Source organism: Poecilia reticulata, chromosome 4, assembly GCF_904066995.2.
Source record: "Poecilia reticulata chromosome 4, P_reticulata-male-v2, whole genome shotgun sequence".
In the NCBI taxonomy this organism is placed as follows: domain Eukaryota; kingdom Metazoa; phylum Chordata; class Actinopteri; order Cyprinodontiformes; family Poeciliidae; genus Poecilia; species Poecilia reticulata.
In genome coordinates this window covers 19,139,507-19,242,651 of record NC_088833.1, presented here as the reverse complement: position 1 = coordinate 19,242,651, position 103,145 = coordinate 19,139,507, and the positions used below count along the sequence as shown (strand labels likewise).

General features: G+C 39.5%; 1 protein-coding gene across 5 annotated transcripts; it reads right to left on the bottom strand.

Moving 5' to 3' along the window:
• Positions 1–902: 902 nt before the first annotated feature.
• Positions 903–102,792, bottom strand: tle2b (TLE family member 2, transcriptional corepressor b). 5 transcript variants are annotated; one of them, XM_017304388.2, is made up of 21 exons: positions 102,719–102,792; positions 88,717–88,766; positions 68,786–68,883; positions 68,238–68,301; positions 50,751–50,795; positions 28,856–28,918; positions 26,326–26,400; positions 24,344–24,524; positions 22,751–22,767; positions 20,152–20,292; positions 18,060–18,113; positions 15,312–15,479; positions 14,788–14,947; positions 14,039–14,208; positions 13,525–13,601; positions 11,164–11,413; positions 10,347–10,594; positions 9,703–9,850; positions 8,257–8,407; positions 8,054–8,130; positions 903–5,193 (listed from the first exon to the last, which is right to left on the bottom strand). In XM_017304388.2, exons 2-21 carry the CDS (start codon positions 88,723–88,725, stop codon positions 5,086–5,088), a joined length of 2,304 nt encoding a protein of 767 aa, XP_017159877.1. In that variant the 5' UTR covers positions 88,726–88,766; positions 102,719–102,792; the 3' UTR covers positions 903–5,085. The 5 variants fall into 5 exon arrangements, with proteins under 5 accessions (XP_017159877.1, XP_008405171.1, XP_008405172.1 ...); XM_008406949.3 differs by lacking the exon at positions 102,719–102,792 and adding an exon at positions 89,052–89,124; XM_008406950.3 differs by lacking the exon at positions 102,719–102,792 and adding an exon at positions 82,007–82,911 and having other exon boundaries at positions 14,039–14,139; positions 88,717–88,749.
• Between the last annotated feature and the right edge of the window lie 353 nt (positions 102,793–103,145).

Genomic DNA, 103,145 nt, shown 5'->3' with positions numbered 1-103,145 from the left:
TGTTGCCTATTTGTTCAAACCCTACCAGTCAGAACAGCGTGTTCTCACAGCATGGTGTCAGAAAGCATCTTAGAAATATTTAGATGAGAAATGAAGGCTGCTGAAGGTGAAGGCGCGCTGCCTCCTCTCCTGTGATGACTGCGCTTCTCTCATTCAGAGGGATCACCGAGTTTCTCGACTGTCTGGAGGATCAGAGGTGAGGCGGGGGGGGGGGGGGGGATTGTCTTGGGATTTAAACACGCAGCATGAACTATCGTTCGTGGCGCTGCTGCTGTAAGATCTCAGACTTTCACGGTGAGGCTTGTGTTTAGAGTGTGTTGAGACTGAGGGGATCTGAACTCGTTACGATGATGCTCCAGAGGACGCTTTTCAGTGATCATGGAGAATGTTCCGCTGAGATGCTTTAAAGGTTTTTGATGACATCAGGGCCTGAAACAGATTGATCGTGATGAATCGATTATTGTAATGACTGTCAACCAATTTAGTAATTGATTAATCGTTAACTGGAGCATATAGAGTGTAAACCATGCCATTTGCTGAAGGAACACCACTCTCAGCAGTGTTGTGGCACAGAGAATATGTCCTTTTGTGTACAAGATGGAAAAACCTTTGCAAATATTTTCTACCCTGAACTACATGGGTTTAGTTCAACCTGGTTTAAATTCTGCACTAAAGGAAAATAAACCAAACCACAGCTGTGAGGCTAGATATGTAAAGCAAAAGCTTGCAGCCTTTTTGTCAGCAGTAATTAAACATATTTTTTAAAAAATGCTAAAAAAGGAAACTTGACTCATGTTAGCCTGCGAATGTACTTTAAACCTTGTTTAACGTAAAGATTTCAGCGTGGAACAAACTGTCGACATTTTTGTTAATTATTCAATGAAAAGACTGAATACCTGAAATGATGAGCACAAGTTTGGTTTATTCTTCACAGATAGCATTTGTTGTACAGCACAAGGAAAAAAAAACACATCAGGAGGGGAAGACAGTGCATTTAAAAAATAAAATAAAATTCCTTGGCTTTCCAAAACAGAAAAGTTAATATAAGCCATAAAAGAAAAAGTCTTTTTTTTTTTTTACACTGTCGAAACAGAAGCACAGGTGGGGCAGGGAAATGTTAATTCAAACAAAGTATCAAATACAATGTCCCAAATACTGACGCTAGACCACCATATGCATAGCCATTATACAGCATCGTTTTGAGTAGCATACAAGTTTGTGTACGTGAGAATCATTTATGGCTACCTGGGGCTTTTGGACAGAGAGGAAAAAAAGAAGAGAGGCAGGAAGCTGTACAGAACGTCTCTGACTCTGCAGAAGGCCCTCATGATTATGTTCAGGCTTCAGCGCTGCAGCTAAAAAAATCAGATAAACTTTTCTAACATTGGATACAAGTAAACAAAATTGCATACCGCCTTTATTATTTTCTGAAAAGAGGACCGTTAAGGATCGCCACTGTATAAAATATTTTTATTTATTTTTTCCTTTTGAGCAGCTCAGCTTTAGTGCAACAAGCATGCAGTGAAAGTGGAGCCTCCTTCATAGCAAATCTTTAGTGCCTGCTGAACACAGGCACGAATCAACAGAAGTAGGAGCTGAAAACAACATAAGGCTAAGAAATAGACTCGAGTACACTTACTACCACTTTTGAAAAGGGGGGGATAAAGAATAAACAACAAACAGTGGAGTTCTTGGTAGGTTTTCAATACATCCTACCTGTGTTCCCTTGATTATCTATCTCCATAAGTATGTATCCCCCTCTGAGCCCAAAACAAGCCACAGGCAACCCGAGTACATAAACATATTATACAGGACAAGCAATCACTAGTCATAAAAAAAAATAATGAAATGATGCAGTGAATTAATAGAAGAAATTGAAATTTGCCTTTTATTTCTAAACACAGGCTCTACAGAAACTGAGAGCGCTGACGCAGTTTTCTTATTTTGGAATATGTGAAGTGATATGGAAAGTAGAAAAGTCCAAATAAATATGTTTAATGCTCATTACCATACAAGTCTGTAGGCCAACTGTGGTTAGCTTTTAGCACGTACTGAAAACAGATCCGACGCGTCCACATTCAAAAGTTTCAGTTGCAGCTTCATGAAATCAAAAGAAAAAACTAGAGCTGTTAAAAATTTGCTAAAGTTGCTATAAAGGAGTGGTCGCGTCCCACAACCGTGTTCACCACTCAGTTCAGTTCATTTATTCTCTCATTCTGGTGGTACAGTAAAAGTAACATACAGCTGAGGCCTTTGCTACAAAAGAGACTGATGGACTGATGAAGCATGTTAGCATCAACATGCTTTAGCATCAACATGCTTCCTCAGCTCAGGGTGCTAACTATTGGGAAGTGATCAGGTGTCCAGCACAGTAAAAACCTCCAAACGGTTGACTTGTGAAGTGGTGTGTCTCCCTCTCAGTCCAACACGGAGGATTTTAGAGACTATGTAGAAAGCATGGCATATTTAAAACCCAAGTTGTCGAGTCTAAACAGCGCAACAGATTAAACTTATCTTTTGAAATGCAGTATAAAAACTGAGACGGATAAGCAGTTCTTCAAAAATATTAGCGTATGGTTAACATCACCCTCCACAATTATTGACACTTATAGAAATGAGTAAAAAATATCTTGGGATAAATTAATGTTTTACTGCAATAGTGTCAGTTTGCATTAACTGTTTTCAGCAGCTCTCTAGCAGTGACCATGACCCTTTTAACATTTCCCTCATTGTCTGTGGGCAAGATAATCATGGGTCTTTTGTCCCACTTCCAGTTGTTTTAAGCTTTTTAAGTATTGGTCTGACTGTAACTGTGGACAAGTTGAGATTAGTAGCAATTTCTGAAGCTATTTTATGACTTAATCACTCTTCCAATTAGGAAAGACGGGAAAATTAAAGTGAGACACGTGTACCAAATCTCAAGAGAACAGGACATTTGTGTCCCATCATATCAATAACCCAAGAAAACATAATTTGTATTAATTAAAATAAAAAATGTTAAAAGTATACAATGGGAAATGTTTCAGAGACGTTTATTGTAAGAGTTGGCAAGCACATTTTGATATTTTATTCCTGAATTAAGAAAAATAAAGGTTTTCAACACTTCAGTATACTACTATGATAAATAGTACATTTTAAAATGTTTTTTATACACTTTTACCAAGAGTGCCAATAAACATGGAGGGTGTTAGTCCTCATGTTGTGTCTGTGATACGAAGACAGATTATGTTGATTACAATGCATTTTCCACTGAAAACAGCAAAATCATACTTCCCATTACCTCAGATTTAGGCACCGGTGTCTATTCATGTAAAACTTAAATGTGAATATAATGCACATATAAAACATAACAGAATTTGATTAGCTTTGCATGTATAGAACAAAAGCTTTAATCTTAAAAAATAGTGAATATGCAACAGCTAATGAGCGAATAAGAGAAAGTTTGAAACGGCTTTATTGCTCAGCAGCATTTCAAATTTGTTTAAAAAGCGACGTGTGGGGGTCCTTTTGGTGCCAAGATTTTGCTCGGGCAAAGCCGCAGACTTCCTGCAATGCCACCTGTTGTCCCGGCAACCGCTTCAGACCATGGAAAAGTGGCAATTTATTTTCGCACAGTGGCATTTCCAAGGATCAAACAAACAAGATACAGCGTTTTAATTGGTGATCTTAGCTGGACACACTGTGCTGTGTGCAGATAACATGCAGCTGCGGTAGACCCCCTCTGTTTTCAGTCAGTGGACTTTGCCAACTTCACACTTAGTTTACAGACACAGGAGTGGTGCATTCATTTAGTTTATGGACGTGTTTAAAATGTTTACCCTCTACTTTAATGATAAGCAATGGCTTATAAAACAAGGTTTAATCAGAGCAGGTAAGCAGGGATGGAGATGAAGACGTGCAGAAATGAAAACAGCAACTAGTTGCATAAAATTTGAAAGGAATTGGATTAGTCACTGCTTAGTTAGCTACTGATGATGGTGTAATCGCGTGGTGTTAATTTGCCCTCCAGTGTGCCTCACAGTGAGCTTGGTTGTGCTGCTACTTCATCTAGCTGACAGCGCCTTTTAATGAGAGTGAGCGCGGCGCTGGATGTCAGGAGAACAATCCGGAGGAATTAGAGGCAACGGATCGGCTGATGTTCTCTGTTTGTGTCTCCGGGCCCTGGGAGAATCCCATCGACTCCCCTGCTCATTAGGCTGCTGCCTTTGTCAGACCAAAATAAAATAGATATTAGGCAGAAAGGCAGGAGAGTGGGGGGCGCTGGGATGAATGTTTAATTGGATGCTCGGCTCCTTGTGTGTTTTTCCTCCCCCCCACCCACCGTCTTACGTTTACCTCAATCGGCGGCGGGAGTCGGGGGGACGTATCGGAGCGTTTGTACTCTCGGCTCTGTGCGTCTTGAGCGGTTTTTTCGCGTCGGTTTATGTGGAAATCTGAAGCATCTCGCCGCGTCATCGTTCCCCGGCTCCTGACACCTCTCGCTGGGGAGATGGAGCTGCACCGTCAGCCTCATTAAGGCCTCCACTGTCTCGCTAATGAATCGATTGTGTGGTATCAGTGCTCCTGGCTGGCGCTCCCACCGTGCCGCTCCACGCCTCCTCTGGGGGCCTCCCTTCCACTGAGCTCTTAATCAGGAAACAGCCCTAATTACCCTACCTCCCCCCACCTCCCCGAACCCCCATTTAATGTCGCTTCCTTCTGCTCTATCGCTCTCTCTTACTCGTTTTTCCTCTCTTTCTCCTCACAACTTTATCTTTACACTCCACCGCCCTCTTCCCTTTGTCTTCCTTATCTTGCCGTTTCTCATTCTGTCTCTCCACTATCAGGCCTCATTCAACGAGCTTAGACTGGGTGGAGGAAGGGGAAGGTGAGGGGACATTTGGGAACAACTACAGCAGCTTATATTACAGCAAAACAAGAGGGCAGTGATGAAGTTTTAGGGCTGATGATTCGAGAAGATGAAGACGACGTTTGGCGGTGTTGAGAATCAAGTGGAGTTGATGCATAACTAAGAACAAAAACAAAAAAAGTGGAAAGAAATAAAAGCCTCTATCCATCCTATTGTTTCCCGTGTCCACTTATTCTTTAATACACCACTTCGTACACAGTGGCCTTCTTGTCCCCGGAGCCCGTCACTATGTACTTGTCATCTGGGGAGACGTCGCAGCTCAGCACAGACGAGGACTCCTTGGACTGCGAGTGGTTGAGAAGAATGTTGACAGATGGGGAGAAACCCAGAAAAGAGAGAGAGAAATGAGGAAAGAATTAAAATATGACTCAACGGTTAATCCTCCACCACACGAGACATATTTGCATTTCAAAACGGTCGGCAATTATCTCCAAACAAACTCCGCAGATCCTGGATGCCGACTTATTCGTCTGCTCCTTTCTAGAGAAATGCTGCCTCTCTGAGGGCAAGTCTAATGGCTTCCACGCACTGGCAAGACGTGCACCGCTTCCTTTTTCTCCCCCACCCTGTGCCAGAAAGTAGGACCTGTGCACCTGGTTTCAGATGATCTAAAACTGCTCCATCATCATTCATTCTCCCTCTATTCATCACAGGTTCTCATCCTCGTTCTCTCTCCCGCTCCTGTTGACTCTCTAAACTCCTCCGCCCTCTCCCGCTTACACGCGCAGCGGGGCTGTCAATCATCGGCGCACAGGGGAGAGACCATCTAACACAGGTTTCCTCATATTAGACCGAGACAGCAGGAAGCGGAAACAAGGGAAGTCCAGAAGGAAGAAATGCACTGACAGTTTAAAGGAACCAAAAGCAAAGACAAAATGGGGAAAACAAATAAACATTCAACCTAGATTGGTGAAATTTCTAAAAGTTGCTAAAAAGAGAGAATACTATAACATTTATTTGACGCAATGTGTTACATAGTTGTTTCCCATTAAATCAAATACATTTTAGTAAACAGACAAAAATGACAGAGTTAAGTCATCTAAGCTGAATGCTAAGCATAATGAGTATTTTCTGGTCCCTGCTAGCTGAGGAGTAAACACTCAAGGGAAAAAAAAAATAGTGCGGATCACACAAACCTGATGTCCAAACTAAAGTTTAGCTCCTTCAACTTTATAAAAACCACCACTTGCTAATGCAGGCTGACATTTCTGACCAGTTTTCTCTCATAAGTTTGCTCCGTGTTTAGCTCCATTCACCTTCCCATCAATAATGACCGACTGCATCATCACCATATGCTGAATTCAGGGGCTGTGCACAAAGCTTTACACCAGACAGCGACCTGCATGTAGGCTAACAAGTTTAAAATTTGTAAAAATCTGTCTGGTCTACGGCACTCTGGATAATAACGACCTAACTGTTTATAGTATTTGAGGAGGCTACTAAAGAACGAGAGTATGTGTGAACATTTACGTAGCAGCATCGTGTTTTGACTTTAATTGCAATCATTTACTTGTCAGTGTTTGGAAAGCAGAGCTGCTGAAACTAAATGCCTGCTGTATAACTTGCAGTACGTCCTGCATAGGAACAGAAGTCCCTCCCCCTGCTGGCGGACATGATAAGTGCAGCTTTCTGGTTCCTCAACTTCACTTCTCAACCTAGAAGGAAGCTTCCATCTTTTATGCATGTATGCATCGATTCCCGAATCAACATGTTCAGTCCAGGACATAAATTAGTCAGTATGTTGTTGTTTTTTTAATTGTTTGTGAAATGCTATCAGTTTTTATATTTATCACCCAGCATGTCACTGGTTTGACAAAATCTCTTGAAACGATAGATAAAACATAAACTAAAAGGTTTATGTTGTTTGCTGATCGCTTGTTTTACTGTCTGACATTCATTAAAAACAAAGGACAAAGTTCTTACAGGTAAATAATTTAATTTATCCTAAAAAACAAAACAAAGCAGTAATTTAGTGGTTATATAACATATCCTGTTAGCTTCTCCTGAAATGATTCACCATTATAAATGCTAAAAACAACACAAATAAAAAGAGAGCCTAATCAAAGACAAGTACCTCATTTAATAGGCACATATTGTTGCAACTTATTACACAACACAATCTCTAAATTGTGGAGAAAAGCAGAAAACAGAGCTTTGCAGCACAACCATGATACTTGGAGGATTGATAAAATGTACTCTGTGAATAATGTTGTGTTGCCAAGACTGAGCAAGAAATAAAAAAGGATGAAAAAAGAAATTTTAGGCACGATATGTAAAAGAAAGTTGCAACAAGGGCAGAGCGGAGGAAAAATTAAGATATGGTTCAAATAAATCTGGGGAAGATAAGAAAAAAAAAAAAAGAAATTCAAGGTTGGAAAAAAAAAAAGAGTAAAAACATGCAATCAGGAGATGAGTGTGGCTTTAAAGAGACGCAAGGAGACAGAAACAGAAAAAGACAGCATTAAGCAAGAAGGAGGAGGGGGAGGAGAGAGCAGCTCTGTGTAACATGCTGAAAGGAGGGAGCTGCTTGGCAGGAGCAACGTTTGGCATTTGGATAACAAAGCAAGATAGCCTGCCTTCTCCTCTCGGTCCATAGAGAGAGACAGGAGCCGCCAACCCTGCTGCCCACAGAAGATTACACAAATATGACAGCCACACTGCTAAACACACACACACACGCACCCCCACACACGCACACACACACACAGAATACTCGGCTTAAATGGATCTTCATCTCCCTTCTCTCATTTCATTCACACACAGATGTACTGGCTCAGCTAAAAATACTGCATCTCTGCATATGCGTGATTCACCATTAGCCTGGAATGGAACACCTGGACTAGGTGGAATTATGACATAGGGGTGCTGCTTCTGTGTGTGCGTGTGTGTTGAGGTTTGGCATCCTGCACCCTCTGATAAACCGGTAAAAGTCACCTTAGGTCAGCAATTTTCTTTTCGATTTAAAATGCTTCTCCATCTTTCTTTTGCTTGGAGGCTGAATAAAAATGTGTCACCAACAATCTAAACATATGAGCCATTCCCAAATCAAAAGTCCAAACACGAACATTTGGATTTGGATGTGCTGCGTATTGTTTTGCATCTAACTTGTGTAGAGGATAAACAGCCACAGAGCTCAACTCTCACCTGGAAAATGCTCGCTCCATATGGTGTCCTCCATGCGTTCAACAGATTGTCTTTTCCTGTGCTGACAAACCACTTTCCTGAAATAACAGGAACACACAGCGCAGCACGTTACCAGGAGTCCAGGGAGGACTGGTCTCCAAGTTGCTCTTGGAGGATACATAAATGCAGGATAAAAAAAAAAATGCTTATGCTTGTGCGCGTACCGCAGTATGCGAACTTGAGGGAGAGGACGCAGCTCTCGTGGAGGTGCAGCTGGTACTTGTCGGGTTTGGACACATGCAGCACTTCCACGTTGCTGCTCTCCATCCCCACAGCCAGCCACTCGCCTGTGGGACAGTAACCCAGGGAGAAGATCTGGGAAACAGGAGATGGAAGGGTTAGAGAAAGAGAAGATACAAGCTCAAAAGTTATTTGAATAGGTAATTGATGCAGATAGAGGAAGAAAAAAAGAAACAATCACTGTGTAATTTTTTGTTTAGTTTAAAGAAATTCACCAAGATATTAACTGGTGGCCTTAATGGATGTATTTCCATCAGGATTGGCCCTCACAGTAATCAGCTAGTAGTAAAATAAAACAAATATCATCCATTTGTCAATTAGTGAACACACCATTTTAAGACTGTGTGCTTCCAGAACATGCAGCTTAGATTAAGGAACCAAAAGGGTTTGGGCTACAATTTGCATCATGTAGCAGATCAATGATGGAACATGCAAGTTGAGTTTCGTGTTACAGTCCTGATTTATTTAGTTATAAATACAATCACAGTTTTGACCGATCCTCTTCATGTTGTTATCTGCATTAGATTCTGCTAATTATTATATTTGTAAGATCCTACAGACTGTGGAAGATCATTTGGTGCATCACAGACTCCTGCTGCTTCTGAAGCTCTCTGTGCTTATAATATCACTACGACACACTCATTTCAAAATCCCGTAAAGATTGCAGTGGTTAGGGTTTGTGATTTTCCCCTCAGGTGGGTCAACTTCAACCCCCTGTGAAAAACTTTCAGTTGATCGTGAGGCATAAAGAACATGAGTTTATTACAAAGCAAAAAAATACTGCATCTCTGCATAATTAAACTTTTGTAAAGGAGCAAAAGTTAAATTATGCCAGTTTCGTTATCATTCCCGTATTTCAAAATGAAGTCCAAAGAACCTAACATATGTAAGAAACTATTTCTAACAGCATTAATTGTGAATATCTGATCGAAAAGATACTTTAGGATTTGGTGACAAACAACCCAGCAGTCCTCAGGGTGAGCACGATAAATCCACACACATTTCAGACTTATTTTCTTCCAGGCAGTACAATACACTGTTCCACCTACCCAGCTCTTGAAAATACGCTCTTTCCTGGGCTACAGACTGCAACACAAATCCCACTCAGTTCCATCATTAAAAGTTGGAAAAGGGTTTGTTTTAAATAAACATTTTTTTTTTATCTTTTCTCACTCAAAACATTTATTTACACATGTGGAAAAGCTTTGCTTTAACCTTGCCATTCCCTAAGCAACACTTATTAAATAAACAGCACCTTCAAGGTGTTCATCTGAAAACTTCTGGCAATCAAATAACTTTGATTTTTTTCTTTCTAGTGCATTAATATATGTTTAAGTTGCTTTGTTTTCTTGTTGTTTTCTTTTTCTTACCTGTGAGGTGAAGTCGTGCTGCTGCAGCTGCCGGCCCTCTCTCAGGTCCCAGCAGCGGACCGTGTTGTCCAGGCCTCCCGTCCAGAGCTTGGTGCCATCATTGGAAATGTCGATGCAGCTTGCTCCGTCTGTGTGGCCCTGGAACTGCCTGCCAAGGACACACACACACAAGAGCTTCAGAGAAGAGAAACACACACACACACACACACACACACACACACACACACACACACCTGCAAATACGCAAATCCTGCAGACTCTGCTTTCTGTGCGTGTCTTTGCTTCTTTTCTGCTAGAGGTGTCAGAATGAATATATTTTATTCCCTCTTTCCCTGCAGCACTTACTGCCCTGAGCCCACCCACACATGATCCTTTTTTTTTTCCTGCCAGTCCTCGTGAGCCTTACCTCAGCACCTTCCCTCCCCCTTCTTCCTGTGTTTCTTTCTCTCCCGTCATGCCAAAGCTGGCTGTTTTAATCTCTTTATACCCCCTGTAGCAAGTTTATCCTTCATCTCTCTCCTTCTCCTATTACACTCCTTAAAGGTTATCTTCTTTTCCTTCATGCTTTTCTTACACTTCTCCCTCTTCCATGAATTTCAACAGCAGATCAAATCGAAATACTTTTAAACGTTTCTTGCTCCTACCTGACCAGCGTCTGGTTGTGCAGGTCCCAGACGACGATGTTGCCGTCGCTGCAGCAAGAGAAGCAGACCTTGTTGTCGGGGGAGATGGCCAGGGCATAGCAGGCCGGGGCGGACGACGTCAGCTCCGCCTTGATGCGGGGAGTCGGCGTGGCCAGATCCCAGATGGACAGCGTGCTGGCCTCGCCTCCGACGATCAGGGTCCGACCGTCGGGGAGGATTTTACAGGAGCGGATGTAGTTATCTCTGTTCTGATTTGAAAAGATAAGGAGAAAGGTTACCACCAAGAGCACAGAAAAGAAAATAGCTAAGTAACTCTTGTAGATGCCCTTGTAAAAATGTTTTACAATCTAACACATTTGCAGCTGGTTAATAAAAATATTTTGTGTCAAGGATGTTTTTTTCTTTCCAGTAAAATTTGAAAACTAATCCCAGATTTTTAATTTTAAGAAATTATCACGTTTTTTTTGCTGGTATGTGATTCCTTATATCAAATTACCATTTGAAGTGGCAATTAATATCGCTCTGTTAGTAATGTTGCTATCAGAAACACAACTACTAAAAAAGAAACACAAAAAATCTGATCACCGTTGCCTCTGTGCATCATGAACTGAGTTTGACCTGATTTTAAACTTTCCGTGAAAGTAGGGTTTTGCTTGACCTAGTTTATTAAATTTAATCATTTTTGGTCTCTCATCCAATAAATGTCTGAAATGTGATTTTATTGTATTTTTTGGAGGGGAGGGGAAGTGGTCGGGATAATTTAAGGATAATTTTCTGAAAGAGGTTTCCCCTTCACCCCTCATCCATCATGTCTCACCAGACAGTCCAGCTGGGCCATGGGGCTCTTGCTTCCCGGCTGGCTGATGTCCCACACCTTGACGCAGCCCTTGCCTCCGGTGTAGACGTGGCGTGTGGAGGTGCTGATTGTGACGGCGCACACCACCTCCCCGTGGCTCAGCGTGTGGATCTGACGGGCATGACGCGGGATGCCCGGGCCCAGCAGGGCGTCGGGGGGGAACGGCACCGGCTGCATCTGGCCGTCGGCGCTCACGTGGAACGAGTAGGCGCTGGGAAGAGGAGAGAGGAAAATAAAAAACTGAAAAACAGATTTTTCTTTTTTTTTGTTTTTTAGAATTTAAGATGCAAAGGAGAATGAAGGAAAAATGTACTAAAATGAAATCAATCAATGAGCGCACAAAAGCACAGCAACAATTAAATACACAAAATTCAATGAGAACCGCAGAAAGCTCACACATTGGTGTGAAAGTTGCAAAACTGTGTTTGTTCAAATTTGGGCAAATTACTGAGCTCAGAGCAGCTGTGGGCGCAAATGCATGATGGCAGATTGTATTACAGGCAGAGGCGGCGTGGCACCGCTAATGGCCGATCAATAGAGCAGTGGCTGGAAGCCAGGCCTGTTTTATGATTTCAAATTAGCAGCACAAAGATGAATTGCTGCTCTGTAAGACAAGAACAATATCAAAATAGCTGGATCTGCCAAACAACATAAAAAGTAAAAATGTGTGTGAGCACTGCAGGTCTTTCCGTCAGTGGCTGGACTTTAGGTAACACATTTACAGTCATGAGCAACTCCTTTCCTTAAAGATTTCTTGAATTTTGACTCATTATTTTTGTTTTCATTTTTGTGCAATTCGCCATACAACAGGACAAATTTGAATCTAACGGAAAACTTTGTTTCACTACATCAGGGAGATCTCACAATGTGTTTTTCATTAAACATTTAAAAACTGCGGAATATATTCCAAAGCAGAACTAAAGATGCGCCAGTCACCTGAAAACCTATCAGAGCTGGTTTTAATAATAAAACATCCAGCATGTTCTCCTCTGCTGAAGACAGTGATGAACAAAGAAAAATAGATATCTAAGCTCCTTTTTACATCAAAGCCCATGACATGAGAAGCTCGGGTAACAATAACACATTTTCACAAACCCGTTCTTCCTGACCATTCCTGGGTCCAGCAACACGTCTGCCAACAAGGTCAATCCAAACACATGCTACACATCAACCAATATAGGCATGCTTCCTATCCACATAACAAGCAAAAGCTCTTCTGACTTATGAAAACAATATTTCTACATCAACACCACCCATCTTCAACATGTGCTATAGACGCATATCCGGTAAAACACGCAGCAACGACAGCCTAACATGGTCCAATCTACATGCTGTGAAAAAAAGATTATCTTACCGAGCAAATCAGGTGAGTGATTTCACCTGATTTCAGGTGAAATCACTCAATCAGGTTTGTTCATATATTGTGCACAATACAGAGAGCTTGTTGGTCAGTCAATAATGAAGCAGTTCTGGGTGAAAGTTCTGCCAGGCAGAGACAACGCATAGGTTTTATACCAAGGTAAGGAATCCAAAACATGGGAGAGTCAGTCTGGTTCCCTTGCAGCTGCAGCAAAACAACTTCCAACCTGGTGTGTGTAGCCCAACAGGTTTCTCTCGGTGAAAGTTCACAGGCATTTAATACAACATGATCAGCAGATGTTAACTTGTAGTAATTTTCCATCATGCTACACAAACTACATGTCAGATTATCAAAACCGAAGCTCTGCTGTTTCGATCGACACCAGAATCACCAAACCATGTGCAAAACTCCCTGAACCAGCGGCCAAAGAAGACGGAAAACCACGGCTCATTTCACAAAGTCAAAAACATGAATTCAGTCCTACTTTTGCCGTTTCGTGGTCATAATCGATGTGAGAGTAAATATTTCCGCTCAGCTCCTGTGATCAGTTGTCCTTGCATCACACTAATGTGATTCCTCACTATTTTCTAAGCCACAAAAACATAACCTGACATTGTATGTTAGAATGTAATCCTCTTTCATCCAGATGACTGACAGTGTGCAGCAAAATGTGGAGGAAAGTGGCAACATTTTACATTCGCACTGCATGCAGCTGGATAAAAACCCTGGTCACTCCATGAATTTGTCACCTCGTTAAATACATAAACATCTGAAACGAATGTAGAGAAGAGAAAGCCCTCAAGTTTTAAAGAGTTAAATAAAAGTTGGTCTCAGCAATGGAAATCTAAAATACGCTGAATCGTGGGTTTGTGATTTAATCTAGGAGGACTTTTGTTTATGCTGCACGCAAACTGGGAGAAATATTACATGTAGGCTTGTAAATTGTGTAAGTATGTACTTACGGTTTTCCACCAGAGGAACCAGGGAGAGAGGAGGACAGGCCGGGAGCTCTTAGGTGAGACCGAGAGTCATACGCCACCTGGTTGGAAGAAATACAAGAATAAAATGCATCTTGACATGGATTTAAAGAACCGATTTACACATTGGCTTCACAACAATGGCAGAGCAAATGTGAATTGGCCCAATTCACTTCATTTGAACTCCTAGGTACTCGGGTGAATGATGCAACAGATAGACGTGACACAGATTACATGTAGGAATGTGAGAAGGTAAAACCTCCTGTCAGAGGCGGCCGACCTGAAACTTTGTCTTCCCTACAGATGTTTCTCTCTATGAAACTTGATTAAACATTGTAAACATGACAACTCTGAGTGCATAACGAATGCAGTGCGCTGATACAGACAATGCAGAGCCAATTCATCAAATATTTCAACAGTACCGGGACAGTCGGGAGGGCTGGATCTGAATCATAAATCAAACCTTGACAGAGAAGAATAATTTGGGCCTTTTGCTCACCATGGGGCTGCGGGAGTAGGCGCTGGCTGCGGCGCTGATCTGTGGAGAGAGAGTCAGAGCTCCTCCGAATCCCCCCGGGCTGGCCAGCTCCCCGTTCAGCCCTGCGTGGGACACCACGCCAAAATGAGCCGGGTATGAACCGGGGGGCACAGACATGGGACTGCGGAGAGCTGGGGAGGCAGGGAAAAGAGGAGGGAGCGGTTGAAGGAAGGGGGAACCATGTGCAGCACACATGGTTCATGAGTCACAGAGGGGCTGAGATGAACAGATTGCTTCTTCTTCGTACTGGCCTGGCAAAAGATCTCAGCTTCCATATACTAGACCGACATTTCCAAAACTTTAAAAGATTAAAACTAATTTTTTTTTAGTTGATTCAGTTAGAATGGCATAAATTAAATACTAAGAACTGGGGATATCAATGACACAATCACATTTAGAACAATAATGAAAATCAATAAAAGCTGAGGGGAAAGAGGGAGATGGGGGACAGAGACAGACTGGGTCCAAATCTAACCAAGGTCGCAACAGCTGAATCGAAAACTCCATTAAGTTTTAATTATGGTAAGTTTATTAACTTGTTCAGATATGTTTGAGAGATAACAGTTACGCGCCAAGTTTCCTCTCCAATTGATGAGATGAAGAAAATATTAGGTTTGTTCTTTTCCCTTAGTTTTGTGTGCAGCTATAACATGAAGGCAGAATTTATTTATTTATTTATTTTTATTTAACTTTTTAAATAAAATTCTCACCAAGTGGGTCTGCGCTTGTTGCAGCTTTGCTGACCAGACGAAGGCAGGAGGTGCTGGGGCCTGGAGCTCCGGGCGCTCCTGTTGATCCCGGGGTGAGAGCCTCACGATGGGATGGGGACGGAGTGCCAGACTTGGACAGCGGAGACTGGGACTTATCCATCTGTGGAGAAATCAAACAACCAGAATGACCAAAACATGTCTCCCTGTCTAGCACTGAAGCTCATCAACACTTTAAAAATATACTCCTTAGTTTTTAGGGTTTTTTTTAGATTTAGTCATAAAGCTACTGGAACAGTTTTACAACAGTAGTCAATAAAATTGTCTTTTATTAACACAAATGTCAATCATATATTTTATATATTAAATAATAATAATGAAGAACCAATGCAGACTAACTGAATACGTTTTCTTTTATCGTTAAAGTATTTAAAAAAAACAAAAAAACACTGGATATAACGTCTAGCATCCAACAACTATACAAACAAGCTGCAGTGCGTGCAGGAACTTTTTGTGTCATATTTTACCTGTGCAGAGTCCTTGGCCTTCCCTGGGGTGGGGCTGCGGGGGTTTGGCGTGGAAGGCGCTTCTCCTGCACTCGAGGAACCAGGCAGCTCTTTCCTCAGAGTCGGTGCCCGGTCCAGCCCGTTCCCATGGGGGGAGTGAGGCGGGCTGCCGGAGGGGGAGTTGGGCTCCTAAATGAACAAAGTAAGGTTGCAAAAACATTTAAAGCGTTTAAAGTTCACGTGTTATGATCTTTTTAATCAATGCTGATTTCTTGGAATTTTAACGTAAAATGCACTGGACATGAAGTTGACAAAACTAGCTGATTTACTTTGCAAAGTAAATGATTTTCTGTTAAAGATTAACAAAAATGTTTTTTTTTTTGTTTTGTTTTTTTCCCCATTATTGCTCTTGTTGCTGACAGTAAAACTGGGTGTGGTTCCACATAGCTAATTTACTCTCCCCAATTTGACCTCAGCAGTTTAACTGCACAACATAAGCAACGCAAAGTGGTTCAACATGTTTAGTAAAAACAATTCACTTGGTTCCAATCATTTTACCAGTCTGTGCAAGACCAGTCAAATTTAAAAGTTGTGCAACCGGACATTATAAAGTGCACAATTTATTTTGTTTTGACTAAAAGTCCAATTGAATGTGCAAAAGCTGAAAATAAAACAAAGTTTTACGCTATAGATATATCTGCAATAAATTATTGCATTCGCTGTTGTTTCTTTCTTTGGTAATTTTTCAATCTTGCTGCAGCCAGCAGCAGCTCTGTTGTTATGCCGTTTATACTGATCATCTTCCTACTTGGACCTTTAAATAGAGCGAGAGCTCAGGGGACATCACAAGAGAGAAGAGACTGTCACTGGCGTGGCTGCAGCAGGATGTGGACCTGGAGATAATGTTGTATGTTACAGATGCTTTCATCACCGGAGCCACCGTTGAGCCAGCGCTGCCTCCCCCGGAACAGAGCAGGCACATCTCTCACAGTGGGTCACAGTGATCAGCAGTCATTTTGTGCCACACGCACCGGCATGCATGCACACTTCAAACTACACTTTTAACCCACGCACAGGCACATTTATGTAAATGCGTGTGGAATCTCTACATTGCAAAGAAGTCCTTGCAAAAACAAGTATTTCTTTTTTGGTTCCGTAACCCACATTTGTCACTTTTTTTCTTCTTCTTCCTGTCGGCTTTTGTAGCAGTTTCTAAATCACACAAGAGACCAGTTCTGCTTTTGTTAGCAAAATCAAGTTACACAAGGCTTAGAGGAGAAATATTTTGGTACACAGCGTGAGGTATTAAAATAACTAAAATCTTCCAGGGGCATAAATGGCTTTGCATATATTAAACTAACCAGACTGTAGTTATCTAATGAGAGGAGGAGGAGGCGGAGAAGAAGGGGAGAGCGCTAAAGAAACGGAGAAAAAGAAGACAGCAGAGAGACGGAAGAACAGAAGCCTCGAGAGTGCAGACGGAGGACAAAAATACACTCCTAGGAGAAAGATTTGAGGCGATGGGGAAAGTATTTGTGAATGTATGTGTTGTGTCGGCATGTGGGCATGTGTGCGTGAACATGTTTCACAAGCAGGGAGCACAAACAGTGGCAGCTGATAATGAGCTTACACAAGAGTTCTCCCTATGTACAAGGAAACTGCAGCGGACAGCTGAGCGAGTAACGTACCTACTGACTCCTTTCACGTTCACATGCACACGGAGGATAAAAAGCAGAAAACCAGGCCAAATAAAAACTGCACATTTTAACTACTATGTGCAGAAAGGATGAAATTATCTGGTCGGTTCCTCTGCAACCAGCCTATACTCACCGTTTACCCCAAGGAATAAAAAATATTGTCGTCTACTTCCTTAATGAAAGTTTACCAGATTTTTATTTTTAGTTAAAACCTAAAAAACAATTTCGAAAATTTTTATTTGATGATAAAAACCAATTAATAACAATGACAAAAATACTGCATCTTGCTTGTCAAAGTCCAAGTGATCTCTGTATGTAAAAAGAAAACAGATAAAAGTATCCACTTCGGATCTGAAAATAGTAAGCAAACGGCCATTCAGACTACATTAGCATCCAATTAATTTTGAGTTATTTGCATTAAAACCTTTTTTACAGGTTGGAAAGATAACAAATCTTTAGTAATATTTGCCCTGAGTCAGAACTGCTAAAAAAAAGAAAACCTGTGAGTGATGCATTTTTTGAGTTAGGATTATTTTTTGTTATTTTTTGTAATGTTCAAACCATTTTGAGATGTTTAACCTTTTACGTGATATGGTTAACTTGTCTGCGACAGATTGGCGACCTGTCCAGGGTGTACCCCGCCTCTCGCCCGAAACGTTGGCTGGAGATAGGCACCAGCACCCCTCCCGACCCCACTGAGGGAAAAAGGGTGCAAGAAAATGGATGGATGGATGGATGGTTAACTTGTTTCAGTCTTAATTAGTGCAAGGAACAATGAAGCAACAGGCTTCTAAATGCTCAGTTTCACTCACTGACTGAATATCTGGCAAGCAGTGATGCTTGGGGTAAAGTACTAGAAATCTATTAAAGTTTTTGCACATGAAACAGCCATCTGCTGCAGCCAAAAATTGGTTTATGAGAGCAGCGAGAGCAAAGGAAAAAGAAAAAAAAAAATCAATGAACTGAAAATTTTTTTGCAAGTCTTGAAAGAGCTGATGGGAAGAGTGAGCTGATCATGCTGAGGCAGAGCCACTGCAAGCATGAGGTTGTCGATATTAGTGCAGCAACTTGCCTCATTGGAGACGTCCACCACAAGATTGTCCTCGCTTTTGTCTCCATCACTGTCCTGCAGAGAGAAGGACAACACGGGAACGTTATTATTTCTTCGACAAACGCGGTACAGTAAACCATACTTATAAATAAAGAGCCTTAATAAAGAAAGACATGCACAGTTGCTCAAGTGCATACACGGATCAATAAATCAATATTCCTGGCTGCTTTTTGCTTCCTCTCACCGTCTGTCCTCCATGCAACATTAAACGCAGAGATACTGTACCTTATGATCTCACCAAGCATCGCCCCTATGCAAACTCTGTTTTTTAATCTCTTACAATCTGCAGTCACACACTCTTTCAGCTCTGCACCATCCAAGCCACATTTTTAGCTTTTCGTCCGGCCATTTCCCTCTCTCTCACTTTATCCCTCTCTCTTTCCTGAAGTGAGAACGATGGCACTTAGTCACCATGGCAACAACGCTTTGATGTGATCGTGCTCTGATATTTCTATTGACATCAGTACCTAAATATGCAGAGCCCAAACAAGACAAGTCATTTAGTCTATTCCTGGAACAAAAACAAGCCGCCGGATGGACATACGGCCAAGGTGAAGCGGTTTTAAAAAGACGGAGAAAAATCCGGAGGTCCAACGGGCGAACTGAGAGAAATAAGTGGTGAAATATGTCTCGACAGATAGAACGAGAGGAAAGACGTTTGGAGAGCTGAAACTATCCCTGCTTGTTTCACGCTAATGGGAAAGATTTAGGTTGCTGTTGTTGATGCTGAACTGATTTTCCTGGAGGCAGTCTTCTCTAGACAAACTCCTTGTGTCAATCAATCTCACCGACTGCAAACACACAACCATCTAATTCATTACAGCTATCTGCCTTGGCTGTCTCTCCTCTGGCATTACATCCCCTCTGGCTGCTCGCTCTGCCCCAGCAGACCCATCCAAACCAAACACGACTCTAAATGACGATGGGCTCTCGACCCCCTTGAGGCCTCTAGTGTCACGGGCAATCTGTCGCACACACCATCTCACACACACACTTTAGACAGTGTGTATCAACACAGTGCTGTCTTTGAACAAATAGCTGAAAAATAATGATTTGGTGTAGACACGATAAACTGATTTATTTCAATAACTTTCCGTATATTTAACTTACTTTGTATTATTGAGGGACATCAATCAAGCAGGAACTTGGATTTAAATGGGTGACTCTATTGTGTGATGCCGTTTATTTCCAGTACATTTACTATTAAGATTGTCTTATGTTAGACGAATGCTGCGCTCAACTTGGAGGTTAGAATGAAAAAGGAAAATAATAACTTTACAGTCAAATGGTCCAGTTTTTAAATGTTTCAATTATTTACTGGGAAACTTGTAAGACCTGTAATGCATTAAGCATAACATTATTGTTAAACTATGCTTAATAACGTTTTATTTTGTATTCTTTCAATCCTTTCAAATTGCTGTTTGGCTATAACTTTGAAACTTTATTGTTTGCGCGCGCATGTGTGTGTGCGCGCGCATGCATGTGTGTGTGTGTGTGTGTGTGTGTGTGTGTGTGAGTAGGTGTGTGCACCATATTCATTGGATCATGAGTACGCTACTCCTATTTCTGATAACAAGAAAGTATTTTATATGTTATATTGTGCAGTATATCATTATTAATTACATTAATCTTGTAGCACTGACTACACACTTAATGCTCCGTCTGTACTGATGAAGATTTACTCACCTCAGGATGCCAAATACATGAAGTTGCTCCACCTGTTAGCAGTATGACTGACTTACTTACTTTGTTTTGGGGTTTTTTTCCAGCTCATAATTTGTTCTCCACTTGGTGGAACTGATTGACTGCTTATGTAGGTTTGAAATGTCATCAGAAAATCATTGGGTGTGGATAATAATAAAATGAGACTGCAGTGAAGTCCGCAGGAGAACATTGTAAATTTTACATCCATCATCCAAATAAAACACCCACTATGCAACTTGTGGAGCATCATAAGTGACACTTGATGCTTTTCATGTGCTTAATTTAGATACATGACATAAGGATACAACTTAAGTACAAATCTATTACAGCAATCGACAGAAACACATACGTAGGAGTGTGGAGGGAGGGGCTCTTTATCATCACAGCGCCTCCTCTTGGCCTCAGCCCCTCCCTGCAAGGCAGAGTATCCTCCTGAGGGTCCTTGGCGCTCCTCGGCGGGCTGGCTGTCTGTTGACGACACCGACTTACTCTGAAGACAGACAGAGACACAAAGGAAGGTAGAAATATTATGGTCCATTATTGAAATAGAAACAGGTGTTGGCAAAGAAAGAATATCAAAGGACATAATCAATCATGTTTTAAAAACCGAGTGCGAGTATACACACACACACACACACACCCACCTCAGTTATTCAGGTAATGGTGTGTAGAAACACTTGGGGAAACACACACACACACGCAGACACACACACCCGCATACACATGCGCGCACACACACACACGCACACCCACACAGCAAGAAATGCAGACACAAGCACAGGTTAAGCCGTAGCCATAGCAGCACACAGGACAGCCTATAAAGCTAATTAGTGCTCTGCCCTCGACACACCAGTCCTCGTGTAAAATATGACTCTCATTATCGGGTAATAAAGCTGTTCAGCCATATTTACAATGCAGCCTGTGTTGCTGCTCGGTGCTGAAGAAATTCGATAGAAGCATTGTGTTATGTTTGTACACGTGGGAAAGGACAAGAGGTTCAGTGAAGGCCACTTGTCATTCTCTGCCCCTCATGTGGGGAGCAGTGAGGGTTTATAGAGGTTTCCACAGGACGGAGACCAAAGCAGAGCAGTGGAGGACAAAAGAGATTACACAGTAAGTCACAGCGAAGCTTCGCAAACTTAAATTCATTTCATACTGTAGCATATTTTACTACTGTGCTGCTTTAAAAGCTAATTGATATGCATTTCTCTTGTGCTTTTTTTCCCTCCCGGCCCATCGTTCACAATGCTTGAGCAAGTTCCACCCAAACTAATGAGAATCATATTTTCCCTGTGCTTTACAATCAATATTGTGTTTAGAAATTAAATTATGCAGGAGGTTTTGTTCTGTGTTGAGACTGTAGAGAGAGAAAGTGAAAACAGCTGTTCTTTTAAATAATTTTTTGTTTCATAGTAAAAACCAGAGCAAGGATATGCTGGCTTTAATTTTCCAACTTTTTGTTCTTCTTTTGTGCTATTTTAATGATTTATTGCTAACAAGAGGTTTACAAACACCTATCATGAGCATGAATGTCTACTTTTGGGATGAATTTAAACTTTTATTTTCTCAGATTAGGATGACCAATTCTGAAGCTGATGAGCTGAGGTTAAAAAGTGTGAAGGCATTTTCATTCTCCCATTTATTTAGTACAATTCACCAGTATCACTGGCAGCTAAACAGCCCTCAGCATGATATTACCACCACCATGCTTGACAGCTAAACTGACATTCCTAAAACCTGACCTTTCACTTCTCCAAAAATATATTCAATCACTATGGACAAAAGACTCAAATTCTGATACCTCTAAAAATAAAACCTCTCTGCAGAAGACATTTGACTTGTCCACCCAGGTATGCTGAAGGTTTCCATTTTAGAGGAGGTCTGTTTTGACCGTGGACAGGGATATTTGTGGTGCAAAAGCTTCTAGTTTCTCATGGTTTTGGGGCTATTTCTAAACACCCTAACCAGTTTTCCTTCATTTGAAGGAGGCATTTAGGATTAAGTGGTTAAAACCTGATGGTCCCAAAACACACAAACATGGTTAGTGGAATTAATAAAACAGGCTCCCATTACGTTTATGAAATCCCCCCCAGTCTCAACCCTATTGAAAAGGTTGAGGCTGGGGGTTGAGTGCGTGTGGAAAAAAAACACTTAGAGAACTATGCTTAGCTTGAATGAAGCCTAGTGTTCAACAAGTGTTATGATGATTTTGAAATTTGCTGAAGTTGAAATAGGATAATTCCAGCTCATGATGAGTGTTTTAAACATTTTCACTTTTTATTGCATTGTGCTTGTTAGTTCTATTGATTCACAAACAGTTCAAAGTAGGAAAGTTTTGAAAACCCCAAGTGTGAAAGTTGGAAAAATATTGGAGATGTCAGTGCAGTCATTTATAGAAAATCAGTTTTTTTTTGTTTTCTGGTACACTGCTGTCTTTTCACTGCTGCATGACAGCTGTGTAACTCTACTCCTAATATAAACTAATGATACTGCAGACCAGGTTGCGTTAGGAAACTTCTAATGAAATAGCCGTCACTCGGTTGTTCAATCTCAAAGCGATCAGTTCTACAGATAGCTATGTTAATTGTCCAAATCTCAACTGGAGCATTTGTAGCCTCAGTGGAAAAAAAAAATCAGTTCTCTATTCATCCATTCTTCTTTCAGAGAAATATGAAGTGCTGCAGTGTTAGTCTAATGTAGAAAACCTTGAGAAGCTCAAGGCTGACGGTGATGAGCTGCTATTGTGCTGCTGTTGGGTTGTGATACTCCTGAAACAAATCCAGTCATACTCTGCCTTTTTTTTTTTTTTTGCGAGGCCACTTTACAGTGTGTCTCAATTTCCTTCAGTTTATCACTGTCACACAAGCACTCACAGAAGGAAATGTGGGCGTACAAAACACTCGCATCAATATGCACACACACACACACACGCAAGCAAAAGTACTCACCCTGCTGGGGGCTCCCTCTGGGTCGTGGCGGAGGGAGGGAAGACGCAGAGAGCAATGCAGAGATAATAAGATTTATAGAGAAAAGAGAAAAGGTTTGACGTCAGCGCTGATAATAACAACAACAAGCCAGAGTCAGCCAAGGTTAGGATGAACTACAACTTCAACCCTACATTAAAGAAACAAACGATTATATATATATATATATATATATATATATATATATATATATACATATATATATACATACACATATATATACACAAATGATCAAAATGAACACATGGTTAGACACTTGTATCTTCTTATTTCCGATTCTTACTTTTAATTTATTTCTGCTTTTTTTCCCCCCAACTAGGACTCCTTTAGCTCATGCGTAAGCATCTTGGCTCGGTGCCTGCGACCGCAGAACGAAAGTAAGATATTCTACTGGGGTGAATCAGAGTTCAGTTGGAAAAGGAATTTCTTTCTCATCCACACAAGAACCATGAATGCATCAGTCCAGTTTAAGACACAAATCTAAACAGGAAATATTACACTCTGTCCAAAAGGTGAGCAAATAAAAACAACAAATAACTAAAGATGCTGCCAGTCAGAAATGATGTAGTGTGCTATTTTGCATCTTATCTTGTCTGGAAAAAATAAAGAATGATCTACATTTTATGCTGTGGCTGTCTAAATGTCTCCCCTCATGTTAGGGGAGACATTTATGTATGAGACATTTACATTTCCCTCATTTATGTATGAGGGAAATGTAATTTAGCCAACACAAAAAATTTCAATATAAATACAGAAATACACACATTCATGGTATCGTGTGCAACCATTTGCAAAACACTGAGCTTCTTTAGTCCAAAAAGTATATGTTCATTTATTTATTTACTTATTTATTTCCTACAGCACACTTGTGACTTGTAGACAGCAGGCACATGTTTGCTGCTCTGTTGCATCATTTCTGTTTCAGACAACACTGGAAGCCTTTGGGAACAGATGAAAATTGATTGGTGTAGTTTTAATAGCAATGCTTTGAGATAAAGCAATGTTTTGAGATCCCTGTGTGATTTCAACCATTGCTTTTGTTCTTTTTTTTACTTTGCCATATTTTTATACAACAGTGAAGTTCATATGTTTAGGAGTTATTTGGACTTCTAATACCATTGAAAAACATACAATAATAAATAACAAAATGTACTTTATTTTAAATCAGTTTCTATTCTAAAAAATACTGAATTTCAAGTTTAAAAAAAAGTTTTTCATGGCTTGTATCACTTATTCTTCTCTTATAGCATTTTTTTCACAAGTAAATTGATCTGAATAAATGTAAGAAGTGAGATGGCCACAGAGGAACTTAGTGTCTGGAAAACAAGTTATTTGTTAATAATTTTCTTTCTTAGTTACCAAAAAACTCAATCTTGTTTTTATATGACCTGATAAGTTTAAAAAGTTTTAGTTTGTTGTAACTGAATGGCATCTTCTCTTGTCTTACCAATTTTAATTAAATTGGTTTTAGATTTACAGGAAATAATGTGTTTGTATCAATCATTAAAATTTACAGTTTGTCTTGCTTGGCAAAGAATCCACAGATTTTTTTTTTACCTCTAAGGTGTTCTGGATCAAGATGGTTTCGCTCATCTTTGGAAGCGAGGTGGGCGGAGACCCCCAGAGCTCCTGTCAGAGCCAAAAGGCCAGAGCTCCCTGCACCAAGGGACAAGCCTGATGGGTGTGGTGTCAGAGGGATGCCGGGGGCGTGGTGAGACAGGTGCTGGAGCTGCTGCTGCTGTGGCCACAGGGAAAGAAGAGAAAGGGATGGGAAACAACAAAAAAAGGAGGTTAGAAAAGTCAGATTTGAAAAGAGAAAAGAACACAAAGGTTGCAGGTAGTGGGGATGCAGCAAATGAAGCAGGAGAAATTAGAAGGTGAATGTGATTGAATTAAATTACAACAAGAGAGGAAATTAGAATGATGGTAGACAGGATGTGGATGACTGGACTACAACAACAAGAAGCAAAAACAGAAAAAAGAAATAGAAGGAGAAGCAAGTTGAACATCGGGGATATAAATGGAAATAGAAAATAGTGAACATGAAAACCAAAATGTGATAAAAGAAAAGGAAAAACAGAAAAGAAAGAGTTGGCAAGAGATGTAAAATATTGAGGCAATGGGATTTATTACAAAAGAAAAGCCAGGAGAGGGAATAGGGGAGGAAACGGCCAGGGGAAAACAGAAAGGATAAGAAAGAGAGGAAAATACTTGAGTTTCAGAGCAAACAAGGCGAAACAGAGTGAAATCATAAAGGCAGCGAAGAGCGAAGATGGACAAAGAGGAGAGTTAAATGAGTTCAGAAAAAAGAAGGAAAAATGTAGCGCACAAAGAGCAAAAAAAAAAAAAGATGGGAGAGGAGAAAGGAGGACACGGTCAAAATAAGATGAAGAAAATGATCAAAGATTATGTGGAGGGCTGGATGGGAAAAATACAGACAAAAAATGAACACAGATGGCAAAAAATAGAGGAGGAGAGAGCGGAGAGCACAGGAGCATCTACCGATAAAGCAGGGCTATTATCCTGAGGGGGGCATTAGAACGCGTTTTCATGTGTTGTTTTCTCAATCCAGCACATTAGACGTACACACACACCAGAGCACGCACACCTTAGAGACAGCAGTGTTTGCAGAGCTGCGAGGAACAAAGGGGCTTTAAGTAGACAGTAATGTGATCAGAGCTCTGACAAGCTGCAGAAAAGCCCCATCTACTGCAGCACTCAGGACCATCACTGCATTTATGTGAAAACAAACATACACCCTGCAGAGCTGGCACCACTGCAACAGGATGGTGGACTTTCTCCAGAGATCTACAACAAATTCTGCTGTTCTAGAGTTTATTTCTTTGAAATAAATGTGAAGCAGAACTGAACAAAAAAAACTAAAACATGTGAGTGAGATGTTATTAATTCTGTGAAAGTCCATTAGTAAAATTACCGTTCTTTCTATAAGACTTAATGTCATTTTAGCTCACTGATGTAACAAAAATGACACTTTTTCTTGATTTAACTGAGGCGCAAATTGTCTATCAACACTCTTAATTACCAGCACGCTATCAAAGGTTTGCAGTATTCCGTAGTACAATAATCGCTGTCCAGCTTTTTAGTTTACACATTCAGCATCGCCTTCCTGATGAGTTTGCTTTGCAGGCAGCTAAATACTTTCAGGTTTTCTTTGATTCGCTTGCATGGAGACAAAAGAATATCCAAATAAAGAATAACTACGTTAATATTATATTAATAGCAGTCATTTCAAACTGTTTGAATACGTAAATAGCTGAACATCAGGATCTGCAGATGACATACAGTCGTATTAAGTCATAGTTTAGAGTAGGACTTTTCCATTGTGAAGGTTATCATTGGCATGTTTTCCACTAACGCCTGTTGATGCATGTTCAACACCCACAAAGAATCACATTAGGATCCCTTTTCTGCCATCTAGTGGTCAGAGTTTTCACAATTTATAAAAATGCATCATAGTTCATGTCTGGTTACCTGCAGAGCATGTAGTATGTTTACGCTGATGAATGTATGCGACTCACCCCAATAATGGCGTTTAGTTCAGCCATGGTGACCTGCTTCGCCCTCTCCACTGCTTGGACCACCTGCTGCTGGTGCTAAACACAAATATAAACAAACAGCATAACTCAAGCAGAACATGTGAACACACCAATACACACACAGTCATTATCACATACAGACATGCTGCAAAATATTGTTGTAATTTATATTGTGCAGTTACCGTATGTTGGAATAGTGCTCATAACATTTTAACAACAATCCTGTGATTTTTTTTTACTAGGATTGTATGCAATAGAACTTAATTGCTGATTTTTATATATTTATGTTTGTCTATTGCGAAAAATACAGTGACATACACTGATTGTAACAAAATAAATTGTGAAAGTAAACAATTTTGTAAGAAATTAATGTTATAAGTATAATAAGGCTGTCCTATTGCATTTCTTACTCAGATTGGTCAAATTAATGCGTTGAATAAACCACCAGTTACTCAACAAAAAAACAAACAAACAATGTAATTCACACAAAAGCAATATAAACATGTTTAACCTCTGCAGGCAGATCTCTACACACACCAAAATCCACACCAACTAAAATCTCACCTCTGTTTATTCATCATCCCGATGTAATGAACTACACAAATGCAAACATACGTGTGTGTGTGTGTGTGTGATGAAGCTTGCACATACACACCCGAAGACACACAGTGTTAATATTGATCAAACTGACAGAGCTTTGACCTTGCTGTCTCCAGGTAGCACATTCATCAGAGCTCACTCACATTCGGAGACAAACAGAGGAGCCTGCAGGGTTTCATGTTCGCGCTCACACAATCAAGGCACATAGATACACCGCAGAGTGATGAATGGGATCAAAACCCACACGAAGGAGCGAATAATAAGACAAGTGAAAAGAGTCTTTAGGAAATGACTGTATTCAGTTTGCAGATTACAAGATGTAAATGTTCTGAAAACAACACATTAATCCAAATGTCAGCATGTCTTTGCCACAAAAACTTTAATAGCTGCCTCTGGAGTTCCCTTAGATGTAACATTTAATCAGAGGGCCACATATGAAGCGTCAGTGATGGCGGTTTTTCAATTCAAAGAGCCGCCTTTGATCATAAAACAGCACTGGATGAGACCTGCAGTGCCATAGCCTCCTGACTACCAGTAGTTCATTTTTGTCCTCTGTAGAGGACATTTATAAACTTGAATATCTCCCACCCACTGCATACTACTGAATTGATTTCTTTTGGTATCTACGGAGGACATGTAGAGCTTTTCAATGATACCAAATGTGAAGGGGTGGGGCTTTTGTACCTTCCTTTTTCTCATTCATAAAAATGGCATCCATCAGTACAAGCACATTTTATGGGAAGAGAAAAGCTAAGCGCATAAAACTTTTTTATTGTGCAAATTTTGGTTTGAAATTTTGTTGGTATATTCTAAATTAGTCTCTTAGCAGCATATTAAAACATTATATGAATTATTTTGACTGTATTTTATTGTATTTAAAAGTTTAAAAATTGTCCTCTGTAGTGGACATTTGTAATTATTTTCTGTTTTTTCTGTATCCATCCATCCATCCATCCATCCATCCATCCACCCAGGTTTAGAGATCAAAGTATTTCCTTGTAGTACAATGACCTAATCAAAGTCTAGATCTAAATATAATAAACAATCTGCGGCAAGATCAGACATTTCATGTTTACAGATCATATCTAAGAGTCTGAGCTCATTTGGAGAGAAAAATTGACAAAAATGTTTGTCTGCAGATGTCCAAACCTGGAGGAGTCATGCTCTAACAAACTTCCAGCTGTAACTGGGGTGGCTCTACAAAGCATCGACTCAGTGAAGCATAGTACACAAATACATGTTCTAATTTTTATCTTTGAGGTATTTATAAAAGCATGCATAATTTTCCGTCCACTTTATATTCATTAATATAAAGTCTGGTCTGCCAACACCAAAAATACCACTGAAATATATAGAAAAACAATTTCCTTTAAGTATAAAGTATCTATATGTTTCTGACAATCCAACATTTAAAAAAAAACAACATCATGTTGTGTAAGTTCAAAAGATAAGAAACAAAATGACATACGGTTAATTATATCTAATTTTCAACATCAAACCCATGCACAATTTGCAACAGATTAATGAGTTTGCACATTTTAAAATGGCAATTTGTTGTTCTTACCAGACACTTTAACAAATGCTGAGAAATGCTGAACAATTTTTTTTATTTTCTTTGAATCACAAACACCAGGAGTGACAGCATTCATTTTCTGCAGACCCAATGTACGAGACAAAGTTAATTATCAATATGCATGCTTGCATATGTCTTAAAGAGTATATCATGTTTATCAATTAACACCTAAATTAGAACTAGTGTTCAATCACTTCACCTTTTAACTTGCTCTACCAGAAACTACTTATTAAATTTTTTTTGCCACTGATAGACCTAAAGTGTAAACAGGTGAGTTTCTTTTTTTTTTGGTGGGCATATTTTGTGTGCCTGTGTGTAAGTGTGTCTGGCAGCACTTACCTCCTGAGAGAGGAAAGGGATGATCTGAGCACAGATGGCACTGAGACGCTTGACGATTTCTGCCTGCGATAGAGGGATAGAGAGACCGACAGAGAGAGAAAATTGTGTCACATATTGTAAAGGTGGAAAATACACAGTAAGCGTTGAGCAAACCATGTACCTCAACAGCACATTAAGGCTTTTGTTTGCATTCAAACACTTTCTTAATGAGGTATCTGAGCTGGGAACCTCTGTGAAAAACACAGAAGGAGGTGTTGCAGTGAAGAACCAGGATAGAGACCACATTAAAGCACCTGTCAGCGTTGGGTCTTTTAGCGCCTTCACGCTCTCATTATGCTCACTAATGCAGTCTTGTCTACTTCAGCTTTCCTCCGTCTCTCTTCTTTCTCGGCACATGGTTCAAAAAAGAAACGTAGCATTTACTGTGTTTCATTAGTCAAGTTCTTTTTTCTAAGTGCTGCTCTGTCTTGGTTGGAAAATATTGAATTGTTTTAGCCCTTTTTCTTTTAGGTAGGTGAGGCTAAAATAAACATGTTTGATTGTGAAGGATTATAAAGTTTCACAACCTACAACAGCAGAGATAATATGTTTTTTTTTTTCTTGTTAGTTTTCGCTCTTCCAGGTATTTGCTAATTCATTCCCTTTGGAGGCTTTTGTCACATTTGTTATTTGCATTTCTAATATCCATTTTATGTAGTATATTTACATGAACCATCTTGGTTAATTTGGAATCTGACTGAAAGGAAAATCATAAGTAACCAAGATCAATAAATGGTAGCTGAGAGAAGTCCACAGCCTCCACTTGAATAATGCAGTGCAAAGATTTCCATTGTGTTGTATTTGAGTGAGAGAAGCCATTATAATCAGTTATTTACAATATTGATTTTTAAATGTGACAATTAAGAAGTGTAATGAGAATCAGGAAATAATTTATAAATGTGTCTGAATGGTTAAAAAGTGGACGATCAAAGTGTGGGTTTGCTCTCCAACTTTAAAAACGCATTACAATGTGTTCAACACTGTTACTACCGCTACTACTAATAATGATAAATCATTTTGTCGTATTACCCTGTCCTTCCACCCATCCATTCACACACATGGTAAAAGCACTGCACTCCTACCAATCCAGCTGCCTGCACTCATTTTGTTACAGCACACAGTAACACATAAATACAAACACACTCTCCCCGGTTGTGTCTCACACACACACTGAACCTCTGCGGTGTGTCTAATTCTATCTGTCTGAGTGCCCTCAGCCTCATTTTGTTCTCTTCTTCACTCAGCCGTTCTCTCTTTCTCCACAGCAGCTCTCACACTGAGCCATTATTACCCTATTCATCCTCTTCCTCCCATCCCTCACCCCCATCTTTTTCTCTCTGTCTCTTCCCCCACCTCTTGCAAGCTTCGTCTTCTATTCTTCCGTCTTTTTCCTTTTCTGTATCATTTTCTGTCCCTACAGTATAGTTTTTCCATCCTTTTCGTCACTTGCCCTTTCTCTCTTCCTCCACATCATCAGTTGCTCTTATAATTTTTTTTGTCCCCGTTACATTGCTGTCACACTTTTCCTCCAGCTACCCATGCTGCTCCCCCCGCGCCCCCTCTGTCCTCTTTCCTCCACTATCTCCCAACTACTTGAGGATGTTGGATACAGAGAGCAGTAAAGGAAGCGTCTGAGTGCAGCTGAAAGAGTGACAGGGTCAGATACGGCGTCGCAAAAAGACCGAAGCACACAGACAATCAGCCAACCTGTCAGTGGCGACTCCTCTGATCACGACATCAGAAAGGAGCAGTCACCAGAAACACAACTCTGTTCCATCACATCTGACATGTGTCAGCGTATGCACGTGGAGGTAGGCGACCGTCCCTCAGCTCTTCTGCGCATTTGTTCAAACAGCAAGCATAAAGCACGTCTGACCACAAAGATGGAAGTGAAAGTGAGAAAGAGGAACCTCGCAGACAATGAATTGCATTTAACAACATGGAATAGATCACTGTGGCCGCTGCCGATGTGGAAGATCTGCACTACTCTCAAGCCAAAGCAATCATCTTCATGCATTCAAGTGGTAGCTGCTTGACAATGCTGTGTCCTGCTTTACTCCAGTCGCTTTCATGAGCCTGCAGCAGCAAATAAAACATGTGGACAATAGGCATGGGTGTGAGATTCTTCACAGCATCCTCAGAGAAATGTACAACAAAACAAACATTTCCTTTATTTAAAACAGAAAACCAACAATTATCACTGATATTAATATTATAGCATGTTGATTATTACATGCATACATTCATTTACTGTTATTTTGTTTAAAAAACAATAATAATAAATATATTCTGGAGCTATGGAAACAAAAGAGACCACTGCACTGAACCCCGTTGGTTTTTCCACCAAATATTGATTTCTGAACTAAAACTTGTTTTCTTTGCATTATTTGAGGTCTGCATCTTTTTTGCTACTTTGACTATTTCTCATTTTCTGCAAATAAATACTAAATATTTGTTTGGAATTTCAGAGAGTCAGTAGTTCAAAGAATAAAGGAACAATGTTCGTTTTACTCAAATACCTATAAAAAGTAAAATCAAGAAAAAATGATCATTTTAAGTGGTCTCTTAATTTTTTCCAGATATTTATGTATATTTATTTCATGAAATGACCTAAAATGACATTTCAAAAGAAAGCATTTAAAAATACCACAGAGTAGTTGATATATGAGTGATTTTTATGCATAATCCACAATGAGTGTGTAGCTGCACACATGTGTAAGATGAAAAGTGAACAGGCCAGTTATATGAGGAACTGTGATTCTGACCTGATGTTTCTGCTTAGTGAGCGACGGCAGTAGGAATAAAGCATTCTTTAGCCTCGTCTTGCATTTCACTCTGCTGCCCCTCTGGGTAGAAGTGCATTTACTTTTTACTCATAGCTGGCAGACTCCTTGAAGATGGAGGCTGCTCCCCTGTGGAATTTGCATTTTCAGATGATCTGCAGCGGCACAGTGGAGTCCTGGTGATCTTTCAGTCATCTCTACCACCCTCAGCGGGCGTCTGCCAACCCACATTTGTACACAGTCAGTGCTCTCCACAATGTACTGTGCAGAATATTATAGCCTTTGCACTTCTGCTCATTATAAAGTAACAGTAGGAGAGAAAGAAGTGGCTATTAGCTGATTAATTACTCAGGCTATCTGATTGGGTTGAGCTAGTTAACGGCTAGGTAACAAACATGTTGCTTGTAGCTGCATTTTCAAAAGACCATTATGTCATTAGGAATGACGCCTGGCATTCTTTTTATTTTCACACTTCGACCAACTGCAGTTTTCATGAGTAAAATTATCTTAAAACAACCCAGTCTGAGGAAAAGTGTGGTAGCCTTCTTTAAGCCAGCTGACCAGAAGTGTGCAACAGGTGAGGAGAGTTACAGTGGAAAACATATTGACTCAATAACTGCTTCGTTTAGTTCCTAAAATTTATCACCATTTGGTTTTCTCTTTTAAAATGCTCCAGATTTTCTCCTACTAAACAACAAGCTGTCCTCGGACCACAGACGGCTTCCTCTAATGACATCAGTCAGCTGTGACCAGAAAAAAAAAAACTGAAAAAAGCTCAGAGAAGGACTGATGCTGGACAGTATGTGCTACAGCACACAGTAACACATAAATACAAACACACTCTCCCCGGTTGTGTAAATGGCTGGAGCCATTTACATCACTGGTTTTGAGTTTGGAAACTATGTTATTAAAGTTAGCTGAATGGAAGCAAGCTGCAGAAGTTTGAAAATCTCCAAATGATCAGCTACATTCCTCTCTGTAGCCACTTCCTCTGTGATGCTTCGCTGTGAGAGGAGTCACTAAAGTACAACTGAACACCAAGCAACTCCCATTGTGCATCCCCGTTTGTTTTTCCCATTATTCTCCTTTTCTTTCAAAAGTGTAGAAATATTCATTCATATTTTAAGTTGTGGCAGACATTGGTGATCACGGTGTAGAAGCAAAAGGAGCAACACAAATTTCCCTTAATAATGTAAATGTTATAAAACTAAACAGATTGTGTTACTAATTCTACTAAGCAGGAAGGTTCCTTAAAAAATCCAATTTAAGAATCCCTTTCCCTAATATGTTGTTTTCAAAGGGTTATACCATGTTAAATTAAGATTAAATACATCAAATAAAAACCTTGGATGAAAAAAAAAAAAGTTTACAATTGTTTATAAAAAAGATTCTTACATTTCATTCAACAAAAAAATATGCTGTCTAATTCTATTGTTTAAATTTTTAATCTTCGTAGAATCGAAATGAAATTATTTCAAAGGAAGGCAAATATGATTTGTTATATCCCTGCTCGTTCAGTTTTACTGTTGCTGCAAACTAAAAGTATAAAACAGCCAAAAATAACAAAAAAAAGAAGAAACTATTCTGTGCCGGGGTGAGTCAGTCTGAGCTGAAGCAGGTGTCAGAAACAACACATCACAGTCTCATTCTACAGCCAGCCAAAGCACTGCCACCAGGGAGCACTGGCAGAGATTGGCCGGATGGAGGGATGCCTGAATGGGTAGGTACAAAGCAGGAGAGAGAAACTCGTCAATAAAACACCTGAGGGCAGATATATGCTGCCAGCTGGCCTGGAAACAGATAGTGACAGAGTGAGGGAGAGGCTCAACATGAAACAGATCAAATATAGGTGAGAGAGAGAGAGGTTTTCAACTAGAAGGAAAAATTTGAAAGATTTTTCAGAATTCAGACAAATAAAAGGGAAGAGAGGTGAAAGGGGGGAAGCAAAAATGGGAAAGAGAAAGCTAAGAACTGAAATTAGGGCCTTTTCTAGATTCTGTGATGAATATTTGGCCCCAATAACCTCAACAAAGAGGCTCCATGTAAGACGGCGTCAGCGTGCTTTGGCTTGCCATCTCATCAGATCCCTGACAGGATGATAATCAGAAGGGAGGAAAACATTAAAGTGATCACACAGCCTTGTTGCTGCATAATAATGCAACTAGACATAAACAGATTAAATACCTAAACTGCTTTCAGCAATTGTGTTCTCGGGATTAATGAGGTGATTCATGCACCTTCTTCAGAAGCTCTGGTTTTGTTTCACAGTTCAGACTCCTGGCGCTCCCTCCTGGAGTCTGTTGGGTCTTTTGCCGTTATTGGCTTAGGCAAGCCTGAAGAGGATGTTGCAGGAATAGAAGGCTACTTCTAAACTACATTTAAGATAGAAAAATAATCACATAAACTCTTAAATAAGGAAAAAAAAGTTGCAATCTCAGCAATTAAAGATAAAACTGTGAATGTATGATGTAAACTGTGCAACACGAGGATTAAATTGTGCTTTCCCGAGACTGGCAACTTCATTCTCAAAGTCAAGTCTGAAAACCTCACAGAAATTAGCTTTATTTGAACCAAATGCCAGAAGAAGCAGAAGCGACGTGCTTTGTGTTCTCCTCACCAGACACAGCAAATCTACCACCAGAAGTAAACAGCTTCAAACTGATTAAAAACTGAGCACACTTCATCTTTCATAACTTTTTAATTCCATTCCCACTGACTCTACATCACCTCCTCACAGATTCCCCCACGAGTCGATGCTGACAGGCGACATGAAGCAACGTGTCCACAGGAGACGTTTGTGCATGAACGTGTGGAGTGTATGTTTGTGTTTGGGGTTGGATCGTTCCTGTGTGAGCATGCTGTTTGTGTTCCCACATACAGGATTCACTGGATGTGAGAACACCGAGTAATATTAAAACAAATACAGGAGATTATGACTCGCAGAGAACAAGATGGAGTAAATCACTTTTCCCTAATCACACGGCGGTATGCGCTTTTATGAGCAGCAATGCCTTTTTTTTTTTGCAGCCAAATGTGGTTGCTTAGTATGATTGCTAGCTCTGACAAAGAAAATTAATTCAGACATTAAAACTAAAGGTCAGTGATGTCAAGAAAAAAAAAAATCACTCCTTGGCTTAATATTTAGAAAAGGGGAAATAATGACCTCAGTAAAGGTTTTTACCCTTTCATTTCATTCAGGGAGTAAGACCTGGTCTCTGTCCAATAGATCCCATCTTAAATCTTACCTGAAAATGTAACATTGTCCTCTGTGCTATGAGAGCCAAAACCTACTTTACTGAGTTTGCTGAGATATTCAAGAGCCGCTCTAACTAAAATAAATGAAATAAACCACTATTCGGCTTATAGTTTTTTTTTTTAATCCTGTGAAATTATGAACAGAAGTGGTCAGACACCAATAAGACGTTCCATCAGTGTGTTGAAGACAACCTTTAAACAGTCATGTTTGATATAAAACTCTAAGCAAAACGTTTGTTTCATAATCTGTCTCTTAATGCTCATTGTGTTGAGCTGGGCATGACAGGATAATTTACATTTGTTGAAATCTAAGTACTGATTAGTGTTTTTTATATATATTTAAGGATCAACATACTATCCGAGACGCAAAGTTCAATGCTATGAAAGGTGGAAATCATTAAATAATTATTAGTTGAATTAATTAGAAACAGCAGTGATTTAAGTAAATATTTTTCACTGTAAACAGAGCATCTGCAAAGCATGGCATGAGATTAATTAATGCTACCACTGAAAAGCACTTGGTACATCTATGGCTTCTCAGAGTTGTGATGCTTGTGGCGTTGAATTTGTTAATAAGTCTACAAAATTAATGTTAGACTGGCTACAGTTCAACCTGTGTATGCTACCGTGTCAACTTCATATGCAAGAAAAGCATATCCTTTGAGCTGCTTCCTGCAGCACAAAAACAAAGCAGATACCCAACATTGTCATAGGGGTGAGAGGATCATAAAGACACAAACACAGCACAGGAGTACGTTTCTCACTCCCGATATTAAAGTGAGCTTCAGTTCGAACGGCAGGAAAGCCTCTCCTCTGTTAAAGTGCAGCATTGTATTTGGTACCAGAGCGTGACGGCGAGCAACAGTGGCCGCGTTCATCCTGCCAATGTAGCTCGGCAAATCTAAATGTGATGAGCGTGGGCCGAGATTGGCACGGCAGGAGGAAGATGGTGCCCAGTGTGCTCAGGCACTGCCAGCTGTGCCAGCCTCAGAGTCCCATTATAGCCGAGGGAGCCAGCTTTATCTGTGTATGTGGATGTCAGAGATACCAGTCTACTCACGCCGTTTTGTTTGCAACGGAAATCTCTGCCATCACTTTTAGCTCGCATTAAGGCCGTATTCCCAGCACCTATCGTTTGAAGTTGCTGGTCTGGTCTGGATCCTTGTGTGGAAGCTGGCAGTGAGACTGAACAATGGCTGAGGAAAACAAATTTTAATGTGCAAATGCAGAAAAACCCAGAGGAAAACATTTCAAAAATCAGAAAATGACATTTAAAAAAAGCAACGCATTGCAAGCTAAATCAATTTTACCTTGGCATTGCTATGCAAAATAAATTTTGTTGTAATAACAGGGCTGATTGTAACCTTAGCAGCTACTTTACATGACTCGTCAGTAATTGGTGAATGCATTATCATGTTTAGTTTTCCTCCCGTCTTTCATTGTGCTATTTTTTTATAGAAGCAAGGCGTGCTCCATAAATCGTCTTGTTTTGCCTTATTTTCATTTTCTACCTCACATTTAAATAAGGTTTTTTAGTTGCAGATTTGTTACACCTCAAACAAAGAATGACCAGCTGCTTGAAATCCTTAACAATAAGAGCAAATTAGGGCTTTTCAAAAAGAGGATGGCGGCCAAAAAGCAACAGAAAATAAAATGGTGTATTTCAGACAGAAAGTGATGAGAAGCTCTTCAGCGATGCATGATTTAAGAAAGGGAGTTAGTTATTTGAACATGAAAAAATATGAACTAGTCTGAATTAGATCACATTTAAATAGTTAGACTATTCAAGGCATATTTCAAACTCAAAACGCTTCATATTATTGGAGAATCCTCGGATGCCTTTTTTTTCCTTTTAGCTACAGCCATAGAAAAAGTCAGCAGCTGTGTCAATCTGCTTGATAATAGTAAGCACATAAGTCTAATGAGGCACACAAGAATGGCATTCAGTACAAATATCATTCAAGAAAATCAGTAAGAACTTGTATAACATCAGATTATTTTTTTATTTGTTTTTTTGGTATTTTTTTTATTAATTCTGTCTACACATGGCGTTTCATGATTTTGCACCATCCCACATCTTTTCGCCTTATTTCCCAAAAGAGGAAGTCAGTACTTAAAAGCCTTAAAATTGTATTACTCCTGTTGACCAGAAGGGGGCAACTGTTCTAGTTAAGAAAAGTAAAAAAAAGCATTTTCTGTTCAGCCTTTTTCTAGCTGTGTTACTACAGGACTGATTGCTTCTGCAACTTACACTAATAATAACTATAGCAGAAGCTGTAGGTGTGTTTTGGTGGATTGTCAAAGATTCAAACAATTGTGCACATGAAGCTCCGGTTCTTGTTGAGTGGTTTGCGGCTGAATCTATAGATGAAGCTTAGCTCTTTGCTTCAGCAAGTGTTAGCTGAACACACACAGAATGAAACAGAATATTTCCTGCAACAGGCTGTTCAGACTTTCCTAGCTATCAACAGAAATGAATCATGACAATTACTGAATTATAACTGAAGCTGTGTTGCACTACAAGCTAATCCCTAGTATGAATGACATTAAAATTTTGCCCAATGTCCCTCAAGACAATATAATATTTTTTATTGACTGTCCTGAGAGTTTTTACTTCTCTGTAGCAATGGAGTTAAAGCAGCTAACAATGGTTATTTACATAACCAGAAACCATTTTTTCCAGATTTTTCAATTTTCGAAAATGAAGGGATTGTTATGATTATATTGTTCCATTTAAAGAGTAAAAGCTGATGTTCCCACATGGTCTTTAAATAATATTTTCACTGCAAAAATGTATTGTAAGAACACAGATGTGCTTCAATAATCAAAAGTAACACCCATAAAACACACATAGTAATTTTCTTTTGTTATTGTTTTGGATGTTTCCTCTGTGCATCTCTGTTGTTACATGAAAAAAAAGCCTTTTAATTACATATTTTTGAAAAACATCATTAAGAAAACAAGGGTGTTCTTTATTTGCAAATCTTTTAAATTCCTCTTTGCTAAAAGTAGCTTATAAACTAAAAATTAAATGCATCTTTATTGTTAAAAAAAAAAAATGACACTTTTGATATTTTTTTAATTCACTGCTTAGGATGGATTTTGGTCATTGTCATTCTCTATCTTGCAATGCATCATGGTCTTTATTCCTGGTGCACCCTTCACATTAGCCACTTCAGTGCTAATTAGAGCGCTGTCCCCTTTGTGAACAGTCTCAGGTAAATATTTGTACCCAGTGATGTACTAATCGTCCTCTGATTTGGGGTGCAGACACAGAGCTGTTCAATGGGAATAACCCTCCCTGTTTCCTCTCTTTCAGGACCTCACCACATCCTCCCCCCAACCCGACAACTTCCTCTTTTTTCTCCACGCATCAGCCCCCCTGCTTTTTCCATTCTGTTGGCTCATTTTCCTCCTCCACAGTATCTCTGTCTTCCTTACTCTGTGTCCTCTCGCTCTGTTTTCCCTTGGTGCACTTGGCCTTGCTCTTTTGCTCTTGCTCTCTCTCTGCCCTCCTTCTTATTCTCTCTCATTTCTCTCTGCTTCGTACTGCATCTATCTGCCCTGCCTCTCCCTAATAGTCTCCCTCTACTTCTTTTTTTCTTCTTTTGCTCGCTCTTGTTTTTTTTCTTCTCAGCTCCCTCGCTCTCTCTCTCTCTCTCTACTCTCTGGGCAGCGTGCCAGCTCCTCTTCCCTGGCGTTGAACCAACTTCCCTCCTCCACTCCTATTCCACGCCTCCTCCTCCCACCACCCTCCCTTCCTCTATCCCCCTTGCCTCTGATTGATGGCCCCTGTATTCGGGAAGGAGAGGAAGGGAAAGAGAGGAAAAGAAAGAGATGAAAAAAGAGCTACAAAGCACAAAGACGTATACAGAAGCACACAAAGTCACACATCCATACATACCCAGCATTGTGCTAACCAAATGTTCCTTCTCTGTGCACATGGAAGCGACCACAAACAGTTGTGCACACAGCTCTCTCGGCGAAAGGGCACACAGAAAAATCCACCCAAACAGAGCAGGGATGACAACACACAGCGCAGGCACCCTCCCAGCATGAAACCGACAGCCGCATGAACACTTCCTCTGACACATGAACACACAAAGATGCCGATTCAGCCTCCTCCAGTGCATAAGCAACACAACGGAGATGAAATACAGCTTACTTCTAGTTTTGAAATGCAAACTCATTCATGCATTTACAAAGACACATATGTGGGTTCAAGGGCGCAGATGCACGATCCACACATTGATGTCTGTAGCACACAGGTGCATATTGAACACATTCAGACACCGATGTCCGAGGATGTTAATATGTTACCAAAATCTGTGGCTCACTTTGTGCTCTATTTTTATTGGTTTCTCTGCTTGTAGCTCTTCTTATATAATTTTATTAAAAAAACAACAAAAAAACAACAACTAAAGCATCACTTTAGATTTCCATTTTCCAGCTCCTCAGCCTGTATTGACCAATTCTATTCATCCTCAAACTTATTGTTCTACAAATGTAAACAGATGATCAGTAGCAAGCTTGTTGAAGTGGCTGCACAGTGTGCTTGAGTATGAAAGCATTCCAACATCATGTAAAAGAATACAAAATCAATGTGATACTATGCCGTTCATGCCGCCAACAGAGCTGAAGGTAAAGTGATGTTTGCGCACAATATGGGGCATTTCAGCACCATTAGTTATTGCTGCTTTAATGCTGCAGGCCAGGGACGCCCAGGATGAGTCCTCCAGAGCTACTATCATTCACTGTTGCTGCAGGCGGATTGTTTTTTAGAACATTTTTTAGAAGACTGAATGCTTCAAGTCATTTAGCAGGATAATTTAGATGAAAAAAGCCAAAGAAAGATAGTGCAGAGGATTCACAAAGCTAAACTCGAAGGTGAGCTTTGCTACGGCTAACCTCTGTTGCAAAAGTAGAGGCTTGGTCCAACATTTATTCTCTATTCATATAGCAGAGAGCGTTATCAAAAAGTAACTCATGAGTAAGGAGCGGATATGAAAAAGTTTTGCTGGTCAAGGTAAGAACGCACAGTGACTACTAGACATATTAACATATAAGGTGTTTGGGTCTCATTCTCCCACTGACTCCCCATAGCTATTGTGTCTGGTTTACTTCTGATCATATTACATAATATTATGATATAATATTCTTACCACAAAACTGAAAAAAGGAAAAAAGTTAAATATAGGAAATATGCAATTTATAAAGAATAAAAAGAAATACTAAACTGTTAAATACAATGAGCAAATCCAATGATCATGCTTTATCAGAGTACAGCAAGAGAAAATGTTATTAGTGGTTAACAAATAAGATTTAGTCTCAAAACTGTGTATTGGATGATTATTAGTTCATTTTGCAATAAACAATCTGCAAATAAAATAGTTAATTTTTCCAAACACATTATGCACACAAACACACACGTGCAAAACAGATAAAACAAATACAGACTAAAGCTCCTCTGTCACAGTTAAAAGCTATTAAACTAAAACATTCCCTGGGAATTTAATTATTTTTTTCCTTTCTCATCTCAGCCTTTCTTCTTCCATGGTTTATATTTCCGAATTTATTTCCTAAAATTCTGAGATTTTATCCCACACTGTTCATGCTCTCTCTATCTCTATTTGGCCCATTATTCACAACTGAGCTCCAAAGAGTTTGAACAGGGGGAGAGACATCAAAGCCACACACACATACACACGCAGACCCGGCACAGATGCTACAACATGTGCAGAGAGAGACTGCATACACCACTGATCAGACAGAGTGCAAACACACACAAGCAAACATATTTAACGTGCTGTGACCTCTCCAAAGCCTGCTCTGGTTGACCCACATGTGCACTATGCTCTTAATCCGTCCCTTTAAATAAAATTAGTCCAAATAAAACATCCAATCAAAACCACAGGATTATGGACAGAGTAGCTCGTGAGAACGGTAGAAAAAGAAATCTGGTGGAAGACATGGAAAAAAAGAGAAGAGTGTGACTAGAGGGCAGAGAGAGAGACACAGAGAGAGGGGAGCCAAATCCCTTTATGAAGCAAAGCAGTGAGTTGAAAATGAAGGCATGTTACTTGCATGTGCCAGGGATTCAGGTCACAACTTCACCCAAACATACCCATGCTTCCAAGCACACACACATACACCTGTGCACAAAAACACATGCATAAAAAGGCCAGACAGCTCTGGCTAATTAGGCAGGCAGTTGGATAAGCACCTGCACACAAGGTTTTATTTATTTATTTTATTTTTTTGCAATGCAACTAGATAAACAACTTCTCATGTGATCATCTTCGTCTGCTTGTACTCTCTCTTTATTGTGCCCAGTCCCTTCTTTTCATTTTATAACTATTTGTTCATTTCTCTGTTTACCATCTCCCTTATATTCTTTAAATTCATAGTGTTAATCACAGCTTTTCCCTGCCCAACAGAAGCACACATGCATGTACACACGCAAGCACGAACGCACACACACACACACACCCGCACACACACACCAAACCATCCTCATATGTGTGGTTGGTGAAATGAAAGGAGGGAACAGGAAGGAAGGACAGCCAGCTGCTTCATCTGTCCTCAGGAGTCCACAGGGGAAACAATCTGGCTGCAGAGCATCCTGACTGTCAAACACAGCCTCCTTTAATATCTTGCCTACACTCCATGAACTGCACCAAATATATGCCAACATATACATTTCTGCACATATCCAAGAGTTTATGTAAATTTAGATAAACGGAAATAATATCGTCTACAACATTTCTTAAACCAAGTAATATGCCGCTTCCGAGGCTTTCATCTAAATGGTTTAAAATTAGTAGAAATCAACTTAACCCAAGGGCAAACTGACTCATTTCATTAATGGGATACACTCTTTCACAGCATCCCCACTGTTTAACAAAATTCTGTCCAGGGAACTTAAAAGGCACATCTGACCGCTTTATAGAGACATGTGACGTCATCAGCAAATACCAAACGTTACATTTACAGGCTAAGCTAATTTACTACGTCTGTCGCGAAATGGGCTTTTGCTTACATAAAAAGGAAAGTATTAACTGTTGGGTATAATACAGGATTGCAAAAGGAAGTGAGATGTAATGATAACATAAAGCAAATACACCCAGTGTAGTCCTCAGTGCAGAAACAGACTGAGCTGAGAGATACGTTGATCTGATGCAGAACTTTGTTTCTTGTGTTTAAATCACTGAATGCATTCAGACAGCCAACATGAAGATGGAGACACAGCACAGTCAGATAAAAGGGAAATCCCTCTCATAATTTAACCGCAGTGTTCAGGTGAATGATGCGAGCTGTAAGCCACTTCAGTTCAATTTAAATAGTTTGAGAGCTCTTATTTCAGTCAATTGAATCACGTATGCAGCAGTAGAGATGCATCTAAAGCATGCGGAATAGCGGGGTCTGAGGACCAAATGTTGAGTTAATTTGGTGTATTTTTTACCGAAGGAAACTAACAAAATTATGGATATCGTTGTATGCTCATTCGGGAGCAGTGAATCTGCTGGGTTTTGAAAGCTGATTAATAAACAGATCTTGCTGCACTGATTGATTACTAGAATACATTGGAATGCATGCGTGATTGACTTGAAATAAATGTTTTTGCAAAGCACCTCAAGACAAGATTTGTTGTGAATAGGTTTTATAATGGTAGGCTAAGCCGATTTAAATTAATGTAAAACATGTTTTGATATTTTTGCCACAGGGAACACCTCTATTGATTCATGGATTTAAATCTTGTCAGCTACTTTACACATCTGAAACAAGCAGGACACACATCCTCGGTGAAGAAAGATGATTAAAAAGTTAAGTTTTGCAATTGCTTAAATCATTTAGGTACAGAAAGAAGAATCCTTACAAGAAAGAGGAACCACTTAGCATAGTTTAAAATTCATTACCAAGTATTGTGATTTATGAAGTGCAGAACATCGTTTCTTTTGATTTTTTACGTACTTACTAAAGACCCATTTTATTTGGGTTTTCAGCATATTTGTTCTTTCTCATATCCTACCTGCTAAATTAAGCAACCATGTTTTTGTCATTTTCAATTTTTTCATATAAAACTAAGATCTTTAAGTTTGCATCTTCAGCCATCTATCTGGAAAAAACGACACCAAAAGAATCTGATGTTTGTTCTCGTTTTCTACCTCTTTCTTATTTTAACGTGTTTAACTGACAGGCAAAACAATAGCAAATAAAAAAAATGCCCTATTCTTTTAAATTTGTCAACTTACATGAACCCAGCTTTTAACCACACCAACCCAGCATTATATTCTAACTTAAAAAATTCCTCCCACAAAACTGAAATTACTGTCAAAGCTCAGTACTACACTACATTCAAAGCATGTGTCAAAAAGTCAATCATGTAAGCTTAATTACCACTTTTAAGTTTGAGATGTTGATTTCAAAACAAGTCACGTATACATCTGAACACACATAACATAGTAATTATTATGACTTAGTAATACAAAGCCCACTTGATGAGGTACAGGACACAAAGTTGATTGGGTTTATCAGGGAAATGATGGACTGATAAGTGAAAGAAAAGCTATGTGATGCAAAATTAGCTGTTTTGTTTCAACAAATAATGTGTAAATGCAGTTTGGCCTCTCACTTCTGCAAAAGTTATAAACTTGCCAATGATCCAAAAAGATCTTTCAACCTGACATTTGGTTCCCAGGCCCAGTTCTTAAGCTTCACCATTATCCAGCCATTTTTGTGGTTTCTAAAATCTTTCAATAATTTGCTCCCTGACATTGAACCTAACCCTAAACTAAACACCTGACTCCTTCCTGTAAACTACATTTGTAGTTTGTCAAGCAAAATTCTGTCTATTTGCAGTGAAGTCTTGCACCAGAACCGACACGTTTTTGTCAGCATATCCAATAATCAGAAGGAAGAGGGCTTCAGACAATGGGGGCGTAGAGTTGGGAGAGTTGAGAACCTGCATCTGCATATTGTTTAAAACAAAAATCTGTCTTTTGCAGGAAAAAAAAATCCCTTGTTGATTTTAGTTGTTTGAGAAGAAGATTTTAGATGACAGAAAAGGCAACAGCAGCTCAAATAGCCACTTATCACAGCCATTGTATGTGGAATACAATATCCTTATAGCAGATGGGGTACAGCAGATGAAGATCCCACGGTGCCACTCCTGTCGGCTCGAAACACAAAACCAAAGCTACAATTCACACAGGCTCACCTAAATTTGAAAATAACACATTTTAAAAATGTCCCCCAGTCCAACAAGTAAAAATTCTGCAGCTTTCAGATGGTTGGATCAAAAATTGACTTAATAATCTACGTAAAATCAGCCGTCCAGCCTTGCTTCAGCAGTTCAGCTTTGTGCTGGTGGTTTAAAGGTGTGGGGGATATTTCCTTGGCACGCTCTCGGCTCATTAGTCCAATTACCACGTCATTCCTTATGAACATTAGGTTTTGAAGAACACCTAATGCATGACTTTAAATGAGAAGATATTTTCTGAAATACTGGATCATGTTATGTCTCTGAATTATGTGTCATGTTTGATGCAGTACCACTGGGGAGAAAAAAGTAATTTGATCAATGGCTTTCAAATTTACAGTGCCCAGCTGTGTTATGACCAGGTGTGTTACTTTGCCATGATGAAGTTGGGGTGCAGATGGTGTGAGAGAGCTGTGGCGCAGCAACTGTATGATGCTATAGCATAAATACTCACTGGCAAATGTTTACAACCCCATGGAGAATTAATGCCACAAAGAATTAAACCATTTCCGAAGGTAAAATGTATTTAAACAAGTTGAAGGTGAGTGTAGGTTAGCTAGAAAATGTTAGCACGTAATATAACGAGTATGGGGTAATGTAGTCTGTATCTTTTACTAAAAGGACTTTGTTATCAGAAGTTTTATACGTCATCTGCTATTTTCACACAGAAATGTTGGCATGACGATGTGAAAGGAAGGAAAGAAAATACAGAAAGGGCTAATCAGGGGTTTATATTCTTTTAACTGGTGGAGTTTTAGCCCTCCTATCTTCTCTGTGTTCAGGTTTTCCCAGACCGCACTCATTTGTTGATAGCTGTCAGAGGACACGCGCCTCCCCCTCTTGCCATCATCCTATCATCCTGCTGCATTAATTATCTGGCAACACAAAAGCTTCAATCTAATCAGCACACACCTCACAGCAACAACACATTATCACATCTGTAAACTCTCCTGCTCCAGCAGCTGCGTGCCACGGTGCATGGCTGAATTATAAAGTCAATGAAAGTACATGTGGTGCATATGCACATCACTGGGGACGCAGTGGAAAAACCGCCACAGCCCCAGAAGTGCTATATCAATGAATATAGAACAATGACAGAAAGCAGTGAAAAGTCCATATAGTCTCCCCTCGCTGCTTGGGGGGACTCAGCAAGGATATATGAATTTATGATATGATAATGAAAGTGAACCAAGTGAGATAATGTGATGTGTGTCTGCAGGTCACTGTATCCATAAAGCTTAGAAAAGAATGGAGGAGATGCTATCTTTCTTGAGCCTTTGTGCTGTTTGGATACAATCATCACAAACAGACGGGGACAAAGAGAAGAGAAAAGTGAAATAGAGAATGGAGGGCTGGAGATAAAGAGCATAGGTGGAAATTTAAAGAGCGAAACGGAGACTGAGAGTGCGAGTCAGAGAGAGAAAATAATCAAAAGCAGCTCAAAGGAAGGGTAGGAAGGCGAGAGACGACCGTTACAGCTCAATTAATGCCGAGACTTGAGATGGCCCTGCCACTGATAATGACAAAGCACGTGTTGGAGAAAAGGAGGGAGAGGGCAGGGGGAGGCTACCGGCAGTGATCTCAACAGGATGTTGGGAGCAAGTTGGAGGGGGGGAGGCAAAGGAGGTGGAGAGGAAATAAGAGCAGATACTGTTAAATCTATTCATGATTCATTATTACTTGCAGCAGCTCAAAGCTCCCCTCCCTCCCTTGATGTCTTTCTCTGTACGTCTTCCTATCTTTCAGCTTCTTCCTCCTTTTTCTTTTTTCCTCTCCATTACTTTTCTTTTCTTGGCTCTCATTTTCATCTCCAGCTCTTTTCCCCCCCGCTTCATCTGTTCCATAAGGTCTTTTTCTGTCACTTCTAAAGCTCCATCCTTCCTGTTTACCCTCTCCTCTTTCATCCGTTCAATTAATCTCTTTCTCCTATTTTCCTTCTCATCCCTGCTGTCTTTTATCAGTTCCTCTTCCACGGTTAACTGTATTTTTCTCTACCATGCTCTTTCTTCCCCCTCTTCCTCTTATCAGAGTCTTTTTAAAATCACACTAACCTTCTTTTGTACACTTATTGTACTGGCCTCGCAGAAAACTCCATTCAGCTATCCTGCAAGCTAAACACCTCCGCACAATGAATCCAGGACACCCAATCGAACCTGAGTGTTTATAATGCGACAGGTGTGAAACTGATGGACAGATACACAAAATCATAAATACACGGTGGACTCTACTTGAAATACAAAGTTGTTTAACAAACTGTCAGTAAATTATTATATGTAAAACATATTTAATGCCTTTTCATTAAATGTATTTGCAATACTAACTTGACGTCAATTAAACCCAATGTTTTTGACCAACTTTGATAAATTTGCAATAAAATCCGAAAAATATGGGGATCTGTTGATTTTGTGTGAATTTTGCAGACTTGTGAAAAAAATGGAGGGACTAATTGATGTCATTTGGAGTCTATAGGGCCAAATAAAAAGCTACAGCGGGCCAGATTTGGCCCCCGGGCCTTGAGTTTAGGGGATTCAGTTAAGCAGGTGACCTGTGTATTTATTTAGTCAATGTATCTGAATTATCTAACCTAATTTGAATTGTGTAATTTAAATTGTACACTAACATAAGTTATAGTCTGTGTCCGATATGTCGAGTAATAAAGTCACATTTAACATCATATATTAGCACAAATATAAAAATAAATATTTCTAAATTAGCTCCATAAAATCTGTGATTTTGTTTACAAAAAAAAAGACAATTCACAAAATCCAATCACAACTTCCAAAAACCCAATTAATATTTTAATTTAATGGGTTTTATCAATATATTCTGGCACAACAGGCCCTTTAAGAACATTCAGATTTTTGATACGGCCCAAAATGAAACCGGGTTTGACACCCCTGCCTTTACATGATGACTTATTATTACAAACATAAACCACTCAAATTACAATAATAACAAATATATACTTCTAGTAAAATATCCAGCTCACAGCCTTTAGGACAGCAAGATTACATGAGATGGTGAACTCATTACATGGTATCCATATCCATCCTAGAAAATATTTAAGTTAAATTCTGCACCTTTCTTGATGACATAGGAAGCTTCTCATTATATGTATAAGTATATACAGTATATATATGCAGATTGACTACATATACCCTCCTGTCTTACTCATAGAACACCTGAATATAGCGGAGTATCTTGAGGATACCCCGTTATATTCTGCCACAACTCTTCTACCTTTCCTTTCTATCTCATATTTCCCCTGGTGACTCTTCTTCTATCCTTCCTCACTAACCACTGACGTCAATGTACTCTGGAGATTACGTCTCTCTCTCTCTTTTGAACTCTCATTTGCCTGGATACAACTCTTTGGTCTGCTGTCATTTCCACTATCTTCATTTTTCCTCCTTCTGTTCCCTCCATTTTCCACACTCACCCCTTACTTGGCCTTCCTGCCTCTGTCATCCTCCCCACTCTCCCTCTCTAAGAGGTAAAGCCAGCACCGCTGTACATTTCCTCTTTTTGGCGACAGGAGCTGACAGACCAGCTCTCCCTGGCTGTTTTGCCAACCATCCGACTTCCTCCCTCTGTGTCTTTTAATCCCTTTGCTTCCTGCAGAGTCGATTTCTCTTCTGACTAAAGTACAACCCTGACATTATGTTTGGTAACAAAGCAGCCATTCAAACATGAAGTCAAGGAATCACACAATCCATCCTTGGATTTGGGCTGAATGTTATATTCTAAAGAAGAAACATTTGATTATTCTTCAGTTTTTAAAATCACAGTAAATATCAATATAGTATCTTCTTCAAAGAAGATGGATTATTCCTCTATCACTTGTTGAAAATATGTTTTCATATGTTCTGTTATTTTTTAAACATCATACAGACATTTAATTACAACAACACATTTTCTTAGCTAGAAATGAAAGGGACATAATCAGTCTTCCTTGAGTTTGTGTTGCAGACGATGCTCATAGATAAATAAGGATTCCTTACTTTCAGCAGGGAGCACTGTCCTGCTATTTCCTATCCCAGAACGTATGTTGGTATATTAACCCACTACATAGGTTTAAATATGAAAATAATTATATTTTGTGGAATATCAAGTCCTGTCATGTCTATTAAGTATGTGTATTACATTACAAATCTTTATTACCTGACGGGTGTCTGTTCAAATTTAAACAGACACCCGAATTATAAATTGTCAAACAGAAATTATAATTTATTACCCAAACTGTAAACATGCTCTCAAGACAAAGAAATAGTTTTGGTAATAAATGTGCTGTAATGGCCTCTCTTGCAGATGTCGTTCGGCAAGGACACCAAGTAAAAAAACAAACAAAGAAAAAACACTTGTATGCATTTTAGATCCACACACAAAACAAGCCTGGTCTATTTACAACCTGCAAATAGCAAACTTAATACAGAAAGTCCTCTGCAAATATTGCAGCTCACTGTTAACCACAACATACTACATGGCTTGCATCTCAAGTGTTTATCACTCTATCAAAGCATAAGCATGGAGTCAGTTAAAAATGTATTCTGAACTGATTAAATTCCCACCAGATAAGTTTTGCTGTAGATGTCTTTCACCTGTCCTAGAAATAATTAATTTGAACAAAACCTGGAGATACATCTATCAATCTTTTCAGCACATATTATTTAAAGGTAAACCAAGCACAATTTAGAAAACAAGCTGTAATGACAAAAATTTACTATGTATGTAGGAGTCAATGGCAGGTTTCAGTTTTTTAAGTGTTTGACTAGTTTTTGACAGACGCCTCACCTTAAACTCAAAGCACAGGGCAACTTAAACCAGCAGAGCAACGCAAAACTCCAAGCACCCAGCCTGAACTCTGTGTTTGTAAATCCGATGTTTGATATCTCTTTGCTATAATTACCTCGATAGCTAAATGACGTGATAATTATGAGGTGAAAGTGCAGAGCACAGAGCCTTTTACTGGAAGGCGTCTAAGAGACGGTTTCAAACAATGAGCTGCTTTCTGAAGGTGTACGCCAAGAGCTCATTGTAAAAGTGAAAAATAAACCCCTTCTTGTCTTGTCCTCCGTGTCAGTGCCTGGCTCCACCACGGAGAGCCAGTTAGCATGACAGATAGATAGATATAGAGAAGGAGGGAGGAAGACACAGGCAGTCACCTTAAAGGAAATGCCATTCAACTGGATAATGATTCTGTCTATCTGCAGGAAGGTCTATCAACTAGAACAGGTTTCGCGTCTGCCTTTTTGTCCTTCTACGTCGACATTTATCTGACTGTCTGCCTGTCGCTCTCTGTATGCAATTTGACTGTCTACTTCCCCTGTAGCGTGACCCAGACAGCAATTAGTATGGGGATTGACAAGCAGCTGCAGGCACCTGAGAGCACACACTGCTCATGAGACAAATGTCTTCATTCAAGACTACCAGATCTCAGCAAGGACAAGTGGAAACGTTACACATTTCAAAATGACCTTCCCTCGCAGGCTTCAGCTGCATATCTGGTCTTTTCATGAATCTAGGAATATTATTAACTACATTATCCCGTAGATTAGAGGTTCTTAACATTTCAGACAAAATACCAACTCGGTAAACACCTTCAAGTTTTCCAAATACTGCTGGGAAAACAAGCATCTAGAAAAACATATTTATATACTTCATTTGTTTTCATGAGTTAGAATTTTGAGACAAAGTAGCAAAACCTAAACAAGAAGTCTGCCTGAAGTCGGAAGTCCAACTGGGGGTCTTGAGAGTCTTAGACTGAAGTTACAAAGATTTCAGAGCTAACTTAGAGTCACTCTGAAGAAACAAGAGTCAATTTAAACTTAAATGAAAGTAAGCTCAAAGGTGTAAACTGTTTTGGTAAATTGTATGTTGTGTTCTGAGATGCTGTAATGCATCAAAACGGCAGTGAAGGTAACATGACCAACTATGCAGATGGGTTATGTTTAGTTTTTCTCAATAGCAAGTGTGATTGAAAGGCATTGATTAGCCTGGGGCATTCATGGACTGATGTTCTAAAATAATGACCACTCAAATATATGTATTCTCAAATACTTGCCAATTAATCCCATTACATTTAGAACTGCCTTTAAATTTAGTCGATGTTTATCATGTGTTAGATCTGCCATTGTGAAGTAATCCATAAGGAAAATAATCACAATATTACTACATTATCATGTAGTTATTGCTTTGCTACTATCAGAGCCTCACACTAGCCCATATCTAACCATTACAATGAGCATTTCATGTTCCTTCTTTGGACTTATAGTTGGGCTTACAATTCAGATTCACTTTTTTAACACAAATATTAAAGCATGAAAGCTCACATGCACAAATGTCTCTCGTAAGCATGGGCTGTGGTATTGCACCCCTTCTCTTGTTCAATGAAAGCTGTATCTGCACACAACCAGAGTTGTACTAACGACCCCTAAACACATACCCTCCAAGGGTACCTGACGGGTGTCTGTTCAAATTTAAACAGACACCCGAATTATAAATTGTCAAACAATTTACCAACACAAACATATCAAAACATGGTAAACACAATTTTTCCTACCTGTTTGTGCATCTCAATGTTGAGACCGTAGGACATTTCGTAGTACTGCAGAGATAAAAAAAAAAAAAAAAAGACAAACGACAGAGGATTTAATTCATGACACATTGACATTCAATTCTTCAAAATGTCTCCAGTTGAGCATCTGTTGCTCAACTTAGCCACATATATATGTTGCTATTTTTCTCTGTGGTTTCCATGCAAGCACAAATAATCAAATGAAAAAGGTTTCAGTTGTACAAAGTGTGTGTTGAGGACAAGTGTGTGTGACACAGTAATGAGGCATTTACGTCTAGGATAAGTAATGCAGCACCACTGTCTCTGCGTGTGTGTTTATGTCGGCCAATTTTATCATTTCACTAGGCCTATGCACAACTGCCAAATGAGCATAACTGTGTGTATATTCGCTATATGCTCCTTTTCCTGCATGGATGTAGGTGTGCCGATGAATAACGATGCACGGTGTCAGAATAATGAGACTATGTGGATGCTTGCAGCAGTATGATGTCCCTGTATCTATGTGTGTATAAAACACCAAAACGTATTTCACACCAACGACAGTCACAGCGTAGACGTGCAAAGGGAAAATGCATCTGAAAGACAATCTGAATGGAATGATATTATGCTGGTCAAAGAACAACAGAAAGCTTATACTATAATTAAGTTTCAGTGAAGTCCACAGAGCGCACATGCTTGAAAGAAATATTTTATTGAGAAATCTGCCGCCTCTCATTGCTTCCGTTTTTCTTGTTTTGTTTTTTTAATCTTTTTTTTCAAAGTACTAAACTGACTGAGAAATAAATAAAGCTTCAAACTCTAAAACTGAAATACTCAAGAACCAATTTGAAAATCAAGATTAAACCCAGATCTTATGACATATTAAGGTCAGTAACAAAAAAAATCAAATTCTCACATCAGAATATGTGTCTGTGTATTTCTTGACACCAGTACAGTTGTGTGTTTGTCTTTTCCAGGAAAGGCACATTTGCCCTTCCTGGATATGTGTCTCTTTCTCTCCACTGTGTGTGTTTCTTTGTGTACATCAGTAATATTCTTGGAGGTAAGCAGAATACGGACAGCGGGAATCCGTCGTGGTGACAACGGCATCCTCCGCCACAGTATGGCCAACGCTCTGACTGATGAGAGTGAGACAGGGCACTTCCTCTCTGTATTCTCCTGCTCATTTTCACTCGAGCCCTCTCTTCTCTCCATTTATTCCTCGCCTGATTCAGTCCCTCCCTCACACTCCAATCTTTATCTTTCAGGGGGCTGACAGGCCGCCTGTCCTCCTATTTCCCCTTTGTTTTTTTTTTTTGTTTTTTTTTTTCATTCCTTCTTCGTTTTAGCCATCAGGTTTGTCTTTCACTCCCAGGTTCAGGATAGTTTTTTTCTGTCTGGTTTCACTTACTTGCAGTCATTCTGCATCTCAACTACTTCATAAGTACAGCCAAGGACGACACATTCAGACTATATACTGTATAAGGTCTATATTAAATACAATAAACTGCTTCCGCACACAACACGTTCTACAATTAATCTACATATAAAGTACAGAAGAGGATGAATACAGGTCAGAACTCAGGGCAGATTTTATGTGTTGTATCTCCAGTTTTCTCCTCAGGCTGTGACATGCTCCAACATATTTTACTGCTTCACTGCCAAAGTCAGTTTTCCCTCAAATATATATTAAAATTGAGTAAGGGAGTGTGTGGAATGCCTGGTATTTCACTGCTAACTGTAAAAGACAAAAACGAAAAAGAAATACAGACAGCAACCCGGATTTAATTAAGTTAATTAGAAAACATTGCTTTGATTGAATTGGTTCATCTGGCACCACGTTAGTCAACCCTGACTGATGCAGTGAATGTAGTCCAGCTCTATAAGCATATCCTGTATTTTTATTTATTTATTATTTTTGCTTCAAGGGGTCAAATTATCAGTAAATATTAAACAAATAAACTGATGAAGGAAATTAGGTTTAGATGTTATCACCACATTATTAAAACGAGGAAGAGTTGTGGTGAACCAACTCATCTGCTGAAGAAATGTAGTTGACAACCATCTTCAGGCCAACTGTAATCATTTATTCAGGTTTATTTTTACTTCTCTATGTGCTTTTTTTCCATAGTTCTTCAAAACGTTGCACATTTCCTTGGAAGTATAGTAGAAGCAAAATGAAAAAATAAGGGGGTTTTAATAATAGTTCTCCAGTCACCTAATACCACAATAAATGAAACTGTACAACATACTGTACTCCTAAATACATGATCACACAAGTCGATATTTGGATAAAGTTGCTGTTTAATTATTTACAGAAGGGATATTTATTTATTGCATCGTTAATTCACAAATGCACTCCTTCCAAAAATGGTTTTTAATTCCTTTGGGACCGTTTACACAGAGATCTTCCTATACTTTACCAGCTTTGACATTTAGTTCTGATTCCAATTTCTCCTTTAAGTATCTTTCATTTGCCTTTTGGGACGTTGGAAATATGCCCATTGGATGTAAAGTCTTGAAATATTAAGAAATTATCTTCAAATACAGCGAACTATTCACTAACCCTCTTTTCTAATTTATGCCACTTACAAATGAGTATTTTTGAGTGGCAGAAGGATTTTATAGTTGAAGAACCGTCTGTGATTGTTTTGTTTTGGCGAGTTCAAAATGATAAAAGTAGTACAAAAAAAGTGGATCAGGAAGAACTGGAGCTCACATTCACACATAAATTGACCATTAGTCAAACCACATTTTAATCTTACTGAGAATAAATTGCAGGTTCTATCAAGCAGCATTAACAAAAAGTATTGAACAGATTCTCTTATTTCCAGGAGACATGGGAGAGGAGGATAGATTTTTTTATGATTGTAAGTGATTATACATGAGGCCACAGCAAATCTGAGCACTTTGAATGTCAAAAACTCTTTGAGGGACAGATAAAAATTAAAAATCACTCAGAAGCAAATTTTTAAACAATTAGCCCAACAACTTAGGAAGAGTTGATGCAATTAAAAACAAAAACTGGATTTGATACAGATGTTATAGAGCTGTTTGGAGTTTGGAAATCACATTTAATTAGCCAAGATATCAAATAGGAAAGACGTAATGGAGCATCGTTGTTTACGCTGTACATCTTTAGCCAGCAAAGGAAACAAAGCTGTATGACTGGATCAATTAGAAAAGTCTGGACTGAAAACTGCTTCTGACTGGGAAGGAAAACCACATCGCAGGTTCTTTTAATCTGCGACCCCAACTTTCACCATGTTGTCTTTGTGCTTTATCATGACCAAATGTCTATCGTTCCGAGCGTGCCGTCACATTTTCCATTCCGTTCTCATCCACAGATTCTTCATTTTTCCTGCCAATTATCAGATTTTCAATGTTTTCTGTCTGCTCTCTTGATTCCATGTCTGATTAATCACCTTTGTTTTTTCTCATTGTTGCATCACTCTCGTCTCTTTCACTGTAATAGTCATTTCCATCAATCACTTCATTACTTTAAGTTCTTTTAGCCGTTTTGTCCTCTACTCCAGTTTCCCGTTGAACATTTTCAATTCTTCTTCAGTACCTTATCTACATGTTCTCATTTATTTCCAGTTCTCCTGACAAAAACTGGCAAAAATGTGTTCATGCTGACTGAAACGTATGAATTTGAGAAATCTCTTTCCCACTGAAACAATTCATGCTTTACATACAACGGAAAAAACACATAAGGTAAACTAGAGTAAACATACCTGAGAAGCCATCCCTCACTGACTTCTTATCTCTCCATCACTACTTTTCTGCTCTTCCTCTCATTTTAGATTAGTTTCTGTGTCTCTGCTTATTAATTCTCCACAGTTTCTGCCATCAGCCTTATTCATCTTTCAAGAAGACTTACTCTTTCATTAAAACAGTGGGACCAGGTGCAAAAATGTAGCACTAGTACTTGAATACAATCATGCACTGCTAAGTTGAGCAGCTGTCCTCTTTAATGCAACAGTAAGGATGTTCAGCAATAATTAATTAGTTCAAGGGACATTTTGGATTTTTGAAGTTAGAAAAAGTAATAGTTCCCACCTGTATTAGCAAGATGTTTTATTGCAGTGAGTCTTATTTGTGATACATTTGCAAATATCAACTATCTGCATTTTCACAAGAGCACTGTGTTAAATGTTCCAGTTTTTCCAAGACAAACAAGCTCCTTGTTACCATTTGAAATTAAACTAGGAGAGGCTGATGGCTGCACCAATCTGCCCACTAACTGGTTCACCAAATTGAGCGAATAAGTTCCAAACAACACACCGTCTACAAAGCTGTTGCATAAGTGACATGCTTTCACAAAACTCCACTCTTGAAGGATAAAAAGTGGACTGATGAGCTGCAGTAGATGGGGCAGTCCAACAGGCAGCAGTTTTAAGCAATGAGCATTAATGTGGAAATAATTTCACTGTAAAACCAGTGTTAAATTCCGCAGTTTTGTGCAAGTGCACACTTTAAATATACACTGATGTACTGTTGTTTTCCATGAAGACAAACATTTTGTCTTTAAATTGCTAAATCCATGTGAGGGCCACATGCGGGAGCAACAAGAAGGCCCTGGGTTCAAATGCTGGCCTGGAGTCTTTCTGCATGGAGCCTGCATGGTCTCTCATGCATGCATGGGAGAACACACTTCCTCCCATGGTGAAAGACATGACTGTTAGGTTAATTTATCTCACACCTAAGGCCAACTGGCCTTAGGTGTGAGTACATAGAGTTTGTTCTTTATCTTTGTGTTTCACTGTGATGGACTGGCATCTTTCTACTCCAGCTCAGGGAACTATGACTAATACCTTCGCAGAAGTTCACACAACAAAAAGTTTAACCTTTAAGGAGAAACAGAAACAGCGAGAAGGTTTTGTCAACATAGGAACTATGTTGTATCATTTAGGGTAAACAGTAATGCACGAATTCGGGATAAGCCAGATTCATTCACGAACAAAGTTTTATGGAGACATAGACGTAGAAAAAAGTAGATAACTTGCTGAGTGTTTCAGATTTTGTAGTTTGAGGCATGTGGAGGTGCAGAAAAACAAAGCCCAGACAGAATGAAGAATGGTTCAGCAGCTCATTGTGGCAATAATGATTCTAACGAAGCAAAGTATTCTTCAGAAATCAATAAACTACTTCAAGAATCACAAGCTGCAGCTTTTGAGTGGTCTCCCAGTATGATGGGAGACCACTCTCATGAGTATTTTCACCTAAGAAAAATCCAATTTAAAAAAAAAAAAAAAACCTTTACCAAGGCAACCATTTAAGTTGCACTCAAGCAGAAGCAACAACATTATGAAACAGAATGTAGCAGAAGTATGAAAATCTGCTCTGCAACCTCGGAGACAAAGTCAGAGAGTCGCAGCTCAGGCGTCTTAATACCTCTGTGCATTTCGATGGAAAGCATACGAGACGTTTTCTTTTGAAGATTGAAAACGGATTGATTAAAATAACTTGCATCATTATATGTTCCAGTTATTTTTATTTATGTCACTCTGATGGAAAAAAAAGATTAAAAATATCTTCAACCAACAGGCAGAACACACTATAAACATGCTTTAACTCTTTTTCATTACTGCTCTCTATTCCTTCCTTTTCAAAACAAAGGGTCACTGCTACCAGAATGAAAATAATAAACATACGCTGTGTTTATGTTTACAACAACAAATTAAATATTATTAGGTGCTTAGGCTGTGCATCCAGTGACCAGAGAGTGCAGATTTATAACATGAGATTAATTGAAATTGCTCCATGAACTGCCTACTTTGTTTGGATTTTAGAGTCAGTGTTTTATTTTAGATATGAGAGTACAAGGATAACACTGTAAAGTTTTCTTTCTTGGCTATTGATTTTTTTTTTAAAACTAGTTCCGTCAAACACCAAATCTCTGGTGCTATGACACTGCAGATAAACTAATATAAAATGTACTTGATCCCCAGTGGTGTTTTTCTTAGCCGTCAAAGCTTGATTTAAACTATATGCTCTCTTCTTCGACTTTTGGACACAAAAATGCACAAAACCCCATTTGTGTTTCCCGTTTTCTCATTGAATTTTTCCAGGACATTTACAACCGAACGAGTTCTTATGAGAGAAAAATACTTCAGTTTGAAACTGAAATTTAGTCACAGGTGCACACACCTAGATTCGATACGCAACTCTGACTCAAGCCTAGTTAGTTTTTATTTCATGTAATCAGATGAAATCAGGGTTGGAAATAAGTCACAGCCTCCAGCTCCAACTTTATTCTCCTCTGAGAAAATGTTTGATGTTGGCGATGGGGGCGCTTTGGGTTATTAATGACTAACAGCTATGTACTCATGTCAGCTCCAGCTTCACATTAATGGCCACTCCAACGTCTCTTGAGCTAAACTATGCAATAAATCACTTCTTGTCGGTGAAGTATCAGGACAAAATTAACTCACTCCTTATCCTCTTTTTCTTCTGTTTTTTTTTTTTTTTAATATTTTCTCATACCACAGCACTTTGAGGTTGGTCCTTTGTGACTAATTTCAACAAAGCAAAACGTAGCAAAACTAATAAGCAGTGGAGCTAATGAAGTCGGGGTGATTACCATGAGTACATGGACAAAATTAAAGACTCATTTTAGGAAACAGTTGAATCAAGTGACCTCCCGTATTGAAAGGCCCTCTCTCCTTTCAAATTTTATTTGGTCATGAACAAATTCGTCACTCAAATCTATACGAGTACGATTTGTTTAAACCAGTCAACACTGAGAGTTTTATTTCACCAGACATCACACCACAGTCAGAAGGTTAATGAAAACATCTTAGAGAGGAAGCCAGATTTATGTTAAAATGTTTGATATACCTGAATTAACTAATTTAAGAGAAATAAAGAATGTTTTTCCAAGTTCTACTAAGATTAGAGCAATTTTTTTCAACATACCACTATTTTCTCTGAATATAAACGCATATCTATATTTCCAAAGATCAAAATACTTGACCTTGTTGAGATTTGAAATAGTTTTTTTTTTGCAATGTTATGCATGCATCATAGTAGAGAGTTTTTTGGTCTTTATAAACAGCTGTAATAACATTGCAATATTTTTTTTTCTGTCTAGAAAAAGAGGAATTCCTTTGAATGCGCAGTAGGAGCAAAGCAGGCAAGTGAAATGTAGTAACAGTTGTCCTGTGGGTGTGTGCCAGACGCCACTACGCCAACTACTGTAGTATTGTGCTCCATCTTTACAGCAACCCAGCAGCAACACACTGTGGTAAGCAGTTAAAACGCACACAGTTGAAAAAACATTTTCTAAAATGTGTTTCAACACTGTGCAGTGCAGAGCAGACTAACAAATATTTTTGCTTTCAATGTCACGTAACCAACGTAACCCAAAAGAAGGTGTATCACTTCACAGTAGGATATTGTTTGAGTAGTAACAGGTGCACGACATAAATTATGTCATCATACATTAACAGCTGCAGGACTTTGCGCTATGACTAATAACAGCCTGCACAGCTAAAGCTGCAGCACTACAGCGCGTTTAGTCTTTTTCAGCCACCTTTTAATGCATTCATACTCTCTTGCTTTCCCAATGTTTAATTATACCTCCAAGGCCTGCGTTTTGCTGCTCTTATATAATCTCTCTGTTGTGTCACAGTGATCTCATTCAGGATTCGGTGAAAAATCTATGCTGTATTTGACGCTTTTTTTATAAGCATGCTGCAGAAATACTGTGTGTGGTGTGTGTGTGTGTGTGTGTGAGGCTAGACAGAGGGATATTGAGCCAAATGGCTGATGTCACTGTCCAAGGACAATGAGCAATATGAGTGTACTGCCTACTGACACCAATAAACATTAAATCGTAGGTCCACATAAGTGCATTCAAATGAAAATTGATTACTAAATTGCTGAAGGACACAGGACGACTTTCATCTTAGACTAATATTGTAACAGCAGTTCGGAAACTATTATATTGCCACATGTACTTTTTTAACATGGAAAATGCAAAAACACTGGTGTAAATGCATTGTGTAAATATGCAAATATGTAGTAAAATAGCAAGCAAGCTCATTTTAAAACATTTCCATAGGAAGCTTTTCCCTACATATAAGAAAAAAGAAGAAAAGCTAGAAACATTTGGCATGCTAAAGTGAGCAAGATGTTTACCAACACTAAGATGAAATGTTTTCAGAATAATGCTTAGTTTACATAAATATGAGATTGTTTAGGCGTTCTAATTGTGTTTCATAAATTTTCTTCCAATTCTTAGAAAATCTAACTCTAACAATGTTCCCGCCAGAGCACAACAAAAAAAAATCTGTAAAACTCTCAACAAGCTATCTTCTCTCTCTTCCCTCTACCCGTTTCTACATTCATTCTTGTGTTTCCCTCCTACTTTCCACTCTTGCATACTTCAGGGAGTATTTGCTCCTTCGTTCTTCCCTCCCAGCTCCACCTTCACGGTGTTGAGAGAGGGTAACACACTGGTGCCAGACTTTTTTCTCCCTCTTCGCCGTCTTCTTTTTCCAGCCCTTCTGTGCGTTCTGCAAAGACTTTAAAATGAGCTTTAGGAAGCTGGTCTAATCCAAGGTGATTTATCTAAATGGGACGTGTGTGTGTGTACCTACATGGGTGTTTGTATTCATACAGTGTGTGTTTGTGTGTACACAGGCATGTGGGTGGGAGTCTGTGGGTGGGTGTGGATGTGTGTTCAAGCCTCAACAAAAGCATTGTTCATAGATGTCTCTTGGGTGAAGTCGTCTCTTTCATCTGCCCACCCACACACACTCAGACACATACTGTACCACCAATGTTAAATGGGGTGTATTATGTTCATTTCTGGCTCCATATTCTAATTCCTGTATTGAATCAGCTGGAGGGGCTGCTGCGAATGATTTTTACATTACAGACTGCGTGAGACGCCAAACAAATCAAGAGTACTTTTCAAACCAAGAGTTACTTAGAGTGGATATTCTGTAAAACTTTTACAACAATAAATGTGAATAGATTTGAAATGATCAAAAACTGTTACTGATAATTACTAGGGTAATAACACTAATTATTAGAGATTAGGTGAAAAATGTAAGCATTGTTTTATGTTCTTTACACCTTAATGAATGAATGAATGAATGAATGAATGAATGAATGAATGAATGAATGAATGAATGAATATCCCAGAGGGAAAAATCACAATGTCCTTTTAAAGCATTGTGGTAAAATCTCCCCACACACTGAACAAGTCAACAGTCTGTTGGATGAACTGCATCTTGAACCAATTATCACATAAAAGCATCTGAAGCACTAGGCTCGTTGAAATTAAGCTTTTCATTACTATTTCAAAATATAATAATGTTTTGACAAAGACATCATTCATCATAACAATACATAAAAAAAAAAAAAAACGGGTCATTAAAAAAAGGCAATAATGGGTTTGTAGGTTTGTAGCCAACATTGTAGTCTGCACTGGCAGACTAACTTCTTCAGAGGGTGAAGACTAAATCCACTGACATTTAGCGTTAGCAGCTCTCCTCTCAGCCCTTTACTGCGATCGTAGGGCAGAATAACTGCAAAGTGGCCAACCTGAGTCTGAGAATGCCTGCATTCATAGTGCGCTCCCTTCAGGAGACCCTGCAGGAGTCTTTATGAATACTTTGTTTTTTGTCCCTCAGACAGTTCAGACAGGTTTAAGACTCTTAAAACCAGCTCAACCCTCCCCTACATCTGGCCATACTTTAATCCCCAGGACCATCACCCACTGGTGGATGGCAGAGCAACATTTACCTCAGCAAAAGCAATCCTCGTTTAGTTTCTGACCTCTTCCTTCCAACTCTCTTACATCACTTTGATTTCTTCCGCTATCTCTTAAGCTTTGTTTGTACTGGAACAAAAAAAAATTGCCCTTTTTGTCTTTTCTGTCGTGTTTTCCTTTTCTCCCTCTCTTTGTAAATGTCCTTTTTTTTTTTTGCTCCTCATAATTTTTCTGCGTCAGTGCCATTGTGCCCCCTTTTCTCATATGTCTTTCATCTGTTTTTTTTTCTTCTCTCCAACCACCACCCCTCCCAGCTGCACCCCGTCTTATGCTCCCCCTTCTCAAGCAGTCTGTGACTGTAATGTTGCAGAGGAGAACACAGTGTGTCAGCTTGAATCAGACAGATGAGCTGGGAGAGGAGTAAGAGGCTGAGAGCACTGCATTAATCTACACACATAGGCACAGAGACACACACACACACGCCAACTCACCCTTCATCCTGCCGGAGGGGCTGGACATAGAGAAAGCATAAACACGCACAAGGTCCCACTGTTTCAATAAATGACCATTGTGACTCAGTGATAAAATCCTGATACACACAATCACTGTGAAACTACAGTCTTTCTTTCCTTAGAAATAAATGGTCAGAAAATTCAGTAAAAAAAAAAACATTATACCGAAAAATAGAAGAAAAGTAGTTGCAATTGTCCTGTTATTAAAAGATTTAGTCAATCTTATTGTGGCTTATCAAGTACAGATTTTAATTATGTGGCTTTTTTCTTTAAAAATCTTTCAAAATGCGATACTTTTTTGGAAATTACTGTTGATAAACCACTTATTTGCATTTCAGATGTTTTCTGGATATGGATGCCATTACTTTAATGCTACATTTTAACTGTTATTTCTCCATAATGGAATAATTGTGTAAAAAAAAAACTCAAAATAAAAAACCTGGTGGACAAGTTGAAATTAATTGTTGACATGTTCAAAATTATGCAAGCAGGCTTATATGTGTGCAAATAACACCACTACTACTAATAATAATATGCTAAATGTCTCTTAATGTACTGGATGGAAACCACACACTTCTTGTAACCAGCAAAAAGTTTATTTTGTTTAGATTTTTTACTCATGATACTGAATATATAGTAGACCAGTGATCTTGCAAAAACTGGGAGAGCTTGTTCAAGTGTGTTGGTTTCCCTGCACTAAAATATTAAAACATAAAAAAATGTGCAGGACACATTTTTTAAACCAAAAATGTGTCCTGCAGGAACATATAAATAATTCTGTCACCCTCAGATTGCTTCATTTAAACCCCAAACTAATCTGATATGTAGTTGTACGATATTGCATCAATCAGGTATATTAAAACAGAGAAATACCTAAAACAACTCAGACTCCCACATCATTAAAGGGGATCCCTGCTCTAAACCATAAATATGTCTTAAAGTTCCACAAATTCCTCTTTAAAATGCTTGATAAGAATCTCCAACTTCTCTCAATTGATTATGAGTTTGTATTTGACTGAAATGGCCCTTATGACCATTCAGTGGCCATTAAATGGTGTGAATAGACCCCAACACGCAAATTGGTGACAAAACTAATGATGGCTTTGGTTTTGTTAGCTTTTCAGAATCAGTTTCATCAAGAGCTGGAAGCTGACGAGATGCACACAAATTAGAAATTACAAAAGGTGTAAATTTATCTTAAAGTTCAACATAAGAAAGTTCTGTAAATTCATTTTTGTGACATTATAACCAATTAAAGGAGTCACAATGAAAAACCAAAAACTAATACTGTCAACCTTTTTTTGATCAAACACCATTAAATTGTGTTTCTAAAGCAGAAAGTCACAGCTCTAAGGTAAATACTCTAATACACCATGTCTCACTCTCATTTTTTATGGTAAAATTAGATGCAACAATATTATGCCTCATGCCAGAAACTTGGTCTTTCATTAACACTTGGACCCCTGTAGCTTCCTTGCAGTGCACTTAAACGCACACACACACCCCAACACAGTGATGGAAAAGCCACCTAATGTGACGCCCCACTGTGAGCTGTCACCCTCCAGTGGATATGTCTTTTTTATGGCCTGCAATAAAAGGGCCAGCCAGTCTTCACTGTCCTCAGAGCTTAGTCTTCAGAAATCCTTAAGATCATAACAAAGAACGTAGATATTAGACACCAAATAACACTTTTTGATAGGCTGACGAAGAAAAAAAATCTGTGGTTATACTAGCAAAATACCAAGAATAATCTTGACTGCTTCCTTATTTGTTCTTTTTAAAATCAGCCTCTCCTAAACAGAACAGAGCTCTCCAGGCTAATGTTTTGCACTTTGTGTAGGCATGTGACCGACACATCTACGCCCCCCTCATTAGCCGAGGCTATAATGCAGCCTTATTTAAAAATACACAGTGGGATTCCAGGAGAGCAGTGAAATCTGAGAGCCATGAATTATAAATACAACAGCCAGAGTGGAAAAGCAGACATCCACAATGTGCATAACTTGACATATGGGTTTGTTTGTTTCCATATGTGATTCACCAGTGACAGAAACTATATAAAACATATCTATTCTTCAAAACCAAAAAAAGAGGGAAGGTCTATGAATCCAAACATACAAAACATGCAAACCTGGCTGAAGTGTAGCACAGCTACAAAGCATAGAAACAATCTGAGCAATGTCATTTTAAGTGTGAAAGGTATGAAATAATAAGAAGTATACCAGAAAATATTTCGAAAACAAACCTTCCAAACACTTAAATACATCTCACAGACAGATATCTAACAATATCTACATATTATATAAATATTTAAAATTGCACACCGCACAGATCACCAGTTCACACATTTGTGTTATACTGTATTCTGTCTGCAATCAAATAACACAATATTTATATGCAATTACTTCAAGTCTACTAGATTTATACAAATAACATCTCTTAGTAATCTACACAAATGTGATAAAATGATTCTCTTTATTCCTTAAACATTTCTCTACAAATAGCAAAAAAGCACCTAATAAACAAATAACCAGTCATGTGCCATACAATAACCAGGTTATTATTGTGAGGTGTTTTTTTTTTGTTTTTTTTGGGGGGGGGAGGGAAGAGGGAGGGGGGTGTTGCACAAACCAATAGCAGCACTAAACCAGAGCAAAGGTTTACTTATAACATCTTCCTGTTATTATTGCAAAAGCATCACCCCTGGCATAAGTAAAAAACTGCAGGAGCCCCAGCTTAGAGGTAATAAAAAATATTTTTTCAGGAGCTTTAGTGTAGCTTATGGTGATCACCGACCAACTGAATGTTTTAAGTTGTTCAAAAATCCTGAAAAAGAACAATAGCTGCAGTAAGCTTCCAGCAATATTGAAATAAAATCACAAAGCCAATAACAGAAGATCGTTATCGTCTCAGTTTTGTTCACATTTTCATTGGCTGTCATACAGTGAATGTAGGTCAACACGTCATTCACGTCAGCTGATTTATAAATGCTGACAGACTCATCCAAAAGCAAAAACAGGACTGTCCCCAACAGGTGTTTATACATTCAGCTTGAAAAAATGCAACTCCTGCCGTTTACAATCACTGATCAAGCAGTCAGAAATGTTATTCTGGTAGCATATATCAACATTATAAAGCTTTATATGCTAGACTGATGATATAAAGACAACAAATTTCAGGAATAATGAGATTTGTGTTGACAAAATTTCTCCAAGCACTGCAGTCATCTACAGGAAATCAGTGGGAATGTCAAACATTTATGGAAAGAGATGTTTTTGTGTTGCAATTATGTGCCATCAATGTGCTCTTTGGAAAACCAAAACAGTAATTAAACTTTCCCTGACAGAACCAAATTTGAACAGAGCAAAGCACCATCGCTGGTTTCCTAAAGCAAGAGGGTGCTGCGGTCACACCGGCACACGCTTGATTCCTTGAAGGAACATCTTGTGTACATGTTTGGGGTTTAAATGTTACGCCAAACTAGCTCAAAACACTGTTTTGTTTGTGATGAGTACAGTTATTTTTAAATTTTACAGAGGAAGGGAAGAAGAGTTGTTGGATATCAGGGGAAAATATGCAAGCCGATCTTTTCAACCGGAAACAATCAAGATTAGAGCAGAAAATAAACGACACAAACTGCAGGTAGGAAAAAGAAAAAAAATCATCCAGATCTTCAAACTCTTCTGTATACAAACTCTTCTGTATACCTCATTATAATCAACCACTTTACATGCAAAATGTATTTTTACTATTGCTCATATCGTCCTAGGAGCTAGCTGGTTAGGCTTACATAAAAACACTCGTATGCATCAGCTGCACATAACCATATGAAACCATGTCTCCACGTTCTGGCACCGTATATTTAGGAGCTTAGCGGTGATGAATAGTAAAAGCAGAAGCAGTGCAGCGTGGTGAGCAGACCCCCAGCCTGTGGAAACAGGCCTCAGTGGATGACAGGCCTAACGAGCTAAATATAGCCTTCTGGGTTATCTCCTCTGTGGGCGCAGCGAGTCCGTTGTTGCTTCACATTATTTACGTGTCTGTGCATGCACCATCTCTCTTTCTCTCTTTTAGTTCGCGCACCCCCACACTCACACACAGCTATCTCTTTCTCTTGCTCTCTGTGTTGCGTTCTCTCCATCTCATCCATCTGCAGAATCCTTTTATTCCTCCCTCCATCCTCTCTCAGTCCCCTGATATCTTTTTTTTTTTACTTCTTCTCTCATTCTTTCTCTGCATTTTTCACTCTCACTTCTTCCTTCCGTATATCTTAGTCATCTCAGTCAGTTTCCTCTATTCCTTTTTATCTCTTCTTTGTACCCTTCTCTCTGTCCCTCAGAAGCTCCCTCTTTTTCTGTCTGACACTGTCGTTTTTTTTTTCTTCTCTGCAGCTATCTTTCCCTTTGAGCTCCTCTCTTCTCTCTCATTTTATTTCCCTCCCTCTCATTTTGAAGCCATGCCTATGAAGTAGCAGAGCAGTGTGTTAACCATCCAGTGCGCCACAGTGAGCCCTTGTTCAAGTAATACAGCCTGGGGTTCTAAACGTCTGCCATGCTAACCTACATGAATATGTCATCAGCATCTCCAGCTCCATGACCTCCTGCCATGGGGAGCTATTACAGCCCTCCAATGAACCTAAAGATGCAGCATTTACCACCGGAGCACTGGTCACAGAGGCCGAGACCTTTAATATATTATCATAAACAGTTTGACCCGATGACAGCGGGCAACTATTACAGTGGAAAAACAGAGAAATTTGATTTTTCTTCATTGCATAATTTCGGACGCAGAGGATTTATAGCGCAGGAGGTGGATGTTTGTCTAGACCACTTGTTCCACATAGCAATTTGGCAAAACCCTCGGTTAAAATAGAGAGTACCGGAGACACGGGTCTTCCTCTGCTGCAGAAAATCAGTTCTGAACTGTTATTTCCTGCTTTTTAAACTAAGGATGTGGTGAGTAACAACAAGAAATAATGAAAAATAAATTACCGCAGATGGGAATGTATTGACAAGTTGACACTTAAGCATGTGGGCACTGAATTTCATTTTAATGTATTTTAATTATTTCAACCAATTTCACAAGTGTAACAATTGAATGACAGATTAAACTTGGAACATAGTTAGACCAAAAAGTATTTATATTTCAGTGTAAAATTGTCATTCAACCTATAAGTTTAGTTCTCACAGCATTTCCGAAAAGGATAATAAATAATGTAAAAGGAGTATTCATTTTCTAACTAAATTGATCTGTTTTTATTGACATATATATATATATATATATATATATATATATATATATATATATACATATACACATACACACACACATTCTTATCCTCTGTAATAAATGGGGAAAAACATTCTTCTTATAAAAACACACTTTGTATAATTGCTGAACAACAATTTGCAATGCTGGTCAACATCTAAAGTTGTATTCATAATGAAGGAGACAATAAGGTAAAATATAAAGTGGATTAACTATCCATGCAGTTGAGTGCATTGGATGCAGTCTGAACCGATTTTACCAAAAATTAGCCTAACCGCAAAAACAATCAAAAAAGCTGAAAATGTTGCATCTTTTTCTGAAGATAAGTACAGGCCTTTTCCAAACTCAACTCTACAAAAAACACTCAGGGAGTACTCCTCCCCGTGTGTCTCGAAATACAAATTTAGTTCTGGTTGTGCAACGTCTTTACCTCAGAAACTCTTTAAAAAAAATTATAATTTTTGCATCTCACTTTCCGAGCTGAACATGTAAAGCTACACCAACAAATTTAATATAAGTCACTGGACCGCAAAGAACACCAAATGTATTGTTTTTTGCAATCTTGTAGGGGTTTTTTGAGTGCTCAGTTAGCACTGATTGTAATCATTGTGCTATTGTAATATGCTTACATCACTCAAAAGATTTTGGCACAATTGCAACAGATTATAAACAAAATCTGTTTATGTAATCAAGTTTTGCAGAGCAAAGCTGATGCTCCACCAGCAGGAAGTCACACAAGGGAGACAGGGTGAAAGTATGTATTTGTCTGAGAAAACAAAAAAGAAAAGAGTATCAAAGTTATTAATTAAATCCCATATACAGCGACCTGAAGTGTGTTGGCATAGTAACACTTGTTTATTCTGAATTTAGTCTAAAAAAATGTTCATTCTGAAGGAGAATGAACATATCCAAGAGCTGGTTTTTAAAATATAAAAAGTACAGAGTGCTGATTATATTCAACAACATGCTGACAGCGTTAAGTAGCAACATAGCAGAAGATAATTTGTTGAAAATAATGTAGCTTATGTTTCATGTTTGACCTAGTAGAGAAATACAGCATTAAGTAACATTAATTTTACACTTATCTGTCAAATTTCCTACTGTTAAAGACCTTATATGGATTAAAACAATGGTCTATTTAGATGTACACAAATGAGCATGCTGTGATTTTCCGCGTATGCGAGTAATTTGTCATTTGATCTCCTGCTTCTCAGCAGGACTCTCCATCATTTTGTCTGACTGCCGTTTCTCTTGTCCGCTTCCTTTCTTCCACACGCTCTCCTCCTATCCATGTGCCTGTCTGCATTTCCCTCATTCTGTCTATCCATCTGTGTCTATCTAGCTTACAGCCCTGATCCTGCCTGCTCTCCCAGGTTTATGAAATGCGAGCAGCTTAGCAGATGGTGCATATCGTATTCTGGTTGGCTCGGTGTGGGTTTTGTACCACAGACGAAGGCTTATGACGGAAGTGAGCCCTTAGTCGCTTAGACGATCCGACTCGGAGAGCTCAGGTTGTTAGTTCAGGAGAAGAGAACAAGAGCCTTAGATACAGACTGAAATGTGCGTGTAGAAGGTTTGAAGGAGAAATGAGTACGACGAGAAACGAAAATGAAACCAATGCAAGTAGAGGAAATGAAAACTTTCATTTCCACAACTTTTGGAAGCTGTATGCCGTCTATAATACTGGCAGATGCTTCGTTTAAACAAAACATTTAAAATAACAGATAAATGTAAATGTATAAAATCCTACATCAACCAGGAGCCACTAAATCTAGTTCTTAACCTTTATACGTTTCCTGGATCTACAGTAATCAAAAGTTTCATCCCCTTGTGGGGAGACTAGTTCAGTCTCCCCACAAAACCTTTGACAAAACATTGGTTGTGCTAGATAATTAGAATTTAGTCTGTTTTTCTGTCAGAGGACTTTAGATTTTTCTTAAACAAACGCAATCTAAACAACTCCACCAGAAGTGAGGCAGGACTCACCATGATGTAGTGCCTCTGCATCTCCGTCTTCTCACTGGCCAGCTTCTCACATTCCAGCTTCAGGCTGCACAACAAAATTAAATTTTTTATTTCCACCTTATAAAATAGATTATAAATTCCACAGAAGATATTACAGGAGTCTCTCCTATTTAACGTTTTCTTTTTAAGTTATCAAATGATGACTTCTGGATACCGAAGTTTGTCTTGTGGGGATTAAATCAACTTCATAGATGAAATTCTCATCAGAGGTCTGTGTAATGATGTGTGCCCCAATGGGGTACTATGTAACCCACCTGAATGGGTCCAGAAAAAAATACCTGCTTAATTCTCAAATGTTTCAAATTCGCTGCATGTTGACAATAAATTAAAGTAAGAACAACAAGCTCTTCTCATCCGTCTTTGTGTAAATGGTTGTTTGTCCCGTATGTTTCTGCTTTGCCCTGTGATGGGGCAGCGACATGTCCAGGACATGACCTTCCTTTCACCCAATTACTTCCCTGCGTCTATTTCTATGCATGTTTGCATTTGTGGTGCATGTGTAACCGTACCTGTGATACTGAGCCTGGAGGAACTGGAATTCCTCCTTGATTCTGTCCAGGGTTTCCAGGACTGTGAACTTAAAAGACTGGCCAGGCTGCAAGGGGACCTGCACAGGTGAAAGACAAAAAAAAACAAAAAATGAATGGATGACGAACACACACACATCTCTCTCTTTGTGTGTGTGTGTGATAGGCTGTTCGTAAGGAGATTGTAACACCCACTTCATGCTGCACTGGTGAGGAAAGCTGTGTGTGTGTGTGTGTGAGTGCTTGTGCATCTGTGTGGCAAGAGGAGAAAAGAGCCAAGATGAAAGTGAGAGGGAAGGTCACTTCCTCTTCCCACACATCATAAAGCCTTGTCCTCTGCCTCTCTCTCCTCCTCCCCTAATGACCGACTCCTTCCCTCCACTCGCTCCATTCTTTCTTCCTCTTCCCTCTCTCGGTTCTACATTAGCATCCCCTCTACTCTGCCGTGCTGCTAATATATTCAAGCCAACAAGAAGCCGAGAAGGGAAGAAACATCAAATGAATAACTCAAGACAATCACGGCACCATCTCTCACCTGCTAAAAGCTAAAGAAGGCCCAACAAAACAAGCAACTCCCAGGAGGTCCAGCACCACCCGCCATCCGTGTCTCTCTAAAGCGCCGCTGACAGCAGCCCGCCTCCTCCATAGTCTCCATGACGGTGGAGAAACACGGGCGGCGTTGATGCTTTTGATGCTGTGCTTGTTTTCTTTGGAGCTGGAGCGAGCAGAATAGGTTGCTCTCAGAGGACGTGTTTCTATGTTGTCGTTTTTTTTCCCCTCTTCCTTTCTTTTCAGTTTGGTTAATTTTGCTGCCTCGTGAGACTTATAATATTAACTTTCATGTTGACTCTACAAATTTTGTGCATGCAGTTTGCATCACTGTCATGCCTTTTCAAGGCTGGTTTGATTTGTCTTTTTGAAAGGATGCAACAAATATTTTATTTCGAACTGACCATAGTCACATAAATAATAACACCATAAAGACCGTATATTCCTGCTACATTGTGTAGCTCTACTATTCATTAAATGGATAAGAGCTGGTCATTATTCACGTTATTAGTTCCTCATCTTCCTTAGGAGGTAGTAGGAATTAATTTTCTCGATCTCAAAACATATAACTAAACTCTGTTCATAATTAATAATATAAAATACCACATAACCAAGGTGGATTATGTAAATTACCAAGTCCGGTTGAGCAATATTCAAGACAGACAAAGCAATATATTGGAGGTAGTTTGCTGCCACCTACTGGACAAAGGGATGCCAACTCATGCCCAATTGTGCTACTTTGCCAACCAGGCACATGCCGGGGGGGGGGGCGATCAATATTTGCTTTTTTTAATTTTTTTTCTGCTGTTCTACATTAAAGTTTGATGCAGTTCTGCTTTCCTGAATGGACCATCTTCATCTCCACTGCAAGTGTAGCAAACAGGTAACTCTTTTTTTTTATAGATTTACAGTCCACTAAAAGGTTGAATTGTGCCCGTGCCCTTGTTTATATTTTCAACAGTATAATTCTGTAAAGACAAAATATGTCTGGTCTAGCTCTGATTTACATATCTTGCTAAATTGTGGGTTTAAATATTGCAATACTTTCCTATTACAAAATAGAACTGCAGAAAGAAATTACTAATAAAATATCTTACATATGCATTTTTAACTTTCCTGTTTTGAAGATGCGTTGGCACCATCCACTGTGTATCAGCTTATCCTAAATGGCTCCTAAAGACTGGTACAGAATATTGAGTTAATGATGTACAAACTCATCAGTAAAAGTTGCAGTAAAGTTTCAGTGTACTCATTAATAAAAGGTTGTTAAGAACCCAATTCTTGCAGTTGCCTGCCAATAAGATATTCCAGCTGATAGTCAAAAATACCAAAGGTCACAGAGAGCTCTAGTCCCATTTCATAATATTTTGCAGCACCTACTTATCATTAGCCTTTATTTACAGAAGTTAAAGATAAACAAGCTTTCTTAGAGAAGCCCTTTTCTCTTTTACAGTTCAATTAATAATTAATGAAATATTAATTAATGTCATCAAACTAAACATACAGGAGGACAATATTACTGCCGTCAGTCACCCTCATTTATACACTGGTCAATCTGTTAACGGTGGAGAATCAATTTACAGTTAAAGAGAGATTGTTAATCCGCCATTATCGATGGCTAAGCTAACTCATCTGCGCATTTATAGCAGGCTCTGGTGTGGGTAACTAGCTGTAGCATATCAGACAGCCCTGGGGATGTGAGAATGATTGACAGTGCTAAGATCCTCTTCCTGGCTCTGATTGGCTGTTTCTGAGTTAGTAGCGTATTTCTGCAGATGGCAGTAGAACCACAGGGAGGAGGCAGAGGAGTTCACTTTCTTCACAAATTATCAGTTTCATAATATAATGTCAAGACATAGTGACAGTTTTAAAAAATATGAAAAAAAACATATTTTTTATACTGCAGCTTTAAGTCAGGAGAGTCATCTGGTGGATAACATTTCAAGCTACCCCCAGAGTTACCGTGATGCCACATAAGACAATTAAAAGTTTTCTGATAATTCAACATTATGATGGGAAAGCATCTGGTAAAACTCACAGCATCACAACACCACTTAATTCCCCTCAGCTTACAAATATATCCACTGAGCTAACAGAACTGAAGAAATTAAGCCCAGTTAGTGAGGTCTCATTTACTGATAAACCCGAATATAGTTAACTTCCAACATGATTTCATACTTTAGCTGAGCGGGACAATGCCGTCTGTACGCCCCGGCAGGGTGGTTATCGGTTCGCAGCTAAGGCTAAAAGACTGGTGATTTCGGTGGCGGGGTTTCATTAGTTGAGACAAGCACAATTCAATTAGATTTCAATTAGTCCGATGGCGGAGGTCAGAGCCGCCATGGGTTCCCCAGTAATTAATCCGCCGAGCTGAGCCCGAGCTAAACTGAGCTGAGGCAGGCAAAGCAGGGACGTCTAGATGGCTGGATGGACACCATGCACACAAACCCTCTGTCTGTGAGTCTATGGGAAGGAGGGGTGGGCTGGGGCGGGGCGGGGCAGGGTGGAGGGTTAGCGTCTGCCAGTAGATCCCCACTGACCTTGATTCACACCACACACACCCATTCAAGCAAGAAGGGGTGGAGGGAAGGACGAGGGGATAGATACTGATCTAGCACACATAAACACACACACACGGCCATAAGAACATTGAAAAATGCATCAACAAACAAACATGCACCACTGCACATGCACATTCACACTTTAAGCACATGGAAACACACCAAAAACCTCAGAGGGGTGGGGGTGCACGGACGGATTGAAAGGGAGGAAAAGTCAGAGAAGAGATGGATACCCATCTGACAGATGGACGGATGGATGTAGGGAGTGATGGACCAGTCTGACATTCTTTCAGAGGAATGAATGCACAAGCAGAAAGACAGATGATGAAAGAGTAGTGTGGCTGCTGACTGAGAAAGATAGCCAGCCATTCATTCAACTGACACAGAAGGAAGAGGGCGAGGGGATGGAGAGAGCGGGAGAGAAACAGACAGAGAATGTCTTTGCTGTAGTCAACACAGCCTGCTCACCCTGTGCACTGTCCATCGGCCTGTGGTAATACCGCTCCCACCATCTGCCGTCACGCACTTACCAACGGCAACCACGCGAATGCACACGAACAGAGCGCTGCTGGCGGGTTACATCAGCAGCACCAAATCGTATAACAAAGCCCATAGTCACAGATCATGATTATACAAGAGATTTGTGATTTGCAACCGTTGGTGTCAACACGGCAGATTGCATGGTGCTCCGATGAGAGAGATTTTAATTCCTTTCATCAGCTGGACACAAGAAAAAAAAAAAAAACTCAAAAAATTTATCATTTTTAATTTGCAAGTTGTACCTTTCTGAATGAGTTCCATTGACCCAGAGGCAATAAGGCAGTGGGAGTGCAAAAAGGAAATGAAAAATCCCATAAAAAAGAAAAAAAGAAAACTTGGAGAGTTCTTGGGCAGAAAAAAATGCATTTCCCATTCACTCTGAGCTCCATCTTCCAGGATAAAAGACTTGTATCCAGAGTTGGTATTAAATTAGGCCATTTTAAATAATCAAGGGCACCTTCTCATGTATTCAAAACCAATCCATAAGATACATAAGCTACGTGTGCATAGATATGAAGATGTCCAGTATTTACAAAGGTTGAGGTGATGGTAAGTAATGCCATTTGTACATCATAAACAATTGCTGTTTGGTTGCGCTTCATCTCTGTTTTGTGAGAATCAGTCAAGGCACCAGTAAAGATGTCACAAAGGTCCAAGAAAGATCACTCTTCTGCCAAGTGTTTCAGGTGTTGAATGTAAACGATGGTGAATTAGCACTAGGAGGACAAATGTGGTCCAAGAAAATAAGCCTCACACCATCACACTACCACCACCAGCCTGAACACAGCAGGATGGAGCATCTCGTTTACTCCATATTTTAACCCTACCATCTGAATATCAGCACAGATATCAAGACAACATTTTTACAGTCTGCTATCGTCCACCTCTGTTAACCTTGTGTGAATTACACCCTCAGTTTCTTTTGTTCTGGAGTCATCTTCTCCAGCTGTTTCAAGATTTGACGTGTTGCGTTTCTGTGATGATATTTAGTAATCTTTGATTTTAATGTTTGGTTAATTGAACTACTGTTATTGTTCCATCTTCTTGAACCAAGCAGCCCATTCTTCTTTGACATCACCAAGGATTGTTATCTGTGTAAATACCGCCTGCCGTACAGCTTTCCCTTTATTTAAAGTTAATTCCAAACAAAGCCAAGAGAAGGTTGTGTGTGAAAATCCCAGCAGATCAGCAGTTTCTAAAATATTTACCCTGTCTGAGTATTTTAGTGTAGCATCAGCAACTATCCGACATTCAAAGCCACTTAAAATCCACTTTCTCCCACCGTTCTGACGATCGGTTTTAAATTCAGGAAGTTGTCTTCACTTTGTCTAGATCCATAAACAAAATGAGTTGCTGCTGTGTTTCCTCACTGTTCACGTAGCCAGTCAATATGAAGAAACATGTTGAATAAAATAACTTGGGAGTCATTTTGCGTGTGAGGACCAGGATTTCCAGCAACTAGTTATAGGCAGTGGAATTACATAACTCAAACACAAAATAAGAGTGACTTTTTTATGTTAAAATTACAGAGCAAGATGCGTCATAAAATTTGAGAAAATTTGTAAACGTCAGATTTCCAAGTGCAAGTGAATGCATACTGTCGAGCCCCATTCAACAGGTGTCAAAACGTAATGAGAGCAGCACTGTTTGATAATGGGTAAATGAATAAATGGTTGGATAATAGACATTCAGTACGTAGTTCTAGATGTGGGGGTGGAATACAATGACGGGTTACTCATGAATGCAGGTCTAAAGTATTTGATTGTGCCCTTCGCTTAGCAAAGTCTGCAACATATACCGCTGAAGATAAAATTATTCACAGCTCTATGGTATTCTTTTGATTTTACCAGAACATTTCTTCTTTCTGGCATTATATTATTGTTGAGGAGTGCTCCAACCGGAGGTCTGGTTTGAATCTGCAAGGATAAACTGTGAAAGAAGCTAAAGATTAGGGCGATGGGATGAAAGTCTTCTGACCTCAAAGACTTGGAGATCATCACTAAAAATAAATAATCAAAAAAAAAAAAAAACTGAAAAAAAAAAATCTTAAATTTAAGAAACAGATTACTCCACCTCGGTCCAGTGTGGCAGCAGTATTTGCTGATTGCCTCAATTATCTCCAGTCATGCTTCAGGCTTTTGTTCCCATCTATACTTGTGTCTTGCATTTAAATGGAAGTACTTCTCCGTTAGCTGCAGACAGTTTTTCCACGACTGACGGTGGCTTCAGAAACGAGGCTGCAACTGTGAAACAGATGCACATCTGGGAGTTATTGGAAAAGACACGATTCTATCTGTCGGTTTGTCATCTCCGTCAATCTGGTTAGCCCCTGGCACGCTTTCTACCAACACATCAGCATTCACACGGTATAAGATGACATGTCTGAGCAGGGATGTATTCACTCAAGCAAAAACGCCCACAAATTTTCTTTCCCCCCCTCCTTTCTCATGCCCTCTCTGTTGCAGCTCTACCTTGTTTTCTTTTCCTTTCACACTTCTCCCTCTTAGTCTCTTTCCTCTCCTTGTATCGCTCTGAAACAAGCCAAGACGCATTTGGATTCTGTGTATTAAATAATAATTGCATGGTGAAATATTTAGGGGGTAAAAAAAAAGACATGAAAAAATGCCAAGTGAGGAAGAAGAGTGTCAGTACCCCTTGAGCACATGTCTCCAAGTGTGTGCGTCTGCTGATGTGTGCAGCAACGAACATAAGCAACAGCTCATTGATTTAGACTCTGACAGACAGAAGAAAGGCAGAAGAGGCGAATGGGACTCCAAGTCAGCCAACATTTTTTTGAAGCCAAAATAGTGTGAGCACGCTTTCCCTACAATTTCACAAACCATTCAACGGGCTGGATAAGAAAAAAAAAGGGGAGGGGGTTTATCACAATTTAAGAAAGCAAACCCTATTTACAGTTTATGGCTCTCGCTTTCAATGGGCAAATACACGCCAACACTCAGTCATCTAACGTGCCAACAACTACCCAGTAATCCAAAAGTCCAGCAAGGCGGCCGTTAGTTAATGTAGTCAATCTACATGTTACCTAGTTAGTTACCAGTCAGTCAGAAAGCCAGTTACACTGCAGCTCATGACACAAGGCGGCAAACATATTAGGGAATGAGAGTCTGGACTGCATCCAAGCCCTGCTCTGATCATTTCTTTTCACGACAAAGAAAGGACGACAGCAAACAGGATTTGAAGATAAAAAAAATGGCCTGTTTTTAAACGGAGAGAGGACTTACACCAAGCAGCCACCGATATCTGATCAGAACTTCTTGGTTGTTTGTGACTTCTGGCCCGTTCTGTGGACTCTCACAGCGGCTGCATTGTTGTTCCTTGGCTTTTTGCCTCTCTAAAAGGGCTGCCTTTGAAATGCACCGTGAAATTAAATGTAAACAAGACAAGGACAACGGAAAGGAGGGGAGAATGTCATCTCTGGGAGGTGACAGCAAGGCGCTGTGCTATTTACCGCACATGGCTTTCATTACGACCTTAAATGTTGGTGGGAAAAGAAACTGCTTGACACAGCTTTAGAAAGAAGGAGACAAGTACGGTATGTGTGGAAAAAAGGAACTTATAATTGACTTGTCTCAGAAACGCAACACTTGTTTTTAAAATGTAACTTAATTAACTCAGTAAGAAATGGTTAAATACTATTTCTTCAACAACCAAAATATCTGCTTGAGATGCTTTGCTACAGTACAAAATGTTTTCCAACCTTTTTGCAAATTTCAACCCCTACACAGTGATCTTCAACATTTTTCCCCTCTTTATATCAAATTATTTAACTTTCTTTAGATCAAAAGCAATCAAAAGTGAAAATCAAAGTACGTTCGGGAAGGCAAACATTTTATTTTTCTATTTTGTGGTGCAAAGCATAAGCAATTACCATGCTCATCATTTGAAATGCAGCGGGGAGTCAGTATTTCACTGCCTTTCACTGCAGTGCTTCATAAACAAGAGGCAAGAAGAAAGCCATTGTCAAAAGAAAGAACTGCTTGTCATTTGCTTCAGGTCATGTAGGAAACGGAGAAAAATTGTGGAAGAAGGTACTCTTAGATAAGACCTAAACTGATCTTTGAGGCACCGTGTCTTATAAAATTAACACTACGTATCAAAAGACAACACAGCAGATCAAAATCCAATTGACAGTCTGCAGCAAGACCTGAAAGTTGTTGTTGATGTGTGATCTACATGTAATCTGTCTTTTTACACAGAAGAAGAAGAGTAAAATGTTTCAGTTTCAATTCCCACGGTGTTATTTGGAGACGAATAAGAAAACCCCATTTACTGACATAACATCCCAATAACAAACATTAAACATGTAATAAGGCAAAATGTGAAAACACTAAACTGGAAGGCACTTCACGAGAAAAAGTTTTGAATTTCTTCTTCACATGACAAACTTTTCTGAACAGATAAAAGCCTGCAGACCTACAACCAAATGTCTTAGACATGTCAAATAAAGTCTAGTTCAAAAATATTTTCTTTCCAAAAGTTATTTTTGGCAAAAAAAAAAAAAAAAAAAAAAAAGAATTAGGCAATTGTTTTAGGAAGGTGACGATATCGAAAATTGAAAGAAACCTTTCATTCAACAGCATAGCTCCTTACGGTGTATATCATTTATTGATTCATAAACACATATTGTCAACAGGGCTGTGGGTGTGATCTGAATTTATCCACAATGCACTCATCGACACACACGCAGGGCGTGGCAGACTACCGAGGCTTGCACATTCGCACTAACAGTTGAGTTCAACGCAGGACATTATTTATTGTCGTTGATGGCACACAGAGTACATACCCACACAAATCACTGCTGATTTCCCTTCACCTTGCACTCTCGATTACACGCACACAAACTAACGGCTGCATGCACACACATGCTACTCTAAAGAAATATATGTGCGTACTAAAAAGTTTGCACAATATTAAGGACCTGTAACAACGACACATGCAACAGATGCTGGTCCAGAAGAACCAAGAGCCTTAAAAATCCTTTTAGAACAATTAAAGTCTAATACTGTATGCAAGTAAGATGCCACTACTGTTTCATCCACAGCAAAGTCCATCAAATTTCGTTTTTGATGGACATTTGATGCAGCATTTCCAGTAATGAAAGATGCTGCATGATTATAACATAAAGGGAGCTGCATAGTAACACACCGACTGCAGCACTTTACACTTCACAGAGAATGTGCACACATAAAACCCAAGTGAACTTTGCAATTAATATTTACCCACATCTAAGCTAATTCAAATATTTATATGCTCACAAAGCACTAAGGGGGCAGAGACATAAAAGAAAAATCACAGAAAAATTAAACAAGAACACACCTCACACAAACGCACACACTCAATGTTCAGATAACGCTCTCCACAAAAAATCCAGGGGAACCAATTACAACTCCACACTCCTCACAACCCAGCTCTCAGTTTTAACTCTATACCACCAGAGAGTGAAGACGGACCAGCTTCTCTTTTAAGTAAAAGTCGACCTCTGGATGCTCAAGTCACTGATTCTGAGCAACGTCTGCAGTTCTGAAAGAACACTGGTGACGTCCTGAAAACATTATTTGGACCTAACAGAACCAGATCAGTTTCAGATTTTGGCAGAGTACAACTGGCTCGTCAGTTCAGTTATACTTAAATTTAAGATAGATAAAGAAAATAGAAGATTCGCAATGTATCACAACATCTTACAAGGCTGCATAATCTTTGAAAAAACAATTGCAATGGTATTGTTGAATATCGCCATGACAATAACAGTTAAGACTAACATGAATTTTCCTGACTCTTTCGTCATTAAAACTTCCCCTCCATATGCATGAGCTTTACAATCTCAGCCACTATAAATGTACATATGTTGTTTATCAAGGGCAGCTACAGACCATCCAACTGGTCAAACATATTCCTGGCATGCAGAGTGTGAATGCATCACACTTGAAATACGATAGCCAACCGAATACTGTATCAAAGCAGTCAGAAAGAGTTAGAAAGGTTTTAACCGAATATACTGTGCAGCTGTGCCTCTTGCCTACTCACTGCCGACGTGTGATGATCTGGACTTAGTGCATATAGAACTAAACATGCAGACACATCTCAACATAAGCTTTCTGTTTTAATAGTTTCGTCACAGACTGAGGCTTGTAAAGATGCATTCAGCTTACAAGATGAGAAGAACAATGACAAGGAGCTAATAGAATTTTTCTTTTTTTCAGAAAATTAAGGCTTTGTTTTTTTGTTTTTTTTTATTACAGATAGACATAAATTTTAAACTATTTATGTCTTGTAGAAAACACAACTCAACCTGGGCATCCACCTGCTCAATCATAGCATCCAGGTGTGATTAAACCACTAAACATTGAATTGTTGGCTCCAAATAATTAACTTATTTAACCATGATACGCTATTTAGCAAAGTCACAAGCTAATAGTAATTGTAAAGAACCAGAGGCTGTTGACAAGTAGAAATAATCTAATATTTTCAACATTACAGCTTAGATTTGTTCAAGAATTGTTATTTTATGGAAGTTGTTTACTCCATAATGCAAAATTGTTTAACAAACCAGAAAGTCTCCTAATCTGATAAAGACCATTAAGTGCTACATTCACATAAATCTTATGTTGATGCACAATACCAGTTGAGCAACTGAAAGAGTTTAAATACGAAGCTGATATTTTATAAAGCTTGTTGCCATTATTATACAAAATTTTTCTTTCTCAGACTTTATGTTGTAACGTTATGACTGTTGAAAGTGTGACCTCTAACGTGTCAATACATGAACACAGTGGTAGTGAGAGGATTTAAATCATTTTAGTGAGTTATGGAATTGCTCTGTTGGTTTTTGGTTGACTTAAGGAATGAAAAACACCATTAAAGGCAAACTGTAAAAACACAAAGAGTTATAAAATGTGCTTGTTAATGGGATCCTGGGAGGTCAAGTTCAGTGTTTGCATGTAACCATCTAATTGTCTACGACCATAATTGGAAAGAGACAGAAGGAAATAACAGAGAGCTCAGAAAATTAGAAGGCAAGAGAAACATCAGTGCCATAATTTTAAAGTGACTTAAATTGATAATTTACTGCATTTATACTTGCATATAGCAATTTGTATGAAAAAATGAACTAACACAAATATGTTCTCTGCTTCTTTACATATATCTGCAGATTATATTTCATGGAAACACAAAAAAAGGTATACTGGCCAAGGACAACTGCAGAAAAAGTTGGGAGAAAAAAACCCAATGAAGAAATACAAAGTAGGGACAGAAAGGGAGAGATGGGGGTCTATCGATCTGTTGGAGTTGGCTCAGTCTGAGACTGAACTTTATCACAAACGCAGAGCATCTCAGCAGGAAGCTCTCTGATACCCCCTCTAAAGCGGAGAACAGAGGAATGTTCACACACGTTTCTTCATTCATTTTCATTTCACTTTCCACCTCCAGCAGTGCTTTTTGAAGGAACCCTTTCCATCTTTTATTTCTTTTTTAGCTCTTTTCTTGGCTCTTAAAACATTTTTGCTTTCTTGCTTTGTTTTCCACCTCTCCCAGTTTCCCTGCAACTTTTCCAGCAGCTGGCTTATTAGCATTCTCTGTGTACATATAATTGATTCCTCATGCCGTCCTCTTGTGAAAATGTCATTCATAATTCTATGTGATAGCTGGCTGGCTGGCTTATTGGTTTGCTGTTTGGCTGGCTGGCTGGCTGTGAGGCAAAGTGGCCAGTGACCCATTTGTAGCAGATATAAAGAGACTGACAACCAAATCTGATTATAGCAGCAAGATCAAGGCCTCTGTAAAACAACTGGCCTACGCTAGACTCAGTCTAAGCTGTAACTCATCTGCTGTGACTTTTTGGTTTTCCAACCTATATTTTTCCATATCGTTAAGGTCTTTATGTTGTTTGAGGGCCAAGATGAAGAAGGGAACAGGCTTTACAGATACATCGCTGTTGAAGTATGTATGCAATGTCCTGAAAATGTGCAGCCCCCTTCCACCAATAACTAGAGTCCAAAGCAACAAACTGCATCAGGAACGCAGCAGGCATCTACATTAAAATGCAATAGAAGCCTCATCGTGGTGCAGGAACGCTCTTTTCCTACTGGAGGCTGCAAAAGACCCAAGACAGAGGTGGAAGATCACCTTCCAGGAAGATCATAATCCCAAACTTTCAGCCAGAGCTGCAGTGGAATGGTTCAGATCAAATCCTAGTCAAGCATTAGAGCAGCCCAGTCCAAGTTTATACCTAAACTCAACAGAATATGCAGCAAGACATGAAAACTGATATTCAGATTTGCCCTCCTAATATAACTGGGTTTGAGTTTAAGCAATTCCAGCCAGCAGATGTGAAGTCCAGACACAACCCAAGAGACTTTTGGTTTTAATTGCAGAGAAAGGTGGTCCTATAAAGTGCTGACCCATAGAGCTGAATACAAATATGTGCAAAATTTCTCTGAATTTTTCTTAGTGAAAAAATTTAAAACCATAAATCATTTACATTCCACTACATGATTAAATGCCAGAAGTTCAAGAGGGAACATCACTTTTGCAAATCCTGTATATTCAAAATCATCTAAAGGTAACTAGGTCTGTTCAATTTTAGGAAAATATGCAAGAGCACTATTGGGATAATTATATCACTTCAATTGAAATAAAATTGCCCTCAATTTAATAAATGTTTCCCCTCGTTCTCAACCTTTCCTCACTATTTTCCATGAGATTAACCAATTTGGCCACTGAAAACTATATCAGGGTTTGAGCATCAAGGGCAGTGAAAGTCCATCCAATGGAACAAATATAATGTTGGCTCGTAGAGCATTCATGCATGTCACTGGAAATGTAATGGCCAACCAAATAACCAATTGTGGTGTTGCACACATTGCTGTTAGGCTGACTGCTGACAGAAATGTTTTGCAACTCAAAGACAATGGAAATGAACTGATGAAACACTGCTGGTCGGCTCCTACACACATGCACATATACGTTACTGCAGCCAGATGTGCTGTGACACGCATCTTCACAAACACACACTTCCAGGCTGAAACACACGCAGAGATGAATAAACAATAATTAGCACATGGATAAAAAACGCAACCCGAGAAGAGCAGGTTTAGTTGTATACCACCTATGCAGCCAATCAACGACAAGATCCCAGAGAGACCTGGCTGTGGCCGACAGAGAGGGAGGTGTCATGAGTGTGTGGGTGTGTGCATATCGGGGAAACTCTCAGCCCAAACACCCGATGTCTCTCTCCTCATGTTACAGTGCAGTCAATTTAACTACACAAGTGAGTCAGGCTGAAACAAACAGAAGGACTGTGAGATGCAGACATGGTGAGGTCAATAATCCAAAAGCAGGAGGAAAACCCAGCAAGGAAGTTTTTAAGTAGCGAGGTTTGAGGTGATTTTAGTGTGGGAGCACGAAAATCCAAGAGGGACAATGGCGATAAAAGCGAATGTGACAAATTAAAAGCCACAGACAGATTGGAGCTGAGAAAGACACTCACAAAAAGTGAAGCAGACAGGAAATAGAGACATGAGGGTGAACTTACCGGATGCCTGCCCTGAGGGTACATGATCCCAGGAGAGGAGAGGCTTCCAGTCCGTTTGATGGCCAGGTTACTCCCCTGGCCCTCCAGTCCTCTGCCCTCCACCTGGTTACACCGACCCACACACAGTCACACACAAACCAGACTCTCAAACACTCGGGGAGAGCCGACTCTGCTCCTTCGCTGGGTTCTCTCGTCCTTGTTGCTCTCTGTCCTTATCTTCTAACGCAAATTCCCACTGACACTCAGCAGAAGAACCCTCGCTCCGTCGGCTCGTTCATCCAACAGGGTCATAATAAAACGGAGCACCAGATTTTGCCTCCTTCCTCCTCCTTAGCCTTTCCCTAGTGAAACCCAAGTCACAGTTTCTCCTCCTCTTTTTCTCCTCCTCGTCTGCCTTACAGTGTCTGTCCCCCTTTTTTTTCCTCAGCTTGTGATCAGTCCAGGTCCACACGTACTGACATGAGAGAGAGAATTCAGTCCATGCAAGCTCCTCTCTTATACTTCTCCTCCTCCTCTTCCCACTCTTCTTGTGGCTTGTCCTTGTGCCCTTTCACCCAGCAGTCCAATGGCAAAACACACAAACATAAACACTCAGCTGAACCAAATAGTCCCCTTCTCTTATTTTTCCTCCTCTTCACCCTGTCTCTCTGACACACTAAAGCCTTGACTGCTGCAGCAGAAATAAGGAGAGGAAGAAGGAGGAGGAGGTGGTGGTTTTGGGTAGGGAGGAGAGAGTGAGAGCTTTGTTTTTAATCTAAATGTGGAAAAAAAAAAACGCAAGAGGAAAGCAGGAAAGAACAGCAGGTCAGTGGAGGATCCAGCGGGCTTTTCAGCAGCAAGCCCTAGACTGTAATATATTGTGCCTGTTGGCTTCAACACAAACAGGACAGGCTGCTAAAGCTTCTCTTAAGGTGGAACCGAGTAGATAGAGACACACAGTCACACACACAGAGAGAGAGAGAGAGAGGACGGAGAGAGAGAGGAGGCGAGAGATGGATTCATTTTCAATTGTGGTCAGATACACAAAGCAATCAGTCAAGCACAAAGACTCGGGCTCAAACAGATATGGATCGAGATACAAACACACAAATGCTCAGACGTGCATATGCAAATTCATGACAGCTAAGGAAACACATGCATACACACACACACACACACGTATACATAACAGTCAGGCAGAGTGATAAGTTTATTAGTCAGTTCACACCTTGCAAGAACATTTGTGCGAGATGATCGGACAGTAATCCAGTCATGCTTAATTGCACAGTAATCCAGCCAAAACCCATTCACGTTGCACCAAAGACTGCTGGTGAAATGATCTCTCAAATCTGATCTCCATCGGATTACACAGATCTTTCAAACTTTTTCACATTCGGTCATCACATCAGAACCACAAACTTCAGTGTACTGGGATTTTATGAAGCAAACCAACAAAGGCGGCCACACAACTGACCAGTTTTAGAAAAAAAAAATGGCTTTTAGTGTTTTGTTCATGAATAAGAAAATGTAAAAGCCGAGGTCTGTACTTGTGTCCACCCCCCAAATTACCTATTTATTAAACACTAAAATATTAAGCTTACAAGCCAGACAAGGAGAGCATAACAAACAAAAGAAGAAGCCAATGTGAACACCGGAGGAGCAGCAGATATTCAGAGGTCAGATAATCTGCTGACACAACAACCAGTGATCCACCTGTACAATCAATCATGCTTGAGACACAGCAATCATCCAATCATCATTTAGAGTCAAATAATTTTTTTCTGGCTTGTGGTCAAAACTACATATGTGGCAGAAAAATAGCTCCTCGAAAAACCAACCCTACAAGGAAACAGAGGCAGCATCATGAAGGGGATTATTTTCTTCAGGATTAACATGCAGGTAATCAGAGTTATTTAATTTATTTCTTCTGGCTTCCACCCTGTATTAATAGAAACAGAGAAGATGAAGGCACCAGTATTCATACCAGCGGAAGTGGGAAAAGGTAATATTGTTCACCAACCAAAGACTTGTCCAAGCCTCAAACTGACAGCAACAACTCAAACAAACTGAATTGCCAGTTTTATCCGTTTTTATGACAGCTGGCATTTAATCCTTGAAAAATTATCCAACACAACCAGATCCAACATGGTGTAAGACAATGCCTTTATAATTTTGTTAATTTTTATCACTCTTATGCTAAACCTGGTGCTACTGCCACCCAGAAACAACTCAATTGTATTGTTTCAGCATGAATACCATCATTTCCTCCTATAATTTTTATGATAGTAAGCTCACCTCATAATTAAGTATGCATCATGTGCACAGCTTGGTTCAACATGCAGTATCCAAATCGAAACATACTTCAATAAAATCCATGTTCCAAATATCAATGGTTTCAGATCTAATTTGTAAATACGTCCAGTACAGATTGTTTTTTTCTTGTCAAGTGGGGAAAAAAAAAAGAAAAAAAAAGTTTTTTCGGTTAAACAAAACCTTTCAAACTGGAATGAATTCACTGGAAAAAAAATGGAAAAAAAACCTTTTCAAGCCGTTTTTTTTATTTTTAAAACTAGAAGCTGTCAAACTAATTTTAACATCTATCAGGGGAATGTGCCACCAACAGACACTTTAACAAAGGAATGCTATAAAAAATGTGGACGGAGATATGACTTTTAGGTCCAGCATTGTGAGGGGATATTTGTCATCACTGTAAGTGCTGCAATGGAGGAATGCCTGTTTACTGCCAGGGATGTAATCAGAATCAGTAGGTCGAGTATCTCAAGGATTACTGCTGTAACACTCCAGAAATATCTCCGCCACAGCAGGATAAAAATGTCTGCCTGCCTGCTTCTGAGTGCTGGATCTGAAGCAAATGTTATTTACAGGAGCTCCCAGAATGGACCTGTACCTACTAAGACCTGATATTTAAAGACTTTCCTCGTACACAATACCGGGCTGTCCCAGACATCTTTTGGCACTGCTTATAATCAGTTTATCCAGGGCAGCTCTGCCTTTGAACTTGATCAGACAGCCATTAATCCGACACCGTAGACTCGGGCGCAGTCGGTCCTGGCATCCGTGGAGGATTTCCAGTAAGACAGAAACTGCATTTGATAACTAGAGGGTGAGGCAAAGGACAGGTCCAAAGCCTCAATTAGGGACACATACAGACATCCTATTATACCCAACACAACAGTTCCTTTTGGGAGAGCCTAATGCCTTTTTTATCCAAATCCCCCCTGAAAGTCACTGTCAAGTTTGCTCTGTTGTTTCTGATATTAGGCTTATGTGTGTAAAAGTGTTTGTGTTCTGCACATATTTTAAGTAAGATGGTAATTATTGAAATACATTGCTTTGATATTCAAAATCAAACTTTAAAAGCAGCTTGTTGGTGGGGTGTTTTTTGGGGGCTTTGGGTAGTTTGAGGACATGTTCTGAAAACAACTATTACTTTATCTTAAAAAAGAAATGCTTTTTTGATGATCTAAAAAGAAAGGCTTTTTTGTTTTACTGAAATTGGATCCTATGCCATTTCTTTATGCAGGTTTGAAATAATTAGAAATCTAACTTTCAGAAAGAAAACTCTTTTAAAACAAGTATTTGGAAATGGAAACAAACCTAACAAAGAAGACTATGATGTGTAGAAAATATTGGGAAGGTATTCAGAGAAATGTTTTAAACGGCTGACATCAATAATGTCTCTTGGCCATGTTCTGTGTGGCAAAAGGTATTTTCTCACCTTCTTAACAAACCAGAATTTAGATGAACTCTAGTTTCATTTAACTTCTTTTGGACAATTGTAACAAATTGCTTCCAGTCTCAATGTAGCGAAAAACTCTGTTCATGGATATACAACACATGCCAAGGATTATAATGGAAGTACTTTGCTGCTCTCTAGTGGTCAAAGTGTGAATGACACTTGTCTTTGCTTTTTCAGAAATAAACTGTTTCTAAACTGTATCCAAAATATTGTGGTGATATACGTGAAGGGTTTATTGAGAAACATCAGCATCAATAAAAGAATCCACTCCTGACTGGACAATATGTTCAATTTTGCCCAAATGTCATTCATTTACAATCACACTTACATTGATTATAAACCTACTGTATGAGCTTCATTTATATTAAAATATTCTACCTTATCCAGCATCTGCTCACCAGTCAAAACAAAATAAACTCATGCATTAAGGGGTCAATCAGCAGTGAAGCAAATGAATAGTGAATTTGGGATCCAACATGTACAAAGCAAACTGTAACCCTTGAATAAGCAAGTCTGCTTTGCATATGCCATCATCAACCATCAACACACCTAAAATCCATTTGAAGCTGTTATTATGGGACTCTAAAGGCATAACAGCTTATTACAGATTCAGCAGGAAGCTCACCGGTTGAAACTAGCAACACAGATCGTGCTCTCAAGAATCCACTTCCCAAAGCTGCTCAGGTTTGAAAAAGAAACCCTCTGACTCTAAACGTCACTTTGTTGTGACAAATCATGGTTGTGTATCTTAACATTTGTTTTCTGCTGCATGATGGGAGAAGATTACCAGTCGATAAAAATGTTCTGTTCTTACTACCATTTTACAACGAAACTTTATGCCTGGCTATTTAATTAGAATGCCAAGAAACAAAAACACCCACACATTCGACTCTGTAAGCAACCAAGAGCAAACGCCTCCACCCTCATTCATCACAGGCTAGGGGACACACTGCTGACCAAGGAGTCCCTTCTGATCGCTATAGGCATCTCCTCTTGTGTTTACTAGTCAGAAGATGCAGCAGTAGTTGCTCCCCTCCAAAACCAATTTGGAGCATTTGAACAAAGTTACCGAGTCGCTAATTGTCAGAAACAGTGAAACATAATTTTGCTTTAATGATAATTGTACCTTGACATCAACATACCAAGATATTTCAAATCAAAATAAACTTCTATCCCCGTCTAGAATATTGTAAGCTTTACACCATGTCTCATTTTGAAGTAAGCAAGAAGTAGTTTTGAAGTAGGTGTTTGGTTTTATGATAAACTGGACTAATGAAAAGTGCTGATAAGACCGGCTGACAACATTTAGTCAGACAAGCATCGAAGAACCAATTCAAAGCAATTGTGTGGTTGCATTTTGTGTAAGTTAACTTCTCGTTTTAAACAAATCTAAATTTTGAATCATTAGAATCAGATTTATGACATATGTTGTATATTTTCTGTGCAAGAACAACAACAAAAAATATTGTGTTCCAAAATGCAGTAACAAGTTTTCACTGCAAATTAAACACAGAATGAAAAAGCAGCCAAGGTGAAAATCTTACACAGCAAACAACAACCCTCTCTCCAAAATCTACATGCATAGATACCCTTCCATCCCAATTACTCACACACAAAACAAGCATTCTCTTTTATAGTTCCTGCATTGCTGGAGGTCAGACATTGAAAAGACTCAAAAGATTGAACTTCAAAAAGAAAGACACAATCCGGCCAGCGTTCAAACCAAGAGACGTCGTGCTGGGAGGCAACAGTGAAAACATTAGAAACCACTTGGCAGATTGCCACTAAACGTAGTGAGGAAATTTCTACCTCCCCGATGATGAATGACAGCCATCCTTTCTTTATACTTTCTCCTTTGTCTTCCCTTTGAGTGTGTCTAACATATTTAAAATAAAGACAGCCGTTCAATGACGCTCCAAAAACCACAGACACCACAACCGTTCCCCATGTAGCTCTTTGCACTAATCAGTATTATCCAATTGTCTAGAATGGATTATGCAGGTAATTATTCCCCCGACTCTTTACACCGGGTTTCAGAGAGGCAGATGGGCAGGCATACAAACTCAGACCGATCCATCAGCACAGTTGTGATAAGACGCAGGTTCAAAGCCAGGATTTAGATTTCCTGAAAATCACCAACAATGCTGCAACACTCTTTAACATGATTCCATGGCAACGTAGATTGGATCATTGAGCTGTGGTTGATAATATGAACACGCAAGCAGGAACAAGGTGGAAGGTAACACTGCCAGACCTACTGAACTAAAACAAAAAAAGAAAAAAACCATAAATTTATAATTCCCTATCATCTACAATAAAGCTACAATTAACTTTAATAAAAATATGTTACAAACCCGTGACAGCATAGCATGAGAAAGATCTGTGAAAACAATCGCGCTCTGCGATGGTCCTACTGACTTCTACATACACCGCTCTTAAACAACCAATCAGAGCCAGAAGAAAGGCCTTAGCGCTGTCAAGCTCACTCATCTACACTCTGGGTAAGCAATGCACAAATTCAAGATGTCTGCTGCAGCTGTGCTAATGGCAAAGAAACAAAATACTGTTACAGGAAAAACTTATTATCCATTATCGTCAGTGGACGTGGTAACTAGCCAGAGCCTTCACACTGGGCTCCCCTAGCAGAGAGCAAAGGGAAAGGTATGAGCAGCGTGTACGCCAGTGTGATTGACAGGGCTGAGACCTTCCACCTGGCTCTGATTGGTTGATTCTGACTGGGCGCGATGGCAGTAAGGTAGAAGGCAGAGGAGCTTGATTTTTCAAGATTATATGTCTCGTATGGCAACATGGTGGCAGTTTGAACAAATATCTAGAAACATTTTTATAAAACCTGCATAGTTCAGCGTTTCAAATAATTCAGTATATAATGGAAATACAGCAAAAGTAAAGCTGGCCCAGAAGTAGAACTACATTACGCTAAAGTTTGTCATTAACTAACCATTAGACTCACCTGTGGCATGTTGAAGCGTTGACGTTCATATGGGACCAGTAAGACTGCATCTGAAAAGAGTAAGAGCCGTCAAGATTACTTACTGTATCACAACTACAGAGAACTATTATACAAGACTGTGGTTGAAACACAAATATTTGGTCAAAATAAAGAATTAGAAGAAAGAAACATAACCAACAGCAGATGTTTTTATTTGCTGTTACACCATGAAAGGTTGCCAAAACAGAAAAACTTTCTTCCTAATCTGTTAGTTAGCTAACAACACGCGTGCTGCGCTTTCTAACAATATCCACAACAGGCAATAAAAGTGAGAGAAAATCAAACCGAACACTTACACGTCTCAATTTAGACTGCACGGAAACACGTCAACAACTCTTCGGTTCCACCTTAAACGCTCCCGTCTAACTGAGAGGCTCGCTGCGCGTCCTGATTGGAGGAAGCCGTTCCTGCTGCTGGCCAATCGCCTTGAGGAAACCCCACGTTGGGTCCTGACGTCACTTGAAACGAAGGCCAATCGGGAACCGAGCTGATTTGTTAAATGGGTGTGTGCGGGGAGCGGCGGAGGAGAGCTGAGGAGTCTGTGGGGGATTGTGGGGATTGAAGTTCCAATTATTCAGTCCGCGCACGCACGCACGCGCGCGCTCGTACACCGTCAGTCACGCTACATAAATGCTCAGTAAATTCTGCCGTTAATTTCAGTCCTGCTATTTCTACTACACACACACACACGCACACACACGCATACACACACACACACACACACACACACACAGAGAAAGAGAGAGAGAGAGTGACACACACAGTGGGTAAACAGTTTTCTTCTGAGAAAAGGGAGGATTTCCCCCCCAACCCCCCCAACTAATTTTCTTTATTTCACTTCAAACAGGGACAAATCAAAAGAAGTAAATGGGTAGCTTGTACATGCCAAAATGAAAATAGCACACCTGGAACAGCAAATGGCAGAACCTACATGGAGGTCAGCTTACACACAATCTTTTTGTTTCAATATAAGATATGTCATTAATCTGATAATATCTTAAACCAAACTGATCTAATTCAGAATACATAAGCAGCAGCAGACATGCTTCCTCTGTCATATAACCTACATATATATAAACTCACGCTTCTCCTCTGAGCCCTTTGCTTGTTGTATGCTCCTCATTTAAGGGCTGATGCTGTCAAATGTGGCATGTCTCAAAAAGAAAAAGTCTTCACAGCCTGAATCCACTTACAGACCACGTTTTATACCTCTGCTGCCGCAGAGTAAAAATAAAAAAAGCTGCTGACTCCCATTTTACTCACCGTGTCTGTCTTTACTCGTGTGGAAGGCTGACATAAAACTTTAAGAAGAGGGTACATGCGTTTTCCCTCTCAAAGAAGTGCTGTCATATTTCTAAATGTATGGCGATGGAATGCAGTATGCATGAATAGTTAAAAAAAAAAAGACTTACTGAAGTAAACATGCCTGCTGTCAAACAGCCAGATCACCTATTGTTAGTTGTAGATATGCTTTTCTGATACACAGCAACAAAAAGGGCTTATGGGGCTGCAACAATTGCATGGTAGACAGAAAATAAAGAAACCAGCCCCATTTTCTCTACCGAATCAAGTTAAGTTCTTTGGAAATCGGCTGGATGACTACATTTGACATTTATTATTGTTGTTCTGGCTTACTGGGACTGAGGTGCATACTGTATCAACTTCTTTGTAGCTGCATGACATCAAAGTCTCTGTGCTGCGTTATTTGAAATGTTCATTTTGATATGTTTTTGGCTGTCAATGAAAAATTTCCCTTTGTTAGATCATCAGACTGAGGCACCATGTTAATAAGCCAGATAATTATAACTTCTGGAAATCAAAGATGAAGTAAAATTTTATTTATTTATTTTTTCCACTGTTGTGATTGGAACACATTTGTTGCTTTAGTTTTTTTGTGATTGTATTAAACAGAAGTCTGATTAAAGGATTGAGTTTATTCTGCAATTTTTAGCCTTTAGTCTCGCCGTCTCATTTTACCTGTACTCCCAAAAATATTTGTAATGTTGAGGAGGGACCTTAGACATTATGTCAAGGTTGCTGAAAGTGTAAAATGGCCAGAGTGCTACAGCATTAGGCAAAAGCAAGTTTTTGTTGTAGCATCACCTTTTCCTTTTCCTGTGGTTACCTGAGCCTGTTGGGTTGATGGATGGACGGAAAGGCGGACGGACAGATTTTGATCTTCCTCTTTACTTAAAGTTTTTGTTGTTGTTGTTGTTGTTTCTAGCTTGAAGCTTAATTTATTGGCGTTGCTTTTCTGACCCTTTATCTTAAGTTTGGGGTTCCAGTGCTTCATCCAGTGCAGAGAAGAAGCGTTTTGCCAGAAGTGAGTGGATTTCATGATGAAGACGCTGAGGAGTAGCTTGAAAGCAGCAATCTCAGCATGTACAGACTTAAAGTTCACCACAGATACTCTTATATGATCTCCTCCTCTCTGTTTGTTTTTTGGTTTTTTTTTCTACGATATGACTTTAAAGAACTGGACAGATATCTATCTCCAAGTGATCTCTCTCTTTCTCTCCCTGACATACTGTCTCTCTCTCTCTCTCTCTCTCTCTCTCTCTCTCTCTCTGTCTCTCTCTCTCTCTCTCTGTCGAAGAGCACACACAATCCCACACACGCACGCACACACACAAACTGAGGTGTCAGTCAGTGAGATGATCTACAGATCCATACTGACAAATCCACCTAGTAGCGGGATGCCACGCTGGGAGAAACACGACGCCTGTGATGTTGGAGTCTGGATAAACTCCAGCCTGGTTGGCGCTAGATAAACGAATGCCTATTCACGCTCCAACACACGGCGAAGACAGCATCAAACACACACACACACACAAACACACACACACCCACACATGGAATGTATAAAGCTGCCATGGGTGTACCTGTGGTGTGTTGAAGGTTCCTAAGTGCCTGCAAACACATGTGGTCTCCTGAACTTGTAGCATAAACATTTGGCTATTCTTTGTGTGGAGGCTCGAGCACCTTATGTTCATGACTGGGCGTGATTGTTTATATTTTTGCGAGATCACTTTGACTTCCTGGCTGGTTGTGTGCAGCAACGCTTGGTGCCATAATTAGCTCCATCTAGCGTACTTCCTGCTGCTGGCTGCAGGAAAGAACATGTGTGAGCATGTGGTCAGTGACATACTATTAGCTCAACATTCAGGCACATTAGATCTTAAGTAAAACCACAACAGATAAGCATTTAAGAGCTGCTTTATGGTTTTGCAGGTTTACAACTGGGTAACTCCCTCATATAAATTCAGCAGTCCAAACAGACCTTTCAGATGTGTTCTTGTGTTACCGCCCATTGTTTTGATTAATTTGGGCACCTCAAAAGGCTTCAAGTTCTCTCCTGCGTGCCTGAAGAAACCACATTCACAGTCGAGTAAAGAAAAATACAGGTAAAAAGCTGCGACACCTGAAGATCCAATTGTTGGGAAGCAAGAATCCAACAGAGCACAATTATTCCTTCATCCGTCAGCCGTCACAAAAAGACGAGGAAGTCTACGACACGCAGGTTATTTTTTTCTGTTCCTTAAGTTTACTTGACATTGGAATTTCTTCGTAAGACACAAACGTTTCTGCAAATGAGGCCCAGCCTCCATTCGTTCAAGCACGGCTCAGGTGAAAAGGTAAACAGATTAATTCACAGATTGCACCGTGTGAGGTCGTGCGGTGAAAAAGAGGATTTGTGTTATCCTTTCATGTTTGTCTGTGCAGAGTGAAGTTTTGAGTGGACCAGTGGAAGTAACTAAGGAAGTAGAGAGAGGTCAGTCACAGCATCTGACATTAATAAGTAAATTATCAAATAAACACAAAATAACCAAGCTCATTTTCTACAGAAAAGGAGCTAATGAACTGTACTTTTATTGTTTTGAATCCCCAGGAAGAAAAAGTAAGTTTTTTTTTTGTTTGTTTTTTGTCTTTTTTTTTAACCAGAGATCAAGACAGTCATGTTACGACTGATTTAGGCTAAGAATAAGAGGCCAGTCAGCAAACAGAGATATGCATGCATTACATTAACTACTGCTGGATAGAGATGGTGAGAAAACACAACAACGCATTATATAATTCATGACTTTTAAAACAAATATTTCCTGGAGGGACAGCTGTTATCAACGCTTGCAGGGATAAAAAGTATTCACGCTCCTTAAAGCAGGGAGGGGGTTACTATGTGGTTCTGATTACAGTAATAAAACTGTCAGATCCCTGTTATATGATTTCAGCTACTTTGTGGTGGGAACACCAACAGGAAAATAGTCTTGAGCTCTTTATGAGCACCTCAGACCCCAGCTGCCCTGAGGGAACTCCCTGTGCTGTCAGATTTTAAAGCCACATACAGTATTAACCTCTTACTGTACCTGTTAAGCATTACGATTGTTATTAGTTGCTTTAGCATGCCGATTTTCTGTCCAAATCAGTTTTGGGATTTAATACAGCTTCACAAAGTAGCTTTCACGATAATCATAACAACAACAAAAGAAACTAACATGAATTCCCTTAAATAACTCTGATTCTCATTTTAATTAAGTGAAAACGTTTTTTTTTTGTGTGTGAATTGTGTCAAAAGGTCTCCCCAGTGAGTGGAGTCATCAAGTAGAACAAGCAGTGGTATGTGCTTTTTAAACAAAGCATAACTTTGAGGCATGAGACGCACGAGTCTCACTGGCGTTTTGCATATTTCTATTCTTGATTACTTCCACTGACACCATAAAAAAACTGAATCAGAGTGAATCATTCATCCAATAGTTGCAGAGCAACACAACAGCCTATGATTTTCATTTTCCATGTTGCTTGATACGCTTGTTGATCTTTCTTTAAATTGCCTATCTCACAATTCTTGTGCAACTCTCAGCTCTGTTTGAAATTCAGCATGCTTCATCAGAGCAGGAAAAAAAAAAAGTTTGTTGCTTTACCAGTAACTACATAAATATGAGCGCATTCTAGCCTGCTCTTCTTCTCTTTTCCCATATATCCCTCCGGTCCATGCCAGCTCTCTCCCATCCTAAACACTTTGACAGTAGAATGCATTATGTAAGTGTAAAATCCTCTGGCATGGGTCCCTCCTGCCCCCCGGCCCGCCAGATGCAGGGAGTGCACAAACACACAAGGAGGTGAGCTGGTCTGAGACAGAGCAGATGCATGTGAGTGTGTAAGGAGTGTTTGTGTGTTGGCCAAGGTGCAGATGCTGGATGTCAGATCTGAAAAATTCATGATGCCATGTTTGGAGAATCCTTGGGGGTATCTTGTTGTTCAGCTGGGGTTACAGAGTCTGCGTGCCTTGAATAAACACCCACACACACACACGCACGCACACACACACAATGCACACAGGGCCCATTTGTCCTGTGAGTGTGTATCTGCTAAAAAAAACACAAGATCAAGGTAGTTAGAAGTTGGAAAACTAGTTTTGAAATCTTACTAACGCACACAGACAAGCTAAAAAAAGTTTCACCAACTTCAGCTGGGATTGACTAAAATTAGCGTTCATTGTATTCAGTAATTAGGCAAATGTTGTTAATGGCTGCTATGTAGAAATGTGTGACCAATCATTTTTCAAAATCATTACTTCAATCAGGTTGCTGTGGTAACAGTGGGACACTCAGAGACACTCTATCCTCCCCGTCCACATCAACTTTCCATAGATCGTCTTACCAGATTACCAGATAAGGAAAGCTACATTTTCATTCTTGAGGTGTAAGAAAATATTGTATTAAAACCTACAAATACATTTATCACAAACTTTGCACAGTATAGGACAATACTGACATGAGGAAAAAATAGACTATACATCTCAGCAGATAGTCACACAGTGAGGTGTTTCTACTTATAGATTTTTTTCATGAAAGTTCAAAATTTTGCAGTCAATTTAAAGCTGATGTCACACTGTTTCTTATTTTGCCACGCATAGTGGCAGCATCCCATAAAAGGCTATCTACTTACAGCAAGTCCAAACATGGAAAAAAAAAAGAGCATATGGTGAAATATTTAGTGTTGTTACAAATTTTAACTGTGTAGTCTCTGATGTTGCCCCTTCATAACTCAAAATAGCTTAACAGAGGGTTTTAGTAGTTAGTATTTTACCTGCTGCACTGTGTGACAGTGATCTTGATCTGGAGAATCAAGGGAGGAAAAAATCTTGCAACAGTATCCAAACAGCTTGTATGCAGGAATAAATATAAAGACTCTGAAACAGTGAAGTTGTTGCAACTTAATCTATGCAATTATGTGGCTATTAATAAATATCCACAATGAAGTTTTACAAAGCATACTGGAGTCGATACACCATTTTTATGGCCCTTTTGTATAGTAAAAAAAAATAAATAAAAGACAGCATTGCTCAAAAAAGATATCTGAAGTGGTTAAGATATAAAGACACCACACAACCAGCCTTTAAAAAGAAAACCTCTGTGTAGCCTGCATTGTAGGAGCTTCTTTCAAGGATCCGAACTTTTGCTTTTAATGTGTCGGTTCTGACCTACAAGTCATGAGTCTAAAACATATCAGCCTCTGGCAACAGAGCCGCATAGTTCTCTGTTGAGTATGTAACTAAACAGCAACAAGCAAAGCAAAAATTATTACACAAAAACGCCACTTATCTAATCTCAAAATAAATAAATAAATAAATAAAAACTTGGAGTAGTTTTTTCGTGACATTTTGTTGTTTTCCATCAAGTGCATGTGAGATAAAGAAACAGAACCAGCGAGCCAGGGAACAAACAAAGTGATCCTAAATCTCATTACAGCCGTTACTCTGCCGCTGCTCCCCTGACACAGTGTTTGTTGAGTGAGGCGTTCTAGACATTAGCGTGCCAAGATCATTTGAGCAAGCAGCACACTCCAAGCCCAAGTGGAGCGGGTTTGGACTCTGCACTAGGTAATGGAAACTGGCAGCGACCGGCGTGACAAACCCACAGCCTCACAGAGAGCTGAATATGAGCCAAAGCTCTCATTACTGCCCCATTTTCTACTTTATTTCCACTTTTTTTGGTCAGCCACCACTGCTTTGTGCGCTTAGGAAGAGGTGCTCCACACAAGATAGCTCAATTATATGTCAGACGAATCACTACAAAGCTTGTTTTTTTCTGGACATCGCTGTCTGTGCAAACAAGTCATTTCCTAGTCACGATTCATGAAGGAACAAAAAATCCTAGTTATCTATCTATCTATCTATTTAAAAGTCTAATTGTGTTAAACTCTAATTTTTCTCACTTCCTGCAGCAACTAACTGTACCATAGCTCTTATAAAATAGTCTGCATCCAGAATTAAAAAACAGAATTTTAAATAGGTGAAGGCCTTCTTCTTTCTTTGTATGCATCTTTATGAATGTTCTTCACTTGTGATTTGCAAAAAGATTCTCCTCAACATAAATCAACACATTGAAATGATTGAATTGCATTTCTCTGCACACACAAGCAATATGTCTTTCTATTTTCTCAGGGACTTTGCAATGAATTCTGTTCATTCTCCATTTATTTCTATAGCCTAAACCTGACACTTTACTCTAAACCTAACCATTACCAGTTCATGCCTAACCCTAAACTTAACCTAAACTCAATTCAAGTCTTAGTCCTAAACCCAAAAACAGCACTGCTCCTTATGGGGACAGGCTTTGGGCCCCATAAAGAGCAGTCGGTCCCCACAATTTAGTATTTGTTAGGAAAATGGTCCTTGCACTGTACCAAATACAAAGCCACACACACACACACACATGCACACACACACACACATATGCACACACACACACACATATGCACGAGCATAAATTCTTTCCTTGTTTCACTGCAGGCAAATGTGCAGACATAATAAAACATCTACACACAAACAGACACGTGCACACCCTCAAACAGAGCTTGGCACACAGCCTGGGCCTTGTCATGCCAATTAAGTTCAGCCTCTAAAAGCGTCCCACAAGGGATTTCCACCCCAATCCACAAAGTTAACCCTATCCTTGACTGAGACCCAAACGCCCACTCTCACATGCCCTCACACACAGTTTGACCTGCTACAGTCGCCTCAGTCATGGCAGCCTGCTTAGACAAGAGCTGCAGTAAACCTCTCAGTGCCCACCTTGCCATCTTCTTACGTAAATCCGCTCTTCCCTTAGTAGCCCTGCCTGTGATGACTTGCAGCAAACCTAGGAAGAGGCATCATCAGAAGGTTGGCAGATATGACCTGATGTGATCGAAGATGGAAGAAGAGTGTTATTTGAGGTGAGGGGAAGGGAAAGGATGCTGCAAGGGAACAAGGGAGGGACAAATTAAGGAGATCAAGTGTTTAAGAGAGCAGAGAGGAAACAATGGGTTTTACATTGAGCCGTCAGGTCTTAATAAACCAAATTTACATTTTCCAGCTGGAGGCTGAGAGTGAGAGTTTGCTGGAAATGTGCAATTAGTTCAGTTTTGAAGTGTAGGTTTTCCGAGATTTGTGGGAATCTTGAAAAAGATGTACATTGATGCCTGTCGTCTTTGCTGAATAGACGGAAATCAAAAAGTATTTTCCACGCACAATTTTTGGCTTCATGTTTTTTTTCTTCACATTTTTAAATATAAAACAAATACAACTTGAATCAACATAAACAGCTCTCCCAACTGTTGCTGATTTTGTTGACCAAACCAACTGGAATTGTTTTAATTCAGACACAATGGATGGTTTTCCAGCATGAACAGTTGTTTAGAATCTGATCTAAGTCCTTACCTTGACTAGGCCACTCCAAAAACCTTCACCTTTTGCTTTTCAGCCATTCAAATGTGAATACGCAGAAGAGAGTTTGAGCTCCAGCTCATCTACTGACAACTGGACCTTCTTCTTAAGAGGTTCTTGCCTTTGTGGTTGTAAGTTGATCAAGTTCTGAAGAAGCAAAGAAGTTCCAGACCGTCTCAACAGGGCCGCCATGTTTGATTGTCTATATAATATTCTCGTTAATGCTGTGTTAAGTTTATCAAGTTGGGGTTTTTATTTGTTTGTCTTGTTGAAACTGTGAAACAGTATTTGTGTGCTTTTCAGTCAACAGTGGTTTTAGACTTGCAGCACATTTTCCAGTTAATTTCTTATTTATAAATCATGAACTCCGACCTTCACTGAGGCATGAGAGGCCTGCAGTGCTTTAGGTGTTCTTTGTTTTTATGTGACCTCCTTTGTGAGCCTTGGATGCACTCTTGGAGTAATTTTGGTTGACTGTTCATTCCCAGGAAAGCTCACCACTGTTCTGCGGTTTCTCTATGTGTGCATACTTTCTCTCACTGTGGGTCGCTGGTGTCCCAAAGCCCAAGAAACGGCTTTTCAGACAATGTCACTCTGTTTTTAAATTTTGTTGTGTGTTGACATTTGAGATTAATCAAAAAATAAGTCCTGATTAATACCAGAAATACAAAACCTCTCCCGGTATCGCATTCATGCATTACTGTAAGTGAACGCTCCGGAGAAGCGCTATGAAATATTTGCCGTCTTTTTATGACACATCTTCCTCTGTGACAGCAGCGTTTGCTGGGAGAGAAAATGTCAAAGTGACATTGAGCGAGCATCCAGCCAGTCTGTCCTGTGACTGAGTGAACGTCCCCCCTGGGACTGGAGCTGGCTGGCCCACTGTTCCCTAGCTGTCAACAGACATTGAGTCAGAACGCTAGACACTCACCGTGGACACGCCGACTCCATCACTCCATCAGTTCAAAACCACAAAGAAAAGCCTGGAATACTGCGCAGAGATCGTTAAAGTTGAATGTTGAAGCGGAGAGTGCTACTGATTACTTGTGTTCATAAATGGTTTTGCAAAAATAAATATTTTTCTGCTGAACTTCAGTAATTTCACAGTGAACGCTGAAAATGAAAAGCATAAATATGTTACTTGGGTCCAAGAGAGACTGATTTTAGCGATGTGACATTTAACCCAATGAGAGATGTTTGGATGTGTTTCTATCAAGAGACAGATTCAGTGTCTTAATGGAAGCACCACTGTTTAAGTGCATTTTGGCTTCTTTTAAAGGTTTATTGGGCTTAAACTTTGATGGCTTTGTTCATTAACCTCTAAAAGGAAAATTTGTCTAAACCTTATCTTCAGACATGCAATGGAGCCTCTTCCTGGCTACATCAAGCTCACTTCCTGACCACTCCAGATATCATGAAGGCAGAGATAATGGACAGCTATTTTCGAAGCCTTTTTGCTTAAAACTGGCAGCTTGAGAAACTGTCACAAGCAGTTTAGTTGATGGGAAGGGTCAGAGACGGTGAAAAAAATAAAATACTTCAAACACAGAGCTTGTCAGATAATCTATAGGCAGGCGATGTACATCCATTGTGCTGCAGACAGTTGTGAAGGTTTTATGTTGGTTATGATATCAGTGGATGCAAATCGACAGTTTGGCTGACACATGAGACTTATTCCTTCGCCACAAAGGCTGTGCAGCTCTCCTGCTGAAACTCCTGCTTATTTTATTATTGTATGTTGTTGACGAGCCAAATAACTGAATCTCATATTTCTGTGTTAATGTAGCTGCTTCAGGGCACTCGAATCGAAATCAAGATATTTTTGTGAACTGTATAAACTACTTTTTTTTTAACTCTTAAAAAAGTTTGGCATTAAATCAGACCAAACTTTTCATGTGTTAGGTCAGTTGGGATTTCCAAAATTGTAAACTGCAGAGTTTTGATTAAAATGAAAAGCATTGTGTTTCCAGAGCGAAATGCTCTTTGAAAGGAATTGTGCTGTCAAGTTGCACCTCAATCCAATAGATATTATATTTTTGAAGACAAACATTTGCTTTTGTCTTGATTTTGCCATAAACACTTTAATGATACGTGTAGAAACACATGAACATGTTTTTATTTACGTTACTCTGTGTGCTAAAGTCAGTCTGCCATTGCTATGCCAAACCGTGTTGAGCATTGAGCTCCAGACCAAACAAAGGATTTAAGGATTAATTTAGTATTAGCAGCAATAAATAAACCATATAAACAACAAACTCGGATTATCTCTCACTAAACTTGGCATGTTCTTAGTAAAAGTGTGTTTTGCAGCCTAATCCCAGGCCTCTTGTTCTCCACAGAGCTCCTGTTGAAACTCGACAGACAGCACTGCACAAATATAGCTGAGTAACCAGGCCCAACGCAAACAGAACAGAGCTGAATTTAATCAAATCAGCGCAGCTTGCTCCCTTGTTCCTGCATTCACCCTCAGGAAACTCCCCTCTTAAACTCCTTCCTCCTCCTCTTCGTCGTCGGGGTCTCAATTTCTCATCCGCTGACACCTCAAACACAGGAAGGCCTTTCTATGAAATGTTCCTTATTTGTTCAAACTTCCCATTTGTTACCCAACACCTGTTCACTTTCTTTGTTTTTTATTTCTGTTGATCAGTGGCCAACTGGGGGCTTTAGGATCATTCCCTGTGTGACGCTAAACATCTGGAACAATGTTTAATTGAAGGAGAGAAAAAAATCGATTCCCCCCTTTTCTCATCTCACCATCTGTTTTCATCTACATAATGGAGCCAGAAGTCATGTGATATGCCATCATAAAGGCTATTAAGTTTTACTTTTGCCAACTGTGAGAAAGCCAGTGAAAAAAGAAACTGTGAATTTTCATTGTTGTACTCTAAAAGCAGCAGGTTATGTCCGTCACCGCAAAGTTGGGTTTTTTATTATTTGGACAGAAGTGTTGGTAGTTTTAGGGAAGCATTAGGTCAGAAATTGGGATTCAGTTTGCCGATTTGGACAAGGACACTAGACCAGACATGTCAAGTTCAAGGCCCGCAGCTGGATATAGTTTTATCCAAAGTTTAATCTGGGCCAGACGACCCATCATGCACTTACACATCCCTGGCAACCTGCAACAAGGGCCCGTCTGACTATAGCATGGGTTGGATGAGGGCAGGCATGCAAGGAGCTTATTTTATGAAAACAAAATACCGTGAACACTGATGACGTGTTGCCACATCTTGGAGTAACTGAAGTCTAAAAACTCCCTGTTGCCACAGCAACTTTCTGCTCAGCAGTGATAAGTGGGTGCTCACAAGCTGGTGAAATTACGGCATCATAGTGAGCCTCTTAATCACTGTCTGCACTCCTGATCAAAATCTCTGAAATGTGGAAAAAGTCACAAGAATTCACATTTCACCGTACAAGGTCAGAACCAGGTTCTGTATTGACCTTCACAATAGGGGGGGGAACAAATAAAGGTGAAACATAGGTGAAATGATTTAAGTCTGCAATGGGACTATTTGTCCACAACTCTCAGGATCTTTCAGGAGTTATTTGTTTCACTAAACATCTCTCCCACCTAAATACCTTCTTGCATTTGACATCAAGCACTATGAACTTTTGAAAGGACTATTTTGTTGATCAGTACGGTGACATGAGCCAAGTAGGTTGACGGCATCGCGAGTTTTCAAAGCAACATTAGAATGTAGCTCGTTTATGGATCTTCGGCTTGGAAAACAGTAAATCAGTTCTTTGCTCGAGCCGACTAAAACCTGGCCTCAGTGCCAACCATGAAATCATAGGAAATGAAGGAATAATCTCAAGAGCTTTTCATCAAATTCTGCCAAAACCGGCTGATTCCACTTAGTTTAAATCAGGTGTGCGGAAGGACGGAAACGTTTAAACCTTGGCTAGAGCTACGCCTGATGGTAACCACGGATCTAAACATGTAGATACCGGAACATAACATGGCATAAAGTCAGAATACGAACTGGTTGACGTTTACACTGTACATTTCTAAATGGTCTATGGCACCATTTAGTTGGATTGCTGGACAAAAGGGAGCATTAAGCTCAATGCAGGAAAGATTTGGTGTCAGCGTGGGACAGATTACTGACTTCTGTCTCCGGGGAGAGACTAATAATTTATGTTTAGCTTGTGGCTTGGTGAGTTTGTTCAAGTGCCCCAATTTTGCAGCAGTCAGTCATCAAACCATCTGACGGACCATTGAGGCAGCCAGCCGGGTCCAGACGGGGTTAAGTAGCAGGCTGGTAAGCAGAGAGAACCACTGTGGCAGTGCAAACAGACCGCAGTCCCACCACATCACAATCAAACAGCGCGCTGCCATTTACAGAGCTGCATATGGCTGTCTGCAAGGAGGGAGAACAGATGAGGAGAAGAAGAAAAGCAGAAGAAATTAATAAATAATAAATAAATAAAGGAGGGAGAGCAAGCAAGGCAGGTAGGGTTACAGAGAGACGTAAAGTGCGGGCGAAAAGGCAGAAACAGTAAAAAGAGACATTTATAAAGAGCCAAATTTAGGCAATTCATTAACGTTTTAGTTCTTCCATCTGAGCACACATCTGTGCAAAACCTGCATATTTGCAACAGACAGCTGACAGAAGTTTTACTGGGGGAGGGGAAAATGTCTTCTTTAACAGCCACATGCATCCGCAGCCAAGGAGCTCCAGTTTATCAGCAGCATTAAGGTCTGGTAAAGAATAAAAGTTCTTCCACATTTAAAAATAGTGCTGTGTGGCGCAGCAGCTACATTTTTAGCAACGCTGTCTCCTGTGCATTTGTGACTATATAAAGGCTGTGGTACAGACGAGGAAATTTAAATCAAAATGATGTCAAATTTAATAATGCAACTTACAAAAAAGAAACGCTCAGTCGCAAGTTTTACTTTCAGTGTTTAGACAGAAGATTTTCAAAAAACAACAACATCAGCATTCTTTTTTAAACCAACAACATAGCTGGACCCAAAGATCTGTCTGAGGTGTTCAGAAAAAGCATACTGTCAAGCATAAGTCTGGTAAGAGACCGAACAAGTTTGACTTCCACTTAAGGTGCGTTGGAATGAGAGAAAAAGGCGACAGAGAGACAGAAATTTGAAAGAGACAACAAACAAAAACAATGATTACTGGAAAAATTAATCCTTAACTTTTTAGGATGAGTTTTGGTAAGAAGCATTAAGGTTTCTCTAACCTTTTTTTAAAGCTCCAGAGTGTGTAAATAAACACTCTGTCTTGATGAAATGTTTGTTACCTTGTGGGTGTGTCTTTTGTGGCAGCCATCTTGGGTCCCTGCTAAGGAGGAGGCCCCGCCTCAAACCCAGGTCTTTTATAGGAGGTGTGGCAATACACACTGGAGTTTGATTGGTTGAAACTTAAACTAATTAAAAGAATAAAATAACTTGTAAATTGTGCATTCGCATACTTAAGATGTTTTTCTGACACTTTGTTACTGATAAATAATTGTTAGTTTTTACATTACGTTTGTGAACGTTAACCTTGTTTCTTGTCTCTGGGAGGCTGAGGTGATTGGCCGATTTAAACTGAGAAGGTGGGGTTTGATCTGTAGAGGTGGCAGGAAGACTGATGGGAGGGCTGCCATTTTGAAATCTGCAGAGTTGCCTGAGAATCAATAAACCAGCTTTGTTTGCTGTACAGCCAAGACTGACTGATGACTTCTC

What these genes read in the sequence shown, in the direction of transcription:
- tle2b (XM_081606437.1), bottom strand. Translation starts at nt 82,030, where the DNA reads ATGTACCCTCAGGGCAGGCATCCG. An exon ending in TGGTGGACGTCTCCAATGAG is followed by an intron (nt 15,480 to 18,059) that starts GCAAGTTGCTGC and finishes TTGTTCATTTAG; the next exon opens with GAGCCCAACTCCCCCTCCGG. An exon ending in AGCACGACTTCACCTCACAG is followed by an intron (nt 8,408 to 9,702) that starts GTAAGAAAAAGA and finishes CCTGTTTCCCAG; the next exon opens with ATCTTCTCCCTGGGTTACTG.